Source organism: Lissotriton helveticus, chromosome 6 (genome assembly GCF_964261635.1).
Source record: "Lissotriton helveticus chromosome 6, aLisHel1.1, whole genome shotgun sequence".
Classification (NCBI taxonomy): Eukaryota; Metazoa; Chordata; class Amphibia; order Caudata; family Salamandridae; genus Lissotriton; species Lissotriton helveticus.
In genome coordinates, this window is record NC_136067.1 from 1,810,069,363 (window position 1) to 1,810,213,541 (window position 144,179).

Below are 144,179 nucleotides of genomic sequence, written 5' to 3' on the forward strand. Positions count from 1 at the left end.
TTCCTGCTCTCTCTTCCAAAAACCAAAGGAGTTTGCTATGGCCGGGCAGGAGCTGTGAGGCTCTCACTGTGCCATAGTAACCAGCAGTGTCCCGGGGGTTGACACCCCAGGACACTGCAGGAGCCGGCCCTGGGGATGGCAGTCCCCAGGGCCATCACTGGGCTCCAGGAAGGGGGCCACGCCCCCCTCCAAACATTTCCAAAACCCCAGGGAGGTGGTGGTCACCAGGGCTGGGGGGTCCATCACGGACCCCCCTATTTTAATATTTAGAGCCCTGGGGAAGTGGTGGTACCCGTGGCGTGTGGGGGGGCTCGATCCCCAATACAGGTTTTTTTTTGTAAAATTTAAAAGCAAACACAAGCCCGGGGGTGGCAGTCCCTGGGCTGCAGGGGGCTGTGAACCCCCGCAAATATATTCTTAAAGCCCCGGGGGTGGCGGTCCCTGGGGCTTGGGGGGCCTTTGAGCCCCCACACCCATGTTTTTTTTAATCCCCGGGGGTGGCGGTCCCCGGGGCTGGGGGGCTGTGAGCCCCACCTTCACATAATTTACGCCCGGGGACCCCATCCCCCAGGGCTGGCCCTTTCTGGTGGAGACCGTGGGGGTCCCCATCCCCCCACGGTCCCACCAGCTTCCCATGTCCTTCGGGAGCTGGCATTGCTTTTCCACATGGGGAGCTGCTAAGATGCAGCTCCCCATGTGGAAAAGCAATCGTCTTTGGTTTTTGGAAGAGAGAGCAGCTTTCCTGCTCTCTCTTCCAAAAACCAAAGGAGTTTGCTATGGCCTGGCAGGAGCTGTGAGGCTCCCACCGTGCCATAGCAACCAGCAGTGTCCCAGGGGATGACACCCCAGGACACTGCAGAAGCCGGCCCTGGGGATGGCAGTCCCCAGGGACATCACTGGGCTCCAGGAAGTGGGCCGCGCCCCCCTCCCAACATTTCCAAAACCCCAGGGAGGTGGTGGTCACCGGGGCTGGGGGGTCCATCACGGACCCCCCCTATTTTAATATTTAGAGCCCCGGAGAAGTGGCGGTCCCCGGGGCATGTGGGGGGGCTCGATCCCCAATACAGGTTTTTTTCAAAAAATTTAAAAGCAAACACAAGCTCGGGGGTGGCAGTCCCTGGGCTGCAGGGGGGCTGTGAGGCCCTGCAAATATATTCTTAAAGCCCCAGGGGTGGCAGTCCCTGGTGCTTGGGGGGCCTTTGAGCCCCTACACCCATGTTTTTTTAATCCCCAGGGGGTGGCGATCCCCGGGGCTGGGGGGCTGGTGGGCTGTGAGCCCCACCTTCACATAATTTAGAAAATCCCGGGGGTGGCGGTCCCTGGGGCTGGGGGGCCCCTTTGGGCCCCCCATCACAAATCAAACATTGCCCCCGGGATTTGGCCCACCCAGGGGCTGATTATTAACGATTCGTCGGAGCTTGCGCTTCGGTTTTTTTTTTTCTCGAGCGGATCCGCGCACCCTGCGTGGATTTTGCCGATTTAAAAAAAAGTAAAAAGTGTTTGCCCTGGGGGTCCTTGCAGGCCTAGGTGGTCAGGGTGTTTCTACCCTGCCCCCTTTTTGAGTTTTGTGCCTTAGTTTGACTGATTTCTTTTTCCTTGGTTCTACCGAGGCACAAGATGGCTGCCAACACTTTCTGGTATGAAGTGTTGACAGCCAATTAGCATACATTTCGGGATCGGGAGGGTGCGCCGATCCTGCGCGGCCATAGATATCAAAACGTTTTTAATTATCATTCTCTGAGCAACTATTGAACGGATTTACACCATCTAACAAAAAGGGTTCTTTCTGAACCAAGAACTACCTCTTTGCCAAATTTGGTGTAATTCCGTTCTGCAGTTCGGGCTGTAGCCGTGTCTAAAGTTTCCTATGGGAAATGGCAGGGGGAAAACACGTTTTGGGACCCCCCTTTTTTCTCGGCAGCTGCTTGCCGAATCACCCTGACATGTTCAGGATAGGAGCGGACCAGAGCGGGCCATAAGTTTTGAAAATTTCACGCAGATTTGTCAATCGACGCCAAAGTTATTGCGAATAGAATGTTGCAAATTTCCTATGGAAAATAGGTCCTAACTATAACTATCTACTGGCGACCGCCAGTAGATAATATTTGAACCAACTTTTTCGTCTTATCACTTGCAAGCAAGACTAGGGTGTGTACACATTTGAAACCTCGGAATTTCCAACATTAAATATGTGGTGGGAAACCCCATTGGCTCCACAAGTCCCCAGCAATAGTCACATTTCATAATGATGTAAACGTTTAAGTATCGGGGCAACATTGGCCCCCAGACTAATTAATTTTACTAGACCACTGAGTTAGTACTGCCACAAGCAAACAAGTGAGTCTCTGGTAAGCATGGGCGGATTTTACGAATTGGCAATCCGCGAACTTGCGTATTTACGGATTCGCAATCCGCAAAATCCGCGAACTCTCGCGATTTTTTTTTTTTTGTGTTCGCAAGGATTTCTGCCAGTTCGCGAGGGTTCTGTACCAGTTCGCAATTGCGAACTTACTTGTCGGCTCGCAACGGCCACGACTATGTTGTTTCTACATCTGGTTCATCATCACAGGTTCACAGCACCCTCTGTTTCACCACTGCCACCCTCTGGTACACCCATGCCACCCTCTGGTACATCACTGCCACCCTCTGGTTGGTTTATCACTGTAGATTATGGGGGTGAAAAAAAGCAAGCACACCTGCCCTGCTTCAACTGACATGAATTAATTTGGGGTTGATTAATGTGTCACTGAATTTAAACTTCCAGTCTGGCTGGCACCTGCTTCCTTATCTGTAATTTGCTGAACTCTGAAGGGGCCCCTCAGGAAGCACTACAGGGAATGGTTACTAATGATAAAGATTGAACTTTTGCACCTGCTGAGTGCTTTCAGTTTTGTCTGTAATTGCTTTCTGTTGCAGTGTAATTTGTTGTATACTTGTAGCTATTCTCTGAGCCTGCTGTGAGGGTCAGAGCAGGGTCATAGAATAGTTGCAAGTAGGCAAATGAACTTTGAAGGGGCCCCTCAGGAAGCACTACAGGGAATGGTTACTAATGATAAGATTGAACTTTTGCACCTGCTGAGTGCTTTCAGTTTTTCAAAAATCCAAATACCCAGCAGCATCCACAAAAGTAATCCTTCCAGGTCAAGATCCAAATCAAAGTGACCAGCACATGAAGAAAGCACTGGGAGGAGCCTGGTGGACAGGAACAGGAAGTTGGAGACTGTGGGGCACTTCCTTCCTCCCACCCCCACCCCCCAAAATGGACTCCTTGCAAAGAAAAAGTGCAGGCAAATGTCAACCTGAGGAGTTATTCTGATAAAAATCATAATTTTCAAGGTTTATGCTGCCTGCTGGTGGATTTCTTGTGCGAAATTGCAAATTTTGCAATCTGGCAATTGCGAGATTATCGCTGCCCGCCGCATCTACGTGTTCGCAAGTATTTACTCCCGCGAAATTGTATAGTATTCTAGTTGGCAAGTGCGACCAAGCAAAAAATCCGCTTCGCACGGATTTTACGAATTTTCGGCAAGTTCGCGAGAGTTCGCGGATTGCGAATTTACCGAAAATCCGCAAAATCCGCGAGCGGAACGGATTTTACGCCCATGCTTAGTCTCTGGTGTAAGCAGCCAGGCAGTTTGCAATGCATTCAAAACACACTATAACTCTCGCTTCCCAGTTGTTGTTATTTGTTTGCTCTTTCTTTAATTTCTGTCCCTATGGTAAATTAGTGTTTTGAGAATAGCTGCTTGTTTTGGTAGTCAGCTGGGTTTGGAAATCCTCAGCTGTGCGTTTGTCCTGCTGAGGCTGCTCAAACACACTGGTTTCCAACACAAGCAGCATTTCCCAGCTACACATGTCCATTGGCAGTATGCAAATACAAAAAGAACAATTGATGGACGGAATGCTGAACAATGTCAACCACTCACCTCCAGTCAAATATCTAAACCTAAATCCATCATTTTGTGCTCACCGCACCATTACAGTTTAGACCCAGCCATATTCAAATCAGTCTTCACCCTGCTCCCTATGGGAAGAAAATAGCTCGAAATGCCAGTCCAGGTCCTCTCTGGACCAGAAACAAGCATCCAATGACCAGTTATGGTGTGTCACTCTTCATCAGCCAGGATAGCCTGAATCCAGTGGCATTATAAGCACGGGACCCACGTCTGGGCATACCCGTCATATTCATGGTGACAAATGCAAAAAGAACTATTGATGGATGGAATGCTGAACAGTGTCAAACACTAACCCCCAGTCAAACATCTGGACCTAAATCCATCTCTTTTGTGCTCACCACACCATCCCAGTTTGGACCCAGCCAAAGGCAAATCAGTCACTACCTTGCTCCCCACGGTAACAATCCAGCCCGAAATGCCAGGCTAGGTCCTCCCTGGACTTGAAAAAAGCATCCTAGGACAAGCTTCGGGGGCAGTGTATAGCAGGTTATTTTTTCCCTATTTTTCTTATTTGATGAGAATTTGTTTTCCTTTTTTTTTACTTGTGAATATAGTGAAAAATCACAATTTTCTGGTAAATCAGTATTTTCTGCATCAAAATTGTGCCTTTTTGTTTTTCCCAAAAAGCTGGCACAGGATTGACATTTTTTATTAAACTGCAATTTCAGCATTGCTTTTTTGGGGCATTTTTAGTTGCTGAGTAAAGAGACATGCTGTCATTTTTTACAGTACAATACAGATAAGTGGTAAAAAGGTCCCAATCCCTTACTGGCCGGAAAATGAGCATAGATACTCTTTTTTTGTTCTTGCCCTTGACAGGGGGAAAACCCCTAACCCCCTAATGTGAGAAAGGTTCAACAGGTTTATCTGGGCAAGATTAATTTCATCTGTTTTTTCTGGAAAATTTCCAATCACGCACTGTTTTTTTTAAGGTGTTTATAATAGTATTGGCACTCTATCCATAAGAGTGAGTGAAAGAAAACAGCCAACACGTGTTTCACCCCTTTACATGGCCATCCGGCCTGTGGCGTCCTCAGGGCGGGTAGAACTCTTGGAATATCAATCAACGTCATTTTTTTTAACAATGTCCTAAGGATTCTTTAAGTCACGGGCATAATGCCGGTCCGGGTTCTGGCAGTCAGCTTGAGTCCATCGGTGCGTGATTGGTATTTTTACGAGAAAAAAACAGATGATGTAATTTTGGCAACCTTCTGTTCCCTTTGTTCTGCCTTTCTTTCCTTCCTATACAACTAAACGAGAAAGCAAAGATGATAGATAATATTTACATGGTTCAACTGTCACCATTCACCAAAATTCCAATCTAGTAAGGAGGATTGAACCAAGGGATGAGAGAAGCAGTATGGGGCAAAGTAGAAAAAAAAAGAAAAGAGGCAAAGATCAAATGGGCAAATTTAGAGTATCTGCCCTACTACTTTAAATCATCTATGTATTGTGAACTCCTCCTATGCCACTTTAGGCACTCCCTGTAGTACTGTCACAAGCTAAATTGTACCAGCCACCTTCAGGTCCATGCTATGTCCGTATTTATGACTTTGCTTCTTGATTAGCCTCTTGACCACCTTTGTTTGCTTCAATGGCAAGATCTTCCACCCACTTATACTGACGGCAACCCTTCAGAATTATCCAATACATATTTCCAAAACGTACAACATCATTTGAATTACACACCCCACCACTAGTATTGAGCCTTGTTATTGAGTCTGTGCTTTTATTTCATTTATGTAATTCACATATGAGCACAAGCCTTTGGGCATTTTTGGTCAGGAATACCAAAGCTATACGTTGCTTTATGGAACACCTACAGATGCTCTATAATAGTGCCCCGAAGATCAGTTCCAAGTTGGACCTAATGTGTGTAATTCATTCCCAAACCTGACCGTGTAGAAGTGAAGAAATTGAAAGCAAACATTTATCATATATATCCTCAATCACAGTGACTGACATTCCATTGATATGATACAAAACACACTGGAAACCATGCCATTGAAGGATCTGTAATTATGTTCCAGCTGACTACACAGAGAGGCTATTGCCCCTTAATCATTTATTTTGTGCCACAACAGTGGCAGAATTCACACTGGGTCATTGTGCTGCAATTCTATATCAAGACAACTATTTTGGCCATGTCCCATTGCCCCCATTCACCTGAGGCCTACCCTCGAAATGACCTGCAGCTTGAAAAAGAAAGTCTAGTGCTCTTGAATTATCATCTTCTTCATGCTAGGTCTAGAGTGACATAGTGTTTTCAATGCCAACCTGTCTGGGCCAATATTAGACAAATCATGAATAGAGTGATCAGTGTATTGCCCTTGCAACTCTTTGGAATCAAAACACCATATAAATTGCTACCCATTGCCCCACATCTCCTAAAGGCAAGAAGGTGGAGAAAATGTGCTGCTCAAGAAAACAAGTCAACCTAGATCTGGTGATGGTCTTGTAAGCAAGTGTCTTGCTCCGAGTCACAGCATGCACTGTAGTGGCCAGGGTAGGTTATTAGCAAATTTACTCTAGATTAATCATGCCTCCTAATCATTCCTTGTGGCACATCTTAAGCTGACTGCCATTCTCCAAGTCCCATACCAGCCATCAAGCCTACTCAGTGCATGGTGAAGGTTAGAAGGCTATAACTGATAAAATCATAGCGGCCTCCCTGCTCCAACCTGCATCTCCGGAAATGTTAGAAATTCTAACATTTCCGGAGATGCAGGTTGGAGCAGGGAAGCCGCTATGATTTTATCGGTGCTCAAGGTCTAAATTGAAAAGAAAGGGAGTGGAAATAATAAAAAGGATACTAACCGTAGCTTCCAGCCGAGACCTAGGGCTTTTATTTGAGACCATTGAGTCGTCCCCTGCAAAATTTATCACAAAAGACGGTGGCTCCAACAAGCAACCAGTAGAAGGAGGTGCAAGTTATTTTTTAAAAACCAAAAGGGTGGCAATTAAACAGCAAGTGGATACATTGAACTAAGCATGGGCTGAAAATTCGTTTCGCTCGAGAAATTTGCGGATTTTTGGCAATTTCGCGTTCCGCGAATCATACGAAATTGCCAAACAATCCGCAATTCACAAGTTAGCAAATTTTTTTTGCTTGTTCGCGCTTAAAAAATACAATCATGCGCGCGCTGCGTTGATTTACCTTGATTCTGAGTTTGCCGAGTTGTTTTCCTCCTGCGAACAAGATGGGCGTGCCCAAAAACTACCGCATGGGAAAGTTTGCGGTAGCCGCGCTGAAAAAAAAAACCCGCGAACACGCCAAAATAAAAAAATTTGCAAGTTCGCGGATTTCGCAGACGGCGAATTCGCGTGAATTCACGGAACACGAATTCACAAATTTCGCGTTTGCAAATTTCGCCCATACTTATATTGAACACCTTAGGCATTATGAAATTGATGAAACATAATCCCTACTAATGTGAATAAGATTTAAATAAAAGAAATGTTTTGGTCCTGAAGAAGGTGGATAATATCTGATGTACACCGAAACGCCGCGTCAACTGTTTTTAATGACTCTCTTTAATCGAACTATGTATAAGAAGGGACTAGATAGCCCCAAAAACCAATTGCACAGCATCACACCGCTTTAAGCGTGCTTGTATTTTCAAACATCATTTGTCCATTATTGTCAATGTCTCAATTTTAATCTATACTTTGTCTTTATATTCAACCATTCTTCAATCAATGTAATCCACAAATCCACAACCGGGGTAAGGTGCCAATTTTCAATTTTCTAGTATTCAAACTGTGCCGAGGCCTCTTGAAAGAATACGAATAATGCTGAAGTCCATCACAAGCAGTCTTTTATTTCATGTAAAAACCCAATGCATTTCGGGCAGCTGTGTGCCCTTCTTCGGGGGTCACTACAATTGATAACAACATAAATAAACTGTATTAGACACTTCTCATGAAACGTAAGCATGTATGTACAAAATAATCTCATAATGTTTTACTCAACCATTGACAAATGCAGTCTCCCAGTACACTGTGTAATCCAATCTTCTAATAATGTCATAGATTCATTCCGCGACCAACCCCTCCTATTCAAAATGTAAACCACCTCCTCCAAACCACCTTTATTCTCCCCATCATCTATCAGCACTCTTGTTGTTTTCCCTCCATTCACTTGTACTTAACCCTCTTGCAACCCTACAATGCCGTGTAACTCCAAATGCGTTGTTTTTTAGACAGGTTTTAAAACTTCAGTGCATGTTAAGTACTAGATATTTGCTCATTGCCGTAATCGCGTTCTAGAACAAAAGTACCCCTCAGTCTCCAAACGCGCTTTAATCTTAATGGAAATGTGTCTACCCGCTTAACTCCATACCTGTTCTGCTTATTGTCCTAATCGCCATGTTTTTTCAAACGGTAAAAGTCTACCTGTTCCCGCCCACTCTCTTAAATCCCTTCCCGCCCCCGTGCTCCAATCCGATTGGCCCGAACCATGACTCGTTGCTCTTTTCATGTGTTCATTATCTACATAAACTACATTTCCCAAGGTGCAGTCAAAAACAACTCCATACCTGTTCTGCTTATTGTCAAAAAGCCGTCCTAATCGCCATGTTTTTTCAAACTGTAAAAGTTTGTGATCGTAGCGGGATATCCGCTACAGCATAAAGTAGGCATGATCATGTATTAAGTGTTTTTGACTGCACCTTGGGAAATGTAGTTTATGTAGATAATGAACACATGAAAAGAGCAACGAGTCATGGTTCGGGCCAATCGGGTTGGAGCACGGGGGCGGGAAGGGATTTAAGAGAGTGGGCGGGAACAGGTAGACTTTTACCGTTTGAAAAAACATGGCGATTAGGACGGCTTTTTGACAATAAGCAGAACAGGTATGGAGTTAAGCGGGTAGACACATTTCCATTAAGATTAAAGCGCGTTTGGAGACTGAGGGGTACTTTTGTTCTAGAACGCGATTACGGCAATGAGCAAATATCTAGTACTTAACATGCACTGAAGTTTTAAAACCTGTCTAAAGAACAACGCATTTGGAGTTACACGGCATTGTAGGGTTGCAAGAGGGTTAAGTACAAGTGAATGGAGGGAAAACAGCAAGAGTGCTGATAGATGATGGGGAGAATAAAGGTGGTTTGGAGGAGGTGGTTTACATTTTGAATAGGAGGGGTTGGTCGCCGAATGAATCTATGACATTATTAGAAGATTGAATTACACAGTGTACTGGGAGACTGCATTTGTCAATGGTTGAGTAAAACATTGTGAGATTATTTTGTACATACATGCTTACGTTTCATGAGAAGTGTCTAATACAGTTTATTTATGTTGTTATCAATTGTAGTGACCCCCGAAGAAGGGCACACAGCTGCCCAAAATGCATTGGGTTTTTACATGAAATAAAAGACTGCTTGTGATGGACTTCAGCATTATTCGTATTCTTTCAAGAGGCCTCGGCACAGTTTGAATACTAGAAAATTGAAAATTGGCACCTTACCCCGGTTGTGGATTTGTGGATTACATTGATTGAAGAATGGTTGAATATAAAGACAAAGTATAGATTAAAATTGAGACATTGACAATAATGGACAAATGATGTTTGAAAATACAAGCACGCTTAAAGCGGCGTGATGCTGTGCAATTGGTTTTTGGGGCTATCTAGTCCCTTCTTATACATAGTTCTTAACTTTTGGCGGTTGGGCATGCCTTTACCGATTTGCACGCAATTGTGAACAAAGGTGGATAAATACAATAACATAAAAATATGATCAAAAAAGGTGTGCATCCCTCTCTCTGGAAAAACATGTTCATCTCTTTAATCGAAGACATAAGCATAACTTTTTTTTTAGATTGTAACCCGCAGGGAGGAATTGATATGATTTTATGTGAATAGAAATAATTTTTAACGAAAGTTATTCTTTTTATATGTGCTTGGCAGTACATTGTGATACCCACAACATTGTAGAAATATTTGCAAAAGCTGTTTTTGTGCTATATAGCTTGTGAGAAGTGGTATATATGTACCAGCTCGTAGCCAGATTCTATAGGGTGGAAAATAGGCCCTTGCCCCTATTTCCCTTTGTTTGCTTACATACCCCTTCCCTGTATACAATATAGGGGTACCTTCCTTCCTTTTTGATTGCAGACCAGTTCTTAGCCTGTATATCCGATGGGAGGTGGATATACACGCTAAGTCCCTGTTAGCGATAAGGCATGAATATCACTGGATTTACAGCGATATTCACGCATTGCGCCGCTATCGCCGGAAATTTTATCGCTTCAGAGATAAACGTCGTTAATAGAACGTTATCTCTGCGATAAAATCCGGCGATGCTCGGCAATAACTTTTTTTCTGCTAAGCCTATTTAGCGATAAATATCGCTAGTTGTTGATAATATGCGCCCAGGTGGTGTGTGAGACCAGTCCTACACTTTTTATGAGATGTCTGCAATCACGAACTAATAAACATTTTCACTTAGATCCCCCACTGGGAGCAGCTCTGTTGTGTTTATATGTTTTTCTAAACTCACTGGATCTGTTACGATAGACAGATAAGATATGTTTAATATCCAACTAGTTAAAAAATCTCTCTTCATTAGATGAGGGAGAAGGAAAGAAAATGAAATAATGATTTAATGAGTCAAATGGAATCTGGAATTCACTTTAGGAAGGGAGTAAGGGTGAGGGTTTAGAAAAACTCCAATTTCTATATGCCTTAATAATGGAGAATGACAGGAAAATTCAGATAATTCCCCCAATCTATGTGTGGAATTGTTAAACACTAGAAATGCTACTTATAAGTATAGAAATGTCAAAAAAACTGTATTTAAAGATTCAAAAGAACAGGCTTGTAAACATATTAACACCTGAGACCACTTCCAAGGACGGGCCAATGAGAAAGAAAAAGGGTCTTGAGATTGAGAACCTCTGTTTCCGGTAAAGATGTATCCTGAAAAGCCACAATTAGAAACTGTTAGACCCAGCGGTTTCGGGTTGGCAGGGATGCATCAAAGTCAGTCAGAATACAACGTTTGAAATAGGATGAGTATGATACACTTGTCCGATATCCTCTGCTCACCCTCTGGTACGTTGGAACGGAGCAGTCAGTCTTATCTTCTGGGCTCCAGTGTAAAGTATTGACACAACACCACCCTCACAACACACTGCGTAGACCACAAAAAGACACCATACCGTATGTATAAAACACTTGTCTTAGTATTACACACACCCACTGAAACATTGTACATACACTCTACAGTTATACACAATTATCAAACTTCTCTATTTAAATCAAAATGAAACACTCATTGTATATACACTTTACAGTTATATGCAATTGTCAGACTTTCCCATTATCAGAAAGGTGAAACAGTTGCAGGTCTTTGACTACGCCTCTTGACCCAGCCCCTCAGCCCTTCAACTCCACCTACAAATGATACACAGTGCCCCGGCTGGCGCCCCATTGACTAGACAGTCAGAATCACCTAACACAGAAAGAAAACGTGACTTTGTTTCATCCTTCCAGGTTAGACCTCCAGGTGCCTGACAGGACCTGCACGAGTGCGGGATCACGATCCCCCGTAGACAAAAAGTTGTGATCAAGGAAGCTGGCATGCTTCCAAGTCTGGAGAAAGGTTCCCCTCAGGTGGATGTGTGACCCTCCATAGCCCACAACAGTCAGCTGTAGGTGCGCACAAGGCACATGAGACCCTTCTGGGATTTGTCATGGTGTTCTCCACAACAAAACAGCAGGGAGAGGGAGCTGATGCCATCTGACAGAGGCCACTACATCAGACACAGGAGTCCTCCCCATCTGGAAGCTTGCACAGGTCTCCTAGTTGCAAGCACGGGTCCCTCCAACTCTGCACATATCTCCTGCACTACTAGAACTCCTCACATCCTGGAACCTTAGTTAGCTGCTGATCTTTACACACACACACTCCTCTGCACAGTGTTATGATGGTGTATGTAAGGATGGTCCTTGTCCCAACCACTAGCGCTTCCATCTGTCTCTGCCATACCCTTTGTGGTCCTTACGGTCTCTTGAAGACAGTGGGATCCTTTGTGTTCCTGGGATCTCGTGGACAGGAGGCCAGCTCACTGGCCCTTGGAGAGAACCTCAGGACCTGGACCATGAGAGTTGGCACTTAGTTGCAGACCAGCAACATCCAGGGAGACTCCACCTCCGTCCTGGATCATGACAAGCCCCAGGCCACAACAAGTCTGCGGATAATCCAGTTGCAGTCCCTCTTGCCCTGATGATTCCTCGTGCCAATGTCCCAGCATCAAAAAAGCATTATCCAACTCCAAAAGCGTCTCTACTTTCGGAGGCCAGAGCCCCAATAGTTAGACCCACAATGGCCTTTGAAGATATGATCAGTTAAAAAGGGCTTCTTTGAAATGCATAGACCCTCTCTAAATTTTGTCCGTCTGTCATCCCACCCCGGGAGTTTTGATCACAATCTTTAGTGGGACCAAGACCCTCCCTCTTGGAATGCAGGTGCCAATTCCACCCCCATGTAACCGTCCCAGAAATGCCCCTCAGTGTCAGAGGTCTGCAGTTTCCCTAGAGACCCTACTTAATGGCCTTCTATCAGGAATGCACGGATGTGGCTGTCCCCTTAGCACCCAGTTGTGAATTAGGAGGCCAATCCAACAGGCATACAGAGCCATGAGCATTGAAAATCCCACTTTCCCAAAGTGACATTTGCATCACTGTAATGTCGAACCCTCTGGCACTTTTGGAGAAGATTTTCCATTACAAATTCCTCGATATGAAGCATTATACTATAACCCTGGGCGGAGAACTCCGCTCACGGACTTTGCCGAGTTTCCTGCTCTCCACATTACGTGGAGCTCGCGGAGTCCCAAAAACTCTGCTTCAAGCAGAGGAGCTGATTTTTTTTCCCTGTTCGAGTTTACCAACATCAAGAGGAAAACCCACCTCCCGGTGAGATTTTTCCTTGTCGACGATCGCCAACATCAAGTTGGGGAGCGCGAGCGTGGAAAATTAACTTCCTAGCGAGATTTCTCAACGTGGAGGGGTCAGGTTTCTCATTGGGAGTGGTTGCGTATGCTTGCGACCGCTGACATTGAGAAACTGTCCGTTCGCTTTGAGAAAGCTGCTGCTCGAGTAAAAATCTACTCTAGTGGCAGAAAAGGTAAGCTTGCGCTGTGCCTGGTGCTGTTTGCAATGATTGCACAGTATGGACAAGCATCCGGCACTGTGCAATCACCGCAAACAGCATTCTTCTACCGTACTCGGCGTTTGCGGAGCTCCGCTTAGTGCGACTGAGTTTTTTTTGCACTTTGCGTAGCTATGCGTAGTGCAACCCTGTGAACTCCGCCCAGGGTTACTATACAGCTACTATTCTGATTAATAGCCTTTTCCTACACCCTCTCATGCTAATCCAATGCGAGAAGCAGGCCCCATCATACACACCACCCCGTGCCATTCATGACCTTTGCACGCACATTCCTAACCTCTTCCCAACACTGCACCTTGTCACCAGGGAGAGCTCGGATACAGCAAGAGACTTGCAGAACCTTGGCACACAACTTTTAAATGCTAAGTTGAGTAACAGTAGCTAGCCCGTGTGCACAAGCCCTGCCAGTGCAAACGTGTGGCACAATCGATGAGCTACCTCCATGGACAGCACAACCAGTGCAGCAGGCCCACGAAGATGCATTCGAGATACATGCCCCGGATATTGGTCTTACCCCTGGACAAGGGACATACAGCTAACTTGAATCAATCAATCATGTATACATCAATCACCAATATGTAAATGAAGAGCACAGCAGTATCAAATGCACTCAAAGTCCTAAGGCTAGCAGCACAAAACTGGGGAAGGAGAAAAGACAAAAGTTGAAGGAAAGCACTGTAGAAATGGCCATTTCTAACACTAACCCCTCCTACCCAAAAGCCAGGGGGAGTTTAATCAATACCTTGACAAACTTCCCTTCCCTGAGTGACAGACCCTGGACAATGGCCCACCTTCCCTAGTAGAACGGTTGTATGTTAATACAACGCGGTGTTTACACCGCACTACCATTACAACGCTGGTTTTACAACACAAGTCTTTACCACGACTTGCGCTGTAGGGTGCTGGACTTAGGAATAGTAAGATTTACTATTCCAACACCAGCCTACGTACAGTATGGAAGGTGTTGGAATAGTAAATCTACTATTCCTTAGCCTAGAGCGCCCTCCAGCGCAAGTCGTGGTAATGACTTGCATTGTAAAACCAGCGTTGTAATGGTAGTGCGGTGTAAACACCGTGTCGTAAAGGATGTTCCCCAGTATAACCCACCAGTCCTACATCGCCCCACAGAAACTCGTTGAATCTGTTGCCACCGCTCCCAGGGCCCCCTAACCCTACCCTGGGAAATCCTCCCAGTCTCAGCCCAGGGGTCTGACTCCTGACTCCCCCCAAGGCAACTCTAGCTCACCGCTAGAACCAGGTTCATGTCCAACCCAAGTCGTTTGTCTTGGCTGGTTCCCCAGAGGGGGTTGATAGACCTGAATGCATCGCACCCTTTATCCACTCCCCCTCTCACCAGCTCAGAGAGGGTCTCCTCTACCTGGTCCTCCAGCATGGGGTCAAGACCCTGAAGCTGGATAGGTGCCAGGGGCAAGCTATTTTGCCCCGTACTACTCTTTCAGAGGTTACATTGAGGAGCGGTAACCCCACATGCTGAATGGGGGATGCCTATGTCAGCTGCCCCCCTCGTTCTTCTTCCACTAGGGAAGGCCCTTCTGTTGATGACTTTCTGGTACTGCCCTGGCTCCTCGCCAGGTGTTCCCGCCTGAAGCACACCCAACCTGGTGCTGATTAGGAGGCATCCTGGACCTCAGTTGACCCCCTATCCTCCCTTCTCCTTTGAGAAGAGATGGGGGCCCCCAACCACACAACCCATTGGGTAATTGCCCACGCTTAGCCATACCGCCCCCACCCCTGATGAGGGCTCACTGGAGCCATTAATGTTAGGTTCTTCTTCTAGTTCCTGCCCAGTGACTGGACCCAGTAGATATGCGGCCACTACCTGGACCAGACCTAGCCCTCTTGGCTTGTAAATCTGACCCAGCTGCATTCAACCCCAGAGCCAACATCCCTCTTCTCACTCCCATACTGCGCCTTCTCTCTGCCCTTTCCCTTCTACGTTCCCATTGGAGATTCCAGGGCTCCACCGTGAGCCCCCTTTCTCCCCACCTGCCCCCCAGTTCCCTGAAGGACTGACACTTAGAGGCAACACTGCTTCCTGCCTGGGGGGAGCCACACTCCATCTTTGCAGCTGTGATTCTGGAAAGCCTGCCCCTCATTATCCACAACCTCAGTTTCCTCTGAATCCCCAGTGGCACTCCTAGCCTCAGGAGTAGCATAGACGCTTTTGGCTTTAGTGTGATCTCCAGCGGGCTCTGGTGAGTGCGAACCCTGAGGATCGCTGAGGTGCGGTGACTTGAGTGCTGGTGGAGGAGCATCCATATGGGGTGGCGGCTTGTGATTTCTTGGGTGTGTCACGAGTGTGAGGTCTTGGGTCCAACAGCACTTTGAGGAAACTGTGCGGAGGCCTTGCCTTGCTGTCATCATTGGATAACAGAAGGCATACGCTGGTCATGGAGGTATCCCTTGGTGTTCCGCAGGGGGAATCGCTGAGTAGGGAGACATGCCCCCAGACCTCGATATACACACCATGTTTCGAGATCTGAAGCAGAGCTAGTCAGCAATCAACACGAAAATTGACTTCCCTATGGATATGTTTAATTTCTGAAAGAAAGGGTTGATAAACATGATGACGGATTAGATCAACTTGAACACCACACGTCAGATGCTGAGTATGATAATGCTGCAGATGGGGAGAAGTTCCTGTAAATGGAAAAAGTACTCAAGGTAACAAGGAATAAAAATAAAAATTTGGAAGCTCGTTCTCACCAGTACAATTTATGCATTATTGGAGTGCTGGAAGCAACAGGTATGGGCAGAATGGAGGATTTTGTAGAGGACCTGCTGCAGACACTTTTCGGCTCCAACCTATCCCCCATGCTAACAGCTGAAAACTCCACAGGTTTCTCACCCACAGTTGCCACCTGGCATTACAGATTGCCCTGTTATTACTTAATTATTGAATTACTGAGACCGGGAAGCCGCTCTGTGCCCTGCCAGGGGTCAAAGACCTCTGCATTATAAAGGAACTGAGATTTCCATATTTCATGATTTCATGGTCATGGTGCAAGCTGTGCGCAGATACTTTTTGCCAATTAAGGGTGCCCTACAGCAGACTATTGCTAGATATTCATTCCTCTATCCTGCCAAACTGCAAATAGAACACGTCAGCTAAACCCTCATTTTTACGACCCCAAGAAGGCCGCCAAGTATGCTGAAACACTTCCACTGAAGGCGGCTAGGTCACTGACATGGAACGGCATGCAGTCAGATAACAGCTCAGCAAAACTGATTGAAAGTGGACTCCATTGCATTCTGGTATGTTGCAGGGGTCATCCTTCGGCCCTGATCATGGGACAAGCCAACATTATTGTGACTGCTGGCAGAGAATCTCCCTCTATACCCAGATGGGGAATTTGACCAACGGAGTGAAATGTTGGTTCTGGCTCCCATTTTTAGCAGGAGAGCTGCATATCAACATCTTGTGCCACAGTGTCTCCATCTTTGACCTCTTTGGCCACCCAACTCACTTGTAGCTGGGCAGTGAGCCACCTCCTAGTTCACCCCTACGGGATGTTTCCCAGAATTATCCAATCTCAATGCTGTTGAGGTTTTTTTGTCAGGGTGGGGATGGTGTATTGTTCTTGATTCATGGGGCCAAAGTGGGAGTTTTTTGGGCTTTCTCATTATGGGGTTATATGTGGCCCTATGGCTGCAAATAGTTTCTATTGTTTTCTTTTTCTATGTCACTCAGCAGGTACATTTACTAATCGTTAGCTCCTTTTAAAGGATGATGCCTATTGCCTTTTACACCTGGAACTAAACTATATTGAGGTCTATTAATGCACTCACCCAGAATGTTTGCGGCTTAAATGATCATTATGGGGCCCATCAGAGACACTCTGTGGACATCTGCCTTCTGCAAGAATTACACCTCACTGAGAGGATGCTCTCGCAATTGCGATCCAGATGGGTGGGGCAACGACATGTAGCTTTCTACTCCAACTTTAACCGTGCAGTAGTGATTCTCATTAGAAAGGCATTACCTTGGCATATGCGCCGAGTTATATGTGATACGCAGAGCAGGTTTCTTCTACTCTCTGGCATTCTGCAAGATCATCCGGAAAAACCTCTCTCTATGTATGGTCCTAATGTTGACGACCCCCTGTTCTTCGAGGAAGTATAGAGGCTAATCAGGGCACTTGGTCCTGGTGCAACTCTGGGGAGGGAAATAAAATGTGGTACTTAATCTGGAGACGCATCGGTCTGGTGACTCCAGACATTCTCATTCCCGAGCAGCGGTTTGTTGCGTCTCATTATGGAAGACTTTAAACTTGTTGACCTCTAGCGTTCCTGACATGCTGAATGAATAGATGGTACCCGCCGTCTGTTCGATCGGTTCAAAGTGGGGTTCATGGTTGGAGTCGTCTGCGGTGCCTCATGGTCCGCCATAGATTTTGGCTTGGGTCCCAGGACGTGTTGGCCTGGGCAGTCCAGTTTCCCATTTACCAAGAAAGCTTTCTGATCATGCTCCAGTTTTCTTGGAGTTGGCCTTTCCAGATAGTCCTCCTTGGGCTTTAATGCGGAAACTCCCACCCGGAGCTCTGCAGGACCATGTGTTCCAGGAGGAGATCAGGACAGCAGGGTAGGAATATTTTGCTCATAATGACAATGCAGAGATATCTAGGTCTTCTTTCTGGGAGGACTTTAAGGTTGTTATTAGGGGAGACTGAATTGCAAAACAAGCGGGTGTGCTCCATGGTTTGCAAAGTGATCTTCCATGTATGGAACATGTAATCCTAGAACTAGAATTGGGGGATTTTGACACACACTACATTTATGGCTATTCACAAAAAAAACTCTGAATTTGAAGAAGCAGCGAAACGAGAGACCCACAATTTGGGTTGGGAACATGGGCTATGCGGTTTGGGGAGGGCGATAGAACTGGCAGGTCCCTCACTCACCTGCTCCATAAACCCTGGGTGAACAGTTGCATGACTAAGATACATGATGATCATTCACACGTACACATAGGTATACATGCAGTACATGAAGCCATAATGGACTTCTTCTCCTCCCTGTACAGAACTCAATATGACCCCACATTCCCTTGACCTCTCTGCCGACCTTGACTCTATTCGACATCTATGAAAGGAAATGAAGTAGCACTTATAAAGCGCATGGTTACCCGAAGGCATCCCAGCGCTAGGGTCGGACAGCCATAGACTAAGGCAATCAGTGTGGAAAGAGCCAGGTTTTAAGCTTCTTACGGAAGATGGAGGGGTCTGATTCTTTCGCAAGTGAGAAAAGACGTCCAGCACTTCTAGACCTCCTAATTCTGGGAACGGACGCTAAATGAAGGTCATTAGAACGTAACTTTCTAGGCTCTCTGTGAGGTTAGACAAAAGATGAAATAATATCCGGTCCCTTTCCCCCCAGCATCTTATGGGTGGTGCAAAGAGCTTTTAAATGAACACTTTCCTAAATAGGAAGCCAATGTAAGGATCTGAGGGCGGGTTTGGCAGATTGACGACTAGGCATACCCTCAAGAATCCGAGCGGCACAGTTTTGCATAATTTGAAGTTTTTTGAAGACCGCATTGGGGGCACCCAGGTAGAGGGCATTACCATAGTCCAGGCGAGATAGAATAAGTGCCTGGACTATGGGCTTTCTTACAGAAGGAGGAAGCCGAGGCAGCACCTTGCACAGCAATCTTAAAATGGCAAAACAAGAGGCAACCGCTTTCCTGGCTTGAATTTTAAAATTAAGTTCGGAGTCAAGCCAAAAACCCAAGCTCTTTATTTCCGACTTGGGCACCGGTGGAGGGCCCATACATGAAGGCCAGATGGAAGCAACCTCGAGGGGGGAGGGGTTACCGAGCAACATATGCTCAGTCTTATCCCCATTCAATTTAAGGTGGGAATGACACATCTATCTCATCACCTCCTCGAGGCAGGGGTGCAGACCAGTTGAGGGGTATTTTTGTGATTGAATGACACCACTAATTGGGTGTCATCAGACTATGTAATTATCTGCACCCCAAATGGCAAGACAATCTCTGCGGGGGGGCCATATAATCGATAAAAAAGTGGGGCTCAGGGACGACCCCTGAGGCACACCACAATGTAATGATCTGGAACTTGAGATGGCCCCACCCCCGAAAACCTGGTAAGAGCTGTCCTTCAAAAAGGGAACACAACCAGTCAAGCGCTGTTCCTGTCACACCCAACTCCTTAAGTCGGTGAATTAAGATACGGTGGTTCACCATATCAAATGCCGTGCTAAGATCTAACAATATCACGGCTAAGGATCCCCCTGCATCGAGGATTCTTCTTGAGTCCTCTACAATGGCCAATAATGCAGTCTCAGTCCCTTGTAAGGGGCGAAATCCAGTTTGGGTTGGATGTAAAAGCTTACCCACTTCCAGACTTGGAAAGAGCCATATTGACATACTTCTCCGCGATTTTACTCACCCACGCTAAGAGTGAGATGGGGCGATAATTGGCAAGACAATCTGGATCCAAGACAGGCTACTTAAGCAATGCCTTTACCAACACCTTCTTCCATAAGAGAGGGACCACTCCAGAGGAGAAGGAGAAATTGATCATGTCTATGAGGAAAGGGCCGACTGAGCCAACCACAGATCAAAGAATTTTCGGGGGGACCGGATCTCGAGGTGATACACTCTTGACCAGAGCAGACATAGTGAGGAATGTTTCCTCATCCAAGGGGGAAAATACTTCCAGTGGGTGAGTCTCCCTCATGGCAGTTGTTGCTTCGGAGAGAAAGGTTGAATCAGGTTCAATGAACAAAGTGCGGATTGATTGAATTTTGTTATGGAAATAGTCCACAAGCCCATTGCATCGTTCATCAGTAGGATCAGGGGCATCAGGGACGGCTAGGCCCTGTGTGAATACCTTAACAATACGAAAGGTTACACGAGATGAATTTGCTGCGCAAGAATTTTTCTACTATAATAGGCAGTTTGGGCTTTTTTAATTTCCAAAATTCTATACTTTAATAGTGTCCCTATATTGTTTTTCCATAGAGGGGGAGAAATCTTTCCTCCACACTCTCTCTGCCTTTTTACAGGTCTGTTTTAATTTCCGTAACAGGGGAGTATACCAGGCCGATTTATTGGGGACTTCCTTCACTTTATAGATCTTTTTCGGAAGAACTAGATGTAAGGTGTCTTCCATCCAATGATTAAATTCGTCTTTGGCCACTTCCGGATTTGGATTAATTAAGGGTGTACTGCTCTCTAAGGAAAGGATCCAATCTTCTACCTGCAATTTCCGCCAGCAGCGGATGGTTTTATATACAGGTTCAGCGGAAGGAACAAAGACCTTGGGAGACTAATCAAAGGAAACCAAATAGTGATCAGACCAAGGAATGGGTATCAGTTTACGACAGTGCAACTCCTGCTGATTTGAGAACACTGGGTCCAAAAGATGTCCTTTCACATGGGTAGCATAAGATACTCTTTGTATTAATTGAAGAGCTGCAAGATCAGCAGAAAATTCTACAGCATTCTTGGGTATGAGGTCATCAAAGTGAACATTCAAGTCCCCTAGAATAAGGAAATTAGAGGCTGTAGTGGCAAGATTAATAATTGCGTCAGGTAAAGAGGATAAAAACTGGGCCGAAGGTCCCGGAGGACGATATATAAGAATGCCTCAAAGGGAGAGTGAAGGAGTAAAGCCTTCCGAAAAATGGAGGTTTTCACATTCCGTCAAAGGGCTTCCAAAGATACAACATGTCAGATTGTTTTTATAAATGACAGCTACTCCACCTCCTACCCCCGTTGGCCTATCCAACCTTTGTATTAGATAGTCTGGCGGTAACGTATGGAGAATATCAGGGCCAGAGTTGGAGTTGGTCCAAGTTTCAGTAAGAAACAACAAATCTGGAGTATCAGAGGTTAATAAAAAGTTCAGTTCAGCAGAATGCTTTGGTAGAGAACTACAATTGAGTAGAAAAATCCTAAATGTTTTTACAGGCAACTCCGCCAGGGTTAAAGAGGGGAAAGATTTCTGTGTCCCAAACGGGCAATGCTGGCAGATCAATACAGAGCCCTGGGGATCAAGGGAGTGATGGCAGTTCGTCTCAGAGGTGGGTTTGAGAATAGATAACTGATTCGAGCTGTAGCAATACCTCACTGGTGTGGATGTACCAGGGGTCATGGCCCCTGGACCCGGCTGGGCGTGGACGGGCGCAGACAGGCTTGCCATAGGCGCGCCCGCTGCGCGCATCCACTGCGCGGTCGCAACATCAGTCAATTATGGCTGAAGGACGGTCATAGACAGTACTTGGACACACCTTTTACAGCTGAAGAGGATCTCAGGGTAATCAGAGCCCTGCCCACTGATAAGGTGCCCGGCCCGGATGGCATACTGATCACATTCTTTAAGGAATATACTCCCTATTAATCCTGGCTCTTTTCTCTGATCTAGCCTTGTTGAACTTTTCCTGCTTACCCTCTCTGACCAGCACATGATTTCAGCGCCGGGACACCCCTGTCGGGTGTAGCTGTTGCGCTTTACAAACTTTTAAATAAATAAAATAAAATCCTGCACCTGCTTGCTATGTATGAGGAATCATATCCTCTGATCTCCTGTCTCTCTCCTTCCATGAGGACCTTTTGTAACTATCTGTTAAACTGGTAAAGATCCCCATAGCTGTAACTCATATCGCTCACTCTCATGATCAACACAGACAACAAGATCCTTGCCAAGCTCACATCCTCGTGCCTCCTTTCCCTGCTTCTCACCATGACAAGACCTGACCAGGCAGGTATTGTACCAGATCTCTCTAGATCCTATCACCTGCAGACCTTTTTTGCCCTTCTTCACACAGTTGACCCAGCTATGTGAACCGCAGCAACATTTCTTGACGCCACCAAGTCCATACCTTTTTGCCTTACCAACTCACCTTGGACTGAGCCCCACCTTCATTAAATTGATTGGATTCCTCTATTCTCAGCCAGTTGTCCGTCTGTTCATCGACGGCAGGATCTCTGAACCATTTGTGGTGAGAAGGGGCACCCACCAGTGTTGCCTCTTGACTCCTATACTTTTTGCGATCTCCATGGAGCCACTTGCTGCTCATCTCCTTCAAAATCACGTGCAGCACAGCCTTACATTTATGCCACACAGCATCTTAATTATGCTTTACATGTACGATGTTAAACTGCATGTGAGGGACCCACATATACATCTGAATCCTCTTATTAGGGAATTTTCAAGAGTTGGTGGCATGTCAGGTATTGAGATCAATTGGGTAAAGTTGATTAATTTCCCACTGACAAATGTGACTATCCCATTCACATCAGAGTTCCAGCTTAGGTGGGCTGATGACCCCGTTAAATTTCTCGGTGTATGGATCAGCAGAGATGTTGACAATCTATAGAAATATAATTACGGATGACTGATGGAGTGGCTGAATGAGAGAGTTGAGTGCCTGAATCCCCCATCTCTGTCACTGACAGGTTGCTTGGCCATTGCTAAAATGACAATCATCTCTTCAACAATCTTGCACTTCTTTTACCACTCTACTTTAACCGACAGCCTCGAGCAAGTCTCATTTCACTTGCTTTTGCCGACAGACCGTGTATTGCTTGGTACACCAATGACACTTTCTTTTGAGTAGGGCAGACTGGGAGCTCCAGACATGGACTTGTATTATATCTGTGCTCAGGCCCAGTTTGTTTATCATTTCTCCGCTCAATTCCTAGCCCATCCGGCCCATGAATCTGATCTCCAGACAGCAGTGTTTCTGCCCCTCAAGCGTCCATGTGCAAGGATTGACAAAGTGGCATGGACAGTATGGGCGTAGAGTAAGCTCAGATGCAGGGCTCACACTGAATATCTCTTTGCACCATCGGTGCCAATTATTGGCCACCCCTCACAACCCATAACTCGCGACCCTGGCACAAGGTCTAGGCTGTGCAAATTGCACCCCACATCCATGAGCACAATTTATCTGGTGGCACTTTTATTCTGCCACAGCTAGCTATAGTGATGATATTACTTTGCTCAACACTTTTACATACTATCAATTGAGGGAGAGGTGTGGCACAGCGCTCCAGCAGAAGCTCAGCATCATGTGACTCCGGGCAATGGCTCACTTAATCTTCTGGACGGCACCTAGCTCCTGGAAACCCTTGAGGGGTGATATGTTTGCTCTTTCAAAGTATTATTATTTACGAGCTGCAACCCGTGCAATGCACACTTCCTCCCAAGATGGACCACCCACATTTCCTGTGCTTGAGGTGTTCCTGACTACCCTATCACCTCACAGACTCATCACCTGATTGTACACAGGGACACAGAATTCTACGCCCATACGCACTCCAGGGAGCAAGAGTGTGTGGTATGTAGGTATAAGTACCCCCTCTCTGATGAACAAGGGCACTACTGCTGTGGTTAGGCTTGTGCGCTGTCCCTCAACTATCATCTCTGCTTTATTCTTTTTAAATATCCATTGACTTTACCACTACCCGAGTGGCTGCTCTGGGTGAGCATAACAACCGACTTGAGATGTATGAGCTGCTCCTTCCCCCATTGCTGGTTTTTTACACCTTGCATGCAACTGCCCAGAACTCTAACTACTGGGCTGAAGTAATCACAATGATTGATTCTTACATTACAGGAGGCTCCCTCGAGCACTCCCCCAGAGTTGCACTATTGGGTTATGTTAAAGAGGTGCTGGTCATGGTGTGCAGGCCGAGGGGCACAAACTATAGGTAGTCCTTCTCTTGTTTCTTAAGCGCAGGGTAGTGATGAGATGGGGTCAACATGCACTGCCGCTCATGACATGACTGATTAGCTTAAAGATGCAGCTTATTGCCAAGAACAACTCACTGCTGCTACGCTCTCGACCTAAGGATACATGGCTTCCCCTTGAACAGAATCTAAATGCTCTAGCTCGGGCACAAGTCCTAAAAAAAGAAGTTATTTGGTGTCACTGGAAGTGACGTCACGAAAGGTAGTCTCCTCTTATTCACTTGGGGGGCCACGTTAACACACTGTGGAATGTAGCATATGAAGGCAGATATGGACGGATCATTTCTACTTGTAATGTATCCCAATGTGTGTCGACGTGTAATAATAATAAATCTCCGTATGTGATACATTTTACCAGGATATATTGATTACTGCGTCATTATGTGAGCTGTGCCTTTGTATCTAGTGTCTGCTGTCTGTGTCTATAGTGTCTGAAGTAAAAGCAGTTCATGCTACCAGTCAGCTGGAAGAGCGAAGAAGGACAAGTGCTGAACTGCTGTCAATATGTTCCTGGTGGGGGTCTATTACCAGTGGACTTTTTTCCGCCATACAACCCGCTTCCTGCGCAGCATCGATACACAGGTGTGGCTTGGTACGTGCTGTGGCGAGTTCCTTTCAGTAGTCTGCTTGTCAGAATTGGACATGCTAAATGCGGCCAGCTTTAGGGCAGGGGGGTATTGATGTTTTATATGGTACGTATGCAGCTCTGTACATCACTGCTGATTATATACCTAGTGGTCGCTGTATGGCGCCCTTTATGTATTACTAATGAAAAATGTAATTAAAAGAATAAAAATAACGAATGCTGATATATGCTCTGTGACGATCTGTGACGATCGCTCAGAAAACGAGCATATTGTAATGTATGTTTAAGAAAGATAACATTAAAATATTTTCTATTTAAAAAATCAAAAGATAGTTGACCTTGTAACTCAAAGCAACTCTTCTCTCAAATCTACAGGCTCAAATTTTGGCTCAATTTTTGGATGAGTGTCCACCGGGAGCTTCATTGTAAAAGGCAGGTTTCGAGAAAGCATACATTTTGTTAATACAATTGAACAAAGAATGCACAACAGGCCTGCAAGAAATGGAAGCAGTTAATCAATTGAGACATGATGTAGGGCAAAATTAATTTTAATTTGTAGGGATGCGTTATAGTTATACATGTAAAGTGCATCCGCATATAACCTTTTGTCGAGTTAACATAACGTGTTAGGTCTTTGAGATGTAATAACATAAATGTGATGTATTCAGGCTGTCACATAGAAAATGTGAGAAATGTATGCAGAAACCAAATGTAACTGATAGAGCTAGATTTAATCAAGATTCAGCATTGCTCTGTGTTGTGTTTCAGACAGACAGCATTTAAATTGGCACGCAGATTTTGGTGCAAGTGAAATCACATGGCACATGAAACATGAAACGAGGCCTGGTCAAAATTCTTTCAGTCTGAATTGCTTTCATTTAAAACCATGCTTAATTAATTAATCATGTATAGTAATGTGTTGAGTTTAGATAATTATGCTGAATTAACATTTGATTTTGCAGTGTGAAAAAACTCAGTGATTTCAGTTTTCTCTTTAAGCTTTGAAGATAAAATGGAAAGCGTGTTCTCACCTCCCAGCTTCTTTTCCCTGTAAATTACACTCCCTGTTCCCGTCTCAAGAGACTTTGGCTTTGTTGCATATTTAGACAATGCATATTCAGTTCATAACACATCTTCTTATAATGTGTATTAATTAATCAACCATGCACCAACACTACACGTAGGGCAAACACATTTTGCATAAAAAGCTATCGCGCAAGAAAACATTGTCCACACCTTCTTTTAGGAGCAAGAAAGGCCACTTTTATTTTAGGACAGGTGCATCATCAATATCATAAACATATTCATTATTTATTTATTATTTACATAATTCAACTCTACAGTGAGCCTACGAAACCTAAATCCCAAAACCCCGAACAAACTCCTGCCTACTAACCCTAGCCTACCCAACGCTACCCTTCAGGATGGCCAACCCGCTCCAGGCTGCCCACCCCCACTAACAAAAACCCGCCTACAAAAGAACAAAGGCACCCATCCTAACAGTGGCAAACCTACCTAAACTAAACAGTGCCTAGAGCACCGCAAAATAACAAGCCCAGAAATAAATAAAGAAAAAGAAAAAAGAAAAAAGAGGGAGGGTGGGTGGGGCAAAACAACCTCCCTTCACGCCTCCCGCCACGCAGTTACTAATCCCCGCCTGACTTCCCCTTTTCCCTCTCTGCTAATCAGCCCCCCACCTGTAGAATGTTCCTCGCGCGAACCTGCCCAGGGAGAGACCGGCTCGCGCCTGGCTCTCCCTGGGTCCCCCCTCGCGCAAGAAAACATTGTCCACACCTTCTTTTAGGAGCAAGAAAGGCCACTTTTATTTTAGGACAGGTGCATCATCAATATCATAAACATATTCATTATTTATTTATTATTTACATAATTCAACTCTACAGTGAGCCTACGAAACCTAAATCCCAAAACCCCGAACAAACTCCTGCCTACTAACCCTAGCCTACCCAACGCTACCCTTCAGGATGGCCAACCCGCTCCAGGCTGCCCACCCCCACTAACAAAAACCCGCCACCCAGGAAAACCTTTAGCGTTTTCCTGCCCCACCTAAAGGAAAGGAAGGAGCACACCACAACTGTACTTGAAGAACCTTGCTAATCAAGTCCCTGAGTTCAAGGAGGTAAAAAGAGAGGCCCAAAGCTGAGAGATGCACACCGTCCTCACAAAATAAATGATGTTCAGATACTTGTAAATGATAATGGTTCAAACTGTATATCCCCCAATGTTGACAAAAAAGGCGCATTGTCCTGTTCACTTTCCGTCTAGCCTTTTCCAGGGCAGAATGGGTCCGTGCCCCACGCCAGTGCAAACGGGGCACAAACTCAGTCCATATGAGCATGGTGCTCTCCCATGTGGTTCGGATGATTTCCAGGTCCTGCTTCATTAATTTTAACAAGGTCAGCCCAGAGAGAGAAACCAAGTCATTCTCTCCCAAATGTAGCACCAGGAGATCCGGAGGGCCCCCCAAACACTGCGAAACCAAAGCAGCCAAGGCGGGAAAAAGCCCACCCCAGCGCATTCCCCCTGTTCCATGCCATGAGACTTCATGTGTCATACTGTTCAGACCAAGCGATCTCCCACAAAGCTGGCTGGCAGCGGCTAAAGCTGCTCTTTTAATGAAAGAGTGCCCCAGTATCCACACCCTCCTTTTGCATCCGGCGACTGAGAGCCAGGGACCTAGGAGAGAAAGAAATGTTAGACCAGCCAAAAATGCACTATTTCCTCACATACTTTTCACAACACTTGGAACGCCAACGACCAATGCGTCTGATCTGGGACCAGTCCCACCCCAGGCGGGCGGCCTCCGTCGCCGCACCAATTCTGAAGGAATGGGTACCAAACTGAACAGGGTCCTTCCTCAAACGCAGCAAGACCTTGCGTAATACAGCCAACAATTGAGATGCAACTATGGGACTACCATCTGCATGACAAAATATGGACCCCTGGAGAAAATGCGGAGAGGACACAAACACTTCCCATTCCCCAACCGGGCAACATGCAGAGACCCCACTCCTACCAAGGAACACCCACTTACCCCTCCCCATCTGGTCGGTTTTGGATGCCCGCAGCCAAAGTCGCACTCTGTCACTTTCCAACACCACCTCACCGCTGGTCATACCTACCCTGCCCCGCAACCCCAGCAACTCTGATGCCCGAAATGCCCCAAAGAACAACCACACAAAACACAAACGAAATTTGGCACACTCAAAAGCATCATGACAACACACCTCCAGTTCCAGCAACATCAACTGGAGCAATTCAAACGTCACAGGCTGCCGGAGCTGCTGACCCCCAGCCCGGAGCCTGGCCAAACCTTTCAACAATTTACGAACCAACACCCCCCCAACCGGATCCCTCCCCCACCAAAGCTGTCCATAAAAAGAAACCCCAGCCAATTTACCCGAAATGGTAGTGGGCGACAGGCCTTTGTCCGCCAGATGTAAAACAAACTGCAAGATGCATTGTTCATCAGACCAACCAGCCCTGAACGGCCCCATCGAAACATTACAAAACTGCAGAAACTCAGACCAGGCTTTCACATAACCCCGCCTGGTGGATTCAGCCACAGAATTTTCCACCAAGTGGTGAACCCTCAATCCCCCAGGTCCCATACGTACTGTGGGATCGCTGTTGGTGCCAGGTCCGCCCCAGGAGCTAACTTGCGGAACTCGGACCACTGAAAGCGAGACAAAGAGTCAGCGATGCAATTAGAAGTACCAGGAACATGCCGCGCTTTAAAGACAATATTCAGTTGCAGACACCGCAGCATGAATGCGCGCAGGAGCCGCAAAACCCGCAAATCGCGAGCCTTTTGGTGATTGACAAGGTGTACTACAGCCAAATTGTCCACGTGAAACAAGACGGAACGATTCTGAAACTCATCCCCCCATAGGTGCAAAGCAACCAGCAGCGGGAAGAGCTCCAGAAACGCAATGCTGCGACCCTGATCCTTCCAGTGCGCCGGCCAGCCGGCCGCGCACCATCGACCTTCCCAAAATATTCCGAATCCGTGAGCCCCTGACGCATCAGTGAACAACTGTACTTGCCACACCATGTCCTCATCCGCAAAAAACAAGGACACGCCATTAAAGTCTTGCAGAAAACGAAGCCAGACAGTCAAATCGGCACGCACAGCGGTGGTAATGCGCACCCTATGATGGGGAAGGCTTGCTCCGGACATGGACAGACCCAGACGTCTGCAGAACGTCCTGCCCGCCCGAACAACCCGGCAAGCAAAATTGAGATAACCCAACAACTTCTGAACAGTTTTCAAAACCACTTTCCGCTCCCCCAACACCAGATGTATGAAAGCAGACATTTCCTTCACTTTAGCCACAGGCAGTCTCGCCATCATAGACAGAGTATCAATTTCGATCCCCAAAAAAGTCAGGGACGTACAGGGACCCTCTGTCTTGTCCGGCGCCAAGGGGACACCCAATTCCTCCGCTAGAGCCTGAAAGATGTTCAAGGCCGACTGACACTGCCCAGAGCAACCCTCCCCAATGAAAAGAAAATCATCAAGGTAATGACAGACCAACGCGTGGCCACTAACAAAAGTGAATCGCCACTGTAGGAAGGTACTGAAAGTTTCAAACAGGGAGCATGACACTGAACAGCCCATGGGCAACACCCGATCCACGTAGAAACTACCATCAAAATGCATTCCTAACAGACTGAAATCCCAAGGATGAATGGGCAATAGCCGGAAAGCCGACTGAATGTCGCTCTTCGCCAGCAAAGCCCCAACACCAGCCGTGCGCACGAGCCGCAAGGCATCGTCCACCGAAGCATAATTGACAGTTGAGTCAGCTGGATCAATAAAGTCATTGATTGATGAACCCTCGGGCCAGGACAGGTGATGGATAAGACGAAACTCCCCTTCCGCCTTCTTGGGCACCACACCCAGGGGTGATACAATCAAGTCAGGCAGGGGACAATCCACAAAAGGACCAGCAATCCTACCAGCCGCAAGCTCTGCATCCAGTTTCTTCCGCACCACATGTGGACTCTCCTTCGCAGACTTCAAATTGTCCGACCACCTGCCCACCCTGGGTCCCTGATACCCAATCCGAAACCCAATTTTGAAACCCCAAGACAAAATCTTAGCGGCCTCAAAATCCGGATAATCCACCAGCCAGAGATCGAGAACCTCCTGCCTAATAGGAGTAGGGGCCCTTGTAAACAGACTGATGTTGCTGCCCCCTGCCCCCAGAACCCCGTCCCTGATCACCCCATCTCTGGCCGGGAAAACACTGGGTGAGGGCATGCTTCCCTCCACACTGCGAACACTCATGTTTATACCTGCAAGCGGGTCTGTTACAGGAACCCCTGTTAAAATGCCAGCAAGTGCCGGAAGCGGCCGATTGACCTCTGCCCCAAACCCCCGCCCCAGATTGAGCGGGGCGAGCTGAAAAGGGCCGATAAAACACAGGCTGCCCGCTAGCTGTGTGGGTCGTAGCAGGAGGGTTTGCCGATGCCATCCATTGCAACCATAACTCAGAGTCAACCGCACCCCACGAACGCTCAGGGAAAGCGGCCATGCGCGCCCTAAATTCGTCATCGTAGGACAACCAAGCAAAGCCGCCAAAATAACTGTGAGCCTTGCGGATGACATCTGCATATTTAAACATGTCTATTGCTTTCTCAGGATGACGTTGACAGTAAACGCTGGCATAAATGAGAAAGGCCGAAGTCCAGTTCTCTATAGACCTCGGAACACGAGGCCTCCGAGCCAATTCTAATTCCTCCTCTTTCGACCCTTCTTTTGCCTGGACATCCCTGTGGAGAAGTCGAAAAACATCCACAAAAGCCCCAGACCAGATCAGAGTCTTCGTTTTTTCGGACAAATGGGACCCCAAGGGCATCCCCACCCCAGAATAAGGCAACTTTTTCGGTAGGATACTATCCTCCGCTACCCGAGTGGCAGCCACCCCGCCATCCCCCGATATAGAAACTTCTTTTGCCACTTGTACAGTAGAAACATTCGAAAATACGGGCCGCTCAAGCCTCTGTGCCAGAGCGACTCGCTCAACCACAACCCCATCACCCGTACCACAAGATCTCGTACTCTTAACAGGGAGACTCTCCCTAGGTTGCACATTTGAAATTACGGGCCGCTCAAGCCTCGGTGCCAGAGCGACTCGCTCAACCACAACCCCATCACCCGTACCAACAGATCTTGTACTCTTAACCGGGAGACTCTCCCTAGGTTGCCACACTGACCACCACCCATTCTTACCTCTCGGTAACTGCTCCGACTGCTGGGCGACGGCCCCACGATCCCGCTGAGAAGGTCCAGACCACACTGCCCCTCGTACACCCGCAAGGTCCGCTCGAGACTCCTGCAAAACACGAGAAACAGCGGGTTGCCCTAACCCACCCCCCTGGGCCCGTGCTGCCAAAAACCCAACATCTGTCTCTCTCAATTCCCCTTCTTCCAAATCATCATCACGAAAACTCCCACAGAAAGCTTCATCAGAAAATGCAACCTGTTCACTCCCACTGGGCATAGCCCCATCACCAATACCCCCATCATAAAATTGCCAGTCGATGTTTTGAAAGCTATGTGCACTGAAAGCTGTAGAAGAGCCGTCCGCTCCAGACAGCCCCCCTGTAAGCCCACCACTGGAAACAGCCGTGTGGACAGTTCCCGGGCCCGTAGAAACAGCCAACAGCCGCCCAGCCGAAGGCGCAGAGTGAAAACTGCGGCCGCTCAAGCCAGACGAGGAAACAGCCCCTAAAACATCACCCCCAACATGAGAACCGCACTCACCCCCCGACGCCAGCCCAAATCCACCCACCGACCCAGCCTCAGGACCACCCAGAAGCCCACCCGGGCAGCCCCTGGGGACCGGGAACAGAGACTGACCAGTGGCCGGGGGCGCCCCTTTGCGCAGCATGCCCTTACCCCCCAAGGTCATGGACTTAGGGGTGGGGGGGGGGGGCCGGGGGCAAGGAGCACCAGTTACAACAGCCTCGGGGGCCGTGGGATGCGGCGTGGCATGTGTAGCACCCACCTGGACCACAGCAGGAGCCGGGGGCGGGGCCTCAGGGGGGGGGCGCAAAGGCATCGCAACCCGGGAGTGCCCAGCATCAATGAGAACCGAGTGAGGGGGGCCAACAACGTGGGGGGGGGCAGAGACAGGCCCCGACACGGCCGGTGAGAGCAGGTAACACTGCCCATTGATCCATAAACATGGAGGGCCCCCAGCCGGCAAAGGCGGCAAAGAGGACAGGGGGGCAAGAGACACCACAGCAGTGGGGGGGGCGTGCGCGCGCCCATGCGGCTCTGCGCTGCGCCCTCGCTTGGGCCTGGGCCCCGCCTGCTGCTTCCCCGACGACCCAGCAGCGAGACCGCCTGGACGCGGTGTCAAGCGGCCCGCAGAACGCCCCCGCCTCCCCCCGGGCGCCCCTCGTGAACAAGCAGGTAAAAAAGGGGCTTCACATACCTGCTGGAGGGCGCCCGGGTCACACGGCGGGGGTCCTGCCTCCTCGGCATGCAGAACAAGCCCAGGCCCATCGACCGACATGGCCGCCTCGCCGTCGTCGTCGTCCTCAGGGCCCGGCGACAGACACGCCTCCACCGCCCTGGCGACGCCCTCCGCAGCTTTGCGAGGGGGGCGGGACAAGCCGACCCACGCCTCCTCCGGGACGCCGGGCATCAACAAATCCTCCCGCCCTGCTGCACAGAGGAGTTGGACCGCCCGCCTGACCTCCGCCGCTTCTTCCATGACCCAGGTACCGCGCAAAACAACCTCCCTTCACGCCTCCCGCCACGCAGTTACTAATCCCCGCCTGACTTCCCCTTTTCCCTCTCTGCTAATCAGCCCCCCACCTGTAGAATGTTCCTCGCGCGAACCTGCCCAGGGAGAGACCGGCTCGCGCCTGGCTCTCCCTGGGTCCCCCCTTTAAAACATTAGAGCATGTTGCTATGAGTATGTATTGATTGTTTGCGCTTTGAAAATTTGCACTGGTGCATGTTAATGCTATGGTGTACATTGCACATTTTTGCATGATGTGCACAAATAATAGAAAATCTGCTTTAAACTAATAGCTTCTGCTAGGTAATAACTAATACAGGGTACTGGTATGGGGGGAGGTAAATATAATGGGTTTTATTTAATAAATTAATACTCTTTTGTGTTTGTTTTGTTTTTGGGCCCACCATAAAATGGCTGTCTAATAATCCAGCATGGCTGAGAATTGTGCTGAATGAGAGACGCTTGCGCAGCTGCAAGAACTGCCAATTGCCTCAAATGAAGGCACATGGGTCAAGGCCACAGTGAACTGTACACTGGTATGGGTTGTATTTGCAATGAGAATAGATGGTGAGACTCTCATGTCATCTATGCTAACCAATCACAGTGCAAGTTTCTACTGAAACTACAACATTATTAGTATAGTCAGCCAAGAATTAGAGTATAAAAAATGACCCCAATGGGGGTATGTCAGCAATAAGTCTTAGTCTTAGAGGGAGGAGAGGAGAGGAGAAGAAGCAGATGAGATCAGACATCATATGGGTTAGGTATGTGAATGTCGCGGGTGCAGCCTGGGAGGAGATTGCATCCGAGGAGAGATAGAGGGAGGAGGGGGCAGAGAGGTATAGGCTTACACATCATATTTTTGGCAAGGCAGATCACATTCCTCTGTGGTCTTGTGAAGGGCGGGCAACCTCTCTCAGACGAAGAGACCATGGCAGAGAGTGCAGCTGATGGAACAGGTTTAGATTTAGATGCTAAAACTGTAAGTTTATGCTTTAACTAACTAACTAGTTTTGAAAATATTTATTTGTCTTATGCATTTATTTCTCTTTATGGGAGATTTTTGCCAATTATTAGTTATTGATTAGCCTTGCATAACTTACTCTTAAATTATATTTTCCTGAACTCTTTAAAGACGTCTGACTGACATTTGATGCCTCATTCCCTTCTTTTATGGAATGCCTTGTATCCGTTCTGTAATATGTTCAGTACTAATTCTATTTTTCCTATTTTCAATTCTGTAACCTGATTGATATTTGACTAATGAATAAAGGGTCAGAGAACCTTAACTTTTATCTAGAAAATAAAACCATTTAAAATACTCACAACTCTCTTTATTGGCTTAAATATTAATTGGATTTCGATTTTTCATGTTTATGTAAATTCTCCTGAAGGTGATACACGGTGGCAAAGGTCCATTCACCTATACAGCGGTAAAATGGAGGTAAATGTGGTTTTGCACTGAGAAGTTACTGTGAAAATACCGCTGGACCATAACTAGCAGAAAACACTAATGTGAGGAATTCATGTTGTGCACCTGATAACCATTTATTATTGAACGTATTTATTAACTGTGTCATTTTATATTTAGGTAGGAATATTAACCGAATGTGACTTATTTTCTATGCATTCTGCAAAGCTCATGCCCCATTTCTCTTATGTTAACTGAATATTGCAGGACTGAAATACATTTCCCTGGGATCTCTCACTTTAGAATTAACAGTTTGAATGTCATGTGTGCTGTGTATTACATTATTTCTCAAGTTTGTGTTCCAGGTGGAAGAAGCTCTCTTGTTAATTAGAATGATGGCATTGTTTTAGGAGTTAGGCAAGCAGATAAGATGATACATTGAGAGTTAAGGCAGATAAGGAGAACTGTTGTATTTTCACATGGAGAAGGCCTGAGAATCAAGGTAATCATGTTAATGTTCAGGAACATATCCCGTCCTGTGGGAAACTACCTATGAGAACGTGGTCAGCGCAGATGGAGTTACTTGAAAGGAATCGTGGGAAGATACCTGTAATATTGGAATGTTGCAAGTATGGAAAGAGCCCCCACTTCTTCCCTGCCTTTAGAGAGAGAGCATCTCAGAAGGAGCTCTGTCTTCATAGCTGTATGCTATTTGACCCATGGATAGTGGAGGGACGTCTTAGGGAGACTTCACATGCTGACACCTTTCTATTCACGTTTCCCTGAAGAATGCTTAAGTAGGAATGTCACATTAGCATTAGTGTTGGGATAGATTGATGCTTTATATAAATTAACCCTCGATGCAGGAAAATTTGGACTCATGCTTTTGATCCTCTGCATTCTATTTCTTTAGTTAATTTCTTGAGTCTGTTGCACTGACTCAACATTATCTGAGATTTGGCTTTATTTTGATTGGGCTGTGTACTAAATTAAATACCTTATGTAGTGGGCTGTAGTTACTATGTGTCCAGAGGAAGTGCTTTTGAATTGATTGACATTGTTAACAATCTCTCTCCCTTCCACGCTTTCATGCTGCGAAAAAGCCATCGACATGTGACTCTAGAACAGATCTAGAACTTAAGGGCTTGGCCCTTTCAACATTAAGTACGGTGGGGCTTATATGCAGGTTAAGTCTTTGAGGACGTGCTGGAAAACAATGTAGTGTACACATTCATCAGAAGTAAGCTTACTTTTAATCATAAGGCCTCATACATTTGATAAAATTGTTGCACTTTCAGATTGGGAGATTTTGATCCATTCCTCTTCTTTAAAATGTGCTTGTTTACCAGTATTAACATATTTGCTCATAAGTTCACTTTTCTTCAGGAATTTTTCCAAATTATATATAAAACAGAAATCAGCTTTAATAAAGGAGCAATTCACTAAGCCATATGTAAATGGAGCATATAAAATGTCAGAGACTTGAAAAGGGTTTTCTTCAGATAACTTAGTTGCGTTCCATAATTTACCTGTTGTTATTTCCATTGCTCACATTGAAAACATGCTAGAAACAGGTTTAACTGTCTCTATATTGTTTTCTAATATATTCTTGTCATATCTTCTGCTCCAATTCATGGCCTTTCTCCTCTCTCTGCATGTATTCTTTATAGGAAGAAGGAGCATATGTGTTGCTGGTTACAATACCCCAAAGATGGTCATTGGATTCACAATAATAAATCGTTAGCTCAGTCCTGGTAGAGTGGCAAAGAGCACTCAGGCTTTACTAGAGCATGTGGGCAGGCTTTACTAGAGCATGTGGGCAGGCTTTACTAAAGTATGTATTAAGCATTTCCAAGTACCAACTGGGACGATAAGTAATTGACACAACTCAAAAGAAATCAGACACCAATTTATAAACATAAAGCAGACTTTTATCTTGATTTAGATACCAAATTGAATGAGATCAAGTACAGATAACCGGAGTTATGGATTGTAGAAGGAAACATAAATCACAGCAATTTAATACTACAGCACTTTTGCACTGCAGTCAATGGGAACAATTGGAAGTGACAGTCAGTCACTTGCAGGTCGAGTTGCATGGAACCCGATGAAGGGGTGGTGATTTGTACTCCATACACATTTATACCTTTCAGTTAGTTACATGTGAGTTGAGTTGTTATTTGTATTTGGTCTTGGTTCAACCGTGTGCCATATTACGTGTGGCCTTTACGTGGCTGAACTCCTGCTCAATAGAATGTTTACCTTTAAAAATGCATGTACAACAGTTGGTCAATTGGCCCTTGCTAATTGTCCCTATTGATCTCCTATTGATACTAAAGACACTATGGGGCATATTCTCAAGGACTTATTGTCAAGTTATCAGCACTTTAGCACAGCAAAAGTGGCGATAGAATCATCGCCCCATTCTCAAGCTGGTGCAAACTGCCGGTATCACCAGTTTCCAGCGATTTCCTCTGGAAAAAACATCACCACGGATGAGAGCCGTAACTAACGCTAATGATATGCAGAGCAGGCATGCCCGTGAAAAAACACCACTATGCAATATTCTCAACGACCAGCTAGATCTCTGATGCGATCCAAAAATAGGCGATAACGTGTGTTAGCAGTAGCGATTTAACATCTGCCTTTTACTGCTGTAAAGCAAGACGACTACCTGCAGTATGAAAGGGAGCCTAGCCAAGAGCTGCATCTGAAGACCAACAGATGCCATGGGGCCAATGATCATGCAGCTTGGAGACCCGAGAGGGCCACAACTTCCCACCGCCACCACCCCCAGGACCACCCCCACTCCTGGACCACAGAGGCAGCACAGAACAAGACAGCTGACCTTCCGAAAACGCACCAGTCTCAGAGACTAAACGCCAGAAAATATCATTGCCTACTACAGGCTCAAAAGGACAACCATCCTCCGCATCCTGACCAACATTGCCTACAGGCTGACGGTACCAACACAGCGGACAACCAACATCCCTCCGCAGACTAAACTGCTGGCTGTACTGCACCTGGTGGTCTCTGGTACATTCCAACTAACAACTGCCAGAGTTGGAGGAGTCTCACAGCCAGCCCTATCAAACTTCCTCACACATGTCTTGGATGCATGTCCACAAAAGCAACGGCAGGCCCCTGCATCCACACCAAACACTAGTCCCAATTCGTAGTGTTCCTGCTCATCCAACCCCAACCCCAGCCGTTGTCTGGTACCTCTGTTCTCTGTTGTATATTGATTCTTCATGTAATATGGCTGACAATAGTCATTAGCCCTTCCTTAGTGTTCTTACCTCCTCAGCCTCCCAGAATACCTGTGTGTGTTCTAATCTGTATCATACCTGTAAGCATCACGGTTTGTATCAGCTTGAACCCCCTGCACCTTCACTTCCCCCACACTGTGCAGGTACAGCTGGAGACCAAGCAAGGGAACTACGCCATAGCAGGCTTCCCGCACATGTTGGGGGCAATTGACTGCACACATGTACTACTTGTGCTCCCTGCCGGCACTGCACACAATCACCACAACATAAACCACATGCATTTCAACAATGTGCAGGCAAAACTGGACTGCCGGAGCTTGTTCACCAATGTTGTCGAAAACTTCCCAGGCAGTGTGCATGATTCCTACTTCTTCCGCAAGCACCCCAGCCCTGGTCCCCAGAACGGTCTGTCGCCCCGCAGTGACTGCCCGACCCTGCGCATCCAGGCCTCAATGCTCAACTGCCGCCACCGGCATATTTCCAAGTGGGCCCAGCACGTGCCGGTGCAACCGCGTCAGCCGTTGCTGGATTCCACGCCACAGGCCCCCAGCCGCAGAGTCACGTCTGTGCAGCCTGCTGCTTTCGACCTACACAGCGGTTCAGCTGGGCTTACAATTCACATAAAATCCTGATTGACAGGACGGCATATTGAGGCCTACACATCATCGCAGGCTGCACACCCACTCAGCTCTGATGCCATTAACTCAGTGCACCGCAAGTCACCGCCACGTGGCGGTAGGCCTGTGCCAGCCAAAGTGCCTCGGCTGCCACCAACTCTGTGCCCCGCAAGTCATGGGCCCTTTATGATTGAGTCTCGTGGTACGGACGCCATCATGTCACCTTCGGCAGTGGGGAATGTGATGTGGTAGGGCCCTAGGCCCTCATGCATAAATAATACCCACACGGACACACCCAGATAGATAATGGAAATGGCCTCGAGCACGTGCGCCCAGCTGTTTTTATTGGCAGGATCACATGTCCTGTGTCACCTGTGGTGGATGGGTGTGGTGTGGGTGTAAACCAGCCCTCAAGGAGTGGCTGTGGCATGCTGACAACTAGACCTGTGATCAGCAGATCATTTCAGGGAAGACCTGGGACATGGAGCATTGTCGTCCCCCCTGTAAGCTTAAGCGGAGTGGCTGGCCTGGCATATGCCAGTCCAGCGTGGGGGTGTAAACAATGACCCTTGGGCTCTGGGCGTGGTTCAGTTCTGGGCTGGACAAGGAAGTGACTAATGTATGTGTCTCTGTTGTAGTGTTGGCGCCACCCGGACAGCAATTGGTAATGTTGCACCCTGTGACTCAAGTCCCACAACATGAGCAGCATGGACGTAAAGGGGAATCACTGACCCTACATTCATCCATACTTCCACACTTGAATGATCATAGACATGACACATCTGTGTGAATTTGAATGTTTAATGCATATTGAGAGGAGTGTTGTAGCTGGAGCAGTACAGGGCCATGGAAACCCCACTTTATATTGCTGCCCCGTGGAGGGGCAGCCAGAGTCCATTAGGGAATGACAAGTACATCGGAAGAGGAAGAGTTCAGTCTGCAGTGTGATTGCTGTCTTTGGTAACCAAACAGAATATGGCAATCCATGTTGATGTCCAAGGTGAATGTCGCAGAGTGTATTGGGGGACAATGGAAAGGTGATGATGCAGAGGGCAGAACCAAGCTGAAACAGGCCATATGACAGAGATGAATATTACTGTGTCCTTCTTACCACTGAGGCAGAATCTTCCACATCTTCATCCTATGATGTATCATATGCCCCACATGGGGTGGTGGTGTTCTGTCTCCAGCACTGTGTGGCAGTGACACATCAGGGGCTGGAGGAGGAATATCTGCCGCACTGTGTGGCACTGACACATCAGGTGGCAGGATGTGGATGGAGTAGTAGCAGCAGCATTCATCCGCGCCTCTCCCTGTGGCAGCAATGCCATGTTGAGGGTCTGCAGGGCATGGAAGAACCCAGTTACCTCTCGCTGGTGTGAAGCCGTGGCAGCTTTTCTTTCCGCCTGCGTCTGCTCCTTGTTCTCCATGATCCTCTGCATGTGTCCCAACTCCCGGCTGACATCGCTGGAGCCACTCTGACTAGACAGTTGTTTTTTTCTCAGAGTCAGGACTCCAAAGATGTCAGCCATGGATCGTTGGATAGCATGGAGCGGACTGTGGGTGTCCGTTAGGGACTGTGAGTGGTCCCTGATGGAACTGAGACACCCACGTATGGCATTGATGCCATGAGGTCAAACCCCACCCGCACCTGTTCAGCCATCTTCTCCTGGCACCAGAACACACGGAATTGGAAGACCTTGTGTTGTTCGTGGGGGTCCTGGGTGGCAGCTGTGGTGGTGGGTGCTTCCTGCTTCGTGGGCTGTGCAGAGGGTGGGGTCTCCTCAATGCGGCTGACCTGCCTTGCTCCTGGAGGTGGGGTGCCATTGCTGTCCATGAGCTGTTGGAGGGCGTCGGTTTCGTAGGTGGGGAGGTCCTCTTCGTCATCAGGGAAGAGTTATTGGGTCTGCTCTGCAGGAGGTGTTGATTCTCCCTCTGCAATGTGAAGGGGGAATGCAGTTTACCATTGTGTTCACATGTCTGTTGACGCATTGTACATGTTTCCATACAGACTGCATGACAGTGTACATTGTGACTGTTTGGGAGGAGCTGCCTATTTGATGTGGGACAGTGAACATTTCGACAACATCAAGGATGTGTATTTGTACTTCTACATTATCAACTCACATTTCACTGCTATGCCAAATGTGATTGGCCAGTTTCTTCACACAAGCGGCACCAGTTGTGTCCTTTGTTCTGTTGTGAATGTGTTACGGTTTGTACCACATTGTTGTCAATGCTGATGTACTCTGAGTATTATGTGTGTGTGCTGCATTTTGGGAAAGTCTCCCCTGTAGCTCTGATTTTACTGCCCCTTTTCCCTTTCATGAGGTGGGCCTTTGACTTCTGTGCTTATACAGTGCTGAGATGTTGCAGACTTGGGTACATTCGGCTCTTGGTGTGAGTTGTGACTCTAGGGCATGGTTTGTCCGCAGCTGTGTTTTTGACATCAGGAGTTGTTTGTGCACTTGGATGTGTCAGAGTGTGACCTGCTCCTTTACGGATGTGGTCCACACTCAGCCACCTCAGTATCGTGGTGTGCAACATGTCATGATATATTGACTGAAGCCATGATATTCGTCATGCAATGTCACTTGCATTGGCTGTGTGGCTCACAGACACACAGCTTTGCTAGATTTGACACATGTAAATGGGTTTGTTGTGAGATTGGTGATGTTTGGAAAGGGCCCCCTCAGGGCACATAGTCGACGGGGACCTACTTACTTTTTCTAGGATTACTGCAGTGTGCCAAGGGGATCAGGGACATGATCCAGAGTCATTGTGGGTGTGCACTGTGCCATACTTAATGATGCATGTGTGCCATTGTGCCCATCGCCCCCTGTCCCCCCAGTCCCTGGTCGTTACCCTGTTGCTGTTGTATCAGGTCATGTTGAGCAGTGTCCGGTCCCCCAACTCCTGCCACCGTCCCCACACTGATGACTGTGGATACCATTTCCTTCATCTCATCCAGCTCCTCCTGTGGCGATGGACTCCCACCTTCAGTCTGCATTGCTGCCTTCTGGTTGTTGCTGAGTTTCTGCTTGGTTTTGCGCTTCACATCATTCCAGCACCTCTTGACCTCTTTCATTGTCCTCTTCAGCACTCCGACGTCATTAACCTTGTCCACAATGGACTGCCATATTCCATTTTTTGTTGCCAATGACACAGTGGAGAATGAAGAACAGTTGTTGATGGTGTTCTATCACCTCCGTTATCAGGATCCTGTTTTCCTGCGGAATGAACTGCATCTTCTTCTTGAGGTCCCAGGCTGGTCCTCCGTGGGACTTGTGGGGTACGGGTTGTGCTCTGTACTTGCTCTGCTACCTCCATTGTGCTTCACAGTTGTTTTTGTTTTGCTTGTGTTTTTTTTTCTACTTTTATATTGATTTTTCCCGCCTGATGTGGGTGAATTGCAGGCCTGGCGAAGATTATCACGGATTTTTTATCGCGGTTGGGCCCATTGCAACTTTTTTCACGGCGGGTTTAGATTTTTATTGCCATCCCGGTGGCTTTATCGCAGACATTTGACGCGTTATCGTGAGACTATCACATGTTACCGCCGTGTTGTGAATGGGACGTTAATAGTTATTTTCCCGCGATAGACGGCGCTATGAAAGATTGTGTTAATTGATTTTGGCGATGATTATCTCACGTTCTTGTGAATATCCCCCTATATTGATTAAATCACTTACCAATATATATTGGCTCCATACTCTTCATAATTTTGATGACAAGCTTTGCTCTCATGTGTCCTCAACAATAATTTACTGCGGATAGGAGAAAATATATAAGATATCAGTAGGCAGTCCAGTCTTCGGTTGATGTTGCATCATGGACAGTGATTGTTGAGGCAGTGTTGGTGTTTCGGGCATCCTCAGCTACAAGGCGAGCTTGCAGAGGCATCAGCATTTCAGGAGGAGAGTGCTCCAAGTGCGCATATGTCATCGGCAGGAGTCGGCATTTGGGATGGAGTGCACATACCTCATCAACAAGGTTTAGCTCTCTGGAGGACTGAGAGCCACCCAGCACTTACATGCTTTTGTGTCACCATTTTGGGAATCCAATCTGCAGGATCTAGCTCTCTGGAGGACTGAGAGCCACCCGGCACTTACGTGCTTCCGTGCCACTAATTTGGGAATCCGATCGGATCATCACAGTAATGTTTTTCATCACAGTGAGCGCGCCGTTTGTTGTCGTTGTCGTGGTGTGACAATATCAAGGAACGTTTTCAGCACCCAGTGTACTTTGTGTGTGGCACTATGGATTCTTGTTTAATATTTATTGACTTTTCAGTGTGGAGAGCTTGATCCTACCTCTTTCAACATCGTTTGTTTTCTTGTCTGGATTAATACTGCTGCCAGTGCTAATATTATTAGTATCTTGCTAAAACCAACCAAGCAGGAAACTCGTCATCTCAAAGATGCTGTGTTAGTTATTTTTGCATTCAACATGCAGCAGTGTTGCAATCCACCACCACCACCATTGTTACAGAATCCAGGGGATCAATCCATGAAATGGGCAAAATGGATGGGTTTGTTTGATAATTTCATGGAGTTATTGATGAAAGTTAATTCACCGTTAATAGAAAACAAGCCTTTGCAGTGCATTCGGCCTCGCCTTTGGGACCTTATATGTATTTAGCTATGCAGCACATTAGCCTTGGTGCTGAAACATCTACTGTTCTTTAACATGGAGGGAAAGTAAGCACCAAACTGCATGACATGCCAGGTATGGGAACACATGGAGAGAAATATTGCCTTTCATCTGGAAATGGTATGGTCCAAGGCTCTGTTTTTAATATACAAGCAGGGCCTTCGGTGGTCATATCACTGAAAATACAAGATTTGAAAAAAATAATATTGTGTATGGGTGCTCGTGGGAGACAATTTCTATGGACTGGAATCTAGAGAATGCTAAAGTGATTCTGGTATTATACTAACCTCTGCTGGTCTTTTTCTATCAAGAAAGTTAAATAGAGTCAGTTGCCAGAAAAGTTAAAAAAACAAAGTTCATCAGCAAAAAGAAATTCTGGTATTTTACTGACCTCTGGTGGTCATTGTCTATCAAGACAGTTAAATAGAGGCAGTTGAACAGAAAAGAAAGTCCCTAAGCGGAAGCAGACAAGTCCTAGGGCTGATCTCCAGAGCCCACATAGTACCTACACATATAAGTATATGCTAAAGTATATACTAAAGTATATACAAGAGGTCTTGAATGCTCGACCTAAAAAGGATTGTTGTTAAATGCTATTGGTAATGAGGCACAGGAGATCTTGGACCATTTACCTAAGCTTACTCCTCCTCAAGACATTGAGGATTACGAAGAGTTTACTGAAGCGCTGGACAGACTGCAGTTACATTTCACAATTGAACATAACATCATGATAGAACGTTTTATTTTTTATTCCAATCACCAATGGTCATCTGAGCCTATAGAGAATTATGTAGTGGTGCTATGTCTCATCTCATCTCAGAAAACTTTATTTCGGCTAAAAATGGCCATAAAAGCACAAATATAAAAACTACATTGCATTTGATTAAAAACAGAGTACAAAAGTGACATGTAAAACATTGCATTATCACAACCAAGGCCCCCGGAGAATGCCAACCAGGGAGATAACAAGTAAAACATGTATTATAAACAAAATCCATAATCAACTAATTTGGCCTTCTAGCTCACCCTCAAGGCCCACATTATAGTTCAGGTGAGTGAATGGTAAAGTGCTTGTGCAACATTTTGCCACTCTGGCGGATTGTGATTCCATTTAACTTCTGCCTCAGGCTTCAGCCCCATGATGTTGGTTAGTTAGGGCAGTAACAAAGTGCTTATGCATCATAAACACATTCTAAGAAGGGTTTAAGTGCTTGTGCAACCTACGGGCAATCTTAACAATTACTACATTGTCTAGAATATTGAGTTCATAAGAGGACCATATGTAGGCAGGAAATGTCCCTAATCTAATATAGCAACAATAGACAATTGACGAAAGAGGAGATACTCATTATCCATTTTGAGCAATGTACATCAAACGTTTTCTAAAAAGTTCTAAGATGCTTGCTTACAATTTACAAAGATACCAATAAGAACTAGAAACTATGTCTGTCGTGGGAGGTATAGTACAGTGTGTTGGCCCATGCTAGGGTGTTGACTTTAAAATGGCACTGAGCACACACCACATTGAGAATAAAAAACGTGCAACAGAAAACACAATGGGTGGATGTGTAACATATGTCATTATCCTGTGTACCTCTCTACAGTGTTTAACTCCCAGATTTCTACATATCTGACAGAGCCAGCACGTCCTTACCTTCTTATAACTTTGGCAGATGAAAAAAACATGGATATCTGTCTCCTCTATATTGCTACAAGCTGGGCAACCCTGATCAGGTCTGACCGCCCATTTACTAGTAAATGCGCGAAATGGGAGCACCCTGTGTCTGAATTGGAGATATCATTTTTGGGCCAAAAATGGCTGGATATCATTCAAGACTAGTTCTAGACTGTATTGGTCTTTAATTTGTAGAAACTCGAGTGATAGGCGACCAGCTGTGGAATTCATTGTGGCCTGAGTTCGTTTGGGTTCCCTATAGCTCTCCACTAGGGTTTCCCTGGTGATAGCATGGAAGGATTCTTCTGCATTAGTCCACAGGTTCTGTCTCCCTATTGCAGCACGTGTTCCTAATGTGTACCAACCAGGTGAGTTTGCCCGCATCCTGGAGCCTAAGCACTTCACTCAGTTCTTCTCTATAAGTTGATAGTTCAGGGGTGCTCCACAAGCGATGCCAGAATAAAGGAGGTCTAAGGGCAGCTTCATCAGATATTGGTCTAATCCCCAGGTCCATTCTGAGTGGTATAAGAGGGGAGCCGGGGGGGGGAGACCAAGAAGTTGCCTAGCAAAGGAGTTCTCAGAGTTTACCAAGGAGCCCAGGGGGCGATGGCACCAGATTTCGGCACCATACAGCGCAGCACCCCTAGCTTGAACCTTGTAGATTTCAACTGCTTGGCTTAGGATTTTTTGGGAACAACTCCTGTGTACCTTAGTTAAGCCCCCCATTGATTGTGCTAGTTTTAAACTTGCCTTCTGGATTTGCACTCACCAATCCAGTTTTTCTGTAAGTGTGATGCCAAGATATTCAAAGATGGAGACCCTCTCTAGTGGTTTTCTGTCTATACGGGGATTGGGGATTGGGGCTAGTACTGGTACTTGCATTGAAGACCATATATTTGTTTTTTTGTAGGTTGATCTCCACGCCCCAGTTTCTGCCGAAAGATCTAAAATTATTAAGCACTTTCTGGATTCCCATAGGTGATTTAGACAGAAGGAGGGTATCTACCACCTACATCATCACTGGGATTTTACGATTTGCAAGTTTAGGCGCATTAATGTCTAGCTCTGTGGTTAGTGACTCAATTAAGCTGTTGATAAAAAGGCAGAAGAATGTCGGGGCCAGGACACAACCTTGGCGTACAACTCTTTCTACCGGCAATGGGGCAATTAGGTCGCCATTTTTCCCATACCTTATTTAGGCATAATTCCCATGGTGGAGACGTTCAAATAAGTGGCAAAGATAGGGTGGAGCACCCATGTCCAACAGGAGTGCCCACAGTTTCCCCCTCGGAACTAAGCCAAATGCTGACTTAAGGTCTACAAAAATCAGGTAGAAGTACAAATTTCCATTATAACATTTGGAGCCTTAAGATTCGATCAATTGTTGAGATCCTAGCTCTAATCCTAGCTTGAAGGGGACTAAGTACCTTGTGCTCGTTCATCCAGCTCTGTAACCGTCCAGGAAGGACACGGCAGAATAATTTTTGACTTACTTCAATGAGACTAATTGGATGGTAGTTTGAGGGTAGAAGTGGTGATCCTTTTTTAAAAATGGGTATAATTTCAGCCCCAGCCCAAGTGGTTGGTACAGTCATTCCACAGTGTATGGCATTAAATAAAGTGCACAAAAAGGGAGCATCCAAATAGCGGGTTCTGAGCGAAACAGGTCACTTGGGATCTTGTCAAGCCCTGGGGCCTTCAAGGGTAGGATCCTATTTACTGACTCTGCTGTCTCTTTTAGGGTGATAGGTGGGGCATTTATCTTGTGTGACGTAAGAGTGGAGTCCACTGGATCATCAGCATCCACCTCCCTCTCATTTAGTGATTGGAAATGTGCCCTCCAATCGTTCTCTGCTATGTTGGGTTCTATTGCGCTTTTGGATTCCTGTGAACCCGTGTTGACTATATTCCAGAATGTCTGCATACCATGCACACTTAAGGCGTTGTTCAGGGAGACCCATTTCTCATTTCCACATGTTTTTTTGCTTGCAAAATGGCTTTATTGTGTAGTGTCCTTTTCTCTCTGACTAGGGACCTATCATTTTTTTTTTGCTGCAATAAGATCTGACTTGGCCTTATGGAAGCTTACATTTTACCATGGATGTATTGAACTTCCATCCCCTTTCCTTCTTTTGATTGGGTTAAGTATGTTGGCCAGGCTGTTTACTAGGTTTTGGTGATTGTTTGAAATTTCGGAAAGGGAGGTTGGAACCCCATCGATCCCAGTTAATTGTTCCACTACTGAAATAAAGGGAATAGATGTTTGATATGTTAGAGCCATCTTTCCTTCAGATTGGCAAAAGTCGCACCAGCACACTCTCCTCCTGCTGTTACTCAGTTTTAGCCTATGAACAGCTGGTGATGTTACTGTACATACATTCTTGTCACAGGGTGAGATTATCGCTACTATGAGAGCAGTGTGATCACTATAGATACAGGGCACAATATTGAAGTCTATCACCCTAGGCCTTGATTTAGAGTCAACCTGGATGTAGTCTATGATGGATGTTTGCCCTGGTCTATTGAAGGTGTGTTGCCCTGGAATATATGATTTAGTGCATCAATTGCATGCTCTCTTCGAGAGTTTGAGTGTAAGAGTGTTCATCTGCATGACTAGTGAGGACCATGCAGGTACTGTGGGGATGCCTGGCTTCGGGATAGCCCAATGAAGATCTTCATCAGTTGGGTTATCAAAGGTCCATCCATTCAGTGGTTCATACTGGCAATTAAAATCCCCACTGATTATAATCCAGAGGTTTGCAGGAATTGATAAAAGAAAGAAAGTTAATTGGTCAAGGGTTGGTTACTCTGAGCCGTAGCGGACTGGACAGGAGTAGACATTAAACAAAGCGATTCTAGTCTTCATGGGGAAGGATAGAAAGATGCAAAGAATATTCTGGGATGATGTCTCTATCTGTTTGGCAACACATCCCAAGTGCACTGCAACCCAAGTATAAAATCCCCCTGACGGCCTTCCCCTGCCCACACTGGATGCTGCTATACTAAACATGGCGTAGCCCTCCCTGTGAGTGTCCAACCTAGCCTAGGTTTTTGGTACATGCAGATTTCATGAAGACCAATAAAAGAACCCATTCTGGATTATCCTGCTTGGGGGCGAGACCTGCTATGTTCCAAGAGAGACATTTTATCCTAGGCGGGCCCTTACAAGCTTCTGGGTTTAAGAGGCGATCACCATGCTTAGCTGTTAGGCTTTGGGATGGTGTATTTGTCACCTTCGGCCTATCTAGGTGAAGGGAATTAGTGATGGCAAGGGGGCTGGAAATGTTATCTGTGTTATTTGTGATTGCACACTGTTGTGCTCTTGGTGAACATGGGGTATAAGCTTGCTTCATCACTTCCTAGGCATTGAGGGGGGTTTTACTTTACCTTTTGGTCTTATTCCCTGTGGGTCTTGATCCTGTACCTGGGACCTTGCTATGTGGGACCTACTGTCTCTACCTGTCATTTGAACCTGCATATGTGCCTGTCTGTCTTGTGAATCATTAATCTGAGCCCTAGTTACATGACTCAGCCGTTTGTTCCCTCCCTCTTGACTAATGTGATTTTGAGTATGGTATGGCGGCATAGTACTTGGCAATGGACACTCTGCCATGCTGGGAGGTCGGTCTTGGTGTGAGACTAAGTGTTTAGAAGGTTTGTTCCCCCTTACAGGAGCCTCAATCTTCCCCGCCCAAGTTTCAACCAGAGCCACAAGCTTATCCAGGAGGGTGTTAAGTACATCCCTTACAATGGCCCTATTTGGGCTTGCAGGTCGTTGACCAGTGTATGTACCCTGGGAGGCTGTACCAAGCCATTTTGCAAGGATGGTCCCGCCTCCATAGCTCCTCGATCACCGAATTATTCCTAAGAATCCATAAGTCCATACTGGACCTAAAGCACCTCATTCACTTCACCGGACTTTCCTTCTCAAATCTCCGGCTCTCGCAGAACACGACCCTCATCCTCCCAGCCAAGCCACTACTTCACCCTCTCCCACTATCCCTAAGACACTTACGCCCCCGCAAGCAACCCTGCCACCTCTCAGAGGAAGAAATCAAGGCACTCCTCCAGACCTACAAACCCACCCCATGTACGCCTATCCCACCAGACCTCATGGAAAAAGAAGTGGCCGACCTCCTCATTAGCTACGAGTTCGCCTTGACAACCCCATGCCCCTTAATCCTGAGAGAAGAACACCCTATCCGCTCGGTGGCAACCAACCCCAACAGATCTGCCACTCTCCGGGTCAGAGAGGTGGTCAATAACAACCTAGCTAGAGTCCCCATCTCTGCATCCACCCCTGACACTAACTCCTACCCTTCCCTAACCGGCCTCCTAATAAATTGCTGATCAGCAGTAAAACATGCATCTGATGTCGCCGACCTCATCCTTAGACATAAACCGGACTTAGCGATCCTGATGGAATCTTGGCTCAAGGAATCCTCCTCGCCCTACCTAGACCTCGTAGTCCCACCCAATTACAGCATCGTAAGGATGGACAGGCATTCAAAGAAAAAAGGGGGTGGCATTGCCTGCATCTACCGCTCTAACCTCCTGGTTACGGAACTGCTGATAGGCCCTACAGACTCCTGCGAATACCTTGCACTCTCCGTTTCCAACAACACCTCTCAATTGTGCAAACTTCACATATTTTACCACCCCCCAAGCAAGATGACACCTTAATGGACCTCCTCATGGAAATCATCACAGCCAAGGTCTCTCCAAACTCCAATGACATTTTCCTTGGTGACTTCAACTTACATTGGAATGATCCCCAGGACCCTCAGGTCAATGCCATCAGTAACTTCTTGGCCGACCTAGCCCTTAACCAAGCCTGTTCTCTCCCTACTCACTCGAAAGGTGCCACCCTAGACTGGATCATTGCTAAGGAATCAGCGGTCAAAATTGTCTCTATTGACCCGTGTGATTGGTCAGACCATCACGCAATCACCTTCCTCCTGCCCAGCTTCCACAAGGCATGGACACCTCAACTCGTGATTCCCAAACGTTGGGTTAGAGACACCAAGAACCTCGATCACAGGAAACTAGCAGCGCGTTGTAAGACCGACCCCCCCCCCTCAGTGCACCTCAGTCAACAACCTAGTGGATCACTACTCCTCAACCATATCTGACATTCTCGATGACCTGGCACCACTGAAATTAAAAAGAACCCGGATCAAGGACAGGAATCCCTGGTTCAGCGGATCCCTCAACAAGGAGAGGAGATCCCTTCGACAAACTGAGTGAAACTGGAAACAACACCCATCAGCAGCCCATCTAAAACTTCTCTGCCAGGCCAGAAATGCTTATAACAAGAAAATACTAAACCCTAAAAAAGAATTCTTCAAAACTGAACTCGAGAGTGCCTAAAACCGACCTCGCAAGCTATTCGACTTAGTCAAAAAACAATCCAACAAACTAGCAAAAACCACCAAGGAAACGCCCAAACCCCTAATATCAAGCGAGGAATTTTCCTCCTTCTTCTGCGACAAAATCTCTGCCCTAGGAAATGAACTTAATTCCGCAATTCACCGTCAAAATCAAAATCTACCAGATCCACCTCCTCTCCACGCGCTACCTTCCCATACCTCACCCAAAAATCTAGCGCACAGGTCCAACTTTAAATTCTATGACGAACACTCTATCTCGAAAATTCTTGCTTCCTTAAACCCGAACAACCACTTCAATGATCCTCTCCCCTCTAACTGCCTAGCAGCCGCCTCGCAGGCAATCATTCCCTCCTGGACCTCAATAATCAATGCCTCCCTCCAACAGGGCTCTATTCCTGACTCACTCAAGGCTGGCCAAGTTGTCCCTATACTAAAAAAAACTACCTTGGACCCTGCTTCCGCTGAGAATTACAGACCCATATCCAACATCCCACTCCTTGCCAAAGTTCTAGAAAAATGTGTACAACAGCAGCTGAGCCTACACCTTAATAACTTCCACCTGCTAGATGACTTCCAATCTGGTTTCAGACCTGGACACAGCACAGAAACCACCCTCCTCCACATCGTGGATGACGCCCTCCTCAACCAAGGCAAAACCTGTCTCCTAATCCTCCTAGACCTATCTTCTGCCTTTGATACGGTTAACCACGAAATCCTCCTTGATCGACTCAAATTCAGTATGGGGTTAGGTGGAACCGTTCTTTAATGGTTTAGATCCTTCCTCAAAAACCGCTCTCAGAGAGTCCTCATCAATGGCAATCTTTCCACCCCCTCTATGGTCACAGTTGGATTTCCCCAAGGATCAACCCTCTCCCCTACTCTCTTCAATCTTTACCTCGAACCACTCACCAAGGCGTTACGTTCCGCCAATATCTCCTACCTTATGTACGCAGACAATACACAGATCTATATCAAAATCTCCTCCTTTGAGGATATTCGCTCCCTGAATGAGGCACTAACGCTGACAATCCATTGGCTCACCGCCAACCAGCTGAAACTCAATGCAAATAAAACTGAATTTCTCCTAATCTCCCCATGCAAAACCAACCCGGAGATTCAGGAATGGATCAAGAGCATCACAGCACTAAATTGCCCTCCCACCATTGTAGACTCTGCGAAATCCCTTGGAATAACCCTCAACAGCAACCTGAACATGCGTAACCATATAAACTCGATGGCCAAGACGGCCAGGTTCCACCTGAGCTACCTAAGAAACCTAAAACCTTTCCTTGAGGTTTCCGACCTCAAAATGGCAACCCAGGCTCTAGTCATTTTCAGAATAGAATATGGATGCTCCACTCTCGCAGGGCTATCCAAGAACTCCCTGGCCCCACTGAAAGCCTGCTCAACACCGCCGCCAGACTCCTAACTGGCTCAAAGAAATTTGACCACATTTCTCCCCACCTCAAAACTCTGAACTGGCTTCCCCTAGAGGCCAGAATCCAATTCAAACTGGCCTGCATCACTCACAAAACTCTCTACTCCAATTCCCCTGCTTTTCTCGCCCATAAACTTGTGATATCAGGAGGAGTCAGAAACTCCCGATCCGCCAAAGACCTATTGCTGCAACCAGCCCGCTTATGCAAGAAAAAACCAACAATCGGACCTTCGCTGGGGCCTCTCCAAGAATCTGGAACTCCCTCCTACCCGCCATTAGAATACTTCCGTCCTTGGCACACTTTAAAAGGGAAACCAAAATCTTCTTAATGGGCAAATACCTCGTCTGATGACAACATCGCAAGCACCGGAGCAACTTGTTTCCACCCTCCACCTTGACATCATTTACTGCTCTGCAAAGGACTCCTAATACGGCACCCCTGGATATCCCACCTAAGAGTTGAGACTGCAGGCCTTCTGTCATAAGTGTGTTCCTATTGCTATCTTTTGTTTTATCCTGATTGTAGCCTGAAATTTAAACTGCTTGCTTTTTTTGCACAGTGTATAATGTATTCCCCATCTTACCTTAAACTGTGTGCTCTTCTTGTATAATGTATAATGTATCCCCCAACTTACCCTACTGTTTCCCCTCCCTTCCTAATGCTTTGGGTGCCACACTCAAACCTGTAAAGCGCACTGATACCCTCACGGGTCTGGTTTACGCTCTATAAAACCTTAAAAAATCAAAAAAATCAGGCGTTAGGCGTTCTGGGGAGTTTCTTGCGTCTGGACCCGGTGTTTACAGTTGGCTTACGTTTGCTTGCTCGTGGTGCTGCAGTACAAGTTTGTCCCAGTACGGTTTAAGTCCAGGACCAGGTGACTTGCGTACCTTAGTACTTGGGATTGGGTGTTGGGTGGGCGAGTCTAGGGCCTGCCCTGGCGGGATGGGTGAGTCATTCTGGATGGAAAGAGGTGAGACAAGATCTGTGTCCAGCGATAAGCGCCTTTCTGTTAGTTCAATTTCCGTTGCCACTGCTGAAATTGCCCTCTGGAGCATCTTGTCAATGAAAGTTTACTGGAGGGGCGTTACATTTTGGGGGGATTGCAGTTGGGATTTGCCTGCAACAGTGTGCTTTCCCTTGATTTTGATGCGCTGTTACAAGGGACTTATGGCAGAAAATTAGATCATCCTAACCTCAGCCAAACCTTTACTTCAGACAATGTAAGAGGAACAGGTCTGTAGTAGGCAAAATTGGTAGCAACCCCTAGTACACGAAGATGATCTTAAGTGTAAGTTAATAAAACTAGGGCTCTTGAACATGAAATAAAAACAGGAAAATCTGAGTCTGACCTTTGATCCAATGGTCCAGAGGTCCAACCTTAGGGGTGTGGCCCAGCCCAGCCTCTTCCGGGATCTGACGGGCACAGACAGCCTGCCCTTGGCCCAGGCTTTGCCCAGGCGTGCCAGGGCACGCCTGCGCGCGTCTCGCACTGTGGGAGCCAAGGCCCCCTTTTAAGTGCCTCCTGGTACGACAGTCAATCGTTGAAACCTCCACATCGCATAGATCTATAGGGCTTGAAGTCCCCTAGGGTGGATTTGCAAGCTGGAGGTGAGGGCGGCAATAAAATACAACAGACACGGGCTCCCTGCTATGTATTTTAGCTGCTACGTGCGAGTTTGGTAACATTGCAGAGTGTTACATTAGAAATCAAATAATTGCGTTTTGTTACAACAAGAAAATTCAAGAACAATTGCTAAAACAAAACAATCCATCACCCATGGAAGTAATTGATATTGCCAAGGGGATCAAGAGATCACTGAGGTTATTCAAAATGTTGAATGCTGTGAAACATAATCAGTTTAATGTTGCAACTATATGCAACTTCAATGGATACAAATCCACAAAGGGCAAGAACACTACTACCATCAACAAAGGAAAATGTTCAACATGTGGACTAGGATCACATTTCAATAAACAGCATGTCCTGCTGTATTTAAAAATCTTTGAATTGTGGGAAAGTTGGATACTTTTCTACCGTGTGTAAATCACAACAAAATGTTAATAGGTATTCAATATAATAAGAAAGTACAAAATAAAGTGGTTGAGAAAGAAAATGTTGTGGTGGTGGTAGAGTCAAGCAGCTGAAATAGATTCTGAGCCATGGCAACCACCTAATTAGAAGTGATTATTGATGGTATTAATACCATGATGCTAGCTAATTCAGAATCACCATTTAATCTATTACCCGACGTGTTCTTTAAACAGCAGTCAAAGAATAGAATGGCATTAATCCTTGGTTATTTTATAGCATCTATCTCTTTCTTGTCTTTCACTATTTTAGGCAAGATGTCCTGGGTTGGAGACAGCAAGGAAGCTTGGGAATGGTTCTGGATCCAGCAGTTAATTTACCTGTTTATTACATATCCATTTAACAAGGAATTGAAGTGAGTTTTGAAGTGAGTTGTGTAAGGATTTGGGGGTAGTCATGAGCTTCACCCACAAAGTTTAACACAAGGAATGCACATTTCATGTTAGAAATACACTTTGGGGTGTACCCTTGAGTGCACAAAAGGACCTTACAGATCTGTTAAGTCAATTACAGAATGATGGAGTTATTGAACCTGATGTGAACATGGGCTTCTATTGTAATTCTCAAGGGCATATTATCAAGCCCCTTATTGCCGCTTTAGCTTCATTTTGTCCAAGATGTACTAGTTTAATTTTCAGGCCTATTATATTCCATGCCAATGCAGCATTATAGCTGGTTGTTTACCTAGACTTCCAGTGGGAGTGGGAGATGCCATATTTAATACTGATTCATATGAGGAATGATTGGTTGCGTCTGTGAATGACATTTTGGTTTTGTGGGACAATTCATTTTCTGCTGACAAGTGGAAGGACAGTAGTAAGGCTGATAAGGAGTTGAACAGAGTGCATGATTTCACCAACAAGGATTAGCCTAAAGAAAAATGACTTTCCCCTGTTATGCAAGCATTTTGGAAAATTAACGTTGCAATGTCAGTGTCTGAGGGTAGGGTATTCAAAGAGAATTATATAATTCTTCCCAGAGATATTTGACATTATATTGTTATTTTGGCCCATTCTGGTCACCTTGGTGAAACTCTCACAAAAAAGGGTCAGAGAAAAATGTTGGTGGCCATACATGGATACTGAAGCAATGTACCATATGTAAGAATTCAAATAAGTCCTTAACCACGAGTAAGGCTTAAAGTTGTCACTCTTAGTTTCCAGATAGGCCTTGGGAAAAAGTAGCCTCTTATTTTTAGGTCCCTATGACAATGTGGTGCAAGGCAAATTGTATGCATTTATATTTATTGATTATTACTCCTAGTGGGTGGAAATCAAGTGGACTAGGCAACCCACTACTGACGGTTAAACAATTTCTCATGGAAAGCTTTAGGAAGGAAGGTATGCCCAGTGACATTGTGACTGACAAGGAGGTGTAGTTCACATCTTTAAAGTTAAAAACTCTTCAAGGATAGGAATATATTTAACAGGAAAACGTCTCTTTATTCCACCAACATGAATGGTTTGGTTGAGAGGTTCAATAGAGTTACTGTGGAAGGAGTTCAAGCTGTGTTAGCTAACAAGGTTGATGTGAAAGCATTGATTGCCAATAAAATCTGGGTGGAATCACACTTTTTCCAACACAGTTACAGGATATCCTCCTTACGTCATGTTTAAAGGAAGAGTTCTTCGGACCATGCTTGATACTGCTTGGATAAGGTAAACCTTACTTATTCAAAATATTAAGGATATGTATGACAAAGCCACCTTGGATATCACTTCTAAAGCCACCTGTTAGACTTGGCATCTTTTGGAGTGTTTCTCCTGAGTTTTTGCTTTCTGCCCTCCTGGTTTTGACTCTGTTTTTGCTGGCGTAGTGTTTCTGCGTACTTTTTTTACTGCTAAAGTGCAAGTGTGTTATGGATTGGTGTTTCCATAGTTGGATATTTGATGTACTTGTTAGTACCTAGTAAAGCGCACCGAGTGTGCGAGGGCCCGTAAATCAAATGCTACTAGTGGGCCTGCAGCACTGGTTGTGCCACCCATGTGACTAGCCTTAAAAAGGTATCTCAGACCTGCCCTTGCAGAGTATGAGCACAGTTGGTCACTGCCATGTCGACTTGGCCAGTGCACACACTTGCCAGTCCCTAACCTTCCCTTTTCTTACATGTCAGACACCCCTAAGGAGGGTCCAAGGTACCCCTGTGGGCAGGGTGCAGTGTATGTGAAAGGTAGGACATGCCCTGGTGTGTGTGGCATGTCCTGGTAGTGAATCACAGCCCATTTCATTTTTCACTACTGTAAGGCTACCTGTTCCCTATAGGACAGAATGGGAAGTTTGTTTATAACATCTTATAAACATAACTCGCCCGGGGAATCAAGTAGGGAAATAACGGTTAGTATGCCTGAACTCAGACTCTAGAGATGCATCTTTTAGTGAAGGTGATTTTTACATTCTGTGTTTGAAAATATCACTTTTAGAAAGTAGGTATTTTCTAGTTCAGTCATTTGGTGTGCCTCTGCTGGAATGTGGACTGCCTGTCTGGGTTTTGGACAACAGATGGCTATGAATCAGGAGTGGCTCCAGATAGTCTAGGTAGGTCAGGAAAGGGCTGAAGGGACCTGGGCTGCGGTGGGGGAAGAGGGAGGAGATTTCCTTGCACCTGGTCTGCCTCTAACAAAGCCGTCTCTACCCCCTGCTAGCAACTCACACCAGAGACGGAAGAACTGGTTCTGACTGGGCACAGACACTCTCTGCTTAAGAGATTAAGGGATTTTGGGATATAAATATTCAGGCCCAGACCCCTGACCTTTAGAACTCATCTGTATCAAGAAGACCGCCAAGAAGAAGAGTGGGAGAAGCTGTGAGAAGGAGCAACCACTTGGCTGGGTGCTTTGCTGGGCTGGCCTGCAGTGGCTGCTCTGTCTTGGGCAGTGAAAGGCCTGGATTGGACTTTCTGCAACCTAATTTGTGAGTCTCTCCAAGGGCTTGAGGTAGAGCTTGCCCCCTGTTCACGAAGTCTCAGGAACAGCAAAGACTTCAAGCTCTTCTGCCCGCAGCACTGGGGACTGTGTGTTTTGTGCTGTTACAGAGGAAAAGCAACTCGACGATGTATATGACGACACTGCCGATTCTGTGACCTTTTGGCACCGAAGAGGGCACCGCCGCAACGCCGCACCGTGACCCTGGTCTCACCGTGGACACCTGCTGACACCGCCACCGAGCCACTGCTCACACTGGGACCTGTGGGTATCGCATTCCATTTCACGACAATGCCTTGGCCTCCCTGACAACGCCGTTCCACGCTGAAATTGATGCCACTGCTTGCACCGTGGGTCGAGGGCACTGCTCTTGAAGTTACACGATGCACCGCCTTCATTCCGCACTGCAGACTTGGCCTACCGATGCCGGTGCCATCGAATCAAGTTCATCAGCCGGCAACAGTGCTTCAGCAACGACGATGCCGCTGCTTGCATCGTGACCCTGGTCTCACCGACGATGCCATCTGATGCCGGCGCCGAGCCGCTGCTCGCACTGCAACCTGAGGACACCGCACATTGCACCACTGCACTTCGCACCGGAGCACCCAACACCTGCCGACGCCAGCGCTCCTGATTCCAACAGAAAGGATCTCGACCTGGGACGCAAGTGACTTCAAGGGCCTCGACGTGCTGCATTTCTGACAGGTACTGTTTGCAGGTCTTTACGACACTGTAGCTGGTCCGCGACTCTGCGACCAGCCAGAACTGTTTGGATTTGTTGCTCACGTCGCCGTGATAGCCCCGGACGGAGCTATTGACACCAAGGAACTGTTTTTAAAGCTTATTTTGGCAACTGTAGATTTTTGAGTACTGTATTGTATTGTAGTGTGATTGCTTGCACCACGTTTTTAACGAGAGCGGGGGAAGTCGGTCGTCGGACTCAAAAGCCATGACAAAACGATACCCCGTGGACCAATAGGAGATACATTTAGGCGTATGGTGTGGAAAACCACGATTTTAATTAGAGAAAATACGCCAAGAAGTGTTACTGCAAATAGATGGGGAACCCACGGTTGCTGTAATGAACTCTAAGGTTATATTTTAAATATCGCCTATATTTGTTTGGCACCAAGACGAGACAAGCGAAGGGCATTTAAAGACAGCCTGAATTCTTATACTTTGGGACAATATACCCCTCAATATATTGGGAGTATTTTCACAGATGTGCGGTTGCATGGGTGAGACAAAAACTTGTTGTAAGGAGAAACAAATTACCTCTGTCCTGATGAAGGTGGTTGTATTGACAATATACCACTGAGATGCGTTGACGCTTTATTTTTCTGTTAAATTTGGAAGGTTCTGCAGTGGTTTGGTGACAGGGAATTAAGACCTATGCCCTCTGTTGTCCTCATAGGATCCAAATTAACATTAACAAGACAAAGTTTGCTGTCTGGGTTGCTTCTCCTGTAGGACTGTTGTAGCCGGACGATTTGATTTTTTATGTATAAACTTTTTTGTGTTGTTTTTAATAATTATGATGAAATATTGTGTCATGATATTTGTTTTTAACTGGGAATAAGTACAACGTTGTAATGTTCTAGTCTTTAGTAGAATGTTAGTTTCGCTGTATTCCGACATTCTGTTCCAAAAAGAACCTTGTTTAAATGTTCAGATGTCAGTTATGGAGTTTGTGTTGTGGACTTAAATACTACAAAAACTGTGGCGACGTTTTTACAGGTGCATGCAGGACCCACAGAAGGAAAGAAAAAAAATAGCAGTTACCTGAATATCGTCGAAGGAAGCTCTATCGGACGGTCTGTTTCTTCGAGATTATGAAGGGATAAGTGCTCGTGGAGGACGCGATGGAGTGAATTTCAAATAAGGTACTGTTTTATTAGAAACGTTTTCGGCAGCAGCGAGATAGAAGTGAAGGGAAGCTTCGGGTGAACTAGACGTCACTGCGCATATCCTTTAAGTCAGCATTCAAGATTTTCTTTAGGCGGCCATCTTGAGAGTAGAAGCGCAAGGATTATGGCCTACGTGACGCTACGTTTGACGCTCACAACATAAGCGCCATCTTGGGTGTGTTTGTTTTGTCCACGAAAGAAGGATCGCTTAGCATCACAGTATAAGGGGCATCACTGGGTGAGAAGAATACTAGTGAAGACGTGCGTACACGGTGACACGCACACCAATTGGTATCGTCAGGGCATCGAGTGCGTACACGGTGACACGCACACCAAGCTTCCGGTTATGGCATTTAGAAAAGTGTTTGAACACGAGGAATAGCATCGAGGAAACTTCAAGAGAGCGTGCATTTTCGGTGACACGCACTCCAAGACTTGTCAATCACAATTTATAGGGAAATTCGAGGTAAGCTAGTTTGATTTAATTTGAAGAAGATTTATACTGCGTGTTTATTGTTGGTGACACGCACACCTTTCTACAGACTTCCCTTATTGTATGTTAAGAGTTTTGAAGGAGAGTACATTATTTAAAAACAGTTTTAAAGGAGAATACATATATTTAAAACATTGTTGATGAACATTTTGCTAGTGTGTTGTCATGATAAAAGGAGTTTTTTTTTTATTGGAGCTTTATCCTGCAAAAAAAAGTGGAAATAGTTCTTATTTAAAAATATCTCTATGTCGTTTTGATTAGTATTCTATGTCAGTTTGTTGTGGCAATGTGAAATGTTGAAAAAAGTTTTTGCTAAATTAATTTAAAAAAATGTAGTGGTCTCAGCTTCTGAAAATTCATTATAAAGGAAACATGCAGGCTGTTTCTCCTCCTCTGCCTTTTCTTGAAGTGCCAGGTGAACCACCAATTGTTTAAAAAAAAATGGTATGATGCTTTTACTACCTATCTGGGAGCAATAGGAGCTTCACGTTACAGAGCTGATAGAAAAAAATATCTTTTGTTACATGCACTTGGGTTTGAAGGGCGATCTATTTTCAAACAGTTACCACCTTTAGTGCGTGCTCCACAAGAAGAAGACATTGATGAGTTCATAGAAACAGTGAAAAAGTTAGAATTGCGTTTTGACATACAACAGAGTTTGGTTGTAGTTAGGCACAAGTTTTTCAAACAAGAGCAGAGACACGGGGAAAAAGTAGAAAATTTCATTTCTGCCTTGCGAATGTTTAATGCGGAATTTCAGTTTGAAACATTGAGAGATCAAATGATAAGAGATCAATATATTTGTAAGTGCACGGACAAAAGTATCCAGCAGAAACTACTTTCTTTAGGTAATCCTTCAATTGAGGAAACTGTACGTGTTGCTAAAATCATAGTTTTCAAAATTGTCTGTTGAAGAACTATAAGCAAAAATACCTTCAACAACAATTAAAGATGATTGTGTGAATGTTGTGAAGTTTAAAGAGGTAAAAGTAATACAATTACACGTTCAGAGAACAAATTTTTCAAGCAAACTAATATTTGTTTTAAGTGTGGTAATTATCCACATTTTAGATGTGGACGTGTGTTGTGGACTTAAATACTACAAACTTTTTTATGATAAATACATCTTTTGTGTCAAAAAACGGTTTTCTTTGTAAGTGCTTAAATACGCTTGGAATGGTTTGAGAGGGGTGCTGCATGTGCATTGATTTCTGAGGCGGTAGTGGCCTTCCTATAGATTCAGACCAAAGGAAAAACTTTTTTGTTTACTTTATGGTATTTGGGCGCTCCATTCCTTTGGTATAAAGAGCCCCCTCTCCTTGTTTCAAGGTTACTGTCGGTTATGTGCAAATGCTTTACACACTGCCTCTAAGATAAGCCTGACTGATCATGCCACGCTACCAAGGGAGTGAGCAGGGGTTTATTTAGGAGTCCCTATTTGGACAAAGGTGCAAGTCCTGGCCAACTAGAGAACCCCATTTCTAACACCACCGCAAAAGGTACCTGTGATACATATGTTCAGGCATATAGTATCTCATACAATCTCGTTGTGGGAGATTGGTTTAAACTGTAATTGCCATTCCATGTCAAAAAAAGAAGAATCCACATTTTCTAAAAACAAATAGGATTGTAGGGGGCGCTAGGTGGCGCACGAGCGGAATGGCCGCCGCGAGGTGAGGCTCCCTCTGACCGGCTGCATAATCCTCCATTTATCCTGATTTATGCCCATATATTGAGAAATGAAACACGGGAGATGAAAGCGAACTGTTTCGTGCTGCTTGCGGTGTGAATATTGGAGCCACGGGAGGATCTGCTGTGCTCTGCTGAGCGAATATAACACTGTGCGCACCGACATCTCATGATGCCTGGAGCTGTGGATCGGGGCACTCGGCTAGGAGAGGTCCCTGTCTGCCACGAGGAGACCGGGCCTGAGGTGCCGGAGAGGGGGTGCTTAGTGGTGGAGGCTGGTGCTGAGTTAAGTGGCTGGAGGTGTTTGCCGAGAGGAGGTTCCCTGGTGAGTGCCCCTCACTTTTGGACATCGGGTGGATGCCCCTGAGGACCTGGGAGGGAAGGCCTGACCCTCTCTTTAGATCGAGATGCGGCCATATTGACGCGGAGTACAGTGGACAGTGACTGGCGCTGCTGCCCGGCATTCGCTTTAAATCCTTCTGCAGCTACCGGCGCCGCTGATCTGTGAGGATAGGGCGGAATGAATGCGCTTGCAGAGACCCTTGAAGCGATGATTGGCGACTGTTGAGCAGGACTGGGCGGAGGTGGCAACGGAACTGTGGGTACGCCGTCATTTTCCCCTGTCAATATTGGGAATGGCGCTCAGGTTGTGGCTGCATTGGTGACCAGCGCTGTGGGGACGCGACACTTGGTGGTATAGCGGAGGCTAGGTACTGATGTTAGAGGCATCCTCCTAGGCGCTGAAAGGCAGGAGTTGTGCTGTACCACACAGATACTACCCTAGGAGGTAAGGACTGAGACGACCTTGCGTGCTAGCAGCCCCCTCGGGATTGAGAGGTCCGGGGCAGTGCGGAGTATTGGCAGACACAGGGGGTTTGGGAACTTGTTGCATTTCAGACTACCTGTGGACTCACATTATCGGAGACGCTGGGACAGGCGGTGTTGCCAGGCGGGACATATGTTTTAAGGCGGCCATTGACAATAAGGGTTAGCTGCTACTGGAGTGCTTGGACTGAACGTTGAGCTGAGCAGGGTCATACAGGAGCAAATCTGGATCCTATTATTGACAAGGAGGGCTGCAGCTGCTAGCGCTCTGTGGTGGAGGACGGGTGGTGTTGTGCCTCAGTCCATCCTCGTTTGCGCACTACAGAATAACGGTGAGTGGCTACCTAAGACTGCCCAAACGATATGCAGTGGGTGGGACAGAAGTGACGGACGTCTGGCCACAGACAGAGGGGGATCTAGGTATCCTGGGACTGGTGCCTGGGCCAGGTGCTGAGATGGGGCGGCCAGATGAGCGCCAGCCAAAGCTCACGTTTGAGAATAAAAAGGCTCACAAGCAGCAACTTACGGAGGAGAGTGCTGGAGCAGAGGCCCCTCAGCAGGGCCACGCGCCAATGGCAAATGAGGATCTCAGATCACTCCTCACAGAAGTCAGACAGGGATTCCCGACTATGGCGGATAAGATCGATACGGTCTCTACCCGGATGGATGCTATCGTGCACACTATTGAGGGGCATGAGACCCGTATTAAGGAGGTGGAACAACGAGTCTCAGACGTTGAGGACACTACTACCCAGCTCAAGAAGGTGACGTCGCATATGGACAGGCTGCACAAGCTAATAGCGGCAAAGAATGAGGACATAGAGGCCTGCAGTTGCAGAAACAACATCCTGGTCCTTGAGATTCCGGAGAGTGCAAGTACAGGGCGAATGGAGGAGTATATTGAAAAGCTGCTCAATGCTGTGGTGGGCACTGAGCTGTTGTCCTCTCAATTTGTAGTGGAGAGGGCGCATAGATCGTTGGGAACGCGACCTACTCTTGGCAGCCCCCCCAGACCTATCATTGCTCGCCTATAAAATTAGCAAGTGGAGGATTACCTGAAACAGCTCAAGAAGCAGAGCCGATTGCAGCGAGAACAGGAAGCCTCTCCTAGATCGCAATCCCCGGAGGGGGACTGAAAATCCTGAACGGTGATGATATTGCACTTTGTTACTGTTATGGTTTGAAGCCTGTTTGAGAATGGGAGGGTGGATTAATTACATTCCATACTTGGTATGTCTCCATCGAAAGGTAGAAGGTAGAAATTGCAGCGGGTGTGATAGACACTTGGACTGCCGGTCACCCTCGGGCTGTACCCTGCAGAGCACGTCTGGCGGGCTTGGTTTCGGGGTTGGCACGAGGTGTCGGTGAGTTACCTAGGTATGCTTCCCAGTAGGGAGTACCCCATACTTGTTGTTACATTGTTGAGGTTTCTCAGTGATCTCCTCTCACGGTTGTGGGGAGTCGAATTGGGCCCAGTTGGTTCACATGAGATGGAGTTGAGTAAATGGAGGGGGTATTGTTATCTCTTGATTTTGGGAGGGAGGGGGTGGGATCACAAGATGCTGGCATGATTGGGATGTTTCAGTGTTTGGGGGGAGATGGGGGAATGGGAATACATAGCATCAATGACAACACAATGTGCTCTACAGTTATGACAGGAGACGTATGCATAAGAGAAATGTTATGTTACTTCATATTGCTGGGGTGCCGTAGAGATTGCAGTGAACAAGATGACTGGAAAGGGGGATGAATCGGCCCTAAGGGTGATATCCTGGAATGCCAGAGGGTTGAATGATGCAAGGAAGAGTAGGCAGGTCTTGGCCTATCTGGATCGGCAGCAGGTGCATGTTGCACTGCTACAAGAGAAACACATACATCCTCAATCTCGCAATACATTCGCTACTAGATGGGCGAGTATTAGAGTATTTTCATCTTACTAATGGTATGCACGAGGCACAGCCACCTTGGTCAAACACCATGTCCCCTTTGCACATGCAAGTACAATAGCGGACCCACAGGGGAGATATGTTATTGTATGGGGTAGGTTGGGTGGGGATTCTGTAACAATCGCAAACTGCTATACACCTAATGTGGATACACCTGAGTTCTTCACGACCCTATGGGGTAAGATTCTGGATATAGGATCAACACACATTATATGGGGAGGAGACTTTAATGTTGCACTGATTCCTGCTCAGGATAGAGCTGGAGCTGCAGTACATTATAACACCAAATCTTGTGAGGCGCTGGCCGGCATTGTGGAAGAGGGTGGCCTAGTGGATAGCTGGCGTTACTTACATCCGACGCACAGGGAAGGGACACACTTTACTTCATACACAGGGACCTGGGCATGTATAGACTATTGCATACTTTCTAAGGGGTTAGGTATCGGTTTATGAGATGCTAGACATCTCGCTAGGACATACTCCAATCACTGTCCTGTAAGTGTCACAATCGAGGTACCTGGATATGGTAGACCCAGGCCGATGTGGCGAATGCAACCGACTGCTTTGGTAGACTTAGTATTTCTGACTGAGCTGGAGGAGGAGATACAGGACTTCTTCCTGCGAAATAAATGCTCCGTGGATAGTGTGGCGATAATATGGGAAGCCTTTATAGTTACGATACGGGGGTAATACTTATCCAAAAGTCACGGAGTGCTGAGAGACATACAACGCACACCGAGAACGTTGGAGCAGGATCTGAAGAGACTGAAGGGTCGGATGATGAGGGAGGACATCGGGGAGGTACTGAAGGAATTTAGGACCAAATTTTCTGCTTACGAGGAAGTAGCTGCCCGGGAAGTTAATTTCATAGGGCGTTACTGGGTGGCGCGGAGGGGGAGCACCCGGGGAAGGCATTAGATGAAATTACACGCAACCCACGCTTTAATAACAGCATACTGGAGATCGAGAAATCGGGGGGAGGTCTTTGTGAGGATTCAGCGGGCATTATGGACACTTTTATTTCTCACTATGCTACATTATATATCACCCAGCGACATGGGAGGTGGACCTCGATGATTTTTTAGGGGATGTAGCATTATGTTGGCTTAGTGATGTCCACAGACAGTTTCTTAGTGCCCCCTTGAACTCAATGAGATCAGAGAGGCACCAGGTAGGTCGCCCCCTCAGCCACCACACGGTCCTCCTGTGTGACGCACCCCACCTCCGGAACGTCATAAACAACTCCTTCACATCCACCACCTTTCCAGAGAGCTGGAAGCATGCAGATATCAACGCCCTGCTAAAGAAACCCACAGCGGACGCTAAAGACCTCAAGGACTTCCGCCCTATCTCTCTCCTTCCCTTCCCGGCAAAAGTCATTGAGAAGACCATCAATATACAGCTGACTACATTCCTCAAGACAAACAACTTCCTCGACCCATCCCAGTCCGGATTTCGAGCCAACCACAGCACCAAAACCGCCCTCATCGCAGCCACCGACGACATCAGGTCCCTGCTTGACAACGGGGAAACAACCGCTCTCATCCTCCTAGACCTCTCAGCTGCCTTTGATACCGTCTGCCAGCGTACCCTTATAACCCGCCTCCACGACTCTGGGATCCAAGGAAAAGCCCTGGAATGGATCACCTCGTTCCTCTCCAACAGAACCCATAGAGTCCGCCTCCTTCCCTTCCGCTCCGCGGTCACCGACATTATCTGCGGCGCACCCCAAGGCTCCTCGCTCAGCCCAACCCTCATCAATATCTACATGAGCCCCCTCGCCACCATCGCGCGTAAACACAACCTCAACATCATCTCCTACACCGACGACATCCAGCTGATACTCTCCCTCACCAAGGACCCAGCCACCGCCAAAACCAACCTCCAGGAAGGAATGAAAGAGGTCGCGGAATGGAGAAAGCTCAGTCGTCTGAAACTGAACTCAGACAAGACAAAGGTCCTCATCCTCGGACAATCCTCATCCGCCTGGGACGACTCCTGGTGGCCCACAGCGTTGGGCACGGCACCAACACCCACGGACCATGCACGCAACCTAGGATTCATCTTGGACTCTTCACTCTCGATGACCAAACAAGTCAACGCCATCTCATCCTCATGCTTCAACACCCTGCGCATGCTCCGAAAAGTCTTCCGGTGGATCCCCACCGAAACCAGAAAGACGGTCACCCAGGCCCTCGTCACCAGCCGACTGGACTATGGGAACGCCCTATACGCAGGAACCACAGCCTAACTTCAGAAACTACTTCAGCGCATACAGAACGCCTCCGCACGACTCATCCTCGACATTCCGCGCCACAGCCACATAACTGCCCACCTGAGAAACCTGCACTGGCTCCCCGTCAGCAAAAGGATCACGTTCAGGCTCCTCACCCACGCACACAAAGCGCTCCACAACATGGGCCCCGAATACCTCAACAACCGCCTCACCTTCTACACTCCGACCCGCCAGCTCCGCTCCGCCAGCCTCGCCCTCGTCACCATCCCACGGATTTGCAGAACCACCACCGGAGGAAGATCGTTCTCCTACCTGGCCGCCAAGACTTGGAACTCTCTCCCCGCCCACCTACGTATGACCCAGGACCACCTCACCTTCAGGCAACACCTCAAAACCTGGCTATTCGAGCAGTAGCAGCACCCCCCCTTCAGTGCCTTGAGACCCTCACGGGTGAGTAGCGCGCTCTATAAATGCATTGATTGATTGATTGAAAGGCACTAGGCCTGGATAGCTTGCCTGCTGAGTTCTATAAATGTTATATAGACATTATGGCACCGGTTTTACGCGAAGTATTTGAAGAGTCCCTAGAAGTGGGGATACCCCCCACGATGCATGAAGTGGTCATTACATCTTTGCTTAAGTCTGGTAAGTCTCCCAAAGTGTGCAACTCTTATAGACCGTTATCACTCATTAATTGTGACACCAAGATATTGGCAAAGGTCTTAGCTACGCGTTTTACACTACTTATGGATAAGATCATTCTCCCTGACCACTCCGGGTTCGTCCTAGATAGGGCCACATCACATAACCTAAGAACCATCTTCTCTTTGCTACAGACAGTAGCACCAGATTTTCAGCTTACGGCTGTTTTTCTAGATGCCTCTAAGGTATTAGACTCTGTGGAGTGGAGTTACTTATTCAAGGTTCTTCAGAGGATGGGGTTCCCTAAACTATTTATCTCCTGGGTGCAGCTGTTGTACCATCGACCCTCAGCCAGAGTGCTGATTAATGGTCATTTATCCAATGCTCTCTCCATATCGCGGGGCACCCGGCAAGGGTGTCCGCTGTCCCCGCGTCTTTTTGCTATTGCTGTTGAGCCGTTAGCGTCCAGACTGTATCAGCCCCACCGCGAAAAGGCGCTTCAGTGTTTTCAGCGCCAGATATTGATTTCCTTAAACGCTGATGACATAACCCTAAATGTCAGGGAGCCTCAGCAAAATATTAACCCCCTGTTGAGAGAATTCCTGGTGTTTGGACAGCTGTCGGGCGTCAATATCAATTTGGGAAAATCACAATTCTTCCCACTCACACCTGCGGTGCTCCAGTTTCCTTTGGACTTTCCCTTAGAATGATGCACTTCCGACCTTACATATTTGGGTATTTAGGTATCTCGAGTTAGGGAGGAAACACTTCGATTAAACTATGGCAGAGCGATCACGAGACTGAAGGCAAATGTAACGCACTGGATCTCCCTACCCTTGTCCTTGGCTGGGCATGCCTCCTCAGTTCTTGTACTTATTCCTCAACATTCCTTATTATCCTGGAGCTTTTTTCTTTAAGACTTTGCGCACAGAATTACTGCGTCTATTATGGGGTGGTAAACAACCACGTCTTAAATGGGCGGTCCTTGCGCAACCCTATGTTAGAGGAGGTTTCGATATCCCTGACTTTCAAACCTACTATATTAGTGCACAGGCTCACTATGCATACCACTGGATGGTACCCACGTCATAAATGCCGCAGCTAGCAGTTGAGGATTGGTTGACGTACCCTATCCCATTGAACGGTCTTATACACGGACCTGCTAATGTTACAGAGACGCCATTCATGACTGTAACCTATACGGTGGATGCCTGGAGGCGCATGGCGCATATGCTAATCTCCCAACTATTATATTCACCGCGACTTCCACTCACATACCATCCTCAAATAGTAATTCTCCGTGAAGCGGGTTTCCGAGCTTTATGTAAGCGTCTACATGTCAGCACATGGGGGGATTTGTTCTACGAGGGGAAGTTCCACACTATGGAACACTTCTTTCAGGGCATACGATCCACGCCTATAGAGGTTTTTCTATATATATGAATACGGTAAGGAATGAGAGTGGTACTTCCTGACTTCCCCCATGAACTGGAAATGTTTGCTCCCCTACATTTCCTTCTTGGCTCTTCGGATGGGAAGCACTTGGTATCGGGAATGTATAGTAATATACGGGCACAACAACTGGGGGTGGTAGGCTGAGCTCGCAGGCACTGGAGCGAAGAAATGGGACAGGAAATTAAAGACGACCAATGGCAGTTTTGCTGTAATATTACGGAATCTGTGTTGGCTAGTTGCAGATTTAAGGTCATACATTATAGGTTCTTGCAGCGCTTATATTACACCCCCGCCAAAAAAATCAAGTATAAGCTTTTGGATAATGACAGGTGTGCCAGGTGTAACAGGGCTGGAGCTGGATTCATGCATTTGGCGTGGGAATATCCTATGGTATGGGAGTATTGGACACAGGTACACAAGGCCCTAGTACACATGTTGGACACCACTTTGGAGAGAGACCCATTGATCATGTTGTTGGGATTTACTGCACATATACCTAAGCACAGTAGGAAACTCCTGGATATAATGCTATTACTGGCCAAACGTAGAGTGGCATGTCCCTGGGGCAGGGGGAGGGCACCAAAAAAGGAATGGCTATATGATGTTATTTATTGTCAGGAACAAACTTCCATATATGCTGAAACACTACCGATGGCCTCTAGGCCAAGGGATATATGGGGACCGTTTCAAACATATCTTATGCGAGGCGAGAGGGGAAGCTCTGACTCATCCTCAATGAATGGTGAGTGACTGTGGGGTGATAGAAGAAGTTACTGTTGAGTGCCCTAGAGGCTTCATGCTACTGAAGCATCGGCTATACTGAGGATGCCTCTGGAGGGGTCATATACTTGCCTGCCTTACTGATGGACTCTAATGCATTGAAGTGATAGTTCCCTATGTTTCGATCCTAACTTCTACACTTGATTGTAGGATTTTGAGACAGCGCTTTACATAATGGCACAAGTTTTAATGGAAATTGCCCCAGTCACTGCAATGTATTCTGGGTTTGATGAGAAGTGAGTGATGTAACGATACTGAAGGGCTATAAAACATGTCACTGTCTATTATAACTATTGCTATATAAGTCATGATGCATACTTCTGTAGCTATGTTTTTCTTGTCTGAAAAAGCTATAAATAAAGAGTTAAAAAAAAAAAATAGGATTGTCAGAATGGGTAAAATTTCAGCTAAACTGAACAATGATTCATGGTCGAGGGTTCGCAGACTTGCTAAAGTCAGTAAAAGTGTTACTGAAGTACCTGCTTCCACGTGGAATGTTTTAAGCAATCAGGATGATTTTGATTCAGAGTACGCTGTTGGAGACTCCTCACTATTTTCTTCTTTTTCAGCTGACGGTGATGTATCTGTTTCAGATAATTCAGTGGGTGACTGAAATAAATCTAATGTTGATACTTTTGGCAGTAACAGTGCTTTTTTTTATTTCCCTGATTCTGATGGAGGAAGAGGTATCTGTTCATAATGGTCTTGAGGAGCATAATCTTGACTCCAGTTTTTCAGCTGGCGGTGATGTATCTGTTTCATATAATTCAGTGGGTGACTGCAATAAACCTAAGGGAAACATCCATAACAACGTGGGCATTACCCCGCACTGCTATTACAATGCTGCTATTACAACGCAAGTTGTTACAACGACTTGCGCTGGAGGGCGCTGTAGGATAGGGAATAGTTTAATTTTCTATCCTACACCTTCCCTACTGTCAACGTGGGCTGGAGTTGGAATAGAAAATTAAACTATTCCACTATCCAGCGCCCTCAACGCAAGTCGTTGTAACGACTTGCGTTGTAAAAACTGCGTTGTAATGGCATGCGGGGTAAAAGCCCGCGGTGTAATGCCGTACAACCAAATCTAATGTTGATACTTTTGGCAGTAACAATGTTTTTTTTTATTTCCTTGATTCTGATGGACGAAGAGGTATCTGTTCATAATGGTCTTGAGCAGCATAATCTTGACTCCAGATTTAAGGATAATCATTTATGTCCCACAGAATACAATTCAGAACGCCCAAAAAGAACAACCACTCTTCCAAAAAAGTTTGACGATTTTGTTTTGAATGCTAATGTATAAAGAGAGGAGGAATGCTGTGATTTGTACTTCATTTAGTATTGTGTAAGTTATGTTGTTAATTGTTTTTTGTCTTCGTTCAGTCTCATGCCATGCTATGTGCGGCCTTCAAGTGGCTAAACACACGCCTTGTAGACTGTTTAGCTATAAAATGCATTTAAAACAGTTGGTCAGTTGGCCCTGGATAATTATCCCTGTTTTCCTATTGCTGTTGGGGACACCATATTGATGAAATCACTTACCAATATATACATGCTTTGTGTGCTTCATTAGATGGTAAAGGCAATGCGCATCCCAGGGCCAAGCTACGACATTCAGTTCAATTTTACCTGACCTGAGAAGCCGGTGTTCAGTGTTGTCCTGGTTGCCCTTGGTGCTGAAGCAGGGGCCGTGGGATAGCTGGTTTTACAGCTTACATACTGTTGGTGGGGAACAGGGTGCAAAAGGTTAACAACTAAGCCACTGCTGATATTGGATGTAGCTTTTGTGAAGTTCCCCTGAGGTGCACAGTCAAGTAAAGGGGGTGGTTCCTGGACTGGTGATCAACAAGCCTTGGCAGTGGTATGCACAGTAGAAAGAGATTTCGACATCCAGAAGTCCCGGGAAGAATGGTAGCCACCTTAATCTTCATGGAGGTCAGGGCTATGTTCCCCACAATGCACTGGACCATCTACTTCTCGACAATCCCTCGTAGAGCTTGATGGGAAGCAACTCTTCAGATCTGGTATGCAGTTTTTACCTGTGTTTGCAGGGGACTGATCCCACTAGACCAGGGGAGTCTGGTGATGCCTTTGGCTCTCAAAGGGGTGCCTCTGTCAAGGGGAACCAAACTTTGATCCAGGATGAGCTGCATTTATACAGTTCCAGAAAGGTGATCACAGGTGCAGAGTATCACGTCTTTGGTTTGTGCAGCACCTGTTGTCATAGACACAGGTCTCTTCTGTTGTACTTGTTGCAAGTCAGATCAAAACTGGAGTTCTGGTATTAGGGGTAGCCCAAATCCTAGATTTAAGGCTACTAGCCCCAATGGCTAATCTGCCCCCGAAGTGAACACATCCCGGGGTGTAGACCACCTTTTCTACCCAGAACCCACTCTTCTATCACTTTTAAAAATGGCAGAAGTCTTCCTTAGCTGCACAGACCAGGTAACCCACCTTAGAGGTGTGGCCATCCTTCTGTGGGTGTACACCTCCTGAACTCTAAATTTTCCTGCCTGCCGGGTGCAAATATGCCTAGGGGCCGGGGAAGGGCTGTTTCGTCTTTTGGGATGCAACCTGGTTGCATATCACAGGCAGTGCAGCCCTTGAATCTCACCTCCTTGATGAACCACTTCACTAGCCAGCCTGTCAGGCAAAGAGGTGGGACCTCCTTCCCATTCAGGCCATTGTTTCTGACTCCTCTGAGAGTGTGCACCTCCTGGCAGGTGGTCAGATTCCTCTCTTGGTGACAGCAAGCGCGGCTTGGCAGCCAGAGCGCAGGAAAGGCTGGAGCAACCAGGTGGGCAGCCTCTAAGGTGAGTGCATGCCGCATTGTCCCCAAAACGAGTTTCATCTCAGGGATGATGAGACACGTTGTTTGATACTAAACACAACATATTTAGGCGGTACATAATGGAGCTGCCAACCTCGGGATTGCCTAGGTGCCAGCCCATGTTATCCTATAGAACGTCTATCACTTTTAGTGTCCTTTAATGCTAAAAGCCACTAGAGTGACATATAAGCTTGCGCATATTTGTCCACAACTGTAATATAATGCATAATGACATCTGGGATCAGGAGGCCTTCGCTAGGGATGACTGCATTGACCTTTTCACATATGGTGAGGGCAAGGCCAGGTTTGAGCAGTTTAAACTGCTCTGGCAGCCTGCAATGGCAAGCCTGCGGGCAGTAGTTTACTTGGGGCTCTCAGGGTGGGACAAACAATGTTTGAGATCCTGGTGACCCCATTAACACCCATGTACTGTGTATCACTGGCACCATTAACTAGGTACTTATTAGGGGTTTAACGTTATTTGCCAATTGGGGTTACCAATTCACACACATCAGTTTTAGGGAGAGAAAACTGGCATTGGGGCAAGGCTTCAATGCACTGTCAGAGTTGAAAGCCAGCATGTAGTCGTCCAAATGGGAGCAAAAAGTGTAGGGGCATCTGCAAAGAGCCTGGGGGCATATTATCAAAGGGGTTTATCTCCGCTTTTTTGGCGTTAAAAGCCAAGAAAGCGGAGATAAAATTATCTCCCTATTACCTAGATGTCGCTAACACCAGTTAGCGACAGCTAGTAGGAGATAGCGACCATCTTGGGCCCCACTTTGCATGTCAGTGATATTTATCACTAATGATATGCAAAGTGGGCGTGCCAAGATGTTAGCGACTGGAAACAGTCGCTAACATCGCTATCTCCTATTACCAACTTTTGGAGATATTCGCGCTAAGCGCGAATATCTCCAAAAGCTAACACCTGCCCTGAGCAGTTCTTAGCCATGTTATCCAATGGGAGGTGGGTAACATGGCTAAGAGCATTAGCTCGGTAATGCATGAATATCGCTGACTTTTCAGCGATATTCATGCATTGCGGCCGTTTTTTATCGCATTTGCGATAAACCTTGGTAATACCAAGGTTTATCTGCGATAAAAATCGCCGCAGCTTAGCGGTAAACTTTTATCTCTAACCAAGCAATAGCGATAATTATCGCTATTGCTTGGTAATATGCCCCCTGGTTTCTTACATTGATCATTTGTTTATCTTAAATTCCTCGCTGAATGTCTTCTATCACTCTTAGCTCAAAACATATTGCTTCTTCCATGACCAGCACCCAGGGTTGATCATATGTATGTTATTACTGAGTTCTGTCATGTTTGCATTCACCTTTTGTTGTACCGTTTTTCATCTGGAATAACTGCCCTTCTGTACAATAGCACCTTGCTGGCCTCAAATGTGTCAATAATTACAGCACTCACAGTGTTTTATTTTTGGAAACCCATTTACTGATATACCGTTTTCAAGCAGTATTGGCACTAGTTTCCGCACTGCTGTTGACAAGGACCAGGACTACCTGCCTTCTGTTCCCTATTTTCCACTATGCATGCCTCATACTCCCTTGTCTCACGTTGTCAGAGATGAATTCCCCACTAAAACATTCTGCTTCATCTTAGCCCACCCCATTTTCCACCTTACCTTTCAGGGCCTCCAGCTCGGGACTAAGGTCTTGCCCAGCCACCAAGGTCAGCACAGCTTCCTGCATTCTCCTCACAGCCCAATCCCGCCCCTAGTAGGTGAATTCCCAAAGTAAAACAAAGTTTTACAATAAACTGCCTTGTGTTACACTGCATCATAGGACGTTCGATGGGTGGTGCATGGGTGTTCCCATGCACCACCCATGAGTTTTGAAGCAAATCCATATCTGTAAGCAATCATAGACAGGGATTTGAGCCACAATCCTATACCTCTTTGTGACAGGTGTCATGAGGGATTTTCTTTTCATTTCTCCCAGTTTTCCTTACTTTGCAAGCGTGCTACATTGTACAGCATACATACAAACCAGGACATATAATTAAGGGGAGTTTGTGTACTGAAAGCATCCTCTTCCAGTACAAAAGCTAATCCTTGCAGAATACACACACCCTTGCAGCACTACATCTTAGTAGATGAGGCATTGTTCTGCTCTTTCCCTTTATGCTGCATTATTTTTTTATTAAATATGGGTCTTAGGGCCAGATGTAGGTAGGAAATATTTACCGATTCTTATTTACCGAATTTTACCGATTCGGTAAATAAGAATCGGTAAATAAGAAGGGGGAGATGTAGGAACATCCAGGTGTTCCTTTTACCGATTCGGTAAAAATCGGTATTTACCGATTCGGTAAATACCGACCGGTAATGCCCATTCATTCCTATGAAGCCCATAGGAATGAATGGCCATTACCGGTCGGTATTTACCGAATCGGTAAATACCGATTTTGACAAGGGTGCAGGGGGTGTCACTTTGACACCCTCTAGCACCCCCAAAAAAGGTTCGGGTGCCATGTGGCAGGCATAACTGCCCTAAGGGCAGGTCTGCCTGTCATATGGCACAGGTGTGCATGCACACATGTGCATGCACACCCGATTCGGTATTTTACCATCAAATAGAATTTGATGGTAAAATACCGATTCTTTAAGGCTTGTGGGAATCAGAAGAGTCCCACCTACATATCATATTTACCGAATCGGTAAAAATACAGTTCGGTAAATTTACAGAATCGGTAAATTTACCGAACGGTAAATTTACAGAACGGTAAATTTACCGAACGGTAAATTTACCGATTCTGTAAATATCTGCCCCTACATGTCAAACTCCATTTACCGGTCGGTAACGGCCGAATTCGGCCGTTACCGACCGGTAAAACCCTACCTACATCTGGCCCCTAGTGTCAGTTCCACAGGGGCCCAGTGCATGAATCCAGACTCTGTGCTCCAGCTCCTTCAGTGAATGGAATTAAGGTTCTTCTTAATTAAGGGCTCCCTTCAAGAGTAATCTATTTTCCCTATCTCCTCCCTGGTGGGAAGACCGTGGACTACAAACTCCTTGCTTGACCTCATAGGGTGGGTATCGCTTTACGCATCACTTCCACGGCCTCTACTTCCCCTCCAGGTACTTTATTACCTGCATGCCACTGGAAGTCAGGAGGATTCCTCAACTGTTGTGGGAAGATTAAATACCTGCAGCAGTGCCAGGACATCATCCCACCATCACACACATAATGAGAAGGTGTTGGGAGGTCCTGAGATATCTCCTTTGGCCCATTTACACACATTTCCCATGCTATGGAAGCCTTTGCATGGAGGGGTCGGTGCATTGTTTGTCAAATATGATACCTTGGTGCTGGAACTGGTAATGTAAACAAATGTGGAATATTTAGGCACCAAAGAGATATATTTTCAATAGTTTACAAAAATGTGGAGGTTGGTGTCACTGGTGGATGATGGAAGGACATTCTATAACCAAACTCCAAGTATGCATAGACCATTGGAATTTCAATGACATGTCCGGCTTGTGGCCATGAGGTCCTTTGTTCCAGTGACAGCTGATGCAGTGGGCTCAAAGTAGTGGTGGTTAATGTACATTACAAGAGGTAAAGAAGGATGTAGGCTGCATCAGAATGAAGTTATGCCAGGTCATATTTGGGAGAACAAATGGGAGCCCATAGAAAAAGACCAGCCTAAAGGTAATCATCAATGTGGATGATGCAATTCTTTCTTAGATGACAAGCCAAACATTTAAATATTGTTGACAAATTCTTGAGCATGAGACATCGGGACCTGTGGATATTTTTTATCATGCAAGTGTAATCATGTGAAAATCATAACTAATACGCTGCCTGCATTTTGCATAATTTCCTATTTTCTGCTCCTATGCTACCTGTGTAACTTTGGTGCTGTGAGACATGGTTTGAACAGAAATGTTTTGCAAGAGCAGCTACATTTTTCTTGCAAAAGTCTTGGATTTGGTACTTCAGGTGGTCAATCATCACCATTTCACACCTTTCTCTTCTTGTTATCGAATGGCTGCTACAGCAGGCAGGCTACAACGCCAGGATCCAAAACATGTCCACCAGACGCTGCCACTTCACAAGCTGGATTTTCTTCGAAGGGTGAGTTATCAGAGTCCTGGGTAGATCTCCTGCTCCAGAAAAGTTTCAACACATCTACTCTTTTCTTGATGTCTATGACAGGTGTCTCAGTTACGTCAGCAATGTTGTAAGTATTGGACGTAGTGGACACTCCGTCCTTCAGATGATAAAAGCAGGAAAGCTACTTCAATTTCCTTGTATGTCGCTAGGAACATGTATTGCATAAGAGGTGAGTTGGGTAGAAAATTGAGCTGCACCCCCCTCTGGATATTAATAGAAGGATGGACATCGTAGCTGCATGGTTCCCACTTCAACCAGTGTCTCATCCCAGTGATCAGAGGGCAGAGGCCATCTACTGTGTTGGTTCATTACACCAAATCAATAATCAGGACAAACGAGTGTTCACTTTGCTAGCCACCTAGTTAAGGTCAATGATGATTATAGAGAAGCTCAGAGATGCAAATACATTTTATTCTTGGGTCCAGTCTTGGACAAAGAGGCAGAGATGCTGCTGCCATGAAGGCAGTTGTACCACATCTAGGAAAAACTAATGTTGCAAAAATTCTTACTGTCTATTAGAAGCCATTGTTGGAAGTAGGCACACCCGTCGAAGAATAAAAATGTCAAGATATTTAAAAACGGTAAAACACAGCCCCAATCTCTGATGATGATTGTGGTGGGAAGTGACACAGCCCAAACACTTCTTCATCTTCCTTGTCAACGAAAGGCACCCTGGTCCTCTGTGCCATCTCCTGCTTCTCTGCCTGAGTAGCAAAACCATAGTCTCACGTGCTGGTAGATCCCTCTTTCTAAAATTGCGCTCATTATCTCCCCACTACTTATATCATTTTGCCTGCATTGGACTGGAGTAAGTTACACAATTCTGAAATGTGAATAAGGCAGTAACTCCTGTTTTCTGTACTGCTACAGGCGCGGATTGATTTACTCGTTTGCGGGTGTGTATTATTTGCTCTTGGTTGCTCCTTTTCCAATCTCTTGACACCTCTATTTGTTTTGCATATAAAATTGGGTAATTTTCCCAGCCAGCCTCTGGTAATATTTTCCATTTTATGATTATTCGGAAAATATGTTCGCATAATGAACACTGTTATGCATATATTACCATAGGACGGTCACACTTAGAGGTGCTGATAATAGTAATGACAATTTCTGGTCTATACCACTTAATTACTGTTGTAAATAAAGCGTGCTACTAATACACAGTTCACCTGTGCTTGAATCTAATTACTTCTGCGACTGATGATTTCTCTACTTAACCATATTTGCATCCCCATAATGTGGGGCATGTTCCCTGGGCACTGAAGCAAAAGTCCTTATTATAAAGGTTTCCTCTTTTTAACTCAAATAGAATAAGCGTAGGATATGCTTCCAATATATTTCCTTTTATTGAAATTGTTAAGTCACAATTCAATGGATTCAAGTTTAGAACATTATGTTCTTCAATTCCCAGAGTGCATTGCATTCATCCTACAACTCTTAGAAGTCCCAATGCATTTCGGCAAGAATTTTGCCTTCATCTGGGGATGTTCTGCAAAAAATGAAGTGTGTTTATAATTTGTGTAGCGCTAATATCTTTAGAGTACATAGAAAAATATACTGTGGACTTAGCCACTTGTACGTTATTATTATTATTATTATTATTTATTTTTGTAGAGCGCGTAGTCACCAAGAGGTATCCCAGCGCTGGTAGACCCTGTCTCCTAAGTGCGAAAAGATGGGGGGGGGAAATAAGAAAGGGGGGGAGATAAGAAGGGGCAGAACAGTCAGGAATGTGGCAAGAGTGACTCATTGGGGAAAAAGATAAGTTTTAAGCAGCTTCCTAAAACGGAGATATTGCGGTTCTAGTCGCAGGTCATGGGGAAGCAGGTTCCAGAGACGTGCAGTGTGGACCGCGAAACGTCTTCCTCCAGAGCGGGCTTTCTTGTGCCTGGGGGTCATGATAAGGTTTTCCGTGACCGAACGGAGGGGTCTTGTGGGTTTGTAGGGTATAATGAATTTCCTGAGGACAAGGGGGCCTTGATTTCGTAGTAATTTGTGAGCCAGGCATAGAGCCTTGAATTTGACCCGCTCCCTTATCGGTAGCCAATGGAGGAGTTTTAGGGCCGGTTTAGCCGAAGCTCTGGCAGGGGTGTTTGTGAGAATCCGCGCCGCCGTGTTCTGGATTCTCTGGAGCTTGTTCAGCGTTGCTTCGGGGGCGCCCAGATAGATCACGTTGCTGTAATCCAGCCTTGAGAGTATTAGCCCTTGGATAAGCAGTTTTTGGGATTTAAGCGGTAGTAGGGGCAGGACTTTCCTCAGAGATTTCAGAAGCCCGAAGCAGATCCCTGCTACTGTCTTTGCTTGTGTAGTGAACGTGAGGTTTTTGTCAAGCCACACACCAAGACTTTTTACTTCTTCTTTTGGAGCAGGGGGGGGGCCCATACAGGCTGGCCAGATGTTGGAGGAGAGTGTGAGTCCTTTCGGGCCAAGGAGCAGAACCTCAGTTTTTGTCCCGTTTAATTTCAGGGCCGAGCTGTTCATCCAGCCGTGGACCTGCGTGAGGCAGTTGAGTAAGTCAGCTGATTGTTGTCTAGGGTGGGATAGTGACACCACTAATTGAGTGTCGTCAGCGTAGCTTACTACGCTCACTCCGAACGGGGTGATAACCTCCTCCAATGTGGACATGTAGATATTGAATAATGTTGGGCTCAGGGAGGAGCCCTGAGGCACCCCACATTGGAGGGGAATTTCGGAGGAGCGAGCGTTTTTCTCCCAGATCTGATAGTTCCGTTGGGTCAGAAAAGATGATAGCCAGGAGAGTGCCAGGCCATCCACACCAACTCTCTTGAGTCTTCTGATGAGAAGTTGGTGGTTAACGGTATCAAAGGCCGCACTTAGGTCGAGGAGGATCACTGCCACTGACCCCCCTTCGTCCAGTAGTGTTCTGGCCTCCTCCACCGCTGCCAGGAGGGCGATGTCGGTGCCCTGCCCTGGGCGGAAGCCCGTCTGGGAACTGTTTAGTTTGTTATTGTCCTCCAGGAACTGGGAAAGTTTCCTGTTAACCAGCTTTTCAGCAATCTTGCTGATTCCTGGGAGTAGGGAGATGGGCCTATAGTTGGCTAGATTTTCGGGGTCGAGGGAAGGTTTTTTTAATAGAGCTTTTACGACCGCTGTCTTCCAGCTCGGTGGTACAACAGCCTGTTGGAATGAGGCGTTGATCAACTGGGTCAGAGAGGGAATAACCGTGGGGGCTACCTCCTTGAGGATCCGAAGTGGGGCGGGGTCCCTGGGGGATCCGCTCTTTATGGTTTGTAGCGTATTGCCTACTTCTTCGACCGTGACTTGGCCCCAAGAGGAAAGGCAGCTGGGTATTGAGGAGTGTGGGAGGTCATTTTCTTCGCAATGATCCGCAGTGGGGATTGTATCCAGTATTTTTTGAATTTTTTCATGGAAGAAGTTGGCCAGTTGTTGGCATTTTTCCTGGTCGGCTCTGGGGTCTGTGGGGTGTCTCGGTCCCGGATCTGGGGTTTTGAGGAGTTCTTTAAGGATAACGTAAGATTCCTTGCTTGAGCTTGCCGCTTTCTCTATTCTTTCCTGGAAAAAGGAGCTTTTGGTTTTCCGAATCATGGTTTTATACCTCGAGAGAGAATTCATATAGGCCTCTTTGTTTGGTAGCGTTTTATTTTTCCTCCAAGAACGCTCCGTTCTCTTACATTCTTGGCGCAGTGCTTTGAGCTCTGGGGTGTACCATGATGTAGGCGATACTCTTTTGGGGTGTTTAAAAGAGGTAGTTTTGGGGAGGAGGGTATCGAGAGAGGAAGTGATCCATTCGTTGAACTGCGTGTCAGCCGTGGCAGGATCAGTGGAAAGCTCGGGGCGGGACTCTGCAAGGGTAGTGGCCCATTCCCTAGGTAAGAGTTTCTTCCACCTCCTATCAGAGACCTGGATCTTAGTAGTTTGAGCGGTGATGGTGGGTATTTCCCAGAAAATAGGTACCAGAAGATGGTCTGTCCATGGAAGGGTCAGGGGTGGCCTGGTGGTAATGGTGGCTACATTGGTAAGGACGGGGTCCAGTAGGTGTCCCCTATCATGGGTGGGCTCGCTGTTGACCAGTCGAATGTTGAGTGTCAGTAGGTCTTGAAGGAGGTTCGAGGCTATTCGATCGGTAGGGTCCATAAAATGAAAGTTCAGGTCCCCTACGATCAGAAAGTTGGAAGCTGAGGATGCTAGTTGTGAGGCGGATTCAATAGCAGCATTGAGGAAGTTCCCAGGGACTCCTGGGGGGCGGTATATCAGAAGCCCTGACAGGGAATTGGTGGGTGAGGTTTGGATGGCGAATTGACAGCTTTCGCAGTCCTCGATGTTAGCGTTGGAGATTCTACAGGTGAGTTGTTCCCTGAATACTATGGCTACCCCTCCTCCCCTGCCTTTGGGTCTGTGTAGGGCTTGGCAGAGGTACCCTGGGGGGAGGGCCGTGACAATGTCTGAGTCGGAACTATCAGATAGCCATGTTTCCGTTAGAAATAACAGATCGAGGTTATGGTCTTGGATCATTAAATGCGTTTCAAGCGCATGTTTGGAGAGGGAGCGGCAGTTAAGAAGTCCCATCCGTAGTCCGAGGTCTGCTGAGCCCATGGGGGTAGGGTTGCAGCGCTTGCAATTAAAGAAGGGCTTACCGTCGGTGTGAGTATGGTAGCAGGCCAGGGTTTCCTTAGGTTGGAGCGCGCGGAGCATGTCTCCGGTATACTCCCGCCGCTTATGGGGGACATCCGGCAGAGTCTCTGGGCCTGGGTCCGCCGCTGCGCCCGTCCGCTGCGCTGCCTGAATTGACACATAATTTATGGTAGGGGGCTGAGCGATGGAGGGGTGGGCGTGGCCACTGGAGGTGGGCGTGACCGTTTGCTCCTCGCGGCCGGTGATGGCGGCGAGCGAGCGGAGTTCTGTCCTGACGGTGCCAAGATCGACCGTCTGGAGGACGTAAGGTCAGTGCTGGGGGGGAGTGCGCTGTGCAATTTTAAAAACAAGTTATCACAATTTTTAAAAAGTTTCAGATAGAAATCATACAAGGGTTCACTCCCGGCTTTCCGCCTCAGGAGACTCGAGATCAATGCGGCTCTAGTGTTCAGAGCGGGCTATTTGTAGTCTAGTGAGGGGTGGGCGTGGCCACTGGAGGTGGGCGTGACCGTTTGCTCCTCGCGGCCGGTGATGGCGGCGAGCGAGCGGAGTTCTGTCCTGACGGTGCCAAGATCGACCGTCTGGAGGACGTAAGGTCAGTGCTGGGGGGGAGTGCGCTGTGCAATTTTAAAAACAAGTTATCACAATTTTTAAAAAGTTTCAGATAGAAATCATACAAGGGTTCACTCCCGGCTTTCCGCCTCAGGAGACTCGAGATCAATGCGGCTCTAGTGTTCAGAGCGGGCTATTTGTAGTCTAGTGAGGGGTGGGCGTGGCCACTGGAGGTGGGCGTGACCGTTTGCTCCTCGCGGCCGGTGATGGCGGCGAGCGAGCGGAGTTCTGTCCTCACGGTGCCAAGATCGACCGTCTGGAGGACGTAAGGTCAGTGCTGGGGGGGAGTGCGCTGTGCAATTTTAAAAACAAGTTATCACAATTTTTAAAAAAGTTTCAGATAGAAATCATACAAGGGTTCACTCCCGGCTTTCCGCCTCAGGAGACTCGAGATCAATGCGGCTCTAGTGTTCAGAGCGGGCTATTTGTAGTCTAGTGAGGGGTGGGCGTGGCCACTGGAGGTGGGCGTGACCGTTTGCTCCTCGCGGCCGGTGATGGCGGCGAGCGAGCGGAGTTCTGTCCTGACGGTGCCAAGATCGACCGTCTGGAGGACGTAAGGTCAGTGCTGGGGGGGAGTGCGCTGTGCAATTTTAAAAACAAGTTATCACAATTTTTAAAAAGTTTCAGATAGAAATCATACAAGGGTTCACTCCCGGCTTTCCGCCTCAGGAGACTCGAGATCAATGCGGCTCTAGTGTTCAGAGCGGGCTATTTGTAGTCTAGTGAGGGGTGGGCGTGGCCACTGGAGGTGGGCGTGACCGTTTGCTCCTCGCGGCCGGTGATGGCGGCGAGCGAGCGGAGTTCTGTCCTGACGGTGCCAAGATCGACCGTCTGGAGGACGTAAGGTCAGTGCTGGGGGGGAGTGCGCTGTGCAATTTTAAAAACAAGTTATCACAATTTTTAAAAAGTTTCAGATAGAAATCATACAAGGGTTCACTCCCGGCTTTCCGCCTCAGGAGACTCGAGATCAATGCGGCTCTAGTGTTCAGAGCGGGCTATTTGTAGTCTAGTGAGGGGTGGGCGTGGCCACTGGAGGTGGGCGTGACCGTTTGCTCCTCGCGGCCGGTGATGGCGGCGAGCGAGCGGAGTTCTGTCCTGACGGTGCCAAGATCGACCGTCTGGAGGACGTAAGGTCAGTGCTGGGGGGGAGTGCGCTGTGCAATTTTAAAAACAAGTTATCACAATTTTTTAAAAAGTTTCAGATAGAAATCATACAAGGGTTCACTCCCGGCTTTCCGCCTCAGGAGACTCGAGATCAACGTTGTCAGAAAACCGCGTGTTTGAGGGTAAGTATCGCAAAGTAGTAGTGTTATTGTCAAAAGAACGTGCAGATGCTGGAGGTACGAAAAAAGGTGCTAGTTGAAAGTAAAGTCGCATGATGGTGGTAACGGTGAAAGCAAGCTCGATAAACGTGTGCATGGTGTATGGGGATGCACCAGTTTGATTTTCCAGTTGCACTCAGATTCAGAGAGTGTCACCCTGGTGCACGACACAATTTCTTGAAACACACACAGAACGGTAGTGCGCTCAACTTACCTTTTTGAACTACTTCTATTTGTGGCATTAGTGGAGCCAGGGCAACACTAAATTGAAATGTACACCAAAATCAAATGTCTTCCAGTTTCTAGGCCCGAATAAACAAAGTGTTGGTCCAAATTTGGTTATACTCAAAACCATCCCTGGAAGGAGACAGTTGTCTGAAACATGTAAGAGTTGAACCCTTGGTCCTCTCCCCAAATACGATGAACAAAGCAATTTGATATACGCTCCTCTTCAGTCATCTGGGAGCTCTGCATGTTTCTTTTTAACCTGGTAGATACATTACTCTAGCTCTACCTTTATGACATCACAAGAAACATTGATGAAAAGAAAGTCATTATTTAAACTTACTGAGAGTGAATTCTAGTTTCCTGATGTCCTTTGTAGTTACACAAATCCCAGCAGTGACACTGTTCATCTTTCATCTCTGACACCCACTCCAACACTATGCAGCTGTGAGAAAGAGAAATCACAGCCACACAGAAGAGTGACAGCTAAATTAGATTTTGCCACTGCTGCATGGGAGGACGGTGGAATTATAGCTTTACTGTTTTATGTGAAACTTCCTTCAGTGCATCAGATAAAGCATCAGACAAACCAATACTACAGTCTTCACTGAGAGCACACTTCAGAGTTCACACACAGTGCACTTGTAAAATCAATTATTAAAGCTGGTGAGAGGGATGTGATGATCAGCTCTCATGCCGGGCTGATCACCTGCCTCAGGCGCAGATATCCCTTGATTTTCAGTAGTAAATTGCATGCAGTGTCAGTTGCAGAGACCATGGCTTCGTTACCGGGATGTTATTTTGTTATTTATATAGGTATTGTCTAACCCTGGTCATGCTTGGAATTCAGTGCTCTGAAAAGGAAGGCCAAACACGCGTTACTATTTCCATTTTTTCCCCAAAGCTATTCGAGACGAATCAATGTTTTGCATTTCTCCCCCATTTTCAATATTTGAATCATTATTTAGAATTTCTATTTGGCGCTGAGCGTCGCTTTTGGGTCAGATTCATTGTTTATATTCGATTGTTCCAAAGGACTCAATGTGCTTTTAAGTTTCTTATCCCTAATATAATTTTACTAAAAATTGTTATAGACACAGTGATTGTTGGTAGGCTCGAAAACTACTGTTGCAAAACGCATATAGCTAAATGGACCCCAATGTGATTTAAATATGCTTCAATGAAAATATCGAGATGCATATGCCGGGATTAGATAGACTTTTTAATGTCATTACAGGCTGTCTGATACATGCAAGCACTGGCGCCGGCGTGAAACCGGGCCTGGCAAAACAAAAACTGCAATCCAAGACAGAAAGAACAATTCAGCTCAGAATATTCACAAGATGATATAAAAAGAAACATCATTTAACCTAAAGTTAATGAGCTTCCTTCTTGGACAACCAACGGTGTTGAGCATAGATATTGTTGGGCCACTGTGCCTCACTTGTTAGAAATGGCGAGAGAGAGAGAGAGAGAGAGAGAGACAGAGAGAGAGAGAGAGAGAGAGAGAGAAAGAGAGAGATAGAGAGACACTTCAATTGCATTGTCAAGGGGTAGAGATGATGGTTGAAGAGATGCCGAAACACTGAAGGGACCAGCATTTTTAGTCCTGGAGAATATGGTATAAAAAGTTTAAACTCCACTTCTTGGCTAGCATGAATATACGGTTACAATTATAGGCAAGAGCTAAAGACCTGTGACGTGAGCTGGCAAAGTTGTTTGGTATTGAACAGTGTTTAGGTTTCAAATTTTGAAATGGCGAACCTGGGGCCGCTTCCCAACTTAGAGTAAACTGCGTGATCCTGAGTTAAGGAGCGTATCTTGCATCCTTGTTCCTTCTATTGGCAACAACTCAAGCACAAAGTAACTTCCTACTGTTCCATATTCAGTGTTTAAAAACGAAACTTTAGTGCATTGGATTGGAAGCAGATCACCCACTTGGCTTCTAGTACCCAGAATTGAGGCTTGGACACATTTGACAAACTGATTACAGTCCAGAATTTTATGGCAAGACCGGAGGCTTTGATTATGCAATCCTCTTTTATTGCGCCACCCACAGCAGCACCTTCAAAGAACATAGAGCACTACAAAGTTCTTTAGAATATTAACAATGAGCCAGAACATCCACGACTCTACCTTTTTTTATGCTGCTGCCCATAAGATAAGTCATGTATGCCTTTTCTCTTAACCTTTAAATGGGTATGTATGTCTGAGATTGTTATGATAGATATGCCTGAAGATATTTAAGGTGTACTGGTATTAATTTATCAGCTTAAGCAAGCACAGTTTGGTGTGTCAAGTTAGATTGGTTTGGTAGTTGTTGGGATTCCTTGCTTGTTGTTCATATGCGCGCATTGCTGTTCCTTGCATGGAAAGCATCACTGAAACAATATTGACGTCAAGAATATCGAATTCAAAAAATAGCAAGGTAAAAATATGGAATACTAAAATATCGACCTCCTATCTCCAAACAGCTAAGTACAAAAATATCGAATCAAAAATATCGATGTAAAAAATATAGTTAGTCAAAATATCAATTTTTTTAAATGCTTTAAATTAATTAAAAATTAATGAAATAATAAATATAACTAACTTAAACATACTCAAAATACTAAAATACCCTTTCAATTAACAAATAATTAATGTAAGTAAAAAAAAAACATACAAATTGATTTGTTAATACATATATATATATAAACGTAATATTAATAAAAAATGTACAATATTTTTACCGTAGGCTAGCGGAAAGGGTAAAATTTACTATTACCACTCCAGTGAATGCAACAGTAGGGAAAACGTTGGATAGCGTAGGGGTAAAAATTACTATTCCAACTCCAAAGAGTGCAACAGTAGGGAAAGCGTTGGATGGCGTAGGGGTAAAAATTACTATTCCCACTCCAGAGAGTGCAACAGTAGGGAAAGCGTTGGATAGCATAGGGGTAAAAATTACTATTCCCACTCCAGAGAATGCAACAGTAGGGAAAGCGTTGGATAGTGTAGGGGTAAAATGACTATTCCCACTCCAGAGAGTGCAACAGTAGGGAAAGCGTTGGATAGCATAGGGGTAAAAATTACTATTCCCACTCCAGAGAGTGCAACAGTAGGGAAAGCGTTGGATAGCGTAGGGGTAAAAATTACTATTCCCACTCCGGAGAGTGCAACAGTAGGGAAAGCGTTGGATAGCGTAGGGGTAAAAATTACTATTCCAACTCCAGAGAGTGCAACAGTAGGGAAAACGTTGGATAGCGGCAGGGTAACATTTACTATTCCCACTCCAAAGAGTGCAACAGTAGGGAAAGCGTTGGATAGCGTAGGGGTAAAAATTACTATTCCCACTCCAGGGAGTGCAACAGTAGGGAAAGCGTTAGATAGCCTAGGGGTAAAAATTACTATTCCCACTCCAGAGAGTGCAACAGTAGGGAAAGCGTTGGATAGCGTAGAGGTAAAAATTACTATTCCAACTCCAGAGAGTGCAACAGTAGGGAAATTGTTGGATAGCGTAGAAGTTAAATATAACATACTTATAAATAATTGTTGTAAATAAAATAATGAATAATTAAATTTTTTTAAACTCTACATCATTTGCAAATACCCATTAATAATTATTAAAAACATAATTATAATTGAACAATTAATTAACAATAAATTAACAATATATACCAATAAAAATTAATTTATAAATATTAGTTACCAAATAATAAATATTGAACACTAAAATATTTTTCAAAACTAAAAACATAATTACAATAGAATAATTAATTAACAATAAATTAACAAAAAATACCAATAAATATTAATGAATAAATATTAGTTACCAAATAATAGATATTGAACACTAAAATATTTTTCAAAACTAAAAACATAGTTACAATTGAATAATTAATTAACAATAAATTAACAATAAATACCACAAAATATTAATTAATTAATATTAGTTACCAAATATTAAATATTGAAAACTAAAATATTTTTCAGAACAAAAAGCATATTAATAATGAGAAGTTAATTAACAATTAAAATATAGAAAACAATACATTTATTTTCAAATCAAAAAATATTTTAATGAAACAATAATTACCAATTAATACAAATGTATTTCCAATTAATAAAAAGTAATTAACAATTAAAAATCTGAATTACCAATTAAAAAATGTAATTACCAATTACACACATTAATTACAATTACAAAAATAATTACCAAATAAAATAATTAATTACCAATTAATAATTAATTAAAAATAAAATAATTGTCAATACCAATAAAAAAAGAAATCATTACTTAATTACAATTAAATTACTTCCCACCCAATTCCCCTATAAACCCACAACCCGCTACAGAACTTAAACGCAAAATTAAAAATACAATTAATTTACAATTACTAAAAATTAATAATTAATTTACTATAATTAAATTACTTCCCACCATATTCCCCTATAAACCCACAACTCACTCCAGTACTAAAACATAAAATTAACTTAAAATTAACATTATTAATATATAAAAAATAGTACACATATAATTTAAAACAAATAAAATAGTTAACAAAAAACATATAATACATACATATAAAATACATAATAAAATACATAAAAATAAACAAATATTGATAATAGTAACATCGAAATTAGTAACATCAATATATTTGATATCGATATTACTAACTTCGATATTACTTACATCGATATAAAAAAATTCGATATTACTTACCTTAGGGTCGATATTCTTTCCAACGATATTCTTGACCTCGATATTCTCCACCTCCGATATTTCCAACTCGATATTATTGTAGGTCGAAATTTCGGAATCGATATTTAGACTGTGCACCGTTGCTATGTATGTTATAGGAGTTGACTTATTTCCTGCTCCAATGCAAAATAATTTGTCTCAATTGCAGGAGCAAGTCTCTGAAAGTGAAAAAAGTCCAGATTCACGCAGAAATGTAAAGAAGAATTAGGGTGAGTGTGGGGAGACAGCATTGGGTGTGTTGTTGCCCCAGAATTTCTACTCCCCAAACTCACCAGGCTGTATCATGGTGCAGCCAATGTTAGTGGGTGAGGCATAATATATACCGCAACAGCCCATTGGGATGTGCCCTTCTTTTCTTAAATAGCCTGTAGCTGTTGCCAGTCCTGTGCTATCTGCCTGGCAACCAAAGTCGGAAAGGTATTAATACCACCCCTGCTGCTCACCCTACGTCTTGGGGCCCTATGTGCACCTTCAGATAGACTTAATCAGATGCCAAAGTCAGATAACTATTAGTATGTTCTTGCTACTCTGTGTATGTTTTCGGGAGGATGGGTAGAATGGGACCCTGTACCCACACAGATGTCATTAAAGTAGCTAAGTGGTTACTTATAGTTGTATTCCTTGGTTCGGAGCACCTTACCAGATTGCAATTGACCACCGAACATACTTATTGTCAGTACTAGAGAACGCAGTATGCAAACTTTTAGCAATAGACCAACATTTCCATTATATTCATCATCCAGAAACAGTGGGCAATGTGAAGAAGAGTAATGGTACCCTTAGGAACAAGATGCTCAGATACTTATCCAAAATGCCATGGTGTCATGCTGCTCCCAGAAAGCAATTCTCTCCCAAAAGGACCAAATTGAGCCCATATTACATAGTCCAACCCATGATGCTGCATATGAAACATCCAGTCTCAACTGCTCATTTGGATTTACAGTTGAATAATTATGCAGTTTTGCACCATTACAGAAAGCTTATACAATGCCTCTACAGTTTTTGTTTTCAGATTCAAGCAACCTTACCTGAGTGTCTGACAGAGGCATGCCACTCCTTCCAGCCCTTTGACTGGCTGTACGTACGTGTACACCAGAGGAAGACCACACTGCCACCTCCTTGATGTGGATCCTATCAGCTCCTGCTCATCACAAACAAAGCTGTCAAATGCCATAGTCTAGCAAGGTGGATCCACTCACCTCACTGTAACTGAGCTGCTCCTCCTATTGACAAGTGTTCCTCCTTCTGCTTCTGGACCTATGACTCACCCCAAATCCAGATCCCTGTCATAATTGTCTCTTATGTTACCTTGCCACCTGTCAGTGTGACAAATCTTTTCTGTCCACTTTCTGTGCTGCTTCACCAATATCGTTTGTTGCTGCTCTGCAGCCTCCCTTACATAGTTACTACACCCGTCCTCGGTAAGCGACCCTCTCCTGGATACTACATACCAGATTCCCTGGTCAGGCTGACCTGCAATCTTTGCGTCTGGTTGCTGGCGGGGTACTTTCCTGCTGTGGAATTTGACTTCCTTCCAAGACATAAACTGTATTGAATCTATTTTCAGAGGGAGCTGCTGCTCCTTTTATGGGAACATCTCTAATGCGCTGTTGTTAAAAAAGTACAGACACATCATTAATCTTTCTACTTGCTAGATTTACACAGACTTGGCAGTGGGTGTAGGGAGCAGTATCCCTTTCTGCCATGTACTGATCAATTATATTGACACTTACATTGACATTTTCTACCAATGCTACTTACTACCAGAGTGTATTGGTATATCCCCTACTTCATTTCAAGGCCTTCACATCTTTAACAAATGGAACACACCAGATGTGAGTCATCTTGCACCGCTTGATTCAGGATATATCTATGAACACCATAAAGCAAATTACTCTAGTGTTTTTTGGAAGCAGTAAATGTACTTATGAATTCTGTTTTCCTTGACTATTACTTGAGAAGCACCATCAGCAGAGAGGCTGTGAATACATCATTTGTTGATCCGAGCCTATCCATGTCTGCTCTTAGATTGGACTGGGACCTGTTGCCCAGTACATAGTATTTTCACAAGGATACACTTTAGTGATCACCCTTTAAAGAGGAGAAGGGGCTGAGGGTGGCTATACTAATTCTAGAATATTTTCTGCTTTAATTTCAACGTATGGTATAACAGTTGCTTTAGATGAGGTGAGGAGAAATGCAGAGATAATGTAAGAGATTGCCATTTCTAGTGCACTTGAGTTAGGATTTTTCGCAGCTCAAACGTGGTTGGGCAGCATGCTTGGGCATTAGCAAATAGAAATAGTCCAAAGAATTGTGGCTATTTTTTTAATTGTGTTTTGTCTGTATGCTTTGATAATAATAATACATATCATCCTATGCATTTGGGCAAATAAAGGCACTGACAACTTTGCTTGCTGCTTTTGAGGATGACGAGAATAGTAATAATTAAGCTGCAGAGTTATTGAGACTGTTTGCAATTGAATTAATATAACGAGGTTTTGCCTCCCACCTAAAAAAGGGGGGTTGTAGGAACATAGAACCTGATTTAAAACATTGGTGAAGACAGAACATTGTTGCAATGGTGATGCAAACACTCTACTCACCGAGAAGGTGTGCCTGCTGCATGCTCCATAACATTGCCCTGAGATGGAACGTCCCTTACATCGCAGAGGAAAGAGACCACGAAGAGCCCTCAGTTGAGGATCCTAATATGACAAATGAGGATGATAGTGGTGATGAGGAAGGAGCTGACTTGCGTCAAGATTTCATTAACAGCTTCTCATGAGTGTAAGTCTTTCTTAAAATGCCATACCGTTCACTATTACACCAACTATTGTTGTGATGATGAGAAACATATCTAAAGGTAGACTCATAGGAAGGGAAAACTCTGAAAAATCCAGGCCAAATGTATTTGTTGAACATGGTTTTGACAAATGGACACTTTTGTTGTGTTACATTGATTATCTCTGAATGTCGCCCAAAACTGTGTTCTCCACTAGTGGTCTATGTAATGTGTCTATTATGTATGGTTTGATTGTTTATCTTCCTATGTTGATCTGATTTAGGTACCTTCACCATGTCATTTTCATTTGCACATTTCCGAGTGTGACATTTGCGTATATATGGTGCTGTTTTGAAGTACAACGTGGACATGGGTTGTTCCTGGGAGTGGCAGATACAGACTTTGGGTGTACAAATCCTGTACCAAGACACCTTGCACACTGATTGGATGGTAGCCCTGAAAATTCAATTGCACTTGTTACTTGTGGTGTGTTGGTTCTAAGGCAATCTGTATGTGATCAGAGTCTCAGACCACATGTGTTACTGGACCCAAATCATGGTACTCCGTTCACATTGGCTGAATCCTCAATGTGTGTACAACATATGTAGTTGCTGAGGTGTCTCATCATTGTAGGCCATACCTTGTGTGGCATACCACTGAGAGTTTGTTATGAAATTCCACTACATACTGAGACAGGGTATTGGAATTATCCTGTATCCAAAACATGTTGTACTGCCATGTGTAATGATATTTGTGTTACTGATGTAAAATTTCCTACTTGAGCCAGCATATCTGTCTCCAGCTCATGACATTGATCAATGATAAATTGCCTATTCACTAGAAATTTGTCAGCTATATCCCCTGCTTCCATTTAGGTAAGTTTCTGGAACTGAAAATGTTGTCACTGGCACTGAATATTGGTGGCATGTATAATTTGTTATGTTTCTGAAATTATGTCGGCCTATTGTTGGTTCAATGGACTAAATATGGTATTTGAAGGCAAATTTTGTATTTATTTTTTGGTGAGACATGGTTGTGAACGTGAGCTAAACATTGGGTACATGCAAAATATCCAGGTTTACACAAAGTACTGTTTTTGTCCTTGTAAAGTTATGATGGGAGTACATATGTGCATTGCTAGATCTGAGCGATACTGCAGCAGTCAATGAGTTTCTGACTGGTGGATTTATTGTTGTAAACAAGGAGAGATAAAACATAGTGATAAACACACAGGACAATAAAAAAGTGAAGAAGTCAGTTATGGTGAATGAAACCATGGTTGTAGACCCCAAATGGTTTGTGGTCCAAAGTCCAATAATACAACTGCCATCCGAAAGGGAAATGTGTCCAGAAATAGTCCACAAAGTGACTGCTAGGCACACACTTGAGAGAATTAGGTTTGGTGTTTCTTGCTCGTGGTGGATGAGGTCTTGCCATCCTCGACTGCTGAAGAACTGAGTGAACACCCCCTCATGTTGGTAGGAAGGATCCACATTTACAGGGCCTGGGGTGTCTTCATGTGGGTCTTCCTCTGGCAGGGCATCCCTTCCGTAGCTGTGGAAGATGGTGGAGGCCCTGATTTTGTAGAACCACAAGAAGAGGTAGAAGGTACTGGAAAAGCCCTGACCAGATGGTTGTAAATGTCCTTCAGAACCCCAATTAGGCAGACCATGTTAGAATTATATGCCTCCATCTAATTATTAAGGCCCCTCTGCAATGGTTTTATCTCCCAGATTTTGGTGAGTACCTGGCCCATCACACCCTGGGATTCATGATATGCTCCCTAGACTTGGTCGATGGTAGCTTGGGTGTGAGCGGTCCCGGTGGCTCACTCCTCTGACCTACAGCTCCCCTCTCATGACCCCTACCCCCACAAGCCTGAGCACTTTGCCCTACCTCTCTGACCTCTGGCTCCTCTGTAGCTGATGTAGTGGTTCTCACATCAGTAGCTAGGTTTGGGTGGTACATGATAGTTGACGCAGTGCTAGGTTCACATGTTGTGGGGACTGATGTCGGCTGAGGTTTTACAGCTGGGGTGGAAGATGTTGTTGTGGGACCAGTGAGACTCACTGTTGCCATCTGCCCAGGCTGGCCAGATGGAACTGCACCGCCATCCTCATCCAGATCACCAGGAGTGTTCACCTCACTGAAGTCTTGGTCCTAGAGGTGGGTGGGGGTCTCTTCTGTTGCCAAGCTCTGGTCATGTGCTCTGCCAGATAGACCTGTTGAGAAAGGGAGAATATTGTTATTGATGGAAGTGTGGTCTCTGCAGCCATATCTTTTGAGACACTGTAAGTAGATACCTCAAAGAAATGAGATGGGTAGAGATTAATATGGAGATAGATTTCAGTGGTATTGAACATGGTAACCAAACAGTTTAAGATTTCAAACAAATGTACTACAAATTAGCAGCTCATAAGATGCCCTGAGATGTAGCAATTTGTATGAAGTATAGCTCACTTTAAGCATTCAAGCCAACACAGTGGAGAGGTGACGTGTATTTGACCTGAGTTTAAAACAGGCGATGTCACAACTTGGTTGTATATTTGGTAGTAGTAATCATTTGAGCTGTGCAGTGACGAAAGGTCACCTGCCAATTCTAATCAGCTGAGTTAACTTCATGCCTTACAAATATTGGATCTGCACACTTGGGAGGTCATTAGTATGACGGGCGGACTTAGTCCGCCCGCCATCCGATCGGAATTCGGAACCGCCCGCCATAAGGGCGGGGTTCCCGCGGGGGGTATTAGGATGCGCCTGCCACAGTGGCGGTTGCATCCTGCATTTATAACATTGTGGTGGGCGGTGCTATTAGCACCGCCCGCCACAATGCTAAAAATGCATGTATGCATTTGCATACACAAAGCGGCAGGCACCGCGCGGTGCCTACCGCATTGTGTATGCAAATGCTGGGGGGTACCACAGGTACCCCCCATGTGCACCTCCCACCTTGCCTTCACTTTGGGGACCCGCAGGGGGCCCCCGAAGTGAAGACCGCATGCCTTTCCGTGGCGGCGATGCCATTGTAATATGGCTGGCGGTGTCTGATAGACACCGCCACCATATTAAACCTTTTAAATCTTTCCGTCCACCGCGGTCCCCCCGCCATACTAATATGGTGAGGGGCATTTAGCTGAGGATGGCGGGCGGATTGCCCCCGCCATCCTAATGACCCCCTAGGTATGGTGTTATTCATGCCATCAATTGTTTCAGCTGAGGAGACCAGGTAAACATACAGTAGAGTAGCCAGACTTGTCTCTGAGGAGAGGATTGTATGTGGATTGCTCAATCCATCGGAATTGCATCTCTGTTGTATTAGGTGGGACAAGTGACAAGGGCCAATTCACATTTTCATCTTATTTTGAGTAACAGAAACAGGTAATCATGGTAGTTGAAGTCATTTCAAAGTCAATTTGCCAACACTAGGAAAATGGTTAGTGTAACATACCTGTTGACAATATGCAGTTGGAAAGGGCCATACATTTACAGTGTGATACATACCATGGGTCCTGAGATATTATGTTTTTACAACACTTACAGACACAATACCTTCATCTTCCATGTCATGGAGATTGATACATGTAATCTTGTGTGCAACACTAAACATTCTCACAGGCAGTCCAACATCTCTGACACTGATACTGTGAGGATTGTATGTTAGGAATATATATGCAGTTCACATTTGCAAAAGCTGAGTTGATAACAAACATGACATTGAGGTTTAGTGAGAGTTTGTAAAGTGTAACTTACCAGGCTTCACTCCATCAGCTGTTCCTGTCAAGCCTTCAGTATGGAGGATCTGCAAAATGTACCCCTCCCACTGCAACATGTATTGGGGGCTGGGAGGACCGCCGTCAGTCCTCTGTGCCTCCAGGTGTTGTTTTGAGGCCAGGGAATGCACGCTTGCCCTTCTGATGTCCCACCTCTTCCTAATTTCCTAGTGTGTACGAGGGGTGGTAGCTACAGCATTCAATCTGTCCAATATTCTGGCTCACATTACCATTTTCTTACTGATAGTTATATTTTGGACTTGAGCGTCTATAAAATGTAGCTCTACTCTTATGATTTAATCCACCATTATCGACAAGTCTCTCTATGAAAGTCATGGATATTTGAGCCCAGCCATATCCCCAAATCTAAGAAAGTGACAATACAACAAAATATAAGACCCAGAAAAAAAGTAAATGAGCTGAAAAAATTGTGTGGAGAATGGTGAAGTGATGGGAAAAAAGCCTGCCTTCGCTCAATAAAAGTTGCCTCTGAAGAGCTCTGGTGTAGTGGAGTGACAAAGCATCATGGTCTGACATGGGGTGTGTACTGTAGTGTGTTATGCAGCTGTATCCACATAGTCAATGGACAACAGGTGTGTTGTATTTGTCGCCATCCAATGGCCACTGGTATGGTGCTTTACTGAGCACGTAGCGTGACGGACTCCCTCCATCTGAGAACCGCTGCAAGGATATCGCTAGTTCAACTGTGATTTTGAATCTGCTCAGCAGGAACTTGTCGCCAAGTCGGCGATGGAGTACTATTCACCAGCATTGTAGTCAACTGCGTCAAAGGTGGGACACATTCCGTTGACTTGGTCGGTTGTTCGGGCTGCATGCATCAAAACAGGGCAGTCGATAGACCGTCAACTCGATGGAGTACTTGGGACCACAGCAGCTGCTGCAGAATGGTGGTAAGTTCACCAAACCTGTAATCAGGCCCTATATTTAAATACATGTAAAATAATAATAGTAATAATAGGAACACCCAACATTATCATAAGCACATATATATTAATGTAAAAACAATGTTTACTACAACTGTATTAACCCCTTGTGTGTGTGTGACGGCCAGGAGCTGTCACGCGTCACGGTGGGCATGTGCGTAGGACGGCCTCTGGCCGTCCGAACCCCGCCCACTCTCTATTTCCTCAGCACCGCCTCAGCACCGTGGTGGAATTTGTGCCGCGGTCAAGGAGTTAAAGTAAACTATATTATATACAACAATATTTTCTAAAACAATTTAGATACATACACAACAAAACGTTTGGTTCACGATATTTTTTTAGTAACTATATTTTTTACATTATTTTTAGGTTACACTATATTTTGGGATCAATATTTGTGTCATTCACTGTCCATACAGGGCCGTATGTACGATGAAGTGGTGGGGCGTGTCGTTAGCCTCCTGGGCTTAACGACAAGCTCCACTACTTCGGAAACACCCAGCAGCACCATATTTACAAGAATGTGATGCAGCCTTGTGTTTCCTTCTGCGATGGTGCTACGTCTCACAACTTAGCGCCAACGCAGGCACCCTTGCACCAGAATTCAACAGTGTCTTTGTGCAGGAGTAGATTGGTTATGTGTAGGAAGGTGTCCCTTTCTGCACATAAACAATCCTAAAATGCTATTTTGTAACTTTCATATGTGCTGCTTCATGCAGCACACATGAAAGTGACAAAATGGCATTTTTACAAAGGTTTGTTTATGTACAAGAAGGGAAACCTTCCTGTATATAAACAAACCATGGCATTTTTTATTTTTTGCCGTGTGTGCTGCACAAGGCAGCACACATGGAAAAAGCAAAAACGAGGAGGAATAATGCATTTCTCCTCGTTTCGCCACCTTAAGACCAGGGTTCTTCTGGTCTTATTTTGGCGCTGCCTCCAATGTACGCCACTCTTGTACATACGGGGCAGCATCAAATACAATGGGTGTTGCGGTGGAACACCCACCACAACCCCCACTGCACGCCTCTTTCACACTAAACATAGCATAAAAGGGTGCCTTATTTACAAGGCAGCGTTAAGCCAAATTAAGTGGCTTAACACTGTCTTGTACATAAGGCAATGCCCCTATCACCACGGGAACAACACAAAAAGTGTTGTTCCCAATGCGGTAGGGGCTTTTTACATATGACCCACAGTTTCCAAAGTCAGCTGATAAATGTTGCTAGTGCAAAGCTTGCAACCATGACACATATCTAGTTTCATAGATCAAAGCAAGGCATTTCTGCTCAAAGCAAGTGTCCCATGACTGAATTCTGCAACCAGTATGAGCAAAATAAAACCAGAAATTTGGTATGGGTGAATACAAATTGCTCATGACTGCTCACTTTTGCTGGTTTCTATAATTGTATTGCTGACTCACTTCTTGTCTGTATCTAACCATTGCACATGTATGCATGCATGAATGATGTCAAACACTGTTAATTATGAGTGCAAACACTGCTGAAGACTGCACATACCACAACAGAATTGGAAAGATTTTTACTAAAATGACAGCATTATGTTTCCACCTACTGGAATATAAATGTGGTATTTGTATAGAATGAACGAGCCAAAATGCAGCAGAGAGTGGTGCGTGTTCGATGATAAAGAAGTTACAATCACCAAGTGATTGGAGGGGTTCCTGATATCTTGTTACCGCATTGTGATGTATTGTTTTTTAAAGTAGTGTATCTTCATCTCTTTCCTAAATTGAAGTAGGGGGAGCTGGCACTGATAGACACATGTTTGCCATATTTTGCATGCATCACTTCAATTCGAACATTTAATACGTTGGCAAATTAAATGCTATATAAATTTAGTGAAAAATTGAAAATTTGAGAAAATACTATTTGCTGAGAAAGAATTTTTTGACATATGTCAATGGATATTTTATTTATTGTTCATATTTATTTGCAAGATTTGTGGATGGTACACTGCAAATGTAATCACACGTGGGTTACAGAAAACACTTTATAAAAAATCAATATAGTTGTACCACACAACCAGACCAAACCAGCCACAACAGTAAAAAATACGATTTGCAGATAGAACACCATCAGTTTTGAGGAGAAATGTTTTTGTAGCTTTCCTGAAAATGTTGACCTCTCTGAAGGAAGAGAATTTATGATCCTAGGGCTTAATGGAGGAATAATGTATGACCTGATGTACTATTCCCATTCGCAAACCATGGATTTGTAATTTGCACACTATCTGGTTTGCAAATAGGAATACCATTTGTCATGTTAGCTCTGTACTAATAGACCATATACAAAATGTACAATTGCAGGGGTTCACAACCATAACCTGCCAAATGAATATTAATTAGGCAGGTCACAGTCTGTGATACTCTTTGTCAGGCTGCAAATGCATTGTTTTCCAAAATATGAAACATCCTAAAAACAGCCCATGTCCAGTAAAGGTCTGCTGCTGCTTTTTTCTCAAAAATAAATATACATTTAGTAAAAACATCAGGGGGAGCAGGCACTACCTGTGCCCCGACTATTTGCAATTTAGATGGTGACCCTAAGTAACACCTTCCCCTTTGAAAATAAGTTAAAACCCCAACACGGGGTCTGTAACTCATCAAAGGATTGCGACAGCATTCATTGTCATAAACCATTAATACAGCTCTCTCCTAATCAACCAATCAACTTGGATTTGTCAAGCGCAGTTAATCACTAACCCTGGGCAGTGAACTCTGCTCCGCCTGCGAAGTTTGTGGAGTTTTCTGCACTCTGCGTTACGTAGAGAATGCGGAGTTCCGAAAAACTCCACTTCGAGTTGCGGAGCTGAGATTTTTTCCTCGCTCGCGTTCGTCAACGTCAAGTTGGCAACCGGGAACGAGGAAAATCAACCTCCCGGCGAGATTTTTCCTCATTTGCGATCATCAACATCAAGTTGGTGAGCGAGAGGATGGAAAATCAACATCTCGGCGAGATTTATCAACACAGGGGGGTCAGGATTCGCATGGCGAGTGGTTGCGTATGCTCGCGACAGCTCGTGCTGAGAAACTGCCTGTTCGCATTGAGAAAGCTGCCGCTCGAGTAAAAATCTACTCGAGCAGCAGGAAAGGGAAGCAGGGACCGCTTGCACTGTGCATGATGCCGTTCGCAATGATTGCACAGTGCGGACAAGCATCCGGCACTGTGCAGTCACTGCGAAATGCATTTTTCTATCGTACTCCGCCACTTGCAGAGCCTCACGTAGTGTGGCAGAGGGTTTCACTTCGCGGAGTTCCGCTTAGTGCAACTCCGCGAACTATGCCCAGGAATAGTAATCATCTGTGAGGGTATCCAGGTGCTGGATACCCAGAAATACCGTTTCAGACCTCCTCCTATTTGCAACTAAGAAAAAAACGCAAAAGCCATTTTAAAAGTCGGAAAGAATTTTGTGAAGCATAGTACTACCATCATGGCTAAAGTAATATACTCCTCCCCTTCCCTTCTTTCCAAATCTGCAACTAAAAGACTCCCCATCAGATCTTTTAGCACTATGTACATATACATGTTGCAAAACAACATGCATGCACTCATCACTAAATAGACACTTTTGTATGTCTGACAACATCTCTTGTGATAACTCAGGGAATTTTGGAAAAATTGATTATATATCAAGGCTACTATTTTCAGACGATGTGTCAGCATCTCACCAACCTCATTGAAATGTTGAATGGTCCACAGCTATCAACAGAGTCGGCTTCGAAAGGTCTATCCCGCACCTTGCCTTGGAGCAGCTGGTAGGACACCATCCTCATAAGAGGTGGCAGAATACACTCCCCAAATGAGAGGTGGGTGGTAGACTATGGAGGAAAGCTGCATAGCACTCCCACAAGAAGCTGTATGAAGTGCTCCTTCTGTACTATCTCAAGGCAGGCCACACAAGGATATCATCAGTCCTGCTGCTCCTCCATTGCAGAAATCTGGGGGTAATGGGCCTGGGGTACTGCTCCACATTCTTTAAGACTGTAACCTCCACCCTGTGGACCTTGAAATTGGCTTTGTCTCTGCCTTGCAGTGAACATGATCCACCTTGCTGAAATGATTGCACAAGAGAGATCACTGTCATAGATTCGCCAAATGTGGTCTATACTGCAGGTCCCTAAACCAGCATCGTGAATCTTGCTCTTTCACAGCTTGATGAAGCACTTGCTGACCGTCCACAAGTTATTTTGACCATCTTAAAACATTTCTCCTGAAATGCATCAGAGTGTGTTCCCATTGTATATTCACCAAAGCTAAACAGCATTGCTGGGAATTTGAAAGGAAGGATTGGCACTCATTACTTATAAACTTCCCATTGATTGAAGTTGAAACTAAAAACATGGCTTTTGATTGCATTACAAGCCTTTCCTTAAGCTATTTTGCATATCAGACTACAAGAAAATTGTGACAGCTTTCTGGCTGTATCAAAATATTTTGACAGTTAACAACTTTAGAATATTTAATCGGGATAAACTACACTCAAAAAGTGTCACCCACTGTGTGAGAAATAAAACCTATTTTCCAAGTAACATTGCAAGAGAGAGCTATGTGACGGTTTCAGTACAATCTTTAAAGTTTGAGGCTTACTAACCTCAACAACATACTTTTAGCTACGGCAAATAAAACATTTATTTCAATTTTGTTTGTTATATTTTTAAGTGCTAGAAGTAGCTAACAAACAACTATGTGTTTGTATCACATAATGACTGAAAATTCAGAATTCCAATTATCCATCCACTAACAGCAACAACATAGTAAATGTATAGTATTTCAGGAAGACTTTTGTGCACTGAAAATCAATAGGTTTACTGTTTGATATAATATTAAAGTCCTTCCGAAAGCATTCAGATTTTCCTTATCAATTAAAATTCAAACTTAGGGGCCCATTAGGATGTCTGGCAGATCGCCACCGCCGTGCGGGCAGTGGTGATCCGCCAGACATGCATACCCGCCCGCCACCCATATCCCCCCGCCATATCACTATGGCAGGAGGGACCGCGGCGGACGGAAATACCGTCCGCCACTTTTCCGCCCCGGTCGCCTTCCGGCCGGGGCGGAAAAGGTTTAATATGGTGGCGTTGTGTATTAGACACCACCAGCCATTTTACCATGGGCAAAAACAGACATCGCCGCCACTGAAAGGCATGCGGTCTTCACTTTGGGGGCCCCCTGCGGGCCCCCGGAGTGAAGGAGAGGTGGGGGTGCACAGGGGGGGGTACCTGTGATACCCCCCTGCATTTGCATAAACAAAGCGGCAGGCACCGCGCGGTGCCTGTCACTTTGTTTATGAAAATGCATACGTGCATTTTTAGCATTGTGGCAGGCGGTGCTAAGAGCACCGCCGCCACAATGCTAAAAATGTGGGATGCGCCCCTAATACCCCCCACGGGACCCCCGCCCTCATGGCGGGCGGTCCTGATCACCGATAGGATGGCGGGCGGACTAAGTTTGCCCGCCATCCCAATGACCCCCATACTATTTAGACAAGAAATTGACTACCTCCTTGTTTTCAATGCGTACAAGAACGTCATTAGTTGCTTTTTATACAAAAATATATATTGCCTTAAATACACTTTAGTTAAAGTGATTGGGATTTTAGGATTGCGATTCAAAATCTGAAACCTGGGAAATTCACTGGTTATTTAGTTATGTAACTATAAATCTCAAATCCGTAACCATTTTTCATGACCTGGCACAACAATGGCGATAACATCTCAAAAGGCATGAGCAGTGATATCAAACATGATGTGGTATCTTCATATCTATGCTATGCATTCTCTCCTATACTATATGTCCCCAGCCAGCGTGTCTATGAGATAATAGAATTCTGCTGTGTGCAGGGTTTGAATGTGTGGTCAGTTGGAATGCGTGGGCTGAGCAGCAAGGATGCTGCGCTTTGTGGGGCCTTCCTGCTTCCTAATACCATCTTTTACCTGTAACCGGAGTCTACTAACTTCGAAATAAACCTTATACTGTTTCACCTATACTACTGGCTACCCTGCATCTTCATTTACCGCACACAACATCACCAATTACATCATAAATGTAATCATTAATGCAGCATTACTTTGCAATTTTCATCCAATTATTTATGACAGGAGAAGGAAATGGTTGAACTGAATATACTAAACTTATGAAAAGGTATATATATAATGGCACTGTTCAGAGCGAAAATAATTGATTTTTTGGGCATGTGGCATCTACCCAATGGATATGATGATGCTTTTGAGTCACACGGTGGCACTTCTGGGTTACTGATCATGCTTACCAGCCGACGACGTCAGTCATGGGGAGAAACACATGTATGAGGCAGATGGTGGCATCTCAAGGCAATATGGTGCAATCACCTGAGCTTGAGATGCCACTTTTTGTGAATATGATGGGCCTTTTTGCAATATAAAAGGCACTTTTGAGACATGCAATAACACTAATTGGACACTCCAATACAGTTCTAAGGCCTATGATAACATTTATTTTTTGAGCAGATTATAAAACCTGTGATCCCTCACTCATTTGCTTGCTCAAACACACAGTTTTAGGACTCTTTCATTGGACAACTCACTCTTAATGCTTATATGCTCACTGAGCCGCTAATTTCCACTCCCACTAAACTAGTCACCCATTCCCTCGTCTAGTTGTTTTCTCTACCACTTAGTGACCTGTTTAGTCAATGTCATATTCTATCACTTGCACACTCGCTGATTTGCTACATCTTCTTTTAATACACTGTAAAAAAATTGTGAGTGCTACACATCCACATAAGCCCAATGATGATATATGGAACTGATACTGCAGAGAAACTAGAAATAGTTGAATGCAGTGTTATATTATTTCATGACTGAATGCATTGATTGTAATACTGGTGATGTCATTTTTGATTTGATTATTGTTACAATTCAGGATATAACTACCAAATCCTTTAGATGCCATTTGAGAGGTCATATGAAGTGCATTGCAAGGGTGGAGCCTAAGGTCATACAGATTTCTTTACTATTGAATTTCAAGGGATTAGGATTTTGGGTCTTATTTAGAGATTGGTAGAATGGGAGCAATGACATAAATTGGCAATGCTTCCACACTGGCTACCTTACTGTTCCCCCACTTTATCGAGAGTCAGGCAACAAGTTTGCACTCTTGGAGTGTCCATTGACTCCGTCTGTGTACATTTCCGACCTGGTGGCCTTTAATCGAAGGGGTCACCAGCTCAAATGACAGTTGTTAGTATCATTAATGGTCTTGGTAATCAAATTGCTAAAAAAACGCATCTGGTTCAATATTCATCCAGTTTATTTAAACCCTTTATTTGTAGAGTAAGTGACCAGTATCTTATTAATTACAGGTGTCACTGCTAGAAGAGTGAACTCAAAACTTAAAAGAATAGGGTTATGCTCGCTAAAGGGAAGAGAACGCACCTCATACTGAAAAAGATGTAGTGCGAGGTCAGCTGTCAAAAGCACAAAATCTATAGTGCTCCCCTTACCTCTGCCTTTAAACGTTGGTTGGCATGTGTTGCCCTTAGAGCAATAATCTGAGGTAAAAGTCAGATTATGAGTTAGAATGATCTGCTTTAGGGATTCACCATAAAATGAGTGTATAAAGCCATTTATTTCACCCCCCTTAACGTTGAAGAACCCACATGTACAACTACCACAATGTGTACCTTTGGTGATATTAAACCCCCCACATAAGATTGAGGTGTCACTATTCCCCTGTCTATCCATAAAGTCTAAAAGTATCCTCCCTAGCTCTTGTATGATCTCTACTGGTTTTATAGAGAAGAAATGAAAATAAAAATTTACTAAAACCACATTTAACAGGGTTTTCACTTGTAATTTTACAATTTGATATTGTGCTATTACTTTCACCATCAAATTTTTGATGGGACGTGAGATAAATATACCCCAACCCCCTTTTCCTGCCAGAGAGTAATGGAGTTTCATGGGAGCAGTAGGATTTATACCCATTTAAGGTTATAGGACAAGCAGTCTATGTTTCCTGGCAATAGACAATGTCATAGTTTTGGAGGTATGCCACTCAACCTTCATTTTTTAGTTTGTCCTGAACCCCAGCAATATTCCACGAGAGGATCTGAATACCTCAACCACAATAAGCATTATTAGTTTCTCTGTTTGGGATGTACACGGGTTGACCTGAAAAGGAGGCAATCTCCCATTGGTCAGTTACCTCAATTTGACCAGTCAGGTTCAAGCATCAATCATTTTTTGTGAGCCCTCATAATGGTTCAACTCGATTGGGATGGTCAAAGGATACTGAAGAGGGCAGTTTTTGCAGGATTCTTTGCATTTGATTATACTGCAAGTTGGAAGTATAACCTGGTGGGCGTGGATTAAAAAACCTAATGAACTGGACCTTATTTTACAAAGATTTGGGCTGATATAATTCAAGCGAGGCAGTAAAAAATGAATACACTTTGGGTCTTTAAAGTTAATAACTACACAGTCCCCCTCAATAGATTTTGCTGTAGGGCCGATCCATTTCACTTTATGAGCCATTATTATTTCGTCAATAATAGCTGGGCAACAGTCTGCATTCCTGATGCACCAGTGGGCAGCTTTATTATAAGACTTTGACAAGACTCTTGTGTGCCTTCTGCTAGGTTGGGATCTCCCACTAAAACCATTGTATATTGAGTACACTCCGGAAGAAGAGGCAGTCTATCGGGGGCACCTTAGAATAGAGATTTAGGGGCAGTCTGATGAAAATTAGATACGTTCTTAATCCTTGAAGTGTGAATGTCTGAAGGATCCTGTACTGGGCCTGTTGAATCTAAGACCTCATCATCCTGTATACTTTATTTAATGGCATACCTATTAGTGCCAGGGTCAGGTCCCTGCACATAGTCTTAAGGGGGGTGTCCGGCAGCGTTAGATGGCAACCCTGGAGCACGAGCTTCAGTTGCTGATGGATGAACAGAGTCCTGGGTTACCAAGTCCACTTGAGGGCAATTTATTTGATGCCATTCTTTAACAGTTTTAACTAGGGACAAAAGCTGGCCTTCTATTCCCCCAAACAAGTCATTATAGACTTTAAAGCATCTGACACAAGTTTTATAATCCTAGAGTAAAACTGCTAAAAGGGGGGCAGAGTCCTGCCTTCTCCCGGGTTATTAACTAAAGTATTTTCATACAGGTCAGAGATTTGCATACATTTTCAGGTGATCATTCGTTTGTTTTAGATGTTGTTCCAGCCTCTACTCTTTTCCTCTTTCCACCCTTGGATTTTGATCTTTCATCTACACCCTCGCTCTATTCTATTTTTTGGGGACGGCTAGCAGAATGATCAAGGACACCAATAGGGAAAAGTGGGACTATTGGTTTTAGAGCCTGCCGGTCCTCAACCTCTCCAGGTGTCTTCTTGAGCCATTCCCATATGGGAAGATGATGGTCAGGAAAGAGACAATCTACGTTCAGCAAGTTCATTTTCTTTACTTATAAGCCCACAAGCCACTCTAAAAATCCATCAAGGGTGGTGCCTGTTGCAGAGGGCACAGGATTTGTTTTACATTTCTCCATATCAACAAATTTCAGGCCTAGCGCAGGGTTTGACCCAATATAGTGAGAAGAAAGCAGTAAGTGTTTTAAATATCTAATAAGGAGCCACCATGGAAGTTGCACAAAACCTTAAAGAGTTCTTAAGATGCCCACCATTTGATAGAACCGGAAGGGTGACCCAGCCCAGTCACGTTTGGTCGTGAACGCTGCAGGAGTGTCCTGCCGCCTTTATGGCGTCGGTAGGCTGGCAACACCTCCTTCAGCAGAGAGAATGCTGGGGGACTAAGTCCCATTCCAACAAAGCCGCAACCCGCACCATCTAGCAAGCTGGAAATCAAGGAAGTGCTGAGGGTCTCCTCTGCCCAGTAAGTCATTTCTGCTACTCAAAGCTACCAAACTGAAAAATCTTTTTAATCTACAACAGAAATATTATGCAGTATATGCAAGGCACACAAATAGAAATCAGCAGATTTTCTTACATATTGTAACACCTCTGTCATATGTAACCACTAGTCATCCATACACCTATAGGAACGAGATTGGAATTCAGAAATGCACTGGGCCCTGTTTTCTTCATGCAGTACCTACTGTCTATGCGCTCTGATTATCCCGTGTGGTCAAAGAGCAAAGTTCATGGTTTGCAGCAGCTACTCTCTCTGCAGTACCAACAGGCATGGCATTCAAATGCAGATCACAGGGCACATACTCTGAATAGCAACATTTGAACAGTACGTGAGAAACTTTAGGGACCAGACCTATTTTTGGTGGCATGATTAACATTGTACTGAAATCAATAGGTGGCTGGATAAAGGATAACAAAGATAAGCTACAGGAGTGCTGTAGTATCTTATTGTACTAGAGTACACATTACATACATATTTTGCGGATTGCCACTAACACTTAGTTGAGATCACACCTAAAGATATTAAAGCCTAAGCACAAACAAAATTACTTAGTAAGGCCATGAGGGGACTTGGTCATAGTGCTAACAAAGGGGTTGTTCATACTCCTTTCTGTCCAGCCAGATTCAGGGCAATAAATCAAAGTCAACAGAAGGTTCCCAAACATTTGTTACGGAATGAGGTGAAGGGCCCACAGCACCTTAGACAAGCAGTGGAAGATACAACTTAGATGGAAGTAGGCTTTTGATTTAATGGCTAATGTGATGAGCTGAGAATTTTAAAAATTCAATTTCAGGAAAATAATCCAAATTGTCCAGGAAGCCCTCTTGTAGTGCAGTCATCCAGCGGACTAATTGGGAGAACATAGAGGCACAGTGCACTTTAATTTCCTTACGTGTGTTAGAGGTAGACTTTGATGCTCTGCCTGGAATTCCGATGAACACTGTCAGGCACCTCCTGAAGGCCTCCACACTGGTATTCTGATGACTTGGTGTAAAGAAAATCAGCACTTTATCTTTATCACATTAAGCGCATAGCTACTCCCACAGGAATGTCTCAGCACTGACAGGTCGAAACTACTGAGAAAAGTCACAAAATTCAAGGAGACAACCTAGCTAAAGAGCCAGGTTTTCCGTAACAAGTTCTGACCTAGATAGCATCAGCTGAAGCAGAAGAGAGTTTCATAGCTTTGATGCAAGGAAGTTGAAAGAGTTTTCGCTAAAGAGAATTTTCTTCACTCTGGGAACCTGTGGTGATAGAGTCTGGGAAAACCTAAGACATCTACGAGGGGAATAGGGTGTAATAAAAGAATGTAGATAAGCCACATCTGTCTTTCTGAAAATCCTGTGGCAAAAACAAAGGGTTTTGAATGCAAGGGGTTTCTTCACTGGGAGTCAGTGCAATTTATGAAGCTCTGCGCCCATGGATTCACGTTTCAGAAGTTTTAACAGTAACTGAGCTGCCAAATTTTGAACACATTGGAGTCTCATGAGTCTAGTCTGAGATACTCTCAGATATAGGATGGTACAGTAATCCAGCAGAGCAATCACTAAAGCTTGGATCACTGTCTTCTGGGCAGATACAGGTAGGAGGTTAATATTGTGAATATGAGATTTCAGAATTCTAAACCACTTGCCTGCTAAGTCTGTGATTTGTCTGTCGAAAGTGAATTTCTCGTCAAACCAAGAACTAAGGTTTTTAACTTTAGGTTTTGGCTGTGGAAAAGAATCTAGGGCCCGATGTAGGTAATCCAGATTTACCGACTCTTAAATACCGAATCATACCGATTCGGTATTTAAGAGTCGGTAAATCTAAAGCAGGCAGATGTAGGTAAAAAATTACCGAATCTGTACGAGTCGGTATTTACCGAATCGGTAAATACCGAATCGCTATTTCCCATTGATTCCTATGGACCTTGCAGCCCATAGGAATCAATGGGAAATACCGAATCGGTATTTACCGATTCGGTAAATACCGAATCCTGCAAGGGTGCAGGGGGTGTCACTTTGACACCCTCTAGCACCCCAAGTACAGGCATGTGTGCCATGTGGCACACAGACATGCCCTAAGGGCATGTCTGTGTGCCACATGGCACAGGTGTACATGCACAGATGTGCATGTACACCTGTATTCGGTATTTTATCACCCAATAGGATTGGGTGGTAAAATACCGAATTCTGAAGGCCTGTAGCACTGTAAACAGTGCTACCTACATCTGGAATTTACCGAATCGGTAAAATTACAGATTCGGTATTTTACAGAATCAGTAAATTTACCGATTCGGTAAATTTACCGATTGTGCAAAATATTGGCCCCTACATCTCAATCACCAAATACCGGCCGGTAACGGCCGAATTCGGCCGTTACCGACCAGTATTTGGTGACCTACATCGGGCCCCAAGTGACTCCGGCCACGAAACCGGGGACCGTATTGAAGGCTGCTTGCCGAGGATAAGGACCTCCATCTTACTGGCGTTTAACTTCAGGCACTTGAAATCCATCCACTGAGACACCTCTGATAAGCAGCCCCTCAAAGAATTGGCTCCAGTGACAGAGTTCTGTGACAAGGTGACAATCAACTGGGCATCATCGGTGTATGAGATGATTTCAAGACCATAACGCACTGATATCTGCCAGGGGGTGAATATATTGGTTGAAAAGAATAGGGCTCAATGAGGAGCCCTGTCGCAGCCCCTGCAACAATGGAACCATCTGAGAAGAAAATGGCTTCTGAAGGGCCAGAAAGGTACGGCCACGCAAAAAAGACACCACCACCTTAAGGCCTTGTGGCGGACTCCGTAACCCCACAACCACTCAAGTAAGTGGCTGTGGGATATAGTGTAAAAGGCCGCACTTAGATCCAGCAGGAATAAAGCTGCAGTTTTCCTCTATCCAAAATTTGGCACATTGGCTCAGGGACTAGCACTAGTACTATACTGAGGGCAGAAACCAGTCCTAAGTAGAAGATCCTATTCCTCAATAAAACCTCAGAGTTGCTGATTGATTTAATTCTCCACCACTTTTGAAAGAATAAGAAGGTCAAATGGTCAAGGGTCATAGCTGACTCAGAGCTTATTGGTCAAATAGAGAAGTTGGTCCTAGATACAAGAAATAGGATGACTGCATCTTCTCCCAATAGCGGGGTAGAGTCTATTATTGTTGATCTCCATGAGAAATGTTTTGCGGCTCTTAAAAAACTTCTCACTAGGCCATCTAAAAACCAGAAAGTTAACCCACACAAAAGATGGTATAATAAAAACTGTAGAGAAGCCCATAGCAAATTAACAGCAGCTGTTAAAACCAGAATAACCGCTGACATTAGGAAAGCTAGACAGTCTTACAAACAGACCCTTTGGGAAGCTAAGAGGGACTGGGACGATTCGTACTGGCTAGATCTTCTCAAAGCCTGTGAGTCGTCTAACCAAGTAAAATTCTGGGAGATAGTTAGATGGGGTAGGGATTCGGATTCCCAAACCCCTGTAAATCATGTTTCAGCTACGGATTGGGTGGAATTTTTTTCCACCCAGTTTGAAGATACAAATATTGAACAGGAGCTGGCAATCGAGCCCATAGTGGGGTTAATACCAATATCATCTGGGGATAGGCTTATTTTCAGCACCTCAGACACTGTACATGCTCTTGGTTCTATTCAGTCTGGTAAAGCCCCAGGTTTAGACGCCATCCCAGCGGATCTTTTTAAATTGAACCTTGATCTGTGGGTTCCATATATTACAACCCTAGCAAATTCTATTGCAGCAGGTGCAAGGGTACCGCAGTCCTGGAAAGGTGCTGAGATACTCCCAGTTTATAAGAAAGGGGATCGGTCTTTACCGAAAAACTATCGCCCCATTAGCCTGATCGACACAATTCAAAAAGTTGTATCAAGAATGGCCCTGGCAAGAATACAGGGGTGGATTGAGCAGAACAACATACTCTCCCCCATGCAGGCAGGGTTTAGATCAGGCACCAGCACCCTAGATCAGGTGTTCCGACTCACCATGCTGTATTGGAAGGTGGTTCTCCTGGGCGGTGGGGTCATTTATGCCGCCTTTGTTGATCCTAGGTCGGCATTCGACATGGTCCCAAGGGCAAAATTATGGGAAGCTCTTAGACTCATGGGTCTCCCACCTGAACTTTTAGAGCTAGTCAGGCGCTTACATGAGGATAATTTCGGCCAGGTAAGATGGGGGAAACAGGGCCAGGTGACCAACAGCTTCCCAGTTCAACGAGGGGTGCGGCAGGGTTGCGTGTTGGCCCCTACCCTGTTTCTCCTGTTCATAAACCAGGTGGTTGCATTCTTTAGTGATATACAAACAGATGCACCTATACTGGGGGGTTCGAAATATCCCATGTTAATATTCGCCGACGACACCCTACTCCTTTCTAAAACCCGGAGCGGGCTACAGGCAGCCCTGAATAAATTTGCTGGTTTTTGTACTAATAATGACCTAGAGATCAATGTTGATAAAACCAAATTTATGGTTTTTAATAAAAACAAACCAATTAAAAGCTCGGTTACATTAAATGGTGCCCCAATAGAACAGGTCAAGGTCATGACCTATTTGGGCGTGACTCTTGACCATCAATTTACTTGAAGCCCCCAGTTGGAGGTTTTAAAATTAAAATTTGTTCGCCTTACAGGATGTTTACTGCAGGAACAAAAAAAAACCTTGACCAAACGCATTATACCAGCGGTTAAAATTTATGAGGCCAAGGCTAACGCTGCAACCCTGTATGGAGCGGACATATGGGGTTACAAAGATTTGTCAGCACTAACCACAGCACAGAATAGGTTTTTGCGGAATTTGGTGGGGCTCCCGCAATCATCACCAATAAAACCATTGCTTTTAGATCTAGGCTGTAGACCTCTGAATGAGATGGCGCAGTATCGTCTCGCAGCATTCTGGCGTCGCCTTTGGACGACCCCAGAGCTTAGTCTTTTCGCTCATGAATTGGGCGAGGTCATATTGTTGTGGGGTGCTCATAAAATTCCATGGCTCCGGGAAGTAAAACAAGTTTTGTATTCAATGGGTCTCCCCGAGTTATGGTTACATCCTGAATGCTCTAGGTTCCCATCTAAACAAGAATTCAAAGATTATTTTTGGGCTGCAAAGAAATTTACTCTGATCTCTTTTTCGTCGGACAATAGCTTAACGGGACATTTTTTGACACATAAGGTAACACCGTCCCTTGAGTCCTATTGGGACTTGATCTGCAAGACCCTAGACCGTAAGCTGTATCATCAGTTTCGGGTGGGGACTTTGCCGATCAACTCCTTTACTGCAAAGTGGGCAAAGAAGGCAAGTAATAAATGTTTTTTTTGCCCTGACCAGGTGGAGAGTATTGGTCATCTGTTTTTTGCATGCCCAGCATATCGATCGCCTCGACTGAAATGGTTGAAACCTATTTGCAAAACCTTAAATTGTGGGGGGAATTGTGAAGCCCTGTTGAAATTACGTGATATGCGTATTGAAATATCTGTGATCTGTGTAGCCAAATTTTTGGGGTGGGCATGGCTGATTCGTGCAAAGAAAATGAAAACCCTTTTGAATTAATTATTTTGAAATGACTGTATGTCGGTTGAGACACATTCTTTTTTTATATTGGGTGCTTATCTTAAGATGTTTTTAATGTTATATTATGTATGTTGTCTTTTATGAATTTTATTCGAAATAAAGACATAATGAATGAATGAGATTTAATTCTCCACCACTTTTGAAAGAATAAGAAGCAGAAAAATTGGCCAGTAATTCCAAGGCTTTGTGGGATCAGGAGAAAGCTTTTTTCAACAACGGAACCACCGAAACGTGTTTCCAACTCTGTGGGACATGTGCCGCTGCAAAAGAGTTGTCAAGAAGACCTCTAAATTTAGGAGGCAATTTGGCTGCTCCGCCCTCCATGATGCTTGGAGTGGCTGGATCGAAAGGAGAGTCAGACTTGACTAATAATATACAGGACTGCACCTCATCCAGCTCGATGGATTTGAACTGGAGCAAGATGTTGCAGTCAGTAGAAGGCCAAACCATACATCAAGGCAAAAAGCATTTATAGCTACCTCCGGAAAGGAAGAGTAGATAGATGCAACTTTGTCTTATAAAAATTTCACAAAAATATTGTAAATCTCCCCCGATAAAGTAGTAGATACTGAAACTTGATCTAGTGAAGATACATCTTTAACAATAGAGAAAATCTCTCTAGATGAATTCTGCGCGGTCTCATTTTTATTTACATAGAACTCACAATGCATCTTCCTATTAAGACTGTGAAACATTTTGAGAGCTGATTAGTACGTATCACTAATAGAACAAAATCTCTTCACTGGATGTGCTTACAATGCTTACAATTCTTTCTGAGCATGATTAGTTATTCATTGAACCAATCCACCATAGATTTAGATCTGCGGGCTGCTCTCTGTACTACTGCAGCTATTGTGTCTAGAACTCTCAAAATTCAATCATCAACTTGAGTGTTAGCAGCAGTGGTGCAACTGTCAAGTGTGGGACGATTTGAGGCCGGCATCATAGTGAAATTAGAAATAACCTTAGCCCATCTCCTAGATCTAAACTTCAATCCAGGATTAGTGTTGAAAGAAATATTTCACAAGGAGACCCAAAAGGGAATGGTTCGATGGTCAGAACATACCATGGGCAAAGGAGAGCTGACCACTAAAGCACTTAGAGTTGAGAAAATAGGGTCCAGCGTATATCCATCACTATGTGTCAGCCTGGAAACCAGCTGTGATAGTTGAAGACCAGCTAAATTTGCTACCATCATTGTGGCTAGGGGATATGGAGTGTCCTCGAAATGAAGGCTGAGGTCCTCAACTAGAGTAAAAATTAAAATAGTGTTAAACCAGCAGGGACACAACAATAGCCAGAGAGGAGCTGAAACTAGACCCTGGGCCAGGATAAATAAATATCCCTAAAAGTGAAAAATTCTTCGAGGCGATCAAAATAAATAGAGCCTCCTCACAGCCAGCTACACTTACCTCAGCAAAGTTGCACCGCAGGGACTGTTTAAAAATAATACAAATATCCACACCTCTTTGGGCTTGCCTATCCAGTCTCACTAACACATATCCACTCTGGATGGCTAGCAAAATATCAGTCAAAGAGTTTTCAGAAAGCCACATTTTAGTCAACAAAACTGAACTAGGTGCATGATCAGAAATAATATCAAATAGTACAAACTTGTGCTTAACCAGGGAGCGATGATTTAAAGAATTGAAACTGGCTTTAGACAGAGTCTGCAAAGGCTGACCCACTCTTAAGTTGGAAGTGAAACCAATCTGTGGGCCAACACTCCCCTTAGGGCCAGGGGTCCTACCACCAGGGGCACAAAGCCACAGTCCTCACACTCAAGGACCTTCAGTTCAAGCGTCTGATGGCAGGCATGAGGGAACAAAACGGCTATCTTCCTGAGTTCCAGGTATGAGTACTGCTTAGGGGCTGAAGCCTTACAAACAGATAGGTGCAAATGGTTTTGCCTTTGGCGCATGGCAGCAGCAGGCCCGCTGCTTGCATCCGCTGCCTGGATGCGCAGATAACATACTTAAGTAGCCCACCTAGAAGTTAGCGTAGCCAAGGTAAACTGATGCCAAAAAGGGAGAGAGGATGCAAATAAATGAAAATGAGAGCGCAGCAGCTCCCTTCCCTAAAGGAAGGCGACCCTGCCAGAGAGGAGTATTGGCAAAACAAAGTGAACTAAAACAAAAGGGATGCGATTAAAAGAGTTAAAATACACAATGGGTAGCCTGGCCTCAACATGCCTCCCATAGATGACTGGAGTCAGGCAACTTCGGCGTGAGTATGAGCTACAAGAAAACAAAATGCCTTCATGAAAGGTAGGTAACAGAGTTATTCAAGAGTATATCATGCTCCCCCCAGGAGCTCAGACCAAGCATGGACGCGCAGATAACATCCCTAAGTAGCCCACCTCGGGGCTTGGCCAAGGCATAACAATACCAAAAACGGGGGCAAATAAAAGCAAACTAGAGCCCAGCAGCTCCACTCCCTCCTGGAAGGCTACCCAGCAAAGAAAGAGTATTATTGTTGAATATAATATCGTTTTAGTGATTATTAGTATGTTATGTGTTGTATTTATTTTTAGGATATGTGTTTATGTTTTTATTTTTGTTTATTGTCTAATGTTCTGAAGTTCTTAAGTATTTCAATAATTATTGAAATATTGGTTTACTAGCTGAAGTTATTAGGCGATAAAGGTGGGGAGTTTAAAAACAATATATGTAGTTACATTTAAATGTATTAAATTTTAAGATGTACAAATTATTTTGGGGGATTTTAATGTGTATTTAAATATAACAATATTTTATTAAAACATAAACTTTTATGTTAATTATTTCACGTTAAATAATATATATTTTAATTGAAGCTATTACATTTTTTTAATATAGATTTTAGGGATACATACATTTTTAAATAAATTTGTGTTCGGTAGTATGTTTGCTTTTTTGGATGTTTAAATAAAAACTATCAAAATAAATGTATTACATTTTAATAATTGAAAACATCATTTCTAAATAATTTGATATTTTAATACATTAATATTTATAAATCCAATAAAAAAAATAAGATAATGCTTTTCATAAACTTTGTATTGATGTTAGAATGTCCATTAGTAATTTAATATATATTTTTTGTAGTTTAGAATATTTTAAGTATTAGGCGCCATCATATTTGAAGTATTAAATTCCATTGTCCAGCCTTTGAAATTGGCCTGTAATCCCACAGGGCGATCTTTCTGCCATTGGGATTACGATACTCGGTCTCCAGCAGGTTTTCCATGTTGGACTTTCCCACATGGAAAGCCTGTTGGAGAACAAGTGTGCGGGCCCCAGGCAAGGCCCCCTTTCCTTGTCTGCCTCTGGTTGGTGACTGAAGGGGCACCTATGGTGCCCCTCTGTTAACCTTGAGGTGCCTGCCACGGGGTGTAGAGATTAACACCACCTTCCTTTTTCCTATGGGAGCATGTACTATGGTCGGTTTACGACTGTAACACATGCTCCTATAGGGAAATGTCAGAATGCACATCCTAATCAGGAAGTCGGGACATCGTAAAAGGCCCCTTAATGTGAATTGGATTTATATTTGTAGATTTTAGAGCCTAGCGTCTTTTCTCAAATTAGTATACATTAAAGTAGGAATAGCAAATGTTACCCTTTAGTGTCCAACACGTTCCCCAAGTTGGTTTAGTTTGGAGTCGGAATAGTAAATGTCACCCCTCTAGTGTCCAACACTTTTCTTGAGTTCGTTTAGATTGGAGTGAGAATATTAAATGTCACCCCTTTAGTGTACAACACCTTCCTCAAGTTGATTTAAATAGGAGTGAAAATATTAAATGTCACCCCTTTAGTGTCCAACATATTCCTTGAGTTGTGTCAGAATGGAGTGGTAATTATAAATGCCACTACTTTAGTGTCCAACACTTTCTGCATGTTGGTTTAGACTGGAGTGGAAATAGTAAATGTCACTCCTTTTGTGTCCAACAATTCCCCCAGGTTGGTTTAGTTTGTAGTGGGAATAGTAAATGTCACCCCTTTAGTGTCAAACATTTTCCACAAGTTGGTTTAGTTTGGAGTGTGAATAGTACATTTCATCCCATTAGTGTCCAAAATATTCCATGAGCTTCTTTTAGATTGGAGTGGGAATGCTAAATGTCACCCTTTTAGTGTCCAACACTTTCCCTAAATTAGTTCAGATTGGAGTGGGAATAGCAAGTGTCATCCCATTAGTGTCCAACATATTCCTTAAGTTGTTTTAGATTGGAGTGGGAATTATAAATGTCACCACTTTAGTGTCCAACACATTCCCCAAATTGTTTTATACTGGAGTGGGAATTGTAAATGTTACCCTTTTAATGTCTAATACTTTCCCCAAGCTGGTTTACATTGGAGTGGTTGTAATAAATGTGACCCCTTTAGTGTCCAACACATTCCTTGAGTTGTTTTAGATTGGAGCAGGAATATTAAATGTCACCCCTTTAGTGTCTAACACTTCTCTAAGTTGGTTTAAATTGGAGTGGGAATAGTATATGTCACCCATTTAGTGTCCAACACTTTTCACAAGCATCAGACCATTATTATTGATACAGATTACAGATGCCACACTCCATTACATGTCACATTATGGTATAGTGCCTATAAGTATCAACAAATAACCCATTACCTGTATGTTTGTGAAAATTTATGTTATGGCCCTTTTCCATTGCATATTTTCCACAGGTATGTTCCAGCAACCATTTTGCAAGTGTTGGGAAGTTGTCTTTGAAATGACTACAACTACCATGATGCCCTGTTTCTGTTCCTCTAAAGATTACTATGTCATGTTGTGGTGGTGAGCCTCAGCAAGGCCTACCAGTGCAAGGGGTTTGCCCTTCTCTGCACAAGTCCTCAGACCAATAGGATAGAAGTTGGCACAGAAACTGGAAGAGAAAATACAAAGTTTATGAACCTCATGAGGTGGAACTACATTCACACAACACCCTTCGGCAATGTATGAAGAAGCACACTGAATGGAAGGGCTTGGTCCTTTTATACCCACACAGGGGCTCAAAAGAAGGCGGTACAGGTACAATAAGTAGGTTTTAGGCACATATAAGGTCATACAGAAAATGCACAGTCAACAAGTGGGAGGAGCTTACAGTTGCTAATTCTGCTGAACACATCCTGACATTTACAGACTAACAGCAGCTGCAGGGCCATCTGTAAGCTTAACTGAGCATGTGCAAAGTGGAAGGGGCTAAATATAACCTGTCTCTAGGCAGATTTCAAGAGCAGACAACAGCAAGGTAGGACAAAGCACATGGCATACACGTGGTAGCACATGGCAAACAAAATGGCTGCCAGAAATACAAAATGGATTCCACAAAACGGACAAGACAGCCTCTAAATCCAGGATGGCTTCTGCTAACGCTAACACAATCGCTGCCAAATTACAACAATGTTTCTGACTCTCTCTTTCCTAATAGATTTCTACACATCAAAGCGTCGTGATCAATCTCTTTACAACGCTCTAGAATGAAAATGGTCTGTGTTGATTTTTTAATGTTGTCCTGTTTCACTCACCAATTGTATTGGAGTCATAAATTTCACTAATCAAACCATGTTGACATAAAATTTGTCATATATGCAAATTACTATGCTGGATATAAGTGGTACATGCAAATATTGACGGTGCACTGTTCACATGATGGCTAATGCCAAAAATCCATCCAAGTAGTGAAGATGTCTGTTTTGCAGTAAGCTAGGCCTGTGAATTGTCAATTACACAACAAACCTCTACACTGTAATGGACTGAATGGTTGGGAGATGTCAGATATACTCCCTAATCACTTCATGAACATTGAAGGATATTTAATTACCTTCTAATTTGAATCTCTACTGTTTGAAATAGAAAAAACGTTTGAGTAATATGTTCAATACCACTGGAAACTACTATCACAATATTCTCTACCTGTTTTGTCTTCTAGGTATCTACACAGTTTGTCTCAAAAGATTTGAATGTACAGTACACACCTTTCCTAATAAGAAAGTTCTCCATTTCTCAATAGGTCATAGTGGCTGACTACATGAGCAGGTTCCAGCCACTGAAGGAACCTCCACTCCAGCCATGGATCAAGCCTTCATCGAGGACAGCACTCCTGGTGATATGGAGGAGCTTGAGGAGCCTGGTACATCTGGTCAGTCTGGGCCCAGCAGCTCCAGTGACACTCCTTGTGCCCACACTGACACCTCCCACCCCAGCTGTGACACTTCAGCATCATGAAGACTCCACTTCCTGTGTTCCTTCCACTGTAACACCGATTGTGTGCCCCACATTCCCAGGTGATGTTGACACCACACCACCCCTAGCTTACTGAGTCCACTGGGGACACTGACACCCAGACCACCATCGACCAAATCTTGGGAGTCTACCATCAGTCCCAATTCATGATGGGCCAGGTACTCACCAAGCTCCGGGAGATGAAGCAGCTGGAGAGGAACCACAACCACCAGATGGAGGCCCATAATTCTAATATGGGCTCCCCGATTGGGGTGCTGAATTTATTTACACCCACATGTGCAGGGCTTTCCCAAAATCATCTACCCATTCCTGTGGTCCTACCACATCAGAGCCATCGACATCGGCCACAGCCACAGGAAGAGAGGCCTTGCCCGCAGAAGAACCACCTGCAGCCCCCTTAGCCAACTGTGGATACCTACCCCCACCACGCCATGGGACATCCACGCAGATCATCAGGAGGTAAGGATGGCAAGACCTCTGCCACCATCAGCAAGAAACCTAGACAAATTTCCTCAAGTGTTTGCCTACCATTCACCCTGTAGTCTATTTCTGTACACATTTGCCTTTCTGATGCCAGTAGTATTTTGGACATTGGATTTCAAACAATTTTGGATCTACAACTAGAGTTTTGTTCACCAGCCAGGACTGACTTCTTCAATTTTACTTTGCCTTTGTTATGTTCACCCTTTTTTTCATCACACTTAATACAATAACTGTGCTAGTCAACAAATCATAAACTGGTGTTGTATATCTCAACTCTATCAATACATTTGTTTAATTCCATCATTATTTGGCATTGACGGAACATCAAATGACTGTGTCAATATAGATGATTTGCAAGTAAATATTGTTTATTTCAAGCTCCAAAACATGAAGCACAAGATATGTCACAGCATTCAATCATGACAAATGTTTATCCAATTTGACCGATTCGTGTCTGTCAACATTTGCATGAACATAACAATCCATGCATTAAACTAATACTCAGTGCTAGTTTTCAGATTTTCAGTTGCAGACCTTGCCAGTATGGAAGAAGGGGATATGTCCAAAATAATAAGATAGAAAAGGCAAACTTTCATTGGTTTATGTCATATTTATTTAAGCAATTTATTAAGCGCACAAATATGCTTAGGTGTCTCAGCATAATGGACGGCTGAGTGGAGAAGGACTAGAGATGGGTGATTTTTTAACGATTGAACAGCCAGGTGTTTAAGTGTTTACAGAAGGAGAACAGACTGGGATGGGCCTTAATGTGAAGGGGGAGTGTGTTCCATAGTTTAGCAGTGGTGACAGTGAATCTTCTGTCGCCCCAAGAGGCTTTATTGGTTTGGGGACAGTTAGCAAGTGTGCTGCTGAAGAGCGTAAGGGTCTGGTTGGCCAGTAAGAGCATAGAGTTCTCTTAAGGAACTTGGGTCCTGTGTTGTGGATTGCCTTATGGGCAATGCATAGGACCTTGAACCTGGTTCTGCTCCTGATGGGTAACCAGGGAAGCTGTCGTATCACCTTAGATCTTGGTTTGAACTTAGAGGTGCCTGAGAGGAACCTAGCCGCTTCGGTTTGTAACATTTGTAGTTTATTTAGTACTCTTTCCTGGGCGTTGATGAGTAGACCATTGCAAAAGTGTACCTTAGACATAACCAGCGTGCTGATGAAAGTCCTGCCGGCGCTGGGTGGAAGGTAAGGTAAGAGGTTCTTTATCATCCTGATGGTATAGAAGGCTGAGGATACAACTGTGTTAGCGTGATGTGTTAAAGATAGTTTGTCGTCGAACATGACTCCTAGGTTTCTGACTTTTGTGATGGGAGATGAAGGAGGGCCTAACTCTGCTGGCCACCAGGATGGAGACCAGCTAGCGGTGAGATTGCCGAAGATCATCACCTCCGTCTAGTCAGAATTTAGTTTGAGACAATTGCTTGCCATCCAGGTGCTTATAGCAAGCATTCCCTCTTGGAAGTTAGCCGAGACTGTCCCTCCATTGTTGTGAATCTCTAGCACCAGCTGTGCATCATCGGCGTAAGAAGTTAGTTGCAGGTCATAGGACTTAATGATCCTGCCAAGTCCGACACGTATATGTTGAACAAGGTCAGACTTAGTGAGGATCACTGCGGGACTCTTCATGGCAGTGCAAAGAGTGGGGAATTAAAGTCGCCGAGCTTTACTAGTTGGGTGCGGTTGGACAGGAAGGATGTCAGGAGGGTTTTGGCTTTGTCTTTAATGCCTATGGCTGAGACAAGGTCGACTAGGGTTGCGTGGTCGACAGTGTCAAATGCTGATGAAAGATCTAGCAGCACCAGGACCGCAACACCTCCCTGATCAAGTATCATCCTGATTTTATCGGATGCCTTGATGAGGGCAGTTTCGGTGCCATGGCCTTTCCTGAAGCCAAATTGGGATTCATCTAGGAGATTGTTTTTGTCAATAAAGTGGGCCAACTGAGTGTTCATCACTTTCTCAAAGATTTTAGCTGGGAAAGGGAGGCAAGCAATTGGTCTATAGTTCTTGGTAATAAGGTATTGGGGTTAAGGTTGTGTTTCTTTAGCAGTGGCTTGATAATGTTTTTTTTCCAGATGGAAGGGTATATTCCTGTTGTGAACAATCAATCAATCAATCACAGAATTTGTAAAGAGCGCTACTCACCCATAGGGTCTCAAGGCGCTGGGGGGGGGGGGAGGTCCGCTATTGCTCGAAGAGCCAGGTCTTGAGCTGTTTCCTGAAGGAGAGATGGTTCTGGGTAAGTTGTAGGTGGGTGCAGAGGGAGTTCCATCTCTTGGCCGCCAGGTAGGAGAAGGATCTTTCTCCGGCGGTGGTCTTGCGGATGCGTGGGACGGTGGCGAGCGCGAGGCTGGTGGAGCGGAGCTGGCGGGTGGGCGCGTAGAATGTAAGGCGGTTGTTGAGGTATGTGGGTCCCACGTTGTGGAGAGCCTTGTGTGCGTGGGTGAGGAGTCTGAACGTGATCCTATTGCTGATGGGGAGCCAGTGCAGGTCTCTCAGCTGGGGAGTGATGTGGCTGAAGCGGGAGGTGTCCAGGATGAGTCGTGCTGAGGCGTTCTGTATGCGCTGGAGTCTTTGCTGAAGTTTGGCTGTGGTTTCAGCGTAGAGGGTGTTTCCGTAGTCCAGTCAGCTGGTGACGAGGGCCTAGGTGACCGTCTTCCTGGTGTCAGTGGGAATCCACCGGAAGATCTTTTGGAGCATGCGCAGTGTGTTGAAGCAGGCTGACGTGACGGCGTTGACTTGCTTGGTCATCGTGAGGGAGGAGTCCAGGATGAAGCCCAGGTTGGGTGCATGGTCCGTTGGCTTGGGTGCGGAGCCCAGAGCAGGGGGCCACCAGGAGTCATCCCAGGCAGAGGGGGATGTTCCCAGGATGAGGACTTCCATCTTATCAGAGTTCAGTTTCAGCCGGTTGAGCTTCATCCATTCCGCGACGTCTTTCATTCCTTCCCGGAGGTTGGCTCTGGCGGTGGCAGGGTCGTTGGTGAGGGAGAGGATCAGCTGGGTGTCGTCGGCGTAGAAGATGATGTTAAGGTTGTGTTGGCGTGCGACGGCTGCGAGGAGGCTCATGTAGACGTTGAAGAGGGTGGGGCTGAGCAAGGATCCTTGTGGGACGCCACAGATGACTTCGGTGGCCGCTGATCTGAACGGGGGGAGGCGGACTCTCTGGGTTCTACCGGCGAGGAACTAGGCTGTCCACTCCAAGGCCTTTCCTTGGATTCCAATGTTGCTGAGGCGCTGTATTAGGGTGCGGTGGCATAGGGTGTCGAAGGCTGCCCATTTACTAACCTACAGGATGAGGTTGTAATTTCTATTTTTTTATATATTTCTCCACTGTGTAGTACTGAACAGTTAGGTCCTGAAGAATTGCAAGAAACATGTTGACCTGACCTGAGGGTTGTAGATATTTTGCTGTGAGCCTTCCCAGTATATATCTCCCCTCCCACCCTTTTATCCAAGGGAGCCAACCACGCCAATAAAGTTTATTGTGGACTGTCTCACTTTTTTAACCCTCCTTCACTTCACGACTACACTTTCCCTTGCCCTCTCACACGCATGCACCATATGGCCGGAACAAAAGATCTCCGATAAAGAGCCCCTTCACGGGTGCCCGTCAGACATTGCAGCGCCAGTCTGACGAGGAGCAGAACCCATATGATGAAGCATGACACCTAGCTTGCTGGGTGTGTGAGGGTTTTAGTTCCAAAAAGGAATTCTCCCCCCTTCCCTGTCCTCTACGCTACACACATACACTGTCCTTTACACTCTTATTGGGGAACTTTGTACCCTTCTTGTGTCACTAGTTGTTCGGACTTGTACACTGGACCCCGTTAAATAAAGTCCGCCACGGTTCCCCCCTTTTTGTTGATACACTCATAATTAGTCCCAAAGTTATGGTCACACAGATGCATTTCCCTATACAGTTTTTCAGAAGATTCACTATATGGATCATAAACATCTATTTACAAGAGCCAGCTATAGTGGATGAAGGTTCCCTTCCACGGAAAAGCAAATACTTGCTACTTTTACCATTTGAATGCATCTTTACCAGTGACATGTCTGCCTTTGCTTCAGGCGTTCGGACTACTAGGTGCAAGGTGGGCAATCATGGAAATACTGGGATTACTGGTGTAATTGAAGAGAAATGGCATGAGGCACATGAAATCAGCAATGGGAAGAGTGATAAAGATCAATTCAAAATGGTCAGGCGATTTCAGTAGATGTTTCCTAAGTTAAATTTGCCCGGCGTAAAACGCCTCTAATACCATACGAGGTTATTCAATAAATAGGCAGGCGCTGGAGACAGGAAGACAGGAAACAAGTTTATTCCGTCGGAGTAGAACACATCAGATCAGACAACAAGGTATCGTCTCGAGGTGCTCTCTCAACCTCTCTGAGACCTGGTCTTTTATACACTGGTCTAAGACATGTGAACGTTCTTTATTACAGCAAGGACATTGTGAAGTATGAGAACGACATCCCCGGCACCCCCCCAGTTCCGGCCCATTCCAACACATGACAACAGTAGAGGCCCTTTCCCCTCATATGATTGGGAGGGGCCATCACGCAGCTGAGTGTTCTGCCGATTCCTTTGGAATGTGTGCGCCTGATCGAATCTCAGGGGTTGGGACGTCATGATCAATAGTGGTCTCTTTCAGGAGAGGCGAGTGCATGCAGTAGTGGGCAATAAACTGTATCCTCGGGCTAAGGGATGACCAGCGGTTCGCACAGGCAGTCGGGCTCAGAGGAAGGGGTCATCAAAGGAGGGGTATTCATGGGCGGAAAGGAGGTGTTGGTCAGGCGCGGGGTGTGATTCCCTGAGACAGAGTCATGGGGGGGGGGGTTTCATGGCTTGTGCATGTGAGCGCGGGGGCAGCCAGGAGGCGCGGGGAAGGCTTGCAAGGTTCAGGGAAGTGTGCTGACAGGAGATCGTGAACAGGGAGACCATGGTACCTAAAATGACTGTCGTGTATGCTCATACGTGAGTCTGCAAGATGGCGTAGATGATGTTCAGTACACGAACTAAAATTCCACAGTCCTCCCTTTAACATGTCTCGCCAGCTTGTCAGTTCGGATCAATCCCCATGAGACCACGCACCTCTATCTCGTATAGGGGACTCATGTGCTCAGGTTTAAAGTTCAAAGTCTTTGGGCACATACAGTTGGAAATGAGTGCACATAAAGGTGGTAAACATTGAATACCTAGGCAACACCCACACAGTATTATGATTGGTATCAATAAAAACGTGAACAATCTCCATCCCCAGTTCTTCAAAGTGTCCCAGAACCAGCCTCCAAGCGACCATCCTTCCTGCTCCTGGTGAACCTCTGAGGACAGTCTGTGGAGGTGTTCGATTGCTTTGTAGACTGAAGGTGAGTTATCTGGCACGTAGGTGCAACAGCTGGAGCCGATGATGCGGCATGCTCCTCCGCGGTCGGCCAGAACCACATCTAGAACAAGACGGTTTTGAAGAGCCACCAGGCGGACGGCCTGAAGCTCAGCCGTGTTGTTGGCGAGGATGCCAGCGGTGATGTTAATGGTTGTTTCTAATGCCTGAGTCAGGTGTCGGATAGCGCGGCTATTTGCCATTGGTCCCCACAGAGGAACAAGTCCCTTTGCTGCATCCAGGAACTGTGCTCCGGTGGAGTCGGCTTGTTCAACATCTCCGGCGCGCTTTTGCCGGTGATGGTTGGCTGACGCCACATACGTGGGAGGAAGAATGAAGGCGATGTAGCACGTACCCCTCCAGCTTCTTGGGAGCCAAGTGTAAGCTTTGGTGCCACAAACAAAGTACATATTCGGGGAAGCAACAAAGGTGGGGGGGGTCAGCTGAGACCAATGTTTTGGTGATGCGACAAGAACTGTGATCCACCAGCTGCGTTCCTTGTCCTTCGAGGCATACGAGTCTTGTGACATTGATGACAGACAGGGCCACGGTCAGGGTGGCAGCCATTTGTTTCCGCAGGTGGGAGAAGGTGGGTCTGGCTGGATTGTGGAGCACTTGCATTTCGACCCTTTCTTTGGCAAGGATGTTCGTAAGGAAGGTTGAACCTGAAATTGCAGGACAAAAGGGCTTTCCTGTCTTGTTCAGCCAGAACCCATAGTAGAAGTGTGACACGGTTTGACCAGAAGTGGCGTTGTCCTTGTGGCTTTCCTGCATGAGAATCAACCAAGCGAGGCAGGAGCCGTGAACTGAGAAAGGAGAAGGGATGAAGGGGATGGAGTGTCAGGTAGCATGTGGGAGCAACCCACAGATCCAGCAGTTCGTGGCATTTGCAGCAAGGTTGTGCTGGTGCAACAGTTGTACGAAGGAATTGTTCCAGAACTCCCTACGCCTTTCTCGGAGCTGAGGTGAAAGGGTGATCAGGTGGTGCTCTTTCATGGTGGTTGGCTGGACAGTGGTTGGCAACATCTGGTGAGCGGGTGTGCTTTCCTCCAAGATCCAGAAGGAAGTCATGAGGAGGAGGCAAAAGAGGAAGACAATGAAGAGAGCGATTGTCTTTGATTTGCGCAAATTGTCAGTCTTTGGGTTCCTGTAGTGGGTATTTCCTGTTGCTTCCGACGTCTTCTTATCTGGCGCTTCCATCATCTTCTTATCTGGCGCTTCCATCATCTTCATCTTCAAGGTGCTCGGTAGTGGGCAGAACCACAGACTTTGTTTAGCTTCTCTCCGGGTAACCCTTGGTTGCTTTGGGTCACCGTTCTGAGATTTTTAACTTAGTCAGTGGCCTACTTAGCCGAAGCTCCCTCCTTTCGACGCAGGAAATACCCTTCTCGGGATGGCACAGTGGGATCAGAGTGTTTTGCAAGTTCAAGTGCCTCGGTATCAGGATAGCAGTTCAGTGATGGTCGGTCTTTGTTCAGGAGCTCTTCTTGGGTGCTGACGTTGTCTGTCGTGGCCAGGGTCGAGGAAACCTTTTTGCAGTGGTGGGCGTGCAGCCAGTGCTTCTTCCCCTCCACTCGAAGAGCCGTCCGAGTGGTGATCAGTACTTGCCAGGGGCCCGTCCACCGGGGTTCCAGACTCTTCGCTCGTTGAAAGTTCCGGATTAGGATGTTGTCACCCGGTTGGATATCGTGACCGGGACCCCTGGAAGCATCGGGGATGGCCTGCTGCACCTGTTGATGAATGACAGACAATGTTTTAGTTAACTTGTATAAATAATCTGACAGCAGGATGTCGGGGACGTCGTGAATGGAGGTCGGTTTGGGGGCAGTCCAGAGGTAAATAGGCCGTCCAAACACAACTTCGTAGGGGGTCAAGTGGTGCTTAGTGGGAGTGGAGCGCATCGATAGTAATGCCAGTGGAAGGGCATCTGGCCACTTAAGTCCTGTGGTGGCCACTATTTTTGACAGTTTCAGTTTCAGTGTAGCGTTGTGTCGTTCAACCAGGCCAGCGGATTGGGGGTGGAAGACCGCATGGAACCTTTGTTTTACCCCCAACCCCTTCAGGATTAGTTGGATAACTTCAGCTATGAAGTGGGGGCCATTGTCGCTCCATAAAATTCGACAAAGGCCGTAGCGAGGGAAAAACTCTTTCAGTAGTACTTTGGCAGTAGTCATGGCAGTGTTATCACGGGTCGGATAGGCTTCCATCCATTTGCTGAAGGCACATACAATGACCAATACGTACTTCAAGCCTTGGCACCTCTCTAGCTGGATGTAATCCATCTGAAGGACCTCAAAGGGGTGGTCGGGGATCCCAAACCCTCCCCGGGGTACCACAGTTCCTTTCCCGGGGTTGTGTTGTAAGCAGATAAGGCACTGCTGGACTAGGCGTTTGGCCGAGTCGGGGATCTTGTTGTTGTGCCAAACTTTGGAAATGAGTTCAATCGTGGGGGCAGAGCCTATGTGTGCAGGGGAGTGTGCCATTGTCAGTATGGGGATCAAATATGCATCAGGCAGCAACCATCTGTTCGTGTCTTTTGTCCGCCAGCAGCCTTCATCGTCCCTTAGACCCACCCGCGCCCACTCAGTCAATTCGTGTGGTGTGCTGGCCGATTGGATGTCCCTGATCGTTTCCCTAGCGTCGGTCCATTTTTCTGCTTGTGACCTGGTCACATACATGCGTGTCGTTGTCCTATTCTCAGCTGTGGTTCGGGCAGTGGTGTCGGCTAGTGCGTTTCCCTGTCCGACTAAATCTGTCACCTTCTTGTGTGCCTGGCATTTGATCACTGCTAATTGTCTGGGGAGAAGAACTGCTTCAATCAGGGCGGAGACTAAATCTCCGTGAAGGATGGGTGTACCGTGGGACGTCAGGAATCCCCTTTCCCTCCACAGGAGCCCAAAATGATGAACCACCCCGAAGGCGTACTGGCTGTCCGTGTAAATGTTTGCCGTGGTTCCTGCTGCTATGATACATGCTCGTGTGAGGGCAATTAGTTCTGCTGCCTGTGCGGATCGTTGTGTGATTCGAGCGGTTTCAACTACTATTCGAGCTGTCGTCACCGCATAGGCAGCAGAAGTGGTGCCGTCTGGGAGTTTGATACAAGAGCCATCTACCCATAGTTCTCCATCAGGATCTGTAAGAGCAATGTCTCGGAGGTCAACTCTACTCCTAGTCTGTTCGTCCGTGAGGGTCACACAGTCGTGTATAGGGGGCACATCGGGGTCATTTTCGGGCTAGGGTAACAGTGTAGCAGGGTTCAATGTCGTGCATCTCTTCAGGGTGATGTGGGGTGCAAGTAGAGTCAATTCGTACCCTGTTAGTCGTGCGCTAGTCAGATGTTGAGTCTTAGTCTGGTTCAAAAGGGTGTAAACTGCATGGGGCACTAATACCGTGAGGGAGTTTGAAAGCACAATTCCCTCACTCTGGCGGATAGAGACAGCAGCAGCGGCTACTGCTCGAAGGCAGGCAGGTAGAGCTCTGGCGACTGGATCAAGAGTGGCAGAGAAGTAGGCACAAGGGCGTTGTTTGGCGCCGATGGGCTGAGTTAGAACAGACAATGCGCATCCCTCCCTTTCGTGAGTGAAGAGGGAGAAGGGCTTGGAGTAATCTGGTGTTCCTAGAACGGGTGCCGAGCAAAGGGCATCCCGCAACTCCTTAAAGGATGCTTGGCATTCGGGAGTCCAAGGGAGTGGGAACGGAACATCTTTGGCCAACAGGGAGAGTAGGGGTTTTATAATGAGACTGAAATTTGGTAATCATTGTCGGCAGAAAGAAGTAAGGCCCACTAATGAACGGACTTGCTTCTGTGTTTTTGGAATGGGGGTGTCTAGGATGGTTTGGATTCGGTCGGGTGTAAGTTTCCTTCCTTCTTTGGACAGGAGATGGCCTAGGTATGTTACTTGGGACTGGCAGAACTGCAGTTTCTTTTTGGAGACTTTGTGGCCATTCTCCGCAAGAAAGTGCAAGAGTTGGATAGTGGCTGTGATTGCAAGTGGAGTGGTGTCGGCCGCCAGAAGGATATCATCAACATATTGGATCAACACCACTCCATCTGGTAGCTGGACGGCGTCCAGCTGTCTTTTGAGGGCCTGGCTGTAGATGCTGGGACTTTCAGTGTAGCCCTGGGGAGCTCTACAAAATCGGTACAAACGGTTTTTTAAAGTGAAGCCGAAGAGATAACGGCTGTCTGGATGGATGGGGATAGAGAAGAATGCATTTTTAAGATCAATAACGGTGAAGGTGGTGGCATTGGACGGGATGAGAGTCAGAATGGTGGCGATGTCTGAGACTACGGGGTACTGTGGCACCACCACTTTGTTGACTTCTCGCAGGTCGATGATGAAGCGGTACGCTTTCTCATCTCCCTCACCTTGCTTCTTAACAATGGGTAGGATAGGGCTATTGCAGACATTACTAACCACTTCCTCTACCACTCCTGCATCTACCAAGGACTGAATAATTGCTACCAATGCCTTCTCGCCTTTGGGCGATATCCGGTACTGTGGGAGTTTCGGGAGTATTGCATCTGGTCGAACAGTTATGTGTACAGGATCGATCATCATTCGTCCTACATCCGAGTCGTTTCTGGCCCATAGGTACAGGGGTAGGGTATCGAGCAAGGATAGGTCAGCATCTGTTATGGCGTACATATGTCGTGCGGGGTGGGGTCTGGACATGCTCGGGTTGTCGTACAGGATGACTCGGACTCCATCCGGGGAACACCTAATAGTAGCTCGGAAATGTTTCAGTAAATCAATACCCATAATGGCGTCAGGGGAGTTGGAGGAGAGCAGAAATGTTGTGTCAGTGGGATTGTTTCCTAGGTCAAAGGAGATAGGTACAGACAGGGGATTAGTGGAGGGCGTTCCATCGAAACCTATCGAGGTAATGTGTGAGCCAGACAAGGGTGCCCTTGGACTCAGTCGTTTTGATAATACACTACGTGTCGCTCCAGTGTCTACCAAAAATGGAGACTTTGTACCCAGGACCTTAGCAGTGACGTAAGGACCTTGCTGGTCAACACAGAGCTCGACTGGATCCCTCCCTTGCCCCTGGCAGTCCTATGCAAAGTCGTGAGCATTGTTGCAGTCGGACTGTTGGCACTGATTCTGTCGGGGGCGGTCAAATGTGTTTGGTCTGTCAGATCGGTCATTGGTGGTGTCGCGGGTCTGCCCTCGTCCTTGCCCTCCAGTTTTGGAGCCATTTGTCATGTCCCTTGTTTCTTTATTTTTAATCATTTCCCGAAGGGCCAGGCATTGAGACTTCCAATGCCCAAATTCTTTGCAAAATGCACACTGGTTCTCATCGAGGTCGGTTCGTGGAGCGCCAGGTGTGGGGTTGCGATCTCTAGGGGCCGAATTCCTAGGGGCACTCGACTGGTAGTTTCCCGTTCCTTCCTGTAGTCACTCCCTGCAATTGAGCAATCATTACTCGTTCCTTTAAGTCCTTTTTCTTTTTCTCAGTTGCCCTTTCGTTCTCGTTCTTTTGGTGTTCGTAGTACTGAGCCATCTGAAGGATAGCTGCAGGTTTAGAGGCTCCCCAACTACTCTCGCTAGTCTGTAACTTTTGGGAGACCTCTTGCGATAGCCCCTTTACGTAGTTTTGCACGAATAGGTGTTGTCCGGTTGCGGTGGTCATATCTTGGCCACTGTAGTCGGAGAACACTGTTTCAAATCGTGAGAAGTATTCTGATACATCTTCCTGAGGTTTCTGGCGACAAGCCGTGACTACCGACCAGTCTACCTTCTTTTCTGGGATCAACGTCTTTAGCTTCTGCACTATTTTGTCGGGGAGTTCCAGTATGTCTTTTACAGGTTTCTTTCCGGGCTCTCGCTGCCTATCTAGGTCATCGAGTTGTTTCCAGGAGTGTCCGAACAGGTCTGTGTGGTCGGCTTTCCGGATTTGCTTCCATACATCAGCCGGCAGACACAACCCGAAAAACAAATCAATGTCCGCTAGAGTCATTATGGTTGAGCCCAAGGCTGTGCCTAGTTCTGTATAAAATGCTGTAGGGTTCTTTCGTAAATCGGGCAGGGTTTGCCTAAAGGTTCAAATATCTTGCCGATCCCATGGTTGGTAAACCCAGTTGTACACAACCCTCCCATTTGCATCTGTGTGGTTGATATCATCGTTTGTTCCCTGACCTCTTGGGGGAACCCAATAGGGGGCGGCTTCTCTGATAGGCATCATCGTGTTGGCTGCTTCTAATGAGGGCTCAATCGTCTCAGGTACTGTGATCTTGACCTCTGGTTTCTGTTCCGCGAGGTGGCGGAAGACCTCAAGCGTTTGCATGAAGAGGTCCGTCACATCGCTCTCAGTTCCATCTCCAACATCGACCCTTCTATATAGAGCCGTCAATTTAGCAGGACCTTTATTCTGGTACCTATCCTCATACGCGTTCAGAGTGTGGTAGCTGAACCGTAAGATGAAATTCCGTCTGTGACTACCGGCATGTGAATTATGCATATTCATCGTATATTCTTCGCTCTCCTTCCGTTCTACCAATGTTTTTGCTATCTTGTCGATTCCTTCCCGCTCATCTTTGCTCAACCTATTTGGTCTGGCTGTTAGGTGCCTGCTAGTCTCATGTTCATCTGCTGTTGTTACCAATGCGGCTGGTGCGAAGGCCGTAAGAGCCGGGGCACTAGCGCTAGAGTCACCCACGCCTGCACTTTGAACTGGTGAGTGTTGTGCTAGAGGCTGGCTGGGAGCATAAGGAGGAGGCATGTAGATAATTGGAGGACCGAGTAGTAGCTCGTCATTTGCCCGCTGTTTGGAGGGCATCTCCGGGTAGAGCGCAGAGGTGGTCCTGACAGGGCATTGGCCTGCCAGTCCTGATTCTTGCGTTTGTTTAACTTCCTCTCTTCTTCTTATTCCTTCATCTAGTTCTTTTGCGGCCAGATGGGCGGTTTTTCGTAACTCTTTCACTATTTTCGCTTCCTCTCTTTTCCTGCGGTGTTCTGCTTCTTTGCGCCACATGCCAATACTATCAAGCATAGTGGGCGTTGCTTTGTTTATTTTTACAGCTGCTTCTAGTGTTTTTATTTTATTTTTATCAAAAGAACCTATCAGTGGCCACTGATTTTTAGGATCCTTTTTTGTATATTTATGCCATAACTTACTATAAGCTATAGCGACTAGTCCTTGCTTAGTAAACATGTCCTTATTAGGGGTGCCTTCCAGTGGAGCTGGATGGTTCATCTCTAATAAGCGGTCCGGGTTGACCCAACTATGAAACAATGGGGAGAAGATAGGCATGACGGATTACAATGGGGGGCAAACGCCTGCACTACCTATCTTTTCACTATTTGCAAAGACTGGACAGAATATTCTATTCTACGCTATTTGCAAACAGAGAATACCTCCAGAAAGAACCAATTCCAAACAGTCAATGTTTGGACAAACAATCAATCAATGAGGAATGAAATAGGCACGACGTGTTAAAGGCTTGCGTTGCCTACCCTTCACTATCTGCAAAGGGAGGGAGAATATTCCTATTCTTCCCCGTTTGTAGGCAGAGAAGATCCTTAAGAGAACCAACTTCGAACAATTCAATGCTCGATTCAATCAATCAATCAATGAGGAGAAAAATAGGCACAACGTGTTAAAGGCTTGCGTTGCCTACCCTTCACTATCTGCAAAGACTAAACAGAGTATGGCGATTCTGTGCTTGTTTGCAAATAGAGAATTCCTCAGAAACAGTCAATAAGTAATACTAGTATTTTCAAACAATCAATCAATCAATTTCGCAATTTGTCGTGTGTCACGACCCTACCCGGACCGCATGGACAGTTTCTCGTCTTCCGCTTCCAGCGCCCGATCGTCCTCTATTCTCTTGTTGCTATCGCGGCACTCCTGGTGGTTCCCAGTCAGGAGCGTAGATCACTCGGGAGAGGTCAGCTCGGAATCAGTGAAGTTCAGATGATCGGCTGTCAGACGAGGGTCTATCGGACAGGAGCTCTTTCCGATCGTTGCAGTTGTTCACTCTGTCGTCGGGACCTCTCCCACTGGATCCACGTGTCGCTGATGGGCCCCGCGTTTGGGACGCCAATTGATAAAGATCAATTCAAAATGGTCAGGCGATTTCAGTAGATGTTTCCTAAGTTAAATTTGCCCGGCGTAAAACGCCTCTAATACCATACGAGGTTATTCAATAAAGAGGCAGGCGCTGGAGACAGGAAGACAGGAAACAAGTTTATTCCGTCGGAGTAGAACACATCAGATCAGACAACAAGGTATCGTCTCGAGGTGCTCTCTCAACCTCTCTGAGACCTGGTCTTTTATACACTGGTCTAAGACATGTGAACGTTCTTTATTACAGCAAGGACATTGTGAAGTATGAGAACGACATCCCCGGCACCCCCCCAGTTCCGGCCCATTCCAACACATGACAACAGTAGAGGCCCTTTCCCCTCATATGATTGGGAGGGGCCATCACGCAGCTGAGTGTTCTGCCGATTCCTTTGGAATGTGTGCGCCTGATCGAATCTCAGGGGGTGGGGACGTCATGATCAATAGTGGTCTCTTTCAGGAGAGGCGAGTGCATGCAGTAGTGGGCAATAAACTGTATCCTCGGGCTAAGGGATGACCAGCGGTTCGCACAGGCAGTCGGGCTCAGAGGAAGGGGTCATCAAAGGAGGGGTATTCATGGGCGGAAAGGAGGTGTTGGTCAGGCGCGGGGTGTGATTCCCTGAGACAGAGTCATGGGGGGGGGGGGTTTCATGGCTTGGTGCATGTGAGCGCGGGGGCAGCCAGGAGGCGCGGGAAAGGCTTGCAAGGTTCAGGGAAGTGTGCTGACGGGTGATCGTGAACAGGGAGACCATGGTACCTAAAATGGCTGTCGTGTATGCTCATACGTGAGTCTGCAAGATGGCGTAGATGATGTTCAGTACACGAACTAAAATTCCACAAGAGGTTCTTGGTAATGAAATAAGTCATAATGAACTACCTAGGGTACTGTGCCAAGTAGGTCCTGGGAAGTTTAAGGGAGATATGATTCTGAGTCTGTGGGCTGAATGTAATCGGAATAAAAGAGTATAACATGGCAATATATATATGTTCTAGATATGTTGAAAGTAATACAGGAAGTCAAGCAGGCAAAAGGAAAGGTCCGAGGTTGATCTATGAATAAGTGGCTATTAGGTGAGTATAGAAATTGGCGTAAGGAAGGGTAGCCAAGGCAGGCAAGGAAGCTGCACCTGGGGTTCAGTAACTGCAGCTATATGTAGAAGGTAGGATACTGCATATGCCCCTTTTTATAATATATATATACATTTGTTTATCTCTCTCTCTGTTATCCATTTACATTTACCCCTTACTAACTCGTATGCTTACCCAAGTTTAAACATTTAGAAGCATGTAAAGCTATTACTTCCTCATCCCTGTACCCATCCCCGAACCCTAAAACCCCCTTCCAAACCCAAACCTTACCCATGACTGAACCCTATAAAAACCTTACACCCTTTACTACTCCGTACTTCCCCGAACTTATACCCATCCATGAACCCTTTAAAGACTTTAATAACTCAAACCCTTTCGCTCCCTGAACCCCAAAACGCTCTAATAACGCTATACTGAACAATTCCGGAACCAAAAAAAAGTCCTTATTACCCCGTACTTTTACCCATCCCTGAACTGTAAAAACCCACACCTCTACCGATCCCTAAACCCTGATATCCCCTTTAAAACCTTTACTACCCATATCTTTGCTGCTGCATGAACCCTGACACACCCTAACTACCCACACCCCCACCCCTCCCCGAATCCTTTAAAGCCCTTGAAATTCCTTTCTACTCTGTAGTCTTTCCCATCCCTGAATCCTAAAAAACCCTAACTACAGTATGTTTTTCATCCCTGAACCAAAAAATCCTTAAAACTCTTACTTCTCTGTACACTTCCTCAAAGCTGCACCCTAAACCCCCTTTAAAACTTTTACGGCCATATGTATGAAACTTTGGTTTTGCGATTCTCAAATAGCAAATTTTTGCGAATCGCTTTTTGAGAATCGCAAAATGCTATGTATGTAGGATTTGCAAATAATTTTGCGAATCCTACTTATTCCTTGATTGCGAATTGCAAATTGCGATTCACAATTAAGGAATACCTCCCCATTCATTCCTATGGGCCTAGAGGCCCATAGGAATGAATGGGAAGACATTCTCAATTTGCGATTCTCAATTAGAGAATCGCAAATTGAGAATGCAATGTCATGGGTGCCAGGGTGTCAAAAGGACACCCTGTTGCACCCCTGGAATGTGCATGTGTGCACATGTGGCGCACATACATGCCCCAAGGGCATGTATGTGTGCCACATGGCACCTTGAAAAATGCAAAAAAGGGCATTTTTTAAAGAAATTGCAAATTACAACCAACTTGAAGTTGGTGGTAATTTGTGATTCCTTAAGGCCAAATTGCACTCTTTCTGTGACTTTTACATTGCATTTAAGGATTCGCAATTTGCGATTCCTTAAATGCAATCGCAAAATAGGGAATCGCATCATATGTGTGCATTTCGGCGTTTGCGATCGCAATTTTGAATGATACATATGATACACCTTTAACTCAGTGACCTAACATGCCCCCCTTAATCACGCCCTCACCCCCCCGAGTCTCAACCCTAATCAGACATGGCCCCAACTCATGGTCCATCACTTAACCTCCTAATCTCGCAAAAAATGCTAAGAAAATTTTTAAACATAAATTGCTAATTCTGCATCCTGAAACGCTCATTGTAGACAACTTCCCCAGCCTTGCCGCCCGATAAAAAACAACTACATCTTCCACTTCAAACACCCCTCCAAATGGAAGAGCATCCTCCTTCAACACCTCCCAATATCTAAATCTATCAAAATTCCTTATGGATTCAAACTATCCACTACCCCGTCCCAAATTGTCCGCGTTGAAATTGACATCTCCATATTTAAAACCGGTAACATTCTCTTACAATCCTCCGAACACCACCTCTCCATCTTTGAGCAGCACTTCCAGACTCTGTCCTTCCATCTATCCAAACCCTTATCTAACTATCCTACTACTCAACCCCTCAACGCCCTTTGGCACTCTCCATCTCCCCTGACTCAAATCCTACCTCCCCCCAACGTCTCTACAGCTAATGCTGTACCCCAACTCTCTTCATCCAGTCACACAGTCTCTCATGAGAGCCTTCCCCCCCGGTCCGCAAACTACATCATCCATCTCCCTAACTCTTGTGCTCTCTGATGACCTCCAACCCCTAATGTTTCCTCAGACCACACTCCTGCTGCCGTTTCCCCCTCCTTGGAACCCCCTAATTCTCCTCATCTGACCCAGACACCTTTCTTACCCTCTCTGAACTACAGTCCTCCCCCTACAACCGTTGACGCCTACCCCGTCCCTCATCACGGCTTAGCACTTTCTCAAGCCCCTCCTCTTAACTCTAGGAAAGTCTCGACCTTCCCATCGGACATCCATACTTCTTACAACCCAGACTCCCTTCCTATCCCCCTTCCCGAACTGTCTCCATTACTCACACCAGGTCTTCTCCGACCAATACATAAACCTTCCTTCCCCAACCCCTTCCCTAACTGCGCTCTCCCGCACCCTTTTAATTCAGACTCTATCCAACATTGAACGCAATCTCACAACCTTGACGACGGAACTCATACGGCTGAGAGAAGATGTCAACTCACTCTACTCCAAATCCCTACCTAACCGCTCTAACTCCGTCAACCCTGGCCCTCTACACTTATCGAATCCTCAACTGTGGAACACCACTCCCCTTGGCTGCCGTTCTCTTAGGCCCCACCGCACATTGAATCATCTCACGGCTTCCGGCCATCATACCCTCTGCAACACCTACCCTCCTAACTCCTCTAGTAACGTTGCTCCCCCTCCTCACTCCAACATCCCCATTATTTTGTGGACCAGCAGATTCCCCCCTCTGCTGTCTCCCTCAGTTCCCATCCCCAACGCACCACCATCCATTCACACTTTCCCCTCACAGACTTCCCTAAACCGCTCTACTGCATTCTCCCAAATTCCAACATTCGTGTCACTGTAGGGACCACCGGATCCCCACCCTCTCCCGTCTCCCCAGACCCCCTCCCCAACGCACCACCATCCATCCACGCTCTCCCCCACAGACTTCCCTAAACCCCTCTCCTGCCTGCTCCCTAGCTCCAACATACCTGTCATTGTAGGGACCACCCAATCCACACCCTATCCCGTCTTCCCCAGACCCCCAACCCAACATACTACTATCCATTCATGCCCTCCCCCCAAAGACTGTACTAAACCCCTCGCCTGCATGCTAGTGAACTGCCGTTTGGCTGTCAGGCATGCAACAGAAATTTCAGAAACCATTGTTAGCGAAAACATTGACATAGCCTTCCTCGCGGAAACCTGGCACAATGACCACTCTACTTCCAGCCTTGAGTTACTCCCCCCCCCCGGGTTACTTTATCATCAGAAAAGACAGGACAGAGAGAATAGGTGGTGGACTAGCGATTATTTTTAAAAATGAACTCCAACTTTCCCTTGTCAACAATCACAACCGCAATACTTTCGAATACCTTGAAACCTAACTTAAGTTTCAAGGTTTCCCCCCGATTCGACTGCACAATATCTACCACCCATATGCGAAAAAACAGTTCCTAGGCAATCCTACATAGACATAACTATACAGGCGGAGGGTATCACAGAACCAAAAGACAGATAAGATGTCTATACAGGTAAGTATCTTGATTTTAATACTTAGTTAGTTAAAAACAACATTATACATACATATCATAATACATTCAAATCAAAACTACAATATTTCAATTAATAAGAAATAAAATCAATAAAACAATCAATGAACAGAAAAATGTATACAATAATAATAAAACAAGTAGTAACATTACAACCTACACCCACCTGGTGACCCACTCCCCTTCGTCGAAGAACTATCCGAACTTCTCAACCAATCCTCTCTCTCTAACACCAAAAATCTCTTCCCTGGAGATTTTAATCTCCACTGGAACGTGACTGTTTACTCCTCAGTCCACCTCCTCGCCAATCTTCTTGAGATCAATCAACTCAAACAACTCTGCCACTCTGCCACCCACTTCAAACGAGCCACTCTTGATGCCATCATTACCAGCAACGACTTGGCTTCCCTCTCTGACATCATACCTATCGACTGGTCTGATCTGTTCACTATCGCAAACATTGACCCATCCCCCCTCACCAACAACATAAAAGTCTCAAAATGGACCAGAAATCTTAATTGCATCCCCCCTGGTGAGCTTGAATCTAAACTCCAAACCCAACTTCTGCTCACCCCTCTCTCCCTTAATGCTAATGAACTCACTGAACATTTTAACAAAACCGTCATCGATGTCCTAGACCAAATTGCCCAGTCCAAACTTAAAACCCTACGAAACATTCCATCTTAATCATGGTACAATTCCAACCTCAATAACGAAAAGCATGCCCTTAGACTCGCTGAAAGAACATGGAGACAACACCCTTACCCCACCCATCTTGCTCTCCTCAGATCCGCCAGAGCCACATATAAGAAACACATCCCACCTCTGACAAGAAAAAAACACTCAGTCTCGCTCTTTCTCTAGAAATGCCCCAAGCATATGGAATGTGCTCCCCAAAGACCTGTGCTGCAACCCCTCCTACATCAGCTTCAAAAAAGACCTCAAACTGCATTTGCTCAAGAAATATTGGGGTCCATAAACCTTTCTCTCCCCTACCTTTCCCTCCTCTCCTCCTTTGTCCTCTCCTTTTCCCTACCCTCCTTACCTCCTAGCCCTCCTCCATCTCAGGATACTATATACTACTCGACCACCTGTACCCATCTATTTCTGTTTCTTATCCCTCTCTCAGCACCATTTTTGTTTATTTGTATTTTGCTACTTGTTCTCCTCAATCGAACCTATGTTATCCCCAAGAGCTGAACAATTGCAATATGCCTGTATGTCTGTATTATCTTCACTCATATATAGCGCTCTGATACCCCCGGGTCCAGCCAGCGCTATATAAAACCTTTAAAATAAAATAAAAATGTTAAATAAATGGCCCTGAATCCTTAGCATTCCAGTTGCCCTTAACTCTCCTTTTTTTCAAAAGGACATTATAAATATATAATTTGATTGGTGGGGACTTCAATTGCCATTATGAATCCCTGAGTGGTTCCATGAAACCTATTACCAGTGACGAGGATGCATTTTGGTCGATTCCACTCACTTTTTCCTTGAGGGCCTGCAATGGGCGATTCCCGAGAGATAATCCAGGGCACCCAACCCTTGAGAGGGTAGGTCAGGCATTAGCAATTGATTACTTTTTAATTAGTCTTGAAATTTGGCATAAAGTGGCAGATTTCAGTGTTGAGCAGCGCACCGAAAGTGATTATAATCCTTTGGTCATTTTGCTGGATTTTGTAATGATCGAAACAGATCAAGGTATTGTAATTCCTCCTAGAAGCGATCTTAGAGTAGTCGATGGAGGGAGGTGCATTTGCAGGGCCACAATTATTCAATCCCCGAAACAATGTCAAGAATGTATAATAGTATTATCCCCATTTTAGAAAAGGCAAGCATTGTTTCCGGAAAAAACCTTAACACCGGACACGGTGATGACCTGGGGAAAATTCACCAGGAAATGGTTGTAACCCTGGGGGACTACTTTTATAGCAGTAAACCAATCACGTTCAAACAACGCGAGGAAAAAAAACCCTGATTTAGCAAGGGTTGCAGGGTGGCAAAGCGAACTCTGTTATCATCCCTTAAGGGGGGTGACCGTTTACGTATAAAGGAAGCTAGGCTAGATTTTAAGAAAATCGTTTTTAAAGCAAAATCAGAGCGGGAAGCAGATATATGGCAGGCTATTAAGATTGCCCTCGATGCAAAAGATGCGAGGTCCTTTTGGAATTTGGTCCATACAGGGAAGTCAGAGGGCAAGACTACTATTGAACCAAATATTGCTGTTGAAGCCTGGCATCTCTATATTTTAAGGAACTATCCCCCAGATGCATCAAGAACCCATGTTCCTATTCCTTAATAGCGAAAAATAACGATTCGCTATTAAGGAATAGCAAAATGCAATGCATGAAGAAATCACAAAAAAAATGGCGATTTCTTAAAATTCCTTCATTGCGACTCGCAAATTGTGAGTCGCAATTAAGGAATACCTCCTCATTCATTCCTATGGGCCTAGAGGCCCTAAGGGACGCAATTTCAAGGGTGCAGGGGTGTCCGAAGGACACCCTGTTGCACCCCTGAAATTGATCTGCGCACATATGTTGCGCACACACATGCCCTAAGGGCATGTGTGTGCGCAACATGAAACTTTGAAAAATGCACTTTAGTGCATTTTTCAAACTTTTTAACAATTACCATGAAGTTCAACTTCATGGTAATTTGCGATCCCTATTAGCGAAATCGCTATTTTTAAACTTTAATGCATTGCATTTAAGGAATCTCAATTTCAGATTCCTTAAATGCAAGTAATCGCAATTTTGCGATTTCTTAATTTGCGATTTTTGCATTTGGGATGATGCATCCCAAATGCAAAAATACTGGTCGCAAAGGTCTGCCCCTTTGCAAGTGGATTTTACCTTGATGCATCTATGCCTATATTCAATTATGTCAATTGAACCAAGTGAGTCGCCGGTTTGTCTTCAAACCTCCGATCTCTCGTGGAGCATACCACCTTGCAACAAGGCTGAGGTCAAACTAGCTTTAGATAAGCTCCAATTGAATAAAGCACCAGGATTAGATAGGATCCCGGGAGACCTGTATAAAAATGAACAGGCATTGTGGGATCCCTATCTCCAATTACTTTTTAACGCAATCCTTCAGGGCCTCCAGGCTCCTAGCACGTGGGTAGGGGCCGAGATTATCCCCATTTATAAAAAGGGGTCCCCCATGGAGCCGGCTAACTATAGGCCAATCACGCAAAGGTGTTATTAGAAAGATTGCAGGAATGGATTTGAGACCATGATATTTTGACCCCATTGCAAGCAGGTTTTAGGGCCAAACCCTCTACTATAGATCAGTTATTTAGGCTCCAGCGTATTTACTGGAAGCATGTAGTTTTGGAAGGAGGGAGCTTATATCTTACCTTCGTGGATCTGAAATCCGCATTTGATATGGTGGACCGTAACCAGCTGTGGAGTATTTTGCTGGCTATGGGAGTTCCACCATATCTATGCTTTCAGTTTAAACAAATCCACGAAGATACCTTTGCTAAAGTAAGATATGGCATAAACAGGCAATTGACGGCTCCGTTTCCCGTGGGTAAGGGGGTGAAGCAGGGATGCGTGCTTGCGCTGACCCTCTTCTCCCTCTTCCTAAACGGTTTGATTCAAGAGCTATCTGCCACTAAGGACATAGACTCCCCGAAATTGGCTCTCCGCAGATTTCCCACATTAATGTTCGCAGATGATACCCTGCTGCTTTCGAAGTCAGCAATGGGTATGCAGCGCGTGCAAAATGTATTTAGCCACTTCTGCAAAAAGAGGAACCTTGTGGTTAATATTAACAAAACCAAGTTCATGGTCGTTAACGCTAATTCCACTAACTGCCCGCACCCGATGATGGAGGTGTGCGGGCAGTGATGATGAAAGGGTACCCATTGTTTACTATTGGGGCCTCTCTTTGAACGATAAAATGGGGTGGGGTCCCCAAATGGATAAGGCTAATTTAAAATTGATCCAGGCTGCAGGGCGAGTCCAGAAGAAATGTGTTTTAAAGATTATAAGCCCACCACTTGAAATATACACAGTTCAAGCCAGGTCAGCATCCCTATATGGGGCGGAATTGTGAGGGCATAGATCTTCTAATGCACTCACACTAACAGAAAATAATTTTATCAGACAAATTCTGACCCTACCGAAAAACACACCATTAGTTCCGCTAAGGATAGATTTGAATATCCTCCCTATTGTGGATCTTATCTCGAAACGCCGGTACTTTATTGGCGGCGGTTGTGGAGTACTCCAGAGTTGGGTTGTTATAGGGAAGAATTAAAAGCGGTAATGTCAGCATTAGGGGCTGGTAGTATACCCTGGCTTTCATTTGTAAGGTACTCTTTTAGGGCAATTGGTACGGAAAACCTATGGATGAATCCAGAAGTCTCCTGCCCTGCCATTTCTAAGAACATTTTGGCTTGTGCACTAAAAGAGTATAAACTGACTAAAATTCTGCAGACAATTAATTCTGTGGGCCTAACTTATGGGTTCCTGGATTTTAAGTAAGTGCCACTATGAGTTTGAGCGGGTGTTGGATTCTATTCAACCGACGTTAGCGAAGAAGTTGTTTTTACAATTTAGATACAGAACCTTACCGCTATACGCAACCACAAATAAGTGGGCGGGAGTATCCAGTTGTCTTTGTCCTGGCTGCCACGTGGAGGAAGAAACTATGGTTCATGTAATGCTCTTCTGCGGGGCATATAAACAAGCCAGGCAGAATGGATTATCCAACTTTGTAGGAACCTGGGTATTAGGAGCTATCTTGATTTGTTTAGGATCCTAAAAACAGACACTGACCCGGTTCACGTGGTTGCAATATAATTTTTTTTTTTGCTATGTGGTTAACACGGAGGACCCTGCTAAACTTGGAGCAGACCACAAGTAATCTATAACACCCTTTTTTTTTTATATTTGGTATCATGACTAATTCTTGAATCCCTAATTTTAGTCCGAGGTGGACCGAGGTAAACTAGATTGAGATTTAGTAATATGTACTTTGGGTTCGGATGTCGACCATGGGACTCTTTTTAGAATTTTACGAATTCTTATACTTAATTTATATTTCTATTGTATGTTTTAAACTCATGAAATTCCCATAATGATGATTCTACATTTTTAATTAAATGTATTATTTTCTATTTTATGCCTAGATGCCAATGTACGTTTTGATCTAGTAACTTTAATCTAGTTTGGATTTGTAATTTAATATGCTTTTATGGCTACAAATGGCCGCAATAAAGTCTTTTTGAATTGAATTGAATATATAATTTAAAAAAATACTTTGTGATAAAGTATCAAAAAAGGCCTGTGTGGAACTTACCAGCATGCAAATGTCATACCTGGTAACGTTCTTAATGGTAACGTCTGTGGTTAAAGACTGTATACCAGCAGCTCAGTTCAATGAATGTTTTACTGATTTCACTATAATACTCATTCAGACTGTTATTCTTCATGTGCATTCACTGTTCAGCTCCACTGTTGCAACGTTATGAATTATTCCTAGATATGGATCAACTGTGGCAAATGTTATTATTAAACTTCATTGTGTTAGCAAAACCTTGGATAATTGGTGGCAAATGTATTTTCATTTAGTATAAATGTAAGGGTAAAGGGGCTTGTTGCTAGTCAATAGACTCCAATGTGTAGTGGTTTATGCACCTTATGTAAATACATACATAGAGATTTTAGAAGAAATAATTTGTAGCACGCAAAAGAAGATATCGCAATTAAAACTACCACTAAAAGCGCTAAAGTAGTACAAACATTAACATTGTTTAGATTATCCTGCAATTTATTTGGCTGCAAACATCTATTCCAATTCTTGTAGGGACATTAATGCTTTTCTTGAGAAGTACAAGTTCAATTCTTCTTACAAATAAAACATTTAAAGTAGATGATTAATATGGTGTGTTGCAGAGGGTTTTAAATGTCACATAATACTTTTAGAATATGCAGTATGATCGGATCGCAAGGGATCCATTATTGATAAAAAGCAAAAGCAAGGAATTTCAGGAAGGGGCGTGGGGTCGACAGACATCACCCTGATTGCAAGAGTAAACATTTCCAGGGAAACTGAGCGGTTGGAAAGATGCACGCAGAAATTGATTCCATTGCCGAATTTGGAGCACAACGCCATTTATAAAAACATATATCAAGCAAAAAATCAATTTAAAAGTTGCTATAGGACAAGAAAGTGGTTTTAGGTACTAAATAAAAAAGAAAATTACTCTTACAGCTGTGGGTGTCAAAGTCATTTGGCAAATTATAGGGTTTTCCCTTTTGGTAAAGTGCTGCAATAAGTATGTTAGCAACCGTTATTTTAGAGGGGAATAGATAGGTTTCAGCAAATGTAATTTGCAGGCTTCAGCTTTTATACACTTTTCAGTATCTAATAAGGAGCACATTTATGTTGGCTTGAAATTGATCTTTTGCTCCTTTCAAACTCTAAAGGAACTGATTTGAGGAATAGGAGGACAAGCTGCTTTTATTTCTCTACCTTTTCTTTGTCAACATTAGGGGACACATATATGAAGATATTTGGCGTTCACAAACAGGCTTGTTTGCGAACGCAAAAGCGGCTTTTCCTATGTATCAAACCCTATTTCGCGATTCGGTAACCTGTTACCGAATCGCATAATAGGTTTGTGATTCAGTATTTGGAAGGAGCGTGTTTAGGGCATCCCTTCCAAATACCGAATCGCAGTTGAATGTATGAATGTTTTGTGAATGTGAATGTGGCTGCAAAACATTTGCATTTTACCACCAACTTCGGAAAACCCCTTCCCCTCTGGGAATGGTGTCGAAAACGGCTTGTAAGAGCAGGCAGCGATCCCAATGCCTGCTATTAAAAAATGAAAAGAAAACTTTTCATTATTTTCTTTTAAATGCAGCCCGTTTTCCTTTAATGAAAATGGGCTGTATTTAAATAAAAATGATTGCTTTGTTGAAAAGCAATCATGGACATGGTGGTCTGCTGACCCTAGCAGGCCACAATCTTAGTGACTTTAGCGATTCCAAGGGAGTCGAATATTGGGACCTATCTCATTGATATTAATGAGGTATGTCAATTTAAGACCCCCTAGGAATTGCTAAATGAAACTCTTTGGGGCGCATGCATCAACCTATTTAGGAAGTGCAAACGGTGCGAATCGGTAAATTCGGCCGTTTGCGCTTCCTAAATACGTTTTTGGGATGCATCAAACACTTTTTCAGAATTCGCATTTTTTTGCATTTCTTAAAAATGCGAATGCATTTAAGGAATCGCATTTGTGCGATTACTTAAATGCAATGCATCAATTTAAAAAAAAAAGCGAATGTTGAAATTGGAAGTGCAAATTAACACGAGGTTGACCCTCGTGTTAATTTGCGAAAATCTTTCAAAATGCAAAAAAATGCATTTTTTACACTGTCATGTTACAGACACACATGTCCTTAGGACATGTGTGTTTGAAACATGCACTTTCAAATACATTTCAGGGGTGCAGGGGGGGTCCTTTGGACCCGCCCCTGCACCCTTGGAATGCATCAGCAAATTGCGAATTCGTAAATGCCTTCCCATTGACTCCTATGGGCCGAAAGGGATTTGCGAAAAAGCAGTTAGGAATTCGGTATTTATTTGCGAATCGGTAAAAATTGCGATTTTTACCGATTCACAAATAAATACCGAAAAAAATGATGCATAGCATTTTGCAATTCTTAATTTGCGATTCGGTAATTTTCGCAAATTAAGAAATGCAAAATGTATGAATGATGCATGTGCCCCTTAGAGTTTCATACTTTAGGAATAGGATTACCTAATTGTGAATTGCAGAAAATCTCAATTAGGTAATTGCTATTCCTAATGTTGATACATCTGAGACCTAGGATCTGTAAACACCATTCATGTCTTCTGTTTTTCCACCTCATCTGGTAAGTCTTGTAGACTTTGAGAGGCTGCGGAAATGGCTAATTCATTGACATTTTCTCAAATCGCACCTGTTCTCTACATATGACCATAAAGGTTGTTTTCTTTGGGCCCGAATTTATGAACTGTGTGGTGTTGAGTGGCTTGTGGACTAATTATGGTATGTCATGTTATTTTATTTTAATTAATTCGTAGAGCATGCTATTACCTATATAAATGTTCTGGTGCGAGGAAACTGCCATAGAAAGTGCCCCAAAGCTGCAGCAGACTTATGTTATAGTGTACAGACAGGTTTTGAGAGCCTTTCTAAATGTCAACAAATGAGCATTTCAGCAACCTCGTGCACATTTAAATGTTGAATAGGACACTGCTATCAACAGCGTCAGATTGGAGAGGTCCAACCTCCATCTTGCCTTAGGGCTGCTGCTAGGATACCATCCTCATCAGAGGTGGTAGAATGCACTCCCCAAATGAGGGGTTGGTGGTAGACTATGGAGGATGGCCGCATAGCAGTACCTCTCACTGCCACAAGGAGCTTAATTACGTGCCCCTTCTGCACCATCGCAGGGGTGGGGACACGAGGACGCCAGCAATCCTGCTGCTCCTCTATTGATGAAGTATGGGTGGTACAGAAAGACTACCATGAACATGCGACCTGGGGACTTCTCCCACTTGTTTTAAGACAGTAACCTCCACCCTGTGGACCTTCAAATGGCCCATCTGTCTGTCATTCAGTAAACATGATCCACCTTGCTGAAGTGCTTCCACAGAGAGATCACTGTCATAATTTACCAAATGCAGTCTAAACTGCAGATCCCTAATGCAGCATCTCTAATCTTGCTCTGTCACAGAATGATGAAGTACTTTCTGAAATTCAACACGTTTTGTTGGGGCTTTGAAAGGAAGGCTTGGCAAGCATTACCTGCAATCTTACCATTGATTGAATCAGAGACTAAAACATTACTTTTGTTTGCATTACAGGCATTTCCTTAGGCTATTTTGCGTATCAGACTTCAAGATAAATGTGACAGCTATCTGTCTATATCAAACTATTTCGACAGGTAACAACTTTAGAATATTTAATGGTGGTAAACTGCACTAAAAAAGGTATAATCTACTGTGCGAGAAATAAAACCTTTTTTGCATGTAACATTGCCAGGGAGGGCTATGTGACAATTTCAGTACAAATGTTTAAAGTCTGAGGCATACAATTAATCAATCATATCATTTGTATAGCGCGCTACTCACCCGGAGGGGTCTCAAGGCGCATACTAACCTCAACAACGTAATTGACGGAGCGGAAATCTCATTTCATTTGTAGGGGTGCATCAAAATCACGTGTAGAGTGGATCCACATATAATCTTGCAATTGTATTAACGTGAGGTGTTTGAATTGTGAAATGTATTGATGTAACTACGTGACATGTATTAGATTATTGATAAGTGCCGTGGCGAATTAATGTAGGAAATAAATGCAACTAGCTGAAAATGTTAACATATAACATGTTTTGAAGCTCACTCTACTCATATACTAAATGTGATTAACAATAATATTTCCATAAGTAGGTAAATGTATTAGTTGAAATGCTATAATGATTATGTGAATTTGTAATGCTGAAGGAGACATCTTCTTATATTAGCTGAAGCCGTAGGCCTCAAATGCAAGTCCCTGAAAACTCTTGCTTTATATTTAGCGGTTTAAATTTTATGTGCACTGTAGAATCTATTCTTTCTCACATTTGTATTTCAGGGGGAGAAGCATTCTTTTAGGAACAGTAATGTTTTTGTTTTCGTAGCTAGGCAAGGAGAGAAGAAGTTACAGTTACATGGTTTGGAGGTGACAAAGATGGAGACAGATTAACACTGGAGAAGGCATGGTAACGAAGGACGAATTGTTATGAGGGATGACCATGGAGAACACCGTAGAAATGTACCGGCAGGACTTTTACCCATTGTAGATTATACTTACGCTGTGCATTATGGGAATTCTACCTGTGGATAACTGATTGTTGTAATTAAACAAAATGTCCATTCTTTCTTGTCTTTGGGGGGAGAGCATCCCAGAACAAGCTGTGTCTTTGTGATAATAGTTTTATGCTACTTGACCCCTTGATGGTGGAGAGACTTCTTAGGAAGTCTCCACGTGCTGGTACCTTTTCTTTTTCATTGAAAATGCTTATGTCACAGTAGTGTTAGAGTAGGGATAGATCAATCCTTTGTATTCATTAAGTCTCAATCCAGGGAAATTTGGACTCATGCTTTTTGATTC